The following is a 144179-nucleotide window of genomic DNA, read 5'->3' as shown; positions in this document are numbered from 1 at the left end:
AGGAAGGGTGGGAGAGTGTGTGTGTGTTTCTGAGAGTGAGGTAGACCGAGAGAGTGTAAGGAAGGGTGGGAGAGTGTGTGTGTGTTTCTGAGAGTGAGGGAGACCGAGAGAGTGTAAGGAAGGGTGGGAGAGTGTGTGTGTGTTTCTGAGAGTGAGGGAGACCGAGAGAGTGTAAGGAAGGGTGGGAGAGTGTGTGTGTGTTTCTGAGAGTGAGGGAGACCGAGAGAGTGTAAGGAAGGGTGGGAGAGTGTGTGTGTGTTTCTGAGAGTGAGGTAGACCGAGAGAGTGTAAGGAAGGGTGGGAGAGTGTGTGTGTGTTTCTGAGAGTGAGGTAGACCGAGAGAGTGTAAGGAAGGGTGGGAGAGTGTGTGTGTGTTTCTGAGAGTGAGGTAGACCGAGAGAGTGTAAGGAAGGGTGGGAGAGTGTGTGTGTGTTTCTGAGAGTGAGGTAGACCGAGAGAGTGTAAGGAAGGGTGGGAGAGTGTGTGTGTGTTTCTGAGAGTGAGGTAGACCGAGAGAGTGTAAGGAAGGGTGGGAGAGTGTGTGTGTGTTTCTGAGAGTGAGGTAGACCGAGAGAGTGTAAGGAAGGGTGGGAGAGTGTGTGTGTGTTTCTGAGAGTGAGGTAGACCGAGAGAGTGTAAGGAAGGGTGGGAGAGTGTGTGTGTGTTTCTGAGAGTGAGGGAGACCGAGAGAGTGTAAGGAAGGGTGGGAGAGTGTGTGTGTGTTTCTGAGAGTGAGGGAGACCGAGAGAGTGTAAGGAAGGGTGGGAGAGTGTGTGTGTGTTTCTGAGAGTGAGGGAGACCGAGAGAGTGTAAGGAAGGGTGGGAGAGTGTGTGTGTGTTTCTGAGAGTGAGGTAGACCGAGAGAGTGTAAGGAAGGGTGGGAGAGTGTGTGTGTGTTTCTGAGAGTGAGGTAGACCGAGAGAGTGTAAGGAAGGGTGGGAGAGTGTGTGTGTGTTTCTGAGAGTGAGGTAGACCGAGAGAGTGTAAGGAAGGGTGGGAGAGTGTGTGTGTGTTTCTGAGAGTGAGGTAGACCGAGAGAGTGTAAGGAAGGGTGGGAGAGTGTGTGTGTGTTTCTGAGAGTGAGGGAGACCGAGAGAGTGTAAGGAAGGGTGGGAGAGTGTGTGTGTGTTTCTGAGAGTGAGGTAGACCGAGAGAGTGTAAGGAAGGGTGGGAGAGTGTGTGTCTGTGTAAACTGAAGAGTAAAGAAGGTTTCATGCAGTGTTTTCTCCTTACCGATATAATGACAGATCGTTATGCATGTGTCACGGCCGTCGTAGGGAGGAGACCAAGGCGCAGCGTGATAAGCGTACATTCTTCTTTATTTAAAGATTGAATACTGAACAAAACAAACAAAATAACAAAACGAACCGTGAAGCTAATATGGCTAGTGCAGACAGGCAACTAAACATAGAACAAGAACCCACAAAACCAAAAGGGAAAATGGCAACCTAAATATGATCCCCAATCAGAGACAACGATAAACAACTGCCTCTGATTGGGAACCAATTCAGGCCACCATAGACATACATATACCTAGACTACCAAAACCCCTAGACATACAAAAAACCCTAGACAATACAAAACAAGCATACCCACCCTCATCACACCCTGACCTAACCAAAATAATAAAGAAAACAGAGATAACTAAGGTCAAGGCGTGACAGCATGTGCATGTTCCTGCCATTCCTCCAGCCAAATCACAGCTAGGCCTCGGCAAATGTGAGCAAATCAGTCATTCTATGCAGTATTCTATTATACACTGAACAGTGTGAAGTTACATTTAATGGGTTGTATTGAGTAGAGTGTGAATTTCAGTGACAGGTTTTTGATGAACGTTTAGAAAATGTGAACAAGTGTCCAGGGGACTGGGTGAACAGAATCCTAGGCCACTGATACTTGGCCTGGTATCGTATCATTTGACAAATGTTGGTATCGTGACAACACTACTTCAATATGTTTCAGGCAATCACATTGCAGATTCTCTGAAGCCGTTATATAATACTGTGTAATACATGCATAATTACAGATTTGTTTAATAATATCAATTACAGTCCTTCATTGCAGTTGTATTGTTTGTTCTAATCTACAGGCTTTTCAGACTGCCCAGAATGCTATGCATATCAGAGGGTTCGAATTGGGCGCTCGACCAGAGCAAGGTGAGTTACAACACTTCACCTTTAAATCAAATACATTATTACTATGTGATTGATCCATTTCAAGTTATAATTATGAACCCTCCCTATAGACATCAGGATTGTGCTGCTGGGGAAAACCGGAGGAGGTAAAAGCAGTGCTGGAAACACCATCTTCGGACAAGATGATGTGTTCCTCTCAGACAGTTCCTCCATCTCCGCAACACAAATATGTGAAGCTCATACCAAGAACATCAAAAGGAGAAACATCACCCTGATTGACACACCTGGATTCTTTGACACTGACATCCCGGAAGAGGAGCTGAAACCTAAAATAGTCAAATGTATAACAGAGTGTGCTCCAGGACCACATGCCTTTCTCATCGTACTGAAAGTTGAACGGTACACAGTCCACGAGAATGAAGCCGTAGCGAAAATCGAGACGTACTTTTCACCAGAGGCCTTGAAATATGCCACAGTCCTCTTCACTCATGGTGACCAGCTCAATGGTTTGACCATTGAGAAGTTTGTCCAACAGAATGATGAACTGAACAAGCTTGTTGAGAAATGTGGAGGCCGCTGTCACGTGATCGACAACAAATACTGGAACACCAATCAGCAGGGTCGGTACAGCAACCAGTACCAAGTAGCAGAGTTACTCAACACCATAGAGAAGATGGTGAGAGATAACGGAGGAGGGTGCTACACCAACGAGATGCTCCAAGAGGCAGAGAAATTAATACAAGCAGAGATAGAGAGTCTTAGGAAGGAGTCAAAGGGAAAGATGACACAGGAAGAGATGAGAAAACAGGCTAAAGAAATAGTGTGGAAGAAAAGCCTGATCAAACTCTCAGGGATATCAACAGGTGTTGTGGTAGGAGCTTTTCTTGGGGTGGCACTGGTGACAGGGATCCCACTCACACTCGCTACAAAACCACTGATTCATTTAGTCAAACGTCAGATGGCAGCTTCAATGAAAACAGTGCCAACAGTCATGGCGAATGCAGAAGGACCAGTCATTGCAGGAGAGACAGTGGCGCTCATTGGAGTGGGTTCAGGGATAGGCATAGGTGCAGGGGTAGTAGGCATAGCTGCAGGAGTTGTTGCTGGGTCCGCTGCTACAGCAGGAGCATTAAGAGGAGGGATAGTAGGAGCTACTGCAGCAGAGGAGGCAGAGACAGTACAGGAGGCAGCAGAGAAAGCAGCCAGTGCTGTCTACCATGAAGCTAAGGGTCTTTATGACCAAGCAGGACACCTTTTGAAAGGCTACAGTAACAGATCAGATACAACTGGATTCATGCATAAGAATCATACGTGGAATAATTGAAAGAGTGATGGCAAAGTATGTTTCAACATCTGACTAACTATGTAGACATCAGTCAGTTATATTCCACTTTTGAATAGCTTTTTGTCCCATTTCTTTTTCTTTCTGTTTTGTTAAAAGCAGATGACTGGGATATGGTTAAACTGCATTGGGGTTCAGGACCATGACCATCCATAGGCTTATGGTTCACACATGCGGTTGAGGGAGCAGGTTACCATTTATTGGGATGACTCACGTACTGGAGGCAGATTTGCAGGTTTGTCACTTGCTGGCACAGCCACAAAGTCATCATGTTGGATTCTAAGATTAACTATACCCATAACCACATACACATGGAGAGATTTCAGTGTCAACAGAAAATGTATTTGAATTTTATCATTTTTTATTTGTATAAGGCACGAAGTAATAAAATCGGATTTTAAACCTAACCCTAAGTTTAACTTTAACCCTAACCTTAAATGTATTACAATATAGCCAGTTTTAATTTTGCGGCTGGCCCATCTAGCGGAGACCCCTCAGCAATGCTTCGAGGCCAAGATTCATACCATAAATGTCAACCTGCATCGAGCAACATGGGTTTTTTACTTGTTACTTCATTGATGATTATTACAACAAAGAAATCATTGGACACAGAGAGTAATGTTCTTAACATTTATTCTAATTGGCAGCATTGTCTTTTCTCCAGAACATGCATGCCATTTTAAATGAGATGTGCTGATTGTTTGACCTGAAACTATGTAATGCACTGAATGTGCTCGAGCTTCTGCAAAGAATTCCAATGTATGTATCTTTAAACCTGCAAAAGGCAAATGTACTCTATATCTTTAATTTTGAGCTTTGAAAATGATAAAGGGGGGGAAATCTGGCTTATGGCAAACTGGGTAACAGTGAGTGGTATATCTAAGCAACATAGTCTCATTACAATACGTCAGAATAGTGACATTTAATCATTGTAGTTACCATGTAGTATCACCTATGCTTATAATATTACTGTACATATACACTGAGTATATCAAACATTAGGCGCACCTTCCTAATATTGAGTTGCATCCCTCAATTCGTCGAGGCATGGACTCTACAAGGTGTCGAAAGCATTCCACAGGAATGCTGGCCCATGTTGACTCCATAGCTTCCCATAGTTGTGTCAAGTTGACTGGATGTCCTTTGGGTGGTGGACCATTCTGCTGAGCGTGAAAAACCGAGCAGCGTTGCAGTTCTTGACACAAACCAGTGTGTCTGGCACCTACTACAATACCCAGTTCAAAGGCACTTCAATATTTTGTCTTGCCCATTCACTCGCAAAATGGCACACATACACAATCCATGTCTCAATTGCCCTAAGGCTTAAAAATAATTATTTAACCTGTCTCCTCCTTCATCTACACTGATGGAAATGGATTTAACAAGTGACATCAATAAGGGATCACAGCTTTCACCTGGATTCACCCAGTCAGTCTATGTCACAGAAAGAGCAGGTGTTCTTAATGTTTTGTAGACTCAGTGTATGTCATCTAAGAGTACGGAGGGAAAGAAGTTAGGGTTGTTTAGTTATTGGTGTTGTAATTTTTTTAAATATTAAAAGTAAATATTTGAAAAAGAAAAAAACAATGTTTTCTTAACATTCCTATTTATAAAAATGGAAAACATGTGTAATATGTCAAATGTGTCATTAGGATGTTGATCTATTTAATAAAATGAAGAAAGTAAGGTTAAGTGACATTTTATTGGTATGACATACACAATAATTATGTAATGCATGTGTTAGTTATTTGATTTACAAAATCAACAAACAAACAACCAACATAACGATCAATACACATTAATTATTACTTACAGAAAAAAACATTGTAAAAAAATACAGAATTTTAATACATACAAAGATCAACACTAACATCATAATTGTAGTTGTCGAATTACCAGACTTAAAGACTGACCCAATTAATGCATATAATTACTGTAATTTACCACATGATAAACCATATTTATCAACTATATACTGTAATTTACTTACGGGGGAAAAAACAGTACGGGAAATCATCCATTTACAACAGAGTTAAGTGTTTGGATTTTAAAAGTAGAGTGAGACTTGATGTGTTATACATATATTACTATGTAATTTGTATACTCAAAGACTGTTGCACCGTATGATGACAAGATGGTACGGTCCAGGGTTAGAAGGTGGTCAGAATGGTACAGTCCAGTGTTAGAAGGATATCAGGATGATGTGGTCCAGGGTTAGAAGGTGGTCAGAATGGTACAGTCCAGTGTTAGAAGGATATCAGGATGGTGTGGTCCAGGGTTAGAAAGTCATCTTTGGGATAGTGCAGTCCAGGTTTAGAAGATGCTCAGGATGGTATGGTCCAGGGTTAGAAGGTCGTCTTTGGCATGGGCGTACTCTAGTAGATTTGTGTATGTGAGATCATCTGTGGATCTGTTGGGGTGGTATGTGAATAGGAGTGGTTCAGGGTTTCTGGGATGATGGTGTTGATGTGATCCATCACCAGCCTTTCAAAGCATTTCATGGCTACAGATGTGAGTGCTATTGGATGGTAGGCATTTAGGCAGGTTACCTTGGCGTTCTTGAACACAGGGACTATGGTGGTCTGTTTGAAACATGTAGGTTTCAAACAGACTGGGTCAGGGAGACGTTGAAAATGTCAGTGAAGACACTTGTCAGCTGGTTAGCGCATGCTTTGAGTACACATCCTGGTAATCCGTCTGGCCCTGCAGTCTTGTGAATGTTAACCTGTCTTACTCACATCGGCTACGGAGAGCGTGATTACACAGTCGTACGGAACAGCTGGTGCTGTGTTACTTGCCTCGAAGTGAGCATAGAAGGCATTTAGCTCGTTTGGTAGGCTCGCGTCACTGGGCAGCTCACGACTGGGTTTCCCTTTGTAATCCATGATAGTTTGCAAGCCCTGCCACATCTGACAAGCGTCAGAGCCTGAGTAGTAGGATTCAATCTTAGTCCTGTATTGACGCTTTGCGGTTTGATGGTTCGTTGGAGGGTGTAGTAGGATTTCTTATTAGCTTCCGGGTTAGAGTCATACTCCTTAACAGCGGCAGCTCTAGCCTTTTAGCTCAGTACATATGTTGCCTTGCGGCTGGACTTCTGGTTGGGATATGCACATATGGTCACTGTGGGGACAATGTCGTCAATGCACTTGTTGATGAAGCCAGTGACTGATGTGTTAAACTACTCAATGACATCGGATGAATCCCAAAACATATGCATTTGTGTGTGTTCCAGTCTGTGCTAGCGAAACAGTCCAGTAGCTTAGCATTGGCTTCATCTGACCACTTCTGTATTGAGCGCGTCACTGGTGCTTCCTGTTTAAGTTTTTTCTGATAAGCAGGAATCAGGAGGATATAGTTATGGTCAGATTTGCCAAATTGAGCTTTGTATGAGTCTCTGTGTAAAGGTGATCTGGAGTTGTCTTCAAGTTTCACACGGGTAGAAATGAGGTAAAACAGATATCACTTTTCTTGATTTAAAATCCCAAGCCGCTAGGAGCATGTTCTTGTTTGCTTAGGGCCCTATACAGCTCGTTGAGCGCAGTCTTAGTGACAGCATCGGTTTGTGGTGGTAAATAGGCAGCTAATATAGATGAAAACTCTCTTTCGGTAAATAGTGTGGTCAACAGCTTACACTGAGGTACTCTATGTCAAGCGAGCAAAACCTTGAGACTTCCTTAATATCAGGCACCAGCTGCTGTATACAGAGACACACCCCACCCCCCGATCTTACCGGAGGTAGCTGCTCTGTCTTGCCGATGCACGGAAACCAAGCTAACTGTATATTATCCATGTTCTTGTTCAGCCATGACTCAGTGAAACATAAGATATTACAATTTTTTATGTCCCGTTGATTGGATAGTCTCGAATGGAGTTCATCCAGTTTATTCTCCAGTGATTGCACGTTTGCCAGTAGAACGGCGGGTAAAGGCGGATTATCCACTTGTCAGGTATCCCGCTCGCTGACCTCTTCTTATGAATGACGGGGATTTGGGCCTGGTCCCAGAAGAGCAGTATATCCTTTGCATCAGACTCATTGAAGAAAAATTCCTCTTCCAGATTGAGTCGATTACTCGCTGTTCTGATGTCCAGAAGTTATTTTCAGTCAAAGGAAACGATAGCGGAAACATTACATGTACAAAAATTGTTAAAATCAACGCAACAAAACCCACACAAAATAACACAATTAGTCAGGATCACGTAAAACGGCAGACATCCCATCCAGCTCTATCGTTTAATGTCAATGTTCTAAATAGAGTCTGTCTGTCTGTCTGTCTGTCTGTCTGTCTGTCTGTCTGTCTGTCTGTCTGTCTGTCTGTCTGTCTGTCTGTCTGTCTGTTTGTCTGTTTGTCTGTCGGTCTGTTTGTCTGTCGGTCTGTCGGTCTGTCGGTCTGTCTCTCTCTTCCTCTCTCAGAGCTCACAGGACACAGAGCGCTTAGTGACCTGGTCAACAGCCTGTTGAGAACCAGCTGAGCTTCAGTCTCAAGCCTGCAAAGTACACTGGCTATAATCTTTACACTGTGCAGGCCTTGGTCAGATGCATTAAGGGAATGTGCCACCACGTACAGGCAAGACTGCCATGACGCTCCAACTGAACAGAAACTGTGCCAACACTTTTAATGCATTTCAGCTATGTAGTGTGATTTGATTCATTTAGTAGGTACCCCCATCCCATCATCGACCCTCCTCTCCACCACTCCACCACCTAAACCTCTCTCTCTCCCCCATCCTACCCTCTACCTCTCCCTTACTCCATGTCCATCCCCTCTCTTTCTCCTCTCCCCCACCCTAATCTCTACCTCACTCCCCCGCTCCATCTCTCCTTTCTCCTACCCTATCCTCTACTTCTCCCCCACCTCTTCTCTCTAACCCTGCACAAAATAAGTAACTGCGAACTGCCGTTTTCCAGCTCTGCTCCGTGTGTAAAATTGTTATCCATAAATGTGTTCTGTGCCTTTATGTTTGTAACCAATGCTTTCCCCCCTTCATTCTAACAGTATTGTATGGCATCCCCATGCCCAGGATGATGGTGTGTCATATGGCTATTGTTAGGATTTATGTTTACGCATTATGGCCCGCTATCATATTGTTTGAAGATGAATATTGTTTTGTTACATCTGCATTGTTTGTGTGTGTGTGTGTATGTGTGTAAAGATTGAGCAACATAGAGTGCCTTGATGCAAAAGCTGTGGTCAATCTGGAGAGGGGAGGGGTGCATATCTCCAGGCCAACCAGGGAGGGTAGGACACTGGACAATACCATATAAGGAACTGTTTGAGTGTAGAATCTGGGGTGAGACACAAGACGGATCCAATCTACCCAACGACCAGATGCGGACAGCTGGGAGCACCAAGAGACTGGGACCAGTCTGAGTGCCGGCGATAAGCTGAGCAAAGTTTAAACCACGCTCAGCCTCTACTGTGATAGGTCAACGGACGGGTTGGAAATATTGCTGTCATAGTATAATAACTGTTGTTTGCGCACATTCCAGAGTTCCCTGATCTACCCTGCGCGATGATACAGTGAACCCGTATATACGAAAATTTGCATTTACCATTTATCGCTTGAGTTTAATTAAAATACTTAAAGTATATTCGGTGACTCTGAATCACATTTTGTCCTGATACCAGATTTGAATTGACGCAAATCTCTTTCACTATGCCCAGGTCCATGGGCAGTGTTCATTTCAAAAACGCTAAACACCTATTTTTTGTGCCAATTGACAAGACTATAACAGCATTAATATACCCATAATAACCTATAACTAAACTAAAATGAATTTACCATTCAGTTGGTAAATTCAGGTCAGGGTTCAGGTCAGGGTTCCATAGCCGCAGGCAGAACAGTTGAAACTGGAGCAGCAGCACGGCCAGGTGGACTGGGGACAGCAAGGAGTCATTATGCCAGGTAGTCCTGAGGCATGGTCCTAGGGCTCAGGTCCTCCGAGAGAAAGAAAGAAAGAGAGAAGTAGAGAGAGCATACTTAAATTCACACAGGACACCGGATAAGACAGGAGAAGTACTCCAGATATAACAAACTGACCCTAGCCCCCAGACACATAAACTACTGCAGCATAAATACTGGAGGCTGAGACAGGAGGGGTCAGGAGACACTGTGGCCCCATCCGATGACACCCCCGGACAGGGCCAAACAAGAAGGATATAACCCCACCCACTTTGCCAAAGCACAGCCCCCACACCACTAGAGGGATAACTTCAACCACCAACTTACCATCCTGAGACAAGGCAGAGTATAGCCCACAAAGATCTCCGCCACGGCACAAACCAAGGGGGGGGCGCCAACCCAGACAGGAAGATCACGTCAATGACTCAACCCACCCCTTCTAGGGACAGCATGAAAGAGCACCAGTAAGCCAGTGACTCAACCCCTGTAATAGGGTTAGAGGCAGAGAATCCCAGTGGAGAGAGGGGAACCGGCCAGGCAGAGACAGCAAGGGCGGTTCGTTGCTCCAGAGCCTTTCCGTTCACCTTCACACTCCTGAGCCAGACTACACTGCTTCCTATTCATTTTCAATGGAAGAGAAGCGGAGAGGGCGGGGGACCTTTGGGCGGTGCAAAGGTGGCATGGGAAGCGGGGAAAAAGTTAAACTTATCCCAACTTTATGCAAATCACCAGTTGCGACCGCTAGGCGATGACCAAGTGGTTTCCATGACGAATTTGACGCAATGCGACCCAAGGCTGGAGACTTTCTTCAGCAAAGATGGCTGACAAAAATACTAGGATGGAAGCAAATGTAAGTAATTATAACGGCATAGCAAATCATGCAAAAATGTACAGTTGATAGGAATATGTTAGTTAATGTAGAGACATCCAATTATGTATATTTTTGGGGCATTAAGTTAATTTACGAACATTGCGATTTAGCAAGCTATCTGACTAGCTAACATTAGCCAGCTAGCTGGCTAGCTTTATGGGTGTTGTGACATTAGTATGACATCGCATTTCTGGTTGTTTAATGTTTTAGGGACTCCTGAAACAACCAGCAAACCAGGCTGTTGTTTTGTGAAACAGTGGATGTAAAGAATCTAGCTAGCTGAAGCATTTACTGCAAATTGAATGTACAATTTTGTACGTTTGCCCTGCTGATATTTGACATGCATTGCAGCTGAAGTAAAGTAGCTAGCTAACTATTTTCTTGCTTATTGTGCAGTGGAGGATAAAAATATCTGTATGCCTATGGGTGTGTAGCTAGCTATGTAGCTGATATGTGTATGGACCCTAAAACGTTTGGTATACATGTTAGTTCAGAACCTAGCTGCAAACCTCATCTATCATAGCCAGTTGTATCAACTTCAAAACAGTCTGAATGACATTAATGAAGTATATGGATTGAGTAGAATATAGTATAACTTTGTGTCAAGGATACAAGTCGTACTGCATATACATGTAGTTATTACCATTCATGAGATCCCCACATTGTAGCCTGTACATTTAATGTATTCACTGATCATGTACTCTACCTTGGCAAATAAAGGTGCAGTTCAGGTATGAATGTCTGTGAGATTATCTTTCAGTCATATCCAATACCAGTATCAAATTCCAGTCTTTGAATGATGCTGTGTCTTCATGTATGTATTGCAATTATACACTTCAACAGGGTTTACCAATCCTGGTCCTGGGACATCAATGGTACACATTGTAACTATGCAATAGACTACAAACATGATTTTACTAGTTAAGTAGAGTAGATGGGTTTGTGTTTAGTGTAGGTGTCTAGCTGTGTCTATGGTTGCCTGAATGGTTCTCAATCAGAGACAGATGTCATTAATTGTCTCTGATTGGGAGCCATATTTAAGACAGCCATAGGCACTAGGTTAATGTGGGTAATTGTCTATGTTGTACGTTTGTAGCTTGTGTGTGCACTTACGTCTATAGCTTCACGATCGTTTGTTGTTTTGTTTCAGTTTGTTATAGTGTTCGTTGCGTGTTTTTTCCCTTCTCAAATAAAGAGAATGTATTTTGCACACGCTGCGCCTTGGTCCACTCTCTCTCAGCAAGACGATCGTGACAGAATTACCCACCAAAGGACCAAGCAGCGTGTGAAACAGCAACAGGACCCACCTACACAGGATTCATGGACATGGGAGGAGATATTAGATGGAAAGGGACCTTGGGCACAACCGGGAGAATATCGCCTCCCTCGTGAAGAGCTGGAGGCAGCTAAAGCCAAGAGGAGGCGATATGAGGAGGCAGCACGGAAGCAAGGCTGGAAGCCCGTGAGTACAACCCAAAAATGTATTGGGGGGGGCTGAAAGGGAGTGTGGCGAAGTCAGGTAGGAGACCTGCGCATACTCCCTGTACTTACCGTGGAGAGCGAGAGTACGGGCAGACACCGTGTTACACAGTAGAGCGCATGGTGTCTCCTGTACGTGTTCATAGCCCGGTGCGGGTTATTCCACCTCCCCGCACTGGCAGGGCTAGATTGAGGATTGAGCCGGATGTCATGAAGCCGGCCCAATGCATCTGGTCACCAGTGCGTCTCCTCGGGCCGGCTTATATGGCACCAGCCTTACGCATGGTGTCCCCGGTTCGCCTACATAGCCCGGTGCGGGTTATTCCACCTCCCCGCACTGGTCTGGCGACGGGGAGCATACAACCAGGTAAGGTTGGGCAGGCTCAGTGCTCAAGGGAGCCAGTACGCCTGCGCGGTCCGGTATTTCCGGCGCCACCTCCCTGCCCCAACCCAGTACCACCAGTGCCTACACCACGCACCAGGCTTCCTGTGCGTCTCCAGAGCCCTGTTCCTCCTCCACGCACTAGCCCTGTGGTGCGTGTCTCCAGCCCATTACCACCAGTGCCTACACCACGCACCAAGCCTCCTGTGTGTCCCCAGAGTCCTGTGCGTCCTGTTGCTGCTCCCCGCACTAGCCCTGAGATGCGTGTCTTCAGCCCGGTACCACCAGTGCCGGCACCACGCACTAGGTCTAATGTGCGTATCCAGGGTCCAGTATGCCCTGTTCCTTCTCCCCGCACTAGCCTGAAGGTGCGTGTCCTTAGCCCGGTACCTCCAGTTCCGGTACCACGCACCAGGCCTACAGTGCGCCTCAGCCGGCCAGAGTCTGCCGTCTGCCCAGCGCCATCTGAGCCATCCGTCTGCCCAGCGCCATCTGAGCCATCCGTCTGCCCAGCGCCATCTGAGCCATCCGTCTGCCCAGCGCCATCTGAGCCATCCGTCTGCCCAGCGCCATCTGAGCCATCCGTCTGCCCAGCGCCATCTGAGCCATCCGTCTGTCCCGAGCCATTAGAGCCGCCCGTTTGTCCCGAGCCGTCAGAGCCGTTCGTCAGTCAGGAGCCGCTAGAGCCGCCAGTCAGCCAGGATCTTCCAGAGCCGCCAGTCAGCCAGGATCTTCCAGAGCCGCCAGTCAGCCAGGATCTGCCAGAGCCGCCAACCAGCCAGGATCTGCCAGAGCCGCCAACCAGCCAGGATCTGCCAGAGCCGCCAGTCAGCCAGGATCTGCCAGAGCCGCCAGTCAGCCAGGATCTGCCAGAGCCGCCAGTCAGCCAGGATCTGCCAGAGCCGCCAGTCAGCCAGGATCTGCCAGAGCCGCCAGTCAGCCAGGATCTGCCAGAGCCGCCAGGCCGCCAGGATCTGCCAGAGCCGCCTGTCACGCTGGCGATGCCGGAATTGCCCCTCAGTCCGGAGGCGCCCCTCTGTCCGGAGGCGCCCCTCTGTCCGGAGGCGCCCCTCTGTCCGGAGGCGCCCCTCTGTCCGGAGGCGCCCCTCTGTCCGGAGGCGCCCATCAGTACAGTGGGGTTATTTTGGAGGGTCGCCATTCTGAGGAGGCCACGGAAGCGGGGATTAACTATGGTGGGGGCCACGTCCAGCGCCAGAGCCGCCACCGTGGACAGATGCCCACCCAGACCCTCCCCTATAGGTTCAGGTTTTGCGGCCGGAGTCCGTACCTTGGGGGGGGGGGGGGGGGGGGTACTGTCACGTTCCTGACCTTATTTTCCTTTGTTTAATCTTTGTTTAGTTGGTCAGGACGTGAACTGGGTGGGTGTAGTCTATGTTATGTGTTTCGTTGTTTAGGTTTGTCTAATTGGCCTGATATGGTTCTCAGAGGCAGGTGTTTTACGTTGTCTCTGATTGGGAACCATATTAAGGTAGCCTGTTTGCACTGTTGGTTTGTGGGTGATGTTTTCTGTCTTTGTGTTCTGCACCAGATAGGACTGTTTTCGGTTTTCACATTTATTGTTTTGTAGCTTGTAGTGTTCACGTTATTATTCTTTATTAAACATGTTGAGCACGAGCCGCGCTGCGTTTTGGTCCTCTCCTTCATCCCAGGAAGAAAGCCGTTACAACAACATGGAGTTAACCTTTTGTCAATAGGGGGTGCTGTTAGCAGTTCTTATTTTTTTGCCTCTCCAAATTAAACTGCCTCGTTATCAATTCTTGCTCGTACAATATGCATATTATTGTTATTATTGGATAGAAAACACTCTCTAGTTTCTATAACAGTTGGAATTATGTCTCTGAGTGGAACAGAACCCATTCTACAGCACTTTTCCTGACAGGGAGTGAGATTTCAGAAATCTTGGCCTCTGGTCCCAGGTCAGTTTTAATGTCCCTGTGTATGCTATGAGGATACAAACACTGCCTTCGCCTTCCTCTAGATGTCAGTAAGTGGTGACAATTTGAATGGAGTCGATTGCGCAATCAGGGCCTGTATAAAACAGAAAAGACCGGAAGGAGCTTTCTTTCGGACCCTGCGCTTGACGCACAATGGACATGGGGACTGGCCTCTTTCCAAGCCTTGGTTTAGCCAGTAATATATCCCCGGTCATGTTTTTACTCGTTATAGGTGTTAAAAACATCATAAGGTAGTTAATTTAAACCGTTTTATAGCAATTTATATCCGTTTAGTGCGATTTTGAGGCATTTATTTGTGACTTCCTTCCATGAGCTGGGCACGTTTCCTGTACATACCGAACGTTAGTGGCAATTTCGACGGGACAAGAGGACATCTTTCGACCAAAAGACGATTAGACCGGAGAAAGGATACATTGCCCAAGATGCTGATGGAAGAACAGCTCAAAGTAAGCACTATTTATGATGATAAATCGCTGTTCTGTTGAAAAATGTTAAACGCATATATCGCCATTTTGTTTTGTGTAGCTTCGTTTGGCGGACCCGGTATTGCACAGTAATACAGTAGAAATGTAATTCAGCGATTGCATTAAGAACTAATTTGTCTTTCGATTCCTGTCAACCCTGTATTTTTTAGTCAAGTTTATGATTAGTTATGGATTAGACTAGATCACTCTCAAAGATGACGCCCGACATTTTCAGGCTAGTTTTGCTACTATTCTCATTGTATAACCACGTTTTTTTGTGGCTAAATATGCACATTTTCGAACAAACTCTATATGTATGTTGTAATATGATGTTACAGGAGTGTCATCGGAAGAATTCTGAGAAGGTTAGTGAAAAAATTAATATATTTTGGCGATCATAACGTTATCGCTCACGTTGCCTTGAATTCATGCTGGGGTAACGTTTGCACATGTGGTATGCTAATATAACGATTTATTGTGTTTTCGCTGTAAAACGCTTAGAAAATCTGAAATATTGTCTGAATTCACAAGATCTGTGTCTTTCCATTGCTATGCTTTGTCTATTTTTATGAAATGTTTTATGATGAGTAAATTGGTAATACACGTTGCTCTCTGTAGTAATTCTAGTCGCTTTGGGGAGATTTGTGATGGTGGCTGCAATGGCAAACTATGATTTATACCTGAAATATGCACATTTTTCTAACAAAACCTATGCTATACAATAAATATGTTATTAGACTGTCATCTGATGAGGTTTTTTCTTGGTTAGTGGCTATTTATTTCTTTATTTGGTCGAATTGGTGATAGCTAGTGATGGAGTGGAAAAATAGTGTAGTAAAGAAAATGGTGTCTTTTGCTAACGTGGTTAGCTAATAGATTTACATATTGTGTCTTCCCTGTAAAACATTTTAAAAATCAGAAATGGTGGCTAGATTCACAAGAAGTGTATCTTTCATCTGGTGTCTTGGACTTGTGATTTAATGATATTTAGATGCTACAATTTACTTGTGACGCTATGCTAGCTATGCTAGTCAGTGGGGGGGGGGGGGGGGGTGATCCCGGATCCGGGTTTCTGAGGCAGTAAAAGTTAAAATAGATTTTCGGGGGGTTTGTGTCATTTGATTTACACAACATGCCTACCACTTTGAAGGTGCAAAATATGTTTTATTGTGAAACAAGAAATAAGACAAAAAACAGAACTTGAGCGTGCATAACTATTCACCCCCCCAAAGTCAATACTTTGTAGAGCCACCTTTTGCAGAAATTACAGCTGCAAGTCTCTTGAGGTAAGCTTGGCACATCTACCCACTGGGATTTGTGCTCATTCTTCAAGGCAAAACTGCTCCAGCTCCTTCAAGTTGGATGGGTTCCGCTGGTGTACAGCTATCTTTAAGTCATACCACAGATTCTCAATTGGATTGAGGTCTGGGTTTTGACTAAGCCATTCCAAGACATTGAAATGTTTCCCTTTAAAGCACCCGAGTATTGCTTTAGCAGTATGCTTATGGTCATTGTCCTGCTGGAAGGTGAACCTCCGTCCCGGTCTCAAATCTCTGAAAGACTGAAACAGGTTTCCCTTAAGAATTTCCCTGTATTTAGCAGCATCCATCATTCCTTCAATTCTGACTAGTTTCCCAGTCCCTGCCGATGAAAAACATCCCCACAGCATGATGCTGCCACCACCATGCTTCACTGTGGGGATGGTATTCTCGGGGTGATGAGAGGTTTTGGGTTTGCGCCAGACATAGCGTTTTCCGTGATGGCCAAAAAGCTAAATTTTTGTCTCATCTGACCAGAGTACCTTCTTCTATATGTTTGGGGAGTCTCCCACATGCCTTCTGGCGAACACCAAATGTGTTTGCTTATTTTTTTCTTTAACCTTTACAGCCCCAGCGTTCCGCTAGCAGAACTCCTCCCACATTCCACTGAAAAGGCAGAGCGCGAAATTCAAAAAATATTTTTTAGAAATATTTAACTTTCACACATTAACAAGTCCAATACAGCTAATGAAAGATACACATCTTGTGAATCCAGCCAACATGTCCGATTTAAAAAAAATGTTTTACAGGGAAAACACCACGTATATTTATGTTAGCTCACCTCCAAATAGAAAAAAAGCACAGACATTTTTCACAGCACAGGTAGCATGCACAAAACCAACCAAACTAACCTAGAACCAACTTCCTCAGATGAGTCTTATAACATGTTATTCAATAAATCTATGTTTTGTTCGAAAAATGAGCATATTTGAGGTATAAATCAGTTTTACATTGCAGCTACCATCACAGCTACCGTCAAAAATAGCACTGAAGCAGCCAGAGTAATTATAGAGACCAACGTGAATTACCTAAATACTCATCATAAAACTTTTCTGAAAAATCGATGGTGTACAGCAAATTAAAGACAAACATCTTGTGAATCCAGCCAATATTTCCGATTTTTTTTTAAGTGTTTTACAGCAAACACAATATAGCATTATATTAGCTTACTACAATAGCCTACCACACTACCGCATTCATTCATCAAGGCACGTTAGCGATAGCAATAGGCACGTTAGCGTTAGCGAATAAACCAGCAAAAGATATTAAATTTCACTAACCTTCATAAACCTTCCTCAGATGACAGTCCTATAACATCAGGTTATACATACACTTATGTTTTGTTCGAAAATGTGCATATTTAGAGCTGAAATCAGTGGTTACACAATATGCTAACGTAGCGTCTTTTTCCCAGAATGTGCAGATATTTCTATTAGACTCTCACCTATTCTGACCAAATAGCTATTCATAAACATTACAAAAAAATACATGTTGTATAGGAAACGATAGATCCATTAGTTCTTAATGCAATCTCAGTGTTAGAATTCTAAAAATATCTTCATTACGACATAAGACTTAGTTATGGTAAGGGAATAACCAAAACCTGAGCGCAAAGCTACTAGTACACAGTTCGACAGATATATGAAATAGCATCACAAAATGGTTCCTACTTTTGCTGATCTTCCATCAGAATGTTGTACAAGGGGTCCTTTGTCCAGAACCGTCTTTGTTTGGATTCAGAACGTCGTTTTTCCCTCTTGAATTAGCAAGCACACTGGCCATGCGGCGCTAAGCTCTCCAACGTCAACAAAGTCAAACAACGCAACACGCCTAACGTCCCGAATAAATTTCAATAATCTAATGAAACTATATTGAAAAAACATACTTTAGGATGATATTGTAACATGTATCAAATAAAATCAAAGCCGGAGATCGTATTCGCCCATAACGACAGCTTTCCAGTAGGCAATAACAGGTCCCAACACGCGCCTTGCAGAGAACAGAAAATGGGGGACACGTTGTTCCAAGAGGGATTATTCAACGTCAGACCGAGATAATCAACTCATTTTTCCTCTCACTTCCTCTTGACATCCAGGGGAAGGTGTATGACGTGCACGTATAGTCATACGTATCATGCCCATTTATAGGCAGGCACTTGAACAGAACATAGATTTCAGACTTTCCACTTCCTGGTCACAAAGTGTGCTGCCAAATGAGTTCTGTTTTACCCACAGACAAAATTCAAACGGTTTTAGAAACTATAGAGTGTTTTCTATCCAATAGTAATAATAATATGCATATTGTACGAGCAAGAATTGAGTACGAGGCCGTTTTAAATTGGGTACGATTTTCCCCCAAAGTGAAAACAGCACCCCCTGTCCTCATCAGGTTTTAAGCAACAGCTTTTTTTCTGGCCACTCTTCTGTGAAGCCCAGCACTGTGGAGTGTGTGGCTTAAAGTGGTCCAATGGACAGATACTCCAATTTCCACTGTGGATCTTTGCAGCTCCTTCAGGGTTATCTTTGGTCTCTGTGTTGCCTCTCTGATTAATGCCCTCCTTGACTGGTCTGTGAGTTTTGGTGGGCAGCCCTCTCTTGGCAGGTTTTTTGTGGTGCCGTATTCTTTCCATTTTCTAATAATGGATTTAATGGTGCTCCATGGGATGTTCAAAGTTCAGATATTTTTTTTATAACCTAACCCTGATCTGTACTTCTCCATAACTTTGTCCCTGACCTGTTTGGAGAGCTCCTTGGTCTTCATGGTGCCGCTTGCTTGGTGGTGCCCCTTGCTTGGTGGTGTTGCAGACTCTGGTGCCTGTCAGAACAGGTGTATATATACTGAGATCATGTGACACTTAGATTGCACACAGGTGGACTTTATTTAACTAATTATGTGACTTCTGAAGGTAATTGGTTGCACCAGATCTTATTTAGGGACTTTGCAAAGGGGGTGAATACACATGCACGCACCACTTTTCCATATTTATTTTTTTAAACAAGTCATTTTTTTTCATTTCACTTCACTAATTTGGACTATTTTGTGTATGTCCATTACATGAAATCCAAATAAAAATCAATTTAAATTACTGGTTGTAATGCAACATAATAGGAAAAAAGCCAAGGAGGATGAATACTTTTGCAAGGCACTGTATATGTATATGATTATTTTTTAGCTAAACAGGTACCTGCTCTGAATGACTCGCAGTGGTGACCCATCATTCAGGGCAGGTGGGGCAGAATCCCCTTTTTTGAGCCCCACATTTTTTGCAAAACATATTTTTTGGGGGGGAGGGGGCTTGCCTGTTTTGCATGTTATTTTGGCATTGATACGTGTCACATATCAGTTCGCAAACAATGTACAAATAATATATATCATTGAGTTAATAAATCGGTTTTCTTGAGTAAGGCAGCTCCAAAATGCAGGTGTTTCAGCCTAGCTCAGTGCTTTCTGTGGTGGTGGGGCATGCCAGCAGAAAATAGGGAGCATTGCGCCGTGATTGGCTCAGTGTTTTATCACTTATGGGGACTTTACGTCACTGCCAAGTGTAAGAAGAGACATTGGAAATTCTAGCTGCTGCCATAGATGTGCCCATCCAAGGCTCAAGGTAATTGAGCACAGATAAAATGACGTCAAATCACGTTATATGTACAGTAGCTTTGATTGGACTGATCATGTCAACATCATACTTTTACAATCTTAGCTAGCAGTCATCATCATGAATCAAGTCGACAATCTACTGGCAAATACGTTTTAATCCTTGTCCTTTGAAGAGAAATAATGAACAGAAATTATAGATAAAACATATCGGTGCTCATCGGCCATTGGACTTAAACATTACACAACAAGTTGGAAATCGCAAATTCAATGAGTGGTTTGGAAGGAATCAATGACAGTGGCTGTGTGGTCCCAAATCTGGGAGTAAGGGGCTCTTTTCCAAGTTTCATGCGCTCAAAACAACTGTTTACTCGGAGGTCTGCTATGCCACCTTTCTGTTCAAGTGAGCCGAGCAAAACAATGTGAGTCCAACATTTTTTTTGTATGCTGCTTCATAAATGATGTAATATGCCAGGGAGATATGTATACTGTAGCTAAGAAAGTAATACTAATTTTATGGTGTGTAGTACAATGTTAGTAGCCCATGTGCCTCATCCTAATAATTTAGTCTATTTACCCCTCTTCATTTTGCCTACTGTTCTACTGTAGCCTATAACCTGTTTTAGAGAAATGTAATCATCGAATATTGTGAGTTTTCATTGTCTGCTTATGCCCCCTTTAATTATCCTACGGTTCTAACTTGGTGTACAAGGAGAACACTGTAAGAATGGCACATGTTCTGAATTCTGTCGCTGTACATTTCAAAAGTGCTAAACAAATAGTTATATTGACTAACGCTCGCTCATTAATGTCTTAATCGAAAATATGGATTGCCTCTTATCCGCTTGCCGTCCCCTTATGCCATAGTTCATACATCTCAATTGTCAGTAGAAACCACATTTGTTTAGCAAGTCAGCCATATCAGCTATGTTTTTTTAAAGGCAGTAAATGAGGCTGAATGAACTGTTTCGCTGACATACAAGGCTCCGCTGATAGCCAGGTGTAGCAGTGGTAAGGTGTTGAGACTGCTGATGGGACTCTGCTGTTGGGACAGCTTTATGTAGGCCCTAACCGTTTGTGGGCATCGTTTGTCACCGTTATAGTACAATTAATGTATTGTTTAGTGTTGTGGCTTTGCTGGCATGCATTACACTTTTTTTGCACCACCAAAATTTACAAGCTAAAATCGACACTGTGGGTTGCCACTGCGTTTGTATCAACAATGGTCCACCACCCAAAGGACATTCAACCCTTTTGACACAACTGTGTTAAACAATGGAGTCAACATAGGCCAGCATCCCTGTGGAACGCTTGGGACACCTTGTAGAGTCCATACCCCGACCAATTAAGACTGTTCTGAGGGCAAAAGGGGATGCAACTCAATATTAGGAAGGTGTTCCTAATGTTTTGTACACTCAGAGTATATTTTCCCCATTCTACACTTGACAAGCTGTTTCCTATTCCACCACTTGGCACTGTGATTATGCGGACATTTACGCACACTCTCAAGCAAACGTTCATATCGATAAATCTCACACTTTAGGTGGAAATGATCCCATGCATGGTTTACATACAGATTTCGGCTTATAGGTTCTTCGAGGATCCATTAAAAGGAATTATTTGAAGAACCCCTAAAGGATACTCCAGGAACCTTTTCTTTTTAAAGTGTACACATGATTGATAAATGAGGCCCCTGGAATGTACCATCCTGATGAATTTCAAATATATGTCTGATTCTAGGCATTCAGTTTCATATACACTACCGTTCAAAAGTTTGGGGTCACTTAGAAATGTCCTGGTTTTTGAAAGAAAAGCTATTTTTTGTCCATTAAAATAACATCAAATTGATCAGAAATACAGTGTAGACATTGTTAATGTTGTACATGACTATTGTCGCTGGAAACGGCAGATTTTTTATGGAATTTGTACATAGGCCCACAGAGGCCCATTATCAGCAACCATCACTCCTGTGTTCCAATGGCACGTTGTGTTAGCTAATCCAAGTTTATCATTTTAAAAGACTAATTGATCATTAGAAAACCCTTTTGCAATTATGATAGCACAGCTGAAAACTGTTGTTCTGATTAAAGAAGCAATAAAACTGTCCTTTAGACTTCTTGAGTATCTGGAGCATCATCATTTGTGGGTTCGATTACAGGCTCAAAATGGCCAGAAACAAATAACTTTCTTGTGAAACTCGTCAGTCTATTCTTGTTCTGAAAAATGAAGGCTATTCTATGCGATAAATGTCCAAGAAACTGAAGATCTTGTACAACGCTGTGTACTACTCCCTTCACAGAACAGAGCAAACTGGCTCTAACCAGAATAGAAAGAGGAGTGGGAGGCCCCGGTGCACAACTGAGCAAGAGGACAAGTACATTAGAGTGTCTAGTTTGAGAAACAGATGCCTCACTAGTCCTCAAGCTTCATTAAATAGTACCCGCAAAACACCAGTCTCAACGTCAAGAGTGAAGAGGCGACTCCGGGATACTGGCCTTCTAGGCAGAGTTGAAAAGAAAAAGCCATATCTCAGACTGGCCAATAAAATCAAAGATTACGATGGGCAAACGAACACAGACACTGGACAGAGGAAGATTGGAAAAAAGTGTTATGGACAGACAAATCTAAGTTTGAGGAGTTCAGATCACAAAGAAGACCATTCGTGATACGCAGAAAAAATGACACCATCTGTCAAGCATGGTGGAGGCAATATGATGGCCTGGGGGTGCTTTGGTGGTGGTAAAGGGGAGATTTGTACAGTGTAAAAGGGATCTTGAAGAAGGAAGGCTATCACTCCATTTTGCAACGCCATGCCCTGTGGACGGCTACAACAGGACAATGACACAAAGCACAGCTCCAAACTATGCAAGAAATATTTAGGGAAGAAGCAGTCAGCTGGTATTCTGTCTATAATGGAGTAGCCAGCACAGTCACCGGATCTCAACCCTATGGAGCTGTTGTGGGAGCAGCTTGACTGTATGGTACATAAGAAGTGTCCATCAAGCCAATCCATTTTATGGGAGGTGCTTTAGGAAGCATGGGTTGAAATCTCTTCAGATTACCTCAACAAGTTGACAACTAGAATGCCAAAGGTCTGCAAGGCTGTAATTGCTGCAAATGGAGGATTCTTTGACGAAAGCAAAGTTTGAAGAACACAATTATTATTTCAATTAAAAATCATTATTTATAACCTTGTCAATGTCTTGACTATATTGCCTATTAATTTAGCAACTCATGTCATGTATGTTTGTATGGAAAACAGGGCCATTTCTAAGTGACCCCAAACTTTTGAACGGTAGTGTACATTTTAAAATATTCCTAAAGGGGCGTTAACATGGCTTCCATAGAATGTTGTAGTGTCATTTAAATGCTCATAATGCAGACCCTCAATGTCCCAACTTTCTAAATGCATGGCTCTGGACTGTACCATCTTGTCATCATACGGGTACAACAGTCTCTGAGTTTACGTAGTAGTATATGTATAGACCCCTTCAAGTAAGTATTACTGTACTTTTAAAATCCAAACATTTTAGTCTGATGTAATTGATGATTTCCAGAATGGATTTGAATATTTTCATTATGTCAATTACAGCAATGATATAGGCTACAGTTTATTTGATAAATATTTTTTATCATATACACATATTATAAATTACAGTATATTTGATAAATATGTTTAATCATTTTCAGGTGGTAAATTATAGTAATTATGTTTGATTAAATATTACTGATCATTTACATTAAATTACGGTCATATGTTTGAGAAATATTATTGAGAACTTAAGAGATATATTTTTGTAATTTATTGGGTCGATTTTTAAGTGTGGTGTTTCTATAATTACAATTATGTTTTTGTTGTATTATAATATTTGTATTTTAATAAGTAATAATTCATGGGTATTGATAATTATGGTTGTTGACTGTTTGTTACAGATTTGGTCAATCCAATAACTAACACAGGCATTACATAAATATTTTCTAGAAATGATAGGTGTAATTAAACAGTTGAAGTATATTTAAAACTCTAAAAGTGTATGTCATACCAATGAAATCTCACTCAACCTTATTTACATTTGGATTATTTCATTTAAACAAAATATGTGAAAATCCTAATGACATATTTATGGTTAATATGCATGTTTCCCGTTTTTAATAATTACTACAAATAGTCATGTTTAGAAAATATTGAGAGAAGGTCAAGAACATTTTAAGGAAATCAATGTTTGTGCAATATTTTTTATTTCTAAATACCTTGTAATATTTCCCTTTAAAAATAATAATCAATGACTAAACAACCCTAAGTTCTGTCCCTCCTGACATACATGTACATTAAGCATAGGTGATACTACAATGTAACTACAACTGTTAACTGTTACTATTGACATATTGTAATGAGACCATGTTGCTTATATATATATATATACACACACACACACACTCACTCACTGCTATCCAGTTGGTTATAAGCACATTTTCCCCCCCTTTAGTATTTTCAAAGCTCAAGATTCAAAATATAGATGACATGAACTGGCATTATTTGCAGAAGCTCTCACATTCAGAACATTACATCGTTTCAGTTCAAAGAATCAATATATCTAATTGAAATATGCATGTTCTACAGAAAATGCATTACTGCAAATTAAATTAAATGTTCAGAACATTTACTCTCTGTGTCCAATGAATGGGTCATATTTGCTTTGGTGTAATAATCATTACAATGAAGTCAAAGAGTATAAAACCCCTGTGTCTCTGCTCCAGCTGTTTAAACCATAAGCCTATGGATGGTCATGGCCCAGAAATAAATACTATGCAGTTTAATCACAATCATCTTCTAGGGCTGTTGAAGTGACCATGTTACCATATCATGAGTCATGACCGCAGTACAATTCCCAACTCGCTAACCATCAGCAGATGCTCTACTGTTCCTCTAATCACTCTGACATCAATGCAAATACAAACACATCATCAAAACAGTATGTGCTTTTAAAACTCATCTCACTGTGATTGATCACTTTGAAGAAAGGAGTTCAACGACAGGTTCAAACTGAATGGAAAACATGGATGTTGTTTCAAAGCCTAACACAATGAAACGGACAGCGCTATCTAAGGTAATGATTCATTAAAAATAACCTTATGCTATTAGAGCTTATGCATACATATAAGCCTATATCTGAGCCCAAGCCTGAGAAAAAAAATACGGAATTAAAATAATGATTGTGCCGTTATACATAGCCTACCACATTATGCATGGCAGAATAACATTTGAAAACAGTTATAAGATGTCTTTGGTACATAATTGGTCTATCCTATTCGAATTCAGATTTAGCCAACAATTAAAGGGAATGTGTACAGGATTTTGAATATCCTAGTAATCGTTTTTTTTCTTTCTTCATAACAAGAAGTTAATAGGCTTACGCATTACGATTAGCAACAGAATATCCCACCACCGTGCGTTTCCGTCTCTTCCCCTCATTCCGTTCTTGAGCGCGCAGAGAGGGGCTGTAAACAGTTTAATTAAATATATTTCGTTGTTAAAACATGTTACTATCAATGTTCTTAACAGATTTAACTTGGTTCCCCAAATTAAGCACTGTGTAGCTGTAGGAAAAGGGTTGGAGAGCCCATAGTAGTCAGAGTTTGGGCAGAATATCACCTGTCGCGCAGCAAAAGGCTGCATGCCCCTCTAACAGTGGTTGTTGTGTGGAGTGAAATAACCGGAATAGCGGGAAGTGGCCTCCATTCGCTATTTTAGTGCATACAGATTACATTTATTTTCCCCTGCCCCTGTTGCTGTTCCTGCCCAATTGATAAAGGGCTATTCTAAATCTAAAGTCATTTTACATTTGGGTAAAGACAAGATTAAACTAAGATTAGTCTGATGGGAGAAAATGTGATCAGGCAAGGAACAAAGCGCCAAGTCTTTTTGCGACTTTCTCAAATCATGAATTGCCTATAGTCGCATCATGCAGCCCATGTACGTTTTGATTTCTAAGACAACTCTAAGGTTCTAACCATATAACTCTATAGGTATTGTTTGAATTTTTCACTTTTACTCCCAACATATAGCCACTTCATATGCGAACACGATCCGACATGGAAAAAACATCCTATTAAAAGTTAAATTATATTCTTCGAACTATAAAGTCAGACTTTTGCATGTCAATAACCAGCTGACACATTTTCATAACTGCCACAGTAATATTTGCAATATATATCCCTTGATTTTTACAAAACTATAAAAATGAAAAATATATGCAAAATACTTTTTAAAAAACATTTGGACAAGCAGCTACATATTTTGGACAAGCAGCTATTCTACAGTGGTATAGAACTGACTGGTGTCCACATAGTTATTAGTCAGAAACACACGTTGCCATCACTCAATGGTTTCAGGTATATCTCATCTACTTAGAGTTACTATAACCTTTCCAAAGGTGTCCTGCTTGGTCATAAATACCCTTAGCTTCATGGTAGACAGCATTGGCTGCTTTCTCTGCTGCCTCCTGTACTGTCTCTGCCTCCTCTGCTGCAGTAGCTCCTACTATCCCTCCTCCTACTGCTCCTGCTGTTGCGGCCATCCCAACGACAACTCCTGCAGCTATGCCTACCCCTGCACCTACTCCCACCCCTGACTCTACTGTAAGAACTGGTCCTGCTACCTCTGCCACGGCTGCTGGCCCTATTGACATTGAAGCTGCTATATGACTTTGGACTAAATTGATCAATGGTTGTGTAGCGAGTGTGAGTGGAATCATTATTGCCAGTGTTACCCCAAGTAGAGCTCCTACCACTGCACCTGTTGCTATCCCTGACAATTTGATCAGGAGTTTCCTCCTCGCTCTTTCCTTGGCTTGTTTTCTCATCTCTTCCTCTGACATCTGGCCTTTGAACTCCTTCCTAAGACTCTCTATCTCTGCTTGTATTAATCTCTCTGCCTCTTGGAGCATCTCGTTGGTGTAGAACCCTCCTCCGTTATCTCTCACCATCTTCTCTATGGTGTTGAGTAACTCTGTTACTTGGTACTGGTTGCTGTACCGACCCTGCTGATTGGTGTTCCAGTATTTGTTGTCGATGACGTGACAGCGGCCTCCACATTTCTCCACAAGCTTGTTCAGTTCAGCATTCTGTTGGACAAACTTCTCAATGGTCAAACCATTGAGCTGGTCACCATGAGTGAAGAGGACTGTGGCATATTTGAAGGCCTCTGGTGAAAAATATGTCTCGATTTTCGCTACGGCTTCGTTCTCGTGGACTGTGTACCGTTCAACTTTCAGTACGATGAGAAAGGCATGTGGTCCTGGAGCACACTCTGTTATACATTTAACTATTTTAGGTTTCAGCTCCTCTTCAGGGATGTCAGTGTCAAATAATCCAGGTGTGTCAATCAGGGTGATGTTTCTCCCTTTGATGTTCTTGGTATGAGCTTCACATATCTGTGTTGCGGAGATGGAGGAACTGTCTGAGAGGAACACATCATCTTGTCTGAAGATGGTGTTTCCAGCACTGCTTTTCCCTCCTCCGGTTTTCCCCAGCAGCACAATCCTGATGTCTATAGGGAGGGTTCATAATTATAACTTGAAATGGATCAATCATATACTAATAATGTATTTGATTTAAAGGTGGGGGTGAAGTGTTGTAACTCACCTTGCTCTGGTCGACTGCCTAATACGAACCCTCTGAGATGCAAAGCATTCTGGGCAGTCTGAAAAGCCTGTAGATTAGAACAAACAATACAACTGCAATGAAGGACTGTAACTGTAATTATGGATGTATGACAGTATTATAAAATGGCTGGCTGAAACATTGAAGTTAAATTATTTTTTCACCAATGCATTGAGTGAGACCTTCTTCAAAAGTCTCTGCTCACCTTGGTAGAATCTCTGTCATTTGGATGGACAATGATGCGGACAAGGAAGGGGGTTCTGCTCGCTCGGTTCTGCTCATACCTACGGATCTCTTCTAGCAGAACCTGTGTTACCACGTTGTCAGGGAACTGGAGAACCACACCAGTTCCAACTACAGGGAAGGCAACGGAACGGAAGCCCCTGTTCTCACAAGAGGTCAGGATTTTCCTCACACCCTGCCTCAGAGCCTGAGAGAGGACCAGAGGTCAAGGGTTAATGGAGGTTCAAAGTTCACAACACATACACACACACACATGCATAAAGGGACACACCTGTACTGCTGGTCCTTGGGGGTTGTTGTCCCAGCGTGCACATCTGAGAAAGAAGACACGGCCAGAGCTGAGACCAGACAGTCCCTCCACCAGAACATTGTCACCAGGTGCAGTCTGTTCCCCTGATTCCCTCAGAAATGCTGTCATCAGCGCCGGTCCAGCTACCAACGACAAGACATTACCAACACGGGAGGAGAGAGGGTCACTACCAACCATGGGGGACACCAGCGCATCCACCTTTAGAGAGAGAGATGGAAAGAGAAAGAGAAAGGGAACATTGAGTCAGTATGAAATCAACATTATTCACAGAATGTTGAATCAAGGCTGTGCCCATGTCAGTGTCTCTCTCTCACCTGCTGCTTCTCTATGGTTCCCTGGATGACCTCCACCTGGACACAGACCTCTGGAGCCACTGGTCCCCTGGCGGAGGCAGCAGTGGTGTCTCTCTGAGAAGCATGTGTAGTGGTAGTGGTGGTGCTGGACTCTACCTCCCACCCAGGAAACTCCCTCTTCCCCTGTAACAGCCTATCACATGCCTCCTGCATGGCTCTCACTACCTCTCCACTCACATCAATCAGAGTGACCTTGGTAAGGATGTGCTGTTCCCTCCCAAAGTCCCTCACTGCAGAGACTATGGCCTCAGAACACACCTTCAGAGGAACGCCGAATATCCCCGAGCTGATGCCGGGCATGGCCAGGGTCTGGAGCTCCATAGTCTCTGCCAGATCCAGGGCTGCCTTTACTGTCTTTTCCAGCTCATTTCCACTGACGCTGCCACCTACTGGTCCCACTGCGTGCAGCAGCATCTTACAAGGCAGATTCCCTCCTGTAGTCTCTACCACTGTACCTGTGGGTACTCTCCCTATCTGCCTAACCAGATCCCTGCTGGCCTGCTGTACCTCAGGCCCCCCCGCCTGGCTCAGAGCTGCAGCCACGCCCCCAGCGTGATCCAGATCCTCACTCGCTGAGTTCACCAGTGCGTCTGCCCGTTCCTTGGTGATGTCACCCTGACAAACCACTACCTGCAGCCCCCCCTGGAGGCGATAGCTGGTGGCTGTGACCGTCTCCTCACGTCTTGGTCCGGCGCCTGATTCGACTGCGCCACCATGGTTCTGTTGAGGGCGTCCCACAACTCTTACACTGGACTGGTCTCTCAGAAAGGCCCCAATCTCCTCCCTCAGCTCCTGAACCTGCTTCAGGTGGCCCAGCAGCTGCACTCTACACCCAGGACCATACCTGGCTATCACCTGGCATCTGCTCTGGTTCATCTCCTTCACCTTCTTCTCAAGTTTGGACTTCAGTTCAGCCTGGAAGGCACCTTTGGGCACATCAATCTTCTCCTCCCCAAACTCCCCCAGCAGATCCCTCTCAGCTTGGTCTAGTTTCCCGGAGGAGAGGGAGAACAGACGGAGCTCTGTGTCCCCCAGCTCTACCTCCACATGGAGTCCCAACCCCAGCAGACTGCTCAGGTTCCCAGGCCTCCCATACTCATCCCTCAGGAAGGACAGGAGGTGGGGGGCCACCTCAGGCACCACCCGCTCCAGCACCAGAGAGATTTTATCTGTAACCAACTGTCTGGCTGTCCGGACTTCACTTGCTGAACCCTCCAGCACCAGCTGAGATGAGTCACCGTGCATCACCTTCACCCCTGGAACAGCCTCACCTAGATCCTTCTCTATCACTTTCCCTAGAAGACGGAGCTTGGACTGTCCAAGTTGACAGGTGGTGCTGATCTTCTCCTGCTTCATGGAGCTCAGACCCTGAGACTGGAAGGCCTCCAGCTCCTTCAGCTTGGCCTGGACCTTGGCCCCCTCCCCAACCACCACCGCAAACCCTTCCCCTGCCTCGCAGTAAACCTTCACATCCTCCCAACCCAGGGTACTTCTTTGCAGCAGAGACTGGCGCTTACGTGGATCTACCTCATAGTGGCATTTGTACCGCTCCTGGAGCTGTTTGAACAGTCTCTCTACCTGTGCCTTCCATGGTCCCACCCCATCTCCACATGACCCAGCTTGGCCTGAGCCTCTGACCACTGCCCTCCCGTCCTCTGGATAGAGGTGGACAGAGCAGCCCAGAGAGGACAGCTGCTGCTGCAGGTCTCTTCCAGCCCCAGGGCTCTCCTTCAGGTATCTCAGGAGGTAGGAGTCTAGATGGAGTTCATGCTCTAGGCCACCAGGTGGCGATGTCTGGACAGGGAGGGAGGGATGGAATGGGAGGGACTGGTAACTCTAGAGTCAGAGAAAAAAGGTGTAAGTCCTGGGGAATACCACTCTTAATGATTATTATGTCTGTCTTTATCTACATTTATTATTCATTTATTATTGTAGGTTGACCGTACAGCTGCGTCTGGATTATCTGATAAATCTAGCAACTGGTTTGTTATTTGTCCATTTAGTTTAGTACAGATTTTGTTTAGCTAAAATGTATTGTAATGAAACAGCAGGGAGCAGGTCTCGAACCCTCAACCTTCTAGCCCGAGGACCGGCGCACTATCGACTGTGCCGCAAAAGCATGCTCGTGCGGCATAGTCTATTTCCGCGCTTATGAACCCAGAGTCGTTACACTATGTTCTTGTCATTCCTCATATTGTAAATTATTGTTAATTATTATAATATCACATAAATCAAACATGCAATATAATCAGACTATTTTGACGTCATTTGAAGGGATAATAAAGTTCTTACCTGACAGACAGATCCATGATATATGACTAAGCTTTATGTTTACTGGGATGTAAATACAACAACAGTGCATTGACGTCATATTATGGAAAATAAATGTTGTATCTAACAGGTTATGTGACTTTGCATGTACTGTAAAGGTGTGTTTGTTTAGTCTGGCCTCACCACCTGACTGCTTACTGGAGAGCTTGTCTCCAGGCTGTCTCTCAGAGTGAGGGAGAGAGATCCTCCAGGCATCTCCAACACATGAGGAGCTTTCTGAAGTACCCTCTCCTGGACTGGAAGAGATACACAGTCATAATGAGTTGTTGTTGTCATGTAGTAGTAAGAACAATAACAGCAACAACAATAATAATAATATATGTTAACTGTATTCATTAAGCCTTTTGAATTCACTCCAGGACTTGAAGAGTTGAAGGATAAATAGGCTAGAGGAGTAAATTAATATACTGTATGTACAGTACATCTATAGTTATTAATTCATATTAAAAGTTATTAAAACAACGTCTGTTTTCCTGTTAAGATTGATAAATTACTCTACAGTTGATGAAATATAAAGTAATGCATGTGTCCATGGCTGTAGCCTGGCTATGTGAAAGTGAAAATTTGGCAAATATCAGATGTATTGCATATGTCAGTCATCACAGCCACAAAGTCATTTTGCTTACCTTTATTTAAGAAGGAAAGTTCTTCTTTTCAATAACGGTTTAGGAACAGTGGATTAATAACTACCTTGTTCAGGAGCAGAACGACAGATGTTTACCTTGTTAGTCCGGGTATTCGATCTTGCAACCTTTCGGTTAATAGTACAACGCTCTAACCACTAGGCTACTTGCTGCCCCTTGGTTAATTCTACAAATTATTTTCTTAATTAAAATCTGATTTTAAACCTAACCCTAACCTTATCATTAACCTTAACCATAATATTAACATTATGCCCAACCCTAACCTTAAATCAAGCAAATTTTTCATGAATTTTGATGATAGTCAACTTTGACATTTGTAGCTGTGGTAACTAGTGAAAACCGCATATCTAACAAACTTTCTGGTTCAACAAATCCTCCTAGAAAGTTTACATATTGTTTTACCAAAATGTAGGTCTATATAGATAATCAAATGGGCCATAGAATAAAACATATATTTGAAAAAACAAGCTTTGATTTATGGACCGACATTTCAGTTCGCTTTAACATTGTCATACCTTCGTGGTAAATAAACGCAACCTTGTAGACTTGGTCACCAACTGATTCTACTGGTCCACAATCTCCGCCACCGGATTTACGGCGAATTTCAAAGTACTTTTTAATCTTCTCTTTCTGTGGTGGGTCCAGAGTCTGGCACTCGAAGAAAACAGGGTATTTGTAAACGTCCATATTATAAAGTAGCTTAGCTATTAGTCAGTCGATCGAGGAGAATAACTACACTACTGCCACAACATACACCCACGCTTGGGCACGAATTCCTATTCTTTGATCAGATTTACAGAACATGATGAACTATAGAGATAGCCTAGTCGTCTATGATTGGTTAAAATTTAGTCCGTTCGGCCATTCCTGAAAATCAACTTCTGTGTACACGCGCTGCTCGTTGAGGGGATTCGGTTGATCTGGTGCGATCGCCCAGTTATGCGTCTTTTGTACCGGGTGAAAGTTGATTGCATTCGTTTTGGAACAGGGCTGCCTCCTGGCCCGGTTCAAAGCCTACAGTTATGTCGGCTCAAATCAAAAGTGATGTAATTAAGCATGCGGGAGTAATGAGTAGGATTTTTTGTTTTCACGTGCAAAAGTGATTGCTTTTGATACACAAACACTTTATCTGCCTTTCCGATGGAAACTAGTTTGAAAATTTAAATATATATTGTATGGAAAATAGATTTTCTATGTTTCCGGATGATGCATCATGTAGCAATGTTGACAACATGACCAAGTGACAGATTGCTATTCGATTTGAACCACTCTTGCCGGTTCAAATCGGCTCAGCATAATCGAATCCGCCCAATGGTAAAGGGAAGGGATACATACAGTGAGGTGCTCCACTCCCACTGTTGGGCTGACCTGAGAACCATAAATACATTTTTTTGTTTCCGTATACAGCAGGGTGTATGTTCAGGCTAAGTGATTAGCTCTTGAGTCCAATGTTTACCATAGCATATACTGTGGGTGTATGTAGGCTACAAACACATCATTATTGCTGAATTCAGGTGCTTTTCAGAAATCAGACATTTCTGACTTGCGAGTTGATTGAATGCAGCACATTGAATGAAATAATACACAACATATTGCTATATTTAAAACAAGCCAGAGAAAGTTGGTTGCAATTTCAGTTTATTCCACCAGAAAACACAGAACAAATAATACAACCAATATTATGTTTAATTCAAATATACTAAACGTGCTCAATGGGATTGAGATCCGGGCTCTTCGCTGGCCATGGCAGAACACTGACATTCCTGTCTTGCAGGAAATCACGCACAGAACGAGCAGTATGGCTGGTGGCATTGTCATGCTGGAGGTTCATGTCAGGATGAGCCTGCAGGAAGGGTACGACATGAGGGAGGAGGATGTCTTCCCTGTAACGCACAGTGTTGAGAATGCCTGCAATGACAATAAGCTCAGTTCGATGATGCTGTGACACACCACCCCAGACCATGACAGACCCTCCACCTCCAAATCGATCCAGCTCCAGAGTACAGGCCTCGGTGTAACGCTCTTTCCTTCAACAATAAACACGAATCCGACCATCACCCCTGGTGAGAAAAAAACGTGACTCGTCAGTGAAGGGCACTTTTTGCCAGTCCTGTCTGTCTTACAACAGGCCTACAAGCCCTCAGTCCAGCCTCTCAGCCTATTGCGGACAGTCTGAGCACTGATGGAGGGATTGTGCGTTCCTGGTGTAACTCGGGCAGTTGTTGTTGCCATCCTGTACCTGTCCTGCAGGTGTGATGTTCGGATGTACCGATCCTGTGCAGGTGTTGTTACATGTGGTCTGCCACTGCGAGGACGAACAGCTGTCCAACCTGTGTCCCTGTAGTGCTGTCTTAGGCGTCTCACAGTACGGACATTGCAATTTATTGCCCTGGCCACATCTGCAGTCCTCCTTGCAGCATGCCTAAGGCACGTTCACGCAGATGAGCAGGGACCCTGGGCATCTTTCTTTTGGTGTTTTTCAGAGTCAGTAGAAAGGCCTCTTTAGTGTCCTAAGTTCTCATAACTGGGACCTTAATTGCCTACCGTCTGTAAGCTGTTAGTGTCTTAACGACTGTTCCACAGGTGCATATTCAATAATTGTTCATGGGAAACAGTAATTAAACCCTTTACAATGAAGATCTGTGAAGTTATTTGGATTTTTACGAATTATCTTTGAAAGACTGGGTGCTGAAAAAGGGACGTTTCTTTTGTTGTTGAGTTTATATATGAAAACCGAAACGGGTATGCCATTCTGGCATTTAAAGCATGTTCAATTTTCAAAGTTGTACACACTATTGTTGTTAGGGGGTGGGGTTTGCTTTTTAAAATGTCAGTGTTTCCGTGTGCCAGCAGATATATTTAGACATGTACAGGTTGGCGTACCTGGGGAGGATGAGACTGGTGAATGTGTCTTCAGCCAAAATTCCAGTGTGGCAACCTGGTTGCCTAATCCTAAGTATGTGTTGTTCAGCTGATCGGCTCTCCTTCTACCTACGACACACCTCCCGCAACAATGCACTTTGTTAGTATGCTCTTATTATATCAAGCTAATAATGACTCTGCGAGTGACAGAGCTGAAGATTGTGTTATATTTATATGCAGACCATACAATTCTATTGAATCTACGAACTGAAACTATGCTGCTGCAGAAAAAAGGGTGTCTATTTACAACTTTATTTTCTATCACATATTTTCCATTATCCATCCCTTTTGGTAAAGAACCTGTGATATTATAAATTGTTGATATAGTGTTTGGTATTTATTAGAGGACCTCACCTGTATAAAAAAGTTAGCATAGATCGGCTACTTACTCAGTGCTACACTCGTATTTTGTGGCCAAAGCATAAATTAGAGAAAAACACATCGAACTCCACCACATACTTGTATCTTGAACAGACCGTTCTATAGTACACTGCTCAAAAAAATAAAGGGAACACTTAAACAACACAATGTAACTCCAAGTCAATCACACTTCTGTGAAATCAAACTGTCCACTTAGGAAGCAACACTGATTGACAATACATTTCACTTGCTGTTGTGCAAATGGAATAGACAAAAGGTGGAAATTATAGGCAATTAGCCAGACACCCCCAATAAAGGAGTGATTCTGCAGGTGGTGACCACAGACCACTTCTCAGTTCCTGTGCTTCCTGGCTGATGTTTTGGTCACTTTTGAATGCTGGCGGTGCTCTCACTCTAGTGGTAGCATGAGACGGAGTCTACAACCCACACAAGTGGCTCAGGTAGTGCAGCTCATCCAGGATGGCACATCAATGCGAGCTGTGGCAAGAAGGTTTGCTGTGTCTGTCAGCGTAGTGTCCAGAGAATGGAGGCGCTACCAGGAGACAGGCCAGTACATCAGGAGATGTGGAGGAGGCCGTAGGAGGGCAACAACCCAGCAGCAGGACCGCTACCTCCGCCTTTGAGCAGGAGGAGCACTGCCAGAGCCCTGCAAAATGACCTCCAGCAGGCCACAAATGTGCATGTGTCAGCATATGGTCTCACAAGGGCTCTGAGGATCTCATCTCGGTACCTAATGGCAGTCAGGCTACCTCTGGCATGGAGGGCTGTGCGGCCCCACAAAGAAATGCAACCCCACACCATGACTGACCCACCGCCAAACCGGTCATGCTGGAGGATGGTGCAGGCAGCAGAACGTTCTCCACGGCGTCTCCAGACTCTGTCACGTCTGTCACATGTGCTCATGTGCTCAGTGTGAACCTGCTCTCATCTGTGAAGAGCACAGGGTGCCAGTGGCGAATTTGCTAATCTTGGTGTTCTCTGGCAAATGCCAAACGTCCTGCACGGTGTTGGGCTGTAAGCACAACCCCCACCTGTGGACGTCGGGCCCTCATACCACCCTCATGGAGTCTGATTCTGACCGTTTGAGCAGACACATGCACATTTGTGGCCTGCTGGAGGTCATTTTGCAGGGCTCTGTCAGTGCTCCTCCTTGCACAAAGGCGGAGGTAGCGGTCCTGCTGCTGGGTTGTTGCCCTCCTACGGCCTCCTCCACGTCTCCTGATGTACTGGCCTGTTTCCTGGTAGGTTGTTGGCCTGTTCCTGGTAGGTTGTTGGCCTGGCCTGTTTCCTGGTAGGTTTCCTGGTAGGTTGTTGCCCTCCTAGGAGGGCAACAACCCAGCAGCAGGACCGCTACCTCCGCCTTTGAGCAGGAGGAGCACTACCAGAGCCCTGCAAAATGACCTCCAGCAGGCCACAAATGTGCATGTGTAGATTTAATATATTTTTTATTAATTAACCACTTTACAGTTGTACATAGTTTACTTTATATATTACTACCACTCCGCTAGCCTCTCTATGCCTGTAACCTTTCCAGTCCAGGAGAGGGTAGTTCAGAACCATAACCATGTATTTCTCTGAGAGGAAGCCTGGATTCTCCACCACAACAACCTCCACAGTCAGCAGTGAGCCCCCAGACTTAGCCTACGTTGAGCCTCTCCCTTGTTAATTTCAAAGTCCATATGTTCATGACCCGATTCATATAAATCATGTCAAATGATTAACCCCTCCTACAGAATATGCCTTGGTATGATTTTGAGTGATGAAATACATTTCTAAATATTCTATAAAAATGTATTTTGAGTGGCAAAGATTCCAGTGGTCATACATAGTTCATAGATTCACCAAACATCTATTATTTTCTGTGTTTCATGGGGATGTCCACTTTACCCAGAGATACACCTAGCGAACTGAAACTTAGTACAGGCATAATACAGCTAGTTCTAACTAGACTTGGGCTGGCAAACAAATCCATGACATTAGCTTCCTAAATGTGAAGTAAACTCAACTGAGGAGTAATAGAGAATGAAGACTTTTAACTTGAAAACGTGCAGCTTACCTCTTTCCGGATTCCCATACTTCCGTTTTTTTATACTGTGTTATACGTGTCCACGTAGCTCTCCTCACAGGCAGTTTGGTGTTTTTTTTTTTTGTTTCTTTTGTTGGTGAGATGAAACTGCCATAACTCTGAAAGGTATTATTGTAAGTCAGAATTGCAACACAAATTAGTTCAAGCCTAAAATGTTAGTCCGTAATCATAACATGGTGTTTGTATGTTCACAGATTAAATTTCATCCATGTTTCACGCATGGCTTTTCTTACGATCCTAACAAATGATGTATGGATTTCTTACGATCCTAACGATACGTACGTTCAACCTTTTGGAAGCTAACTGGCTCCATACTCCACTCACTCTGATGGGCTGATGTGAGAACCATTTATGACCATATACTTTTACCACTAAATGTATGACCATATACTGTTGTGTGTATGTTTAGGCTTTTTATTTATTTATTGAACCTTTATTTAATTAGGCAAGTCAGTTAAGAACAAATTCTTATTTACAATGACGGCCAAGGAACATGCTAACGGCTGAGATCCTACAACATACAGTAAAAGATGAGATTCTTTGAACGGGTAAAGCCCAAATCAAACAAAACATGTAATTTACACACGTGAACGAGCGTGTATACACTGGAATTAGAATACATGGCAGTGAATGACAGAAAACAGATGAGCCTTGAGCATAAACACTTCAAATCTACTGAAGCAATGCTGGTAAAGTGAGCGGATAAAGAAGTTTGTGCTTTGTTACATCTGGAATTTTGACATGTATAGTTAAGTGTCTATTTAGTGTTTGTAAGTTTAGCTGACAGTGCCAATAATACATATGTGACATATAGTTGAAGTCAGAAGTTTACATACACCCTAGCCAAATACATTTAAACTCAGTTTTTCACAATTCCTGACATTTAATCCAAGTAGAAATTCCCTGTTTTAGGTCAGTTAGGATCACCACTTTATTTTAAGAATGTGAAATGTCAGAATAATAGTAGAGAGAATTATTTATTCAGCTTTAATTTTTTTCCATCACATTCCCAGTGGGTCAGAAGTTTACAAACACTCAATTAGTATTTGGTAGCATTGCCTTTAAATTGTTTAGCTTGGGTCAAACGTTTCGGGTAGCCTTCCACAAGCTTCCCACAATAAGTTGGGTGAATTTTGGCCCATTCCCCCTGACAGAGCTGGTGTAACTGAGTCAGGTTTGTAGGCCTCCTTGCTCGCACACGCTTTTTCAGTTCTGCCCACATATTTTCTATAGGATTGAGGTCAGGGCTTTGTGATGGCCACTCCAATACCTTGACTTTGTTGTCCTTAAGCCATTTTGCCACAACTTTGGAAATATGCTTGGGGTCATTGTCCATTTGGAAGACCCATTTGCGACCAAGCTTTAACTTCCTGACTGATGTCTTGAGATGTTGCTTCAATATATCCACATAATTTTCCTACTTCATTATGCCATCTATTTTGTGAAGTGCACCAGTCCCTCCTGCAGCAAACCACCACCACAACATGATGCTGCCACCCCGTGGTCGTTGGGATGGTGTTCTTCGGCTTGCAAGCCTCCCCCTTTTTCCTCCAAACATAACGATGGTCATTATGGCCAAACAGTTATATCTTTGTTTCATCAGACCAGAGGACACTTCTCCAAAAAGTACGATCTTTGTCCCCATATGCAGTTGTAAACCGTAGTCTGGCTTTTTTTATGGCGATTTTGGAGCAGTGGCTTCTCCTTGCTGAGCGGCCTTTCAGCTTATGTCGATATAGGACTCGTTTTACTGTGGATATAGATACTTTTGTACCTGTTTCCTCCAGCATCTTCACAAGGTCATTTGCTGTTGTTCTGGGATTGATTTGCACTTTTCGCACCAAAGTATGTTCATCTCTAGGAGACAGAACGCGTCTCCTTTCTGAGCGGTATGACGGCTGCGTGGTCCCATGGTGTTTATACTTGCGTACTATTGTTTGTACAGATGAACGTGGTACCTTCAGCCGTTTGGAAATTGCTCCCAAGGATGGACCAGACTTGTGGAGGTCTACAATTGTTTTCTGAGGTCTTGGCTGATTTATTTTGATTTTCCCATGATGTCAATCAAAGAGGCACTGAGTTTTGAAGGTAGGCCTTGAAATACATCCACAGGTACACCTCCAATTGACTCAAATTATGTCAATTAGCCTATCAGAAGCTTCTAAAGCCAATTTTACAAGCGGTATAAAGGCACAGTCAACTTAGTGTATGTAAACTTCTAACCCATTAGTGAATTATTAGTGAAATAATCTGTCTGTAAACAATTGTTGGAAAAAATTACTTGTGTCATGCACAAAGTAGATGTCCTAACCGACTTGCAAAACTATAGTTTGTTTACTTGAAATTTGTGGAGCGGTTGAAAAACGAGTTTTAATGACTCCAACCTAAGTGTATGTAAACTTCCGACTTCAACTATACTTTATTTACATAAGTATTGAGACCCTTTGCTATGAGACTCGAAATTGAGCTCAGGTGCACCTTGTTTCCATTGATCATCCTTCAGATGTTTTTCCAACTTGATTGGAGTCCACCAGTGGTAAATTCAATTGATTGGACATGATTTGGAAAGGCACACACGTCTATATAAGGTCCCACAGTTGACAGTCCACGTCAAAAACCAAGCCATGAGGTCGAAGGAATTATCCGTGGAGCGCCGAGACAGGATTGTGTCAAGGATCAGATCTTGGGAAGGGTACCAAAAAATGTCTGCAGCATTGAAGGTCCCCAAGAACACAGTTGCCTCCATCATTCTTAAATGGAAGAAGCACGGAACCACCAAGACTCTTCCTAGAGATAGCCACCCAGCCAAACTGAGCAATCGGGGGAGTAAGGCCTTGGTATGGGAGGTGACCAAGAACCCGATGGTCACTCAGACAGAGCTCCAGAGTTCCTCTGTGGAGATAGGAGAACCTTCCAGAAGGACAACCATCTCTGCAGCACTCCACCAATCAGGCCTTTATGGTAGTGTGGCCAGATGGAAGCTACTCCTCAGTAAAAGGCACGACTGCCCACTTGGAGTTTGCCAAAAGGCACCTAAAGGACTCTCAGACCATGAGAAACAAGATTCTCTGGATTGATGAAACCAAGATTGAACTCTATGGCCTGAATGCCAAGCATCACGTCTGAAGGAAACGAGGCACCACTCATCACCTGGCCAATAGCGTCCCTACGGTGGCATGGTGGTGGCATCATGCTGTGGGGATGTTTTTCAGCAGCAGGTACTGGGAGACTAGTCAGGATCGAGGGAAAGATGAACAGAGGAAAGTACAGAGAGATCCTTGATGAAAACCTGCTCCAGAGCGCTCAGGACCTCAGTATGATGGCGAACCCAATGACCCTAAGCCAAGACAACGCAGGAGTGGCTTCGGGACAAGTCTCTGAATCTCCTTCAGTGGTCCAGCCAGAGCCCGGACTTGAACCCAATCGAACATGGAAAGACCTGAAAATAGCTGTGCAGCGGCGTTCCCTATCCAACCTGACAGAGCTTGAGAGGATCTGCAGAGAAGAATGGGATAACTCCCCAAATGCAGGCGTGCCAAGCTTGTAGCTTCATACCTAAGAACACTTGCGGCTGTAATCTTATGTAAATGTGATATTTCAGTTTTTTTTCTCTAAAACTCTGTTTTTGCTTTGTCATTATGGAGAATTGTGTGTAGATTGATGAGGGGGGGGAAAAAAATTAATCCATTTTTGAATAAGGCTGTAACGTAAAGAAAATGTTGAAAAAGTCAAGGGGTCTGAATACTTTCCAAATGCACTGTATATCAGCTGTGTCTATGAACCCCTCCCGCTTCTGAACTGCCTGACACAGAGTGCACAGCACGATCAGAAGTGAGGTCACTTGGTATGGTCAGCATGAAATATTATTAAAGAGATGCTTTGCATTGAAATAGAGATGTAGTCCCAGAGTTAATGATCCAAGGTCAGTTTTGTATTTCACCACTATGATGACTGCCATAGTGTCAGAATTAAAAAGACACCAGGCTTTATCATGCCATCTCTCTCTCCATCTGTCTGTAGGTATGTTTTGTTGTGAGAGAAGATGCCAACACCCTGTCCCGTCATCTCCACCTCACTGGGGGCCCAAGGCTGGTTAGGAGAAACCGCTAGAGACCCTATTATGTAATTGTGATAAACTGAGAGAATACAAAGTTTAGTAGCACAGTAAATCATGACTCATATGCTGTCTTCCATGCTCCTCTGTTCTTATATCTTTCCCTTCCTGTCTTTTGAGACTCTCTGGGACCTCCTATTTCTTCCTCACTGTTATTATAATGCACACCAGATGTGCATTGTTGTTCAGATTGAGCTTGTATTTATAATATTATAATACTTAATGCATGTATTATGTATTTATAACACTTGGATAATGTTATTCTCTACTGGAATTGGTTCACATTCTCTACTGGTTGAAATTAAGTCTTTAATTTGATGAAATACTACACCTATCCTGTGTCCTCAGATCAGTGCAGATGAAGGAAATGAGATGGTGAGATTAACCTGTTTTAGAGTATTTACATGATGCATAGGACGTGTAGTGTACTGTTTTACATTCTGGTCCTGTATGAATTACAAAATTAGCCTTTAACTATATTCTACTCAATCAATCGGATTCATTGATGATATTCAGAGTGTCTGAAGTCAGTACAACTAGCTATGATAGCTGAAGTTCATAGATAGCTAGCTAATATTGACATTATAATATTGATATGTACAGTCATGTGTGTAACAGTCATTTTCTGCTATTTCTAGGGATTCATGTTTAACTAGTGGAATTAATTAAAACCACTGTTCTGAACTAATATTTATGCCATGCTTTTTAAGGTCCATATACAGATTGGCATCAGTAGGCATACAGGTATTTGTATCCTCCACTGCACAATAAGCAAGAAGATAGTTAGCTAGCTACTTACCTTCAGCTGCATTGCATGTCAAATATCAGCAAGGCAAACATACAAAACTGCACATTCAATTTGCACTAAATGCTTTAGCTAGCTAGATCCTTTACATCCGATGTTTCACAAAACAACAGCCTGGTTTGCTGGTTTTCTCAGAAGTTCCTGAAACATTAAACAACACAAATTAAAATGTCATACTCATGTCACAACACCCATAAACTAGCTAGCTAGCTGGCTAATGTTAGCTAGTCAGCTAGCTTACTAAATGGTAATTTTCTTTAAAATATGCATCATCTTTTGTCTCTATATTAACTAACATATTCCTAAAATAATAAAACATAAACTATATACTTTCACTGGAACAGGCCCAGATCCACGCCTTTTGCGTGAAGAAAATACGCCGGAAAAGAGGCCACAGATCAGGCATCCTTCTGAGAATCCGGAGGCGAGCGAGTAAACTCCCATTGCCTTCCATTCTTCTAGCTAACGTGTAATCATTGGAAAATGAAATTGATGACCAACAATTAAGATTATCCTACCAACAGGACATTAAAAACTAACATCTTATGTTTCACCGAGACGTGGCTAAACGAAGATACAGACAATATATAGCTAGCGAGATTTTCCATGCACCGGTAGAACAGAGACACTACCTGGTAAGACGAGGTGTGGGGGTGTGTGTCTTTTTGTCAATAACAGCTGTTGCGCGATGTCTAATATTAAAGACGTCGCGAGGTATTGCTCGCCTGAGGTACAGTACCTTATTTTTAAATTTTTGTTTTATTTCACTTTTATTTAACCAGGTAGGCCAGTTGAGAACAAGTTCTCATTTACAACTTCGACCTGGCCAAGATAAAGCAAAGCAGTGCGAAACAAACAACACAGAGTTATACATGGGATAAACAAACGTACAGTCAATAACACAATTGAAAAATCTATATACAGTATGTGCAAATGTAGTAAGATTAGGGAGGTAAGGCAACAAATAGGCCATAGTGGCGAAATAATTACAATTTAGCAATTAAACACGGGAGTGATAGATGTGCAGAAGATGAATGTGCAAGTAGAGATAGTGGGATGCAAAGGAGCAAAAAAAAGTAAATAACAATATGGGGATGAGGTAGTTGGGTGGGCTATTTACAGATGGGCTGTGTACAGGTGCAATGATCGGTAAGCTGCTCTGACAGCTGATGCTTGAAGTTAGTGAGGAAGATATAAGACTCCCCTTTCCGTGATTTTTGCAATTCGTTCCAGTCATTGGCAGCAGAGAACTGGAAGGAAAGGCGGGAAAAGAGGAGTTGGCTTTGGGGATGACCAGTGAAATATACCTGCTGGGGCGCGTGCTACGGGTGGGTGCTGCTATGAGACATAGAGACTGCCAGAGGTCCGGACAACATGCCCTCCAATTTGACACACGGAACTCTATCTGAGAAGTATTTGGTGAACCAGGCGAGGCAGTCATTTGAGAAACCAAGGCTGTTGAGTCTGCCGATAGGAATGCAGTGATTGACAGAGTCGAAAGCCTTGGCCAGGTCGATGAAGACGGCTGCACAGTATTGTCTTTTATTGATGGCAGCTATGATATCGTTTAGGACCTTGAACGTGTCTGAGGTGCACCCATGACCCGCTCGGAAACCAGATTGCATAGTGGAGAAGGTACGGTGGGATTTGAAATGGTCGGTGATCTGTTTGTTAACTTGGCTTTCGAAGACTTTAGAAAGGCAGGGTAGGATAGATATAGGTCTGGAACAGTTTGGGTCTAGAGTGTCTCCCCCTTTGAAGAGGGGGATGACCGCGGCAGCTTTCCAATCTTTAGGGATCTCAGACGATACAAAAGAGAGGTTGAACAGGCTAGTAATATGGGTTGCAGCAATTGCGGCGGATAATTTTAGAAAGAGAGGGTCCAGATTGTCTAGCCCAGCTGATTTATAGGGGTCCAGATTTTGCAGCTCTTTCAGAACATCAGCTATCTGCATTTGGGTGAAGGAGAAATAGCGGAGGCTTGGGCAAGTTGCTGTGGGGGGTGCAGGGCTGTTGACCAGGGTAGGGGTAGCCAGGTGGAAAGCATGGCCAGCCGTAGAAAAATGCTTACTGAAATTCTCGATTATCATAGATTTATCGGTGGTGACAGTCCAGCCTCAGTGCAGTGGGCAGCTGGGAGAAGGTGCTCTTATTCTCCATGGACTTTACAGTGTCCCAGAACTTTTTGGAGTTTGTGCTACAGGATGCAAATGTCTGTTTGTAAAAGCTAGCCTTTGCCTTCCTAACTGCCTGTGTATATTGGTTCCTAACTTCCCTGAAAAGTTGCATATCGCGGGGGCTATTCGATGCTAATGCAGTACGCCACAGGATGTTTTTGTGCTGATCAAGGGCAGTCAAGTCAGGTGTGAACCAGGGAACATATCTGTTCTTAGTTCTACATTTTTTGAACAGGGAATGCTCATTTAGGATAGTGAGGAAAGCACTTTAAAGAATAACCAAGCATCCTCTACTGATGGAATGAGGTCAATATCCTTCCAGGATACCCATGCCAGGTCGATTAGTGTTTTAGGGAGCGTTTAAAAGAGATGAGGGGTGGTCATTTGACCGCGGACCCATTACGGATGCAGGCAATGAGGCAGTGATCGCTGAGATCCTGGTGGAAGACAGCAGAGGTGTATTTAGAGGACAGGTTGGTCAGGATGATATCTATGAGGGTGCCCATGTTTACGGATTTAGGGTTGTACCTGGTAGTTTACTTGATAATATGTGTCAGATTGAGGGCATCTAGCTTAGATTGGCCGGGGTGTTAAGCATATCCTAGTTTAGGTCACCTAACAGTACAAACTCTGAAGATAAATGGGGGGAAATTAATTCACATATGGTGTCCAGGGCACAGCTGAGGGCTGACGGTGGTCTATAACAAGCGGCAACAATGAGAGACTTATTTCTGGAAAGGTGGATTTTTAAAAGTGGAAGCTCGAACTGTTTGGGCTCAGACCTGGATAGTATGACAGAATTCTGCAGGCTATCTCTGCAGTAGATTTCAACTCCACCCCCTTTGGCAGTTCTATCTTGGCGGAAAATGTTGTAGTTGGGGATGGAAATTTCATAATTTTTGGTGGCCTTCCTAAGCCAGGATTCAGACACGGCTAGGACATCAGGGTTGGCGTAGTGTGCTAAAGCAGTGAATAAAACAAACTTAGGGAGGAGGCTTCTGATGTTAACCTTTTTGAAACCAAGGCATTTACAGTTTCAGAAGTCAACAAAAGATAGCGACTGGGGAATAGGAATGATACTACGAGCTACAGATTTCTGGGCATGGTAGAATAGTTTCAGAGCATAATGTACAGACAATGGTATGGTAGGATGTGAGTACAGTGGAGGAACACCCTTGCGTTGAGTGACGATGAGAGAGGTTTCGTCTCTGGAGGCACCAGTTAAGCCAGGTGAGGTCTCCGCATGTGTGTGGGGTGAGACAAAAGAGCTATCTAAGGAATTTTGAGTGGGACTGAGGGCTCTACAGTGAAATAAAACAGTAAGAACTAGCCAAGACAGCAGTACACAAGGCATATTGACATTAGAGAGAGGCATAAAGCAAACACAGGTGTTGATCAGGAGAGCTAAGACAACAACGGGTAAATGCTGGTGAATGGGCAGAGTGGGTTAGTTAGGTACATACAGGACCTGAGTTTGAGGCTGGGGCCTACAGGTAAACAAAATGTGGTACTGTGTTATTGAAACAGTCAAGGGGGCATCAGCTGTGTAGCCGAGTGATCATGGGGTCAAAAGAGCAGCAATAGGTGAGTCAGGGTGTCGTTCGAAAGTCACTACTACGCTAGGCGAGCATGGGACACAGCGTTCAGAAAAGCTAGCAGGCCGGGGCTAGTAGATGGTTCTTCGGCGACATCGTACCAGAATAGCCTGTGGAGACCCCCTCGGACGGTTACGTCAGTAGACCAGTCTTGATGGATCGGCGGGGCTCCGTGTCGGCAGTAAAAGGGTCCAGGCCAATTGGCAAAATAGGTATTGTATCCCAAGAATTGGCTGAAGGACCTCTTCGGTTAGCCGGGAGATGGGCCTAGCTCCAGGCTAGCTCCAGGCTAACTGGTGCTTGCTTCATGACAGAGACTTTAGCCAGGAGTAGCCACTCGGATAGCAGCTGCGATGATCCGGTGTAAAGGTTCAGAGCTTGCGGTAGGAATCTGGAGATTTGGTAGAGAAAGCAGTCCGATATGCTCTGGGTTTATATCGTGCTGTGCAGACCGGCAGGAATTGACCGGGCTAAGGCTGGCTGATGTCCAAGTTAACGGTGATGACCGCTAGCAGTGGCTAACTGACTACTAGCTAGTAGCTAGTTAACTGGCTAGCTTCTGATGGGGGTTCCGGTTTGAAAGTGTAAAAAATAGCAGATCCGTACCACATTGGGTGAGGCGGGTTGCAGGAGAGTATGTTCAGTCCGTAGTTTGAGATTAAAAAGAGAAATTGAGGAAAAAATATAAAAAATATATATGAAATAAATACAAAGAAAACGATATATACATGGGACGGGACAAGACAAATAGACGTCTGACTGCTACGCTGTCACGCCCTGACCTTAGTTATCTATGTTTTCATTATTATTTTGGTCAGGTCAGGGTGTGACGAGGGTGGGACAAGGGTGGGTATGCTTGTTTTTGTCTTGTCTAGGGTTTTTGTAGATCTAGGGTTTTTTGTAAGTCTAGGTCTATTATTAGGTCTATGGTAGGTCTATGGTGACCTGAATTGGTTCCCAATCAGAGGCAGCTGTTTATCGTTGTCTCTGATTGGGGATCCTATTTAGGTTGTCATTTTCCCTTTTGATTTGGTGGGTTCTTGTCTATGTGTAGTTGCCTGTCAGCACTCGTTTTATATAGCTTCACGTTCGTTTTGTTACTTTGCTAGTTTGTTTTGTGTTCTTTCTTCATTAAAAGAAGAATGTATGCATATCACGCTGCGCCTTGGTCTCCTCATTACAACGGATGTGACATACGCCATCTTGATAGACCACACTATCTACCAAGAGAGTTATCATCTGTATTATTCGTAGCTGTCTATTTACCCACAAAGCGAACCAAGTCTATAAGGCCATAAGCAAAGAAGAAAATGCTCACCCAGAAGCGGCACTGCTAGTGGCCGGGGACTTTAATACAGGCAAACTTAAATCAGTTTTACCAAATTTTTACCAGCATGTCATATGTGCAACCAGGGAAAAACAAATCCTAGACCACCTTAACTCCACACACAGAGATGCATACAAAGCTCTCACCCGCCCTCCATTTGGCAAATTTGACCATAATTCTATCCTCCGGATTCCTGCTTACAAGCAAAAACTAAAGCAGGAAGTACCAGTGACTCGCTCAATACGGATGTGGTCAGATGACGCAGATGCTACACTACAGGACTGTTTTGGTAGCACAGGCTGGAATATGTTCCGGGATTCATCCAATGTCATTGAGGAGTACACCACATCAGTCATTGGCTTCATCAATAAGTGCATCGATGACGTCATCCCCACAGTGACTGTACATACATAACCCAACCAGACACCATGGATTACAGGCAACATCCGCATCGAGCTAAAGGCTAGAGCTGCCGCTTTCAATGAGCAGGAGATTAATCCGGACGCTTATAACTAATCCCGCTATGCCCTAAGGCGAACCATCAAACAAGCAAAGAGTCAATACAGGATAAAGATTGAATCCTACTACACTGGCTCTGATGCTCGTTGGATGTGGCAGGGCTTGAAAACTATTACGGACTACAAAGGGAAACCCAAACGCGAGCTGCCCAGTGACGTGAGACTACCAGACGAGCTAAATGCATTTTATGCTCGCTTCGAGGCAAGCAACACTGAAGCATGCATGAGAGCACCAGCTGTTCTGGATGACTGTGTGATAACGCTCTCGGTAGCCAATGTGAACAAAACCTTTAAACAAGTCAACAATCACAAAGCCGCTGGGCCAGACGGATTACCAGGACGTGTACTCAACGCATGCGCGGACCAACTGGCAAGTGTCTTCACTGACATTTTCAACCTCTCCCTGACCGAGTCTGTAATACCTACGTTTCAAGCAGACGACCATAGTCGTGCCCCTTGTATATAGCCTCGTTATTGTTATTCTCATTGTGTTACTTTTTATTATTACTTTTTATTTTAGACTACTTGGTAAATATTTTCTTCTTCTTGAATTGCACTGTTGGTTAAGGGCTTGTAAGTAAGCATTTCACAGTGAAGTCTACACTTGTTGTATTCGGCCCATGTGACAAATAAAGTTTGATTTGATTTGAAATGGCTGCTGCTGAAAAGAGAAAACAAATATGTCTGCTGTAGGCTACCGACGTATTCGATTAACTTCCAAACATTGTTTTACAAAGAAGTAAACCATTTGTGAGGAGAGCTGCTCTATTCTGTAAGGTTCTGTATCTGTGCATTCTTGCCCTGGTGTATTCATTTGGTATGGGGGCTCCCGAGTGGCGCAGCGGTCTAAGGCACTGCATCTCAGTGCAAGAGGCGTCACTACAGTCCCTGGTTTTATTCCAGGCTGTATCACATCCGGCCGTGATTGGGAGTTCAAAGGGCGGCGCACAATTGGCCCAGCGTCGTCCGGGTTTGGCCGGGGTAGGCTGTCATTGTAAAAATAATTTGTTCTTAACTGACTTGCCTAGTTAAATAAAGGTTAAATAAAATAAAATAAAGTGTATATTCATTGCCTCTGTTACAGAACCACTACCATTCTACTTTCCATGTCTGCCTATGTATGTCAATAAAGTTTCCCTGTGTTTAACTCTGAGGTTGAATCATTCCCCATCTCCTCTGACCGGGGGCGGTGCTAGTGGGTCACAGACCAGCAAATTACTGAGAGCCTTGTCGTTCTTTCAAATGCTGTGTAATTACTGAGCACAATGGTGTGCAATTAGTGATGTACATAAATACATAATGTATAGGTTCCTTTGTCTGACCAGGGCCCTGACCACTGTTTTGTTTCAATGTACTTATGGAGACAACACTGAGTGACCTGTTCCTGCCAAAATAACTCCACAAACATAAATGCTGTATCCCACATGCTACAAGTTTACCTGGACCAGGGTATCTATCAGGGGATTTAGTTTGTTAGGTTGATGAGGAACATTAGCCCCCTAGAGTCTAAGGGCCCGGGGCTGGGTTTCTACTAATCTAACATATTGAATTATTTGGTAATACCGAGGATCATTTAGCCATTAGATTTACGACCCTGTAGGTATAAAAAAAGATTTTAATGTTTTTGGGATGAAGTATACTGCTATTTTCTCATAGAAACACATTGAATAACAGATTCATGCATGGAAAAAAGATAGTCAAAAAAGAAATCAAAAGGAAGTTTGTTTTGAAGTATCTGTCCTATCTATATTGTGTATATATATACTGTATATTGTGCTTGTGAGTGTCTCATCTCTCCATAGAGGGGTCATAATAGTTTGTAGCCCAAACCGTTCGGACGCGAGAGACATTTTCGTGAGAAGACCACATTTCATAATGTCTCCTGGTCTGACAAACACCGCTGTAGCTCTGCCACCTTTCACCGCAGATGCGGAAGGCCGACATCGGCGGATGCAAGGATTGAGACTTAGCCCATGCAAAAAAACTGATATCTCTATTATAAACCGACAGATTTTGATGGGGATTTTATGGTTATGCTAATATAATTTTTTCACACGGACATTGACTATCTTTTCAAATGAAGCGTCGTATTCCTGCCCTATAAAAAAGAGTAATTAAACATTTTAGTGTTTGATAACATTGCAACTGTTAACTCCTATGTTTGCCATGAGATCTTGTTATTCTCCCTTATTATGTATTTTTTTGTGATAATTGCCACTGCTGTATATTTGTAACCCCAGCCAACAGACGTAATGCAACGTATGACTGATTAACACTATTGAACTGGAAATATGTCTCATGTTCCTTTCAGTCTATAGTTCAAGTCAGTGGTTAACCAGCACAAACATCTAGTTCCACTAATAGCTAGTCTAGACATCTTTCACAAAAAAATATGTTACATATGGATAGGCACGAAATACAATTTCATTTGATCATCAAATCAAAATCCAACTATAATTGTCACATCCTTTGTAAACATCAGGTGTAAACATGATCAAGACAAAGGAGATGATTGTGGACTACAGAGAAAGGAGGACCGAGCACGCCCCCATTCTCATCGACGGGGGCTGTAGTGGATCAGGTTGAGAGCTTCAAGTTCCTTGGTGTCCACATCAACAACAAACTGTCATGGTCCAAACACACCAAGACAGTCATGAAGAAGGCACGTCAACGCCTATTCCCCTTCAGGAGACTGAAAAGATTTGTCATGGGTCCTCAGATCTTCAAAAAGTTATACAGCTGCACAATCGAGAGCATCATGACTGGTACTGCTTGTCATGTGGAAGTAGAGAGAACAGTCTATGACTAGGGTGGCCAGAGTCCTTGGCAATTTGTTGGGCCTTCTTCTGACACCACCTGGTATAGAGGTCCTGGATGGCAGAGAGTTCTGTAACGCCTTGCGGTCGAATGCTGAGCAGTTGCCATACCAAGCGGTGCTGCAGCCAGTCCAGATGCTTTTAATGGTGCTGCTATTGAACTTTTTGAGGATCTGTGGGCCCATGCGAGGTATTGTCGTGCCCTCTTCCCGACTGTGTTGGTGTGTTTGGACCATGACAGGTCCTTAGAGATGTGGACACTGAGGAACTTGAAGCTCTCGACCCGCTCCAGTACAGCCCCGTCTTGTCCGGCCCTTCTCCGTTCGGCCCTCCGTTTCCTCTAAATATGTCTAAATCCCACCGGCGAACTCATCGGAGTTTTCTGCTTTTCATGTCTTAGCCACTAGTGGGAGATGCATTGTTCTTATTCTGCATTAGGCTACCAGGAAAATTGGAGGGTGGGTCAGCCAGGACCCTTCACTGGGATTCTGGAAACGGTTTTAGACACAACATGGATCATAGCTGCAGCCACCTTTTCCAGTCAGCCACCTCTTCCAGTTCAACTTGAGTTAGTGGTTTATTGAAAATATAGAAAAATACATGTTTTAAATGTTTGAGAAACTGCCCTGTCGGTGGATTATAAGATGAAGTGTTGACATTCAACATTCATTCACTGGAAAAGGGGTGACATTTCCCCAGCCCCATCCCTCAGCTGTATATCTAAACTAATGTTGTTGACTGTGATGTAAATTGTCAAAAGTCTCACTGGTGTGCTCTTATTATTTCACAAAGCTTTGATAATTAACTGTGTGAGTGTACAGCCTAATGCAGATTTAATGCAGCCTACTGTTTAAGCAATTAATATCCAGTAGATACTGTTGATAAATGGTTTACAGAACTAAAACTAACGTAGGTTGACAATTTTAAGGAGACAAGGTCTTTCTACATAATTATAGGGTGAAGCCACGATGATAGGATTAATCATGAAATGTTTTAAATATTCTCTGCAGTCTGTTGTCCTCTTCTTGATGTTAATCCTTCCTCTTTCTCCAATTAAAGTATCAGTCTCTTCTTTGAGTGTCTTTCCCAGATGTTTTTAGAATAATTACCACTTGTTTTGATGTTTCTATGACAATCAATGAAAAAGTTATTGCGAACAGGAGATTTAATGGCAAATGTCTGTTGAATGTTTAATACAACCTACTTTACCTGTCATTAAAAGGAGCAAAGACCACTAAGTCTGGCCATGTGGAGAAGAACAGCTATAGTGAAGGGCAACTTACCGGTTTGGTCAGGGCCAGCATGAGGGATAAAGTTTCTCCTGTGTCGGTGAGTGTAGCTATTAAGTTAGGTTTGAGCATCTTAGCGATACGATGTGTTCTATACAGCTGTCAACATTCTACAATGAAAAAGACAATTACTAAATTATATAATCATTAACCAGATTACTCCGGATACCAGACTTCGATAACTCAGTTCTAGAATGTTGTAATTTAGTAGAATGAATCTAAATATCTATTGATATTCAGAATGTACTTTGTTTAGACATCCAGCCTGTGTTGTAGATTAATGACCAGGGACATCTTCAAAGGCACACTATTTATTTATTCACAGTCTTGATTTATGGGATCCTTCCCCCTATATGAATGATATGTCAAGTGATGAACTTTGAATTGATAACTTTGGATTTTATGGAAAACTGCACTTCATGTGAAAATGACAGTTTATTAAATATTCTACAGCTGTAATGTCATCAATCCAATCAAACTTTATTTATATAGCACATTTCTAACAACAAATGTATTTCAAGGTGTTCAAAGTCATGCATTGAAGGGCATGTGCCACTTAACATCGTTCCTCTTTGCAAGTCTCAATAGGTGATCAGAGGATTCTCTCTACCACATGTGAATGCCTCCGTGGAGCTCATTAGTGTAGCCATGCAGCCTATTTTGGAGGTTCACAATATTGGCTGTACAGATGTGGAATACGAGTGGAGGAAGCCAGCCATGCCAAACCAGGTGCAGTCAGTGGAGGACCTGTACCCGGCTGAAGACTACAACCGTCTGTCCCGAAAGACCACAGAGGAGGATCTTCAGATTCAGTGAAATGGCATGTCTACTTGAACCTGAGCCAGAACAACCGTAACTCTCCCCGTCATCCCTGTCTGTAGCGGACATTATTAAAAAACAAGGGCACCTGGGGCATGCAGGCATCCTGGCTGGCATGGCTCTGTCGGTGGAGCAGCAGGAGCCTGGATATGCAGGAGTCAGAGCTTTCGGTCACGGGGTCTGGGATCCTGGGTGCCTCATCGAATGGCCTGGTGGGCACCACAGCAGTGGTGGTCAAGTGACCCCATGGAGCAAGAGACCTTACCATTGAAGAGGCAGTGAAGTCGAAGAGTTTATATATCAAGGAGGGAGGGTCTTACAGCCTCCGTGAAGACCATCCTTACTGGCACCAGGTACAAGGTCAGCTCCACATCACTGGAAGGGACACCTGCTTCTTCGTTGTGTGGGCCACCAAAGCCTCCATCACCACCTCCATCACCATCCCCATCAACGTGACGACATCTGACAGACTCATATTGCTACTCCTGTCAGTACCTGTTTTCAGGGAAGACAAGGGTCCAAAAATATTCCTCATAGTCTTCCGGAACAGCTGGTGCTCTCATTCATGTTTCAGTGTTATTTGCCTTGAAGGGAGCATAGAAGTAGTTTAGCTCGGTCTGGTAGGCTTGTGTCACTGGGCAGCTCTCAGCTATGTTTCCCTTTGTAGTCTGTAATGGTTTGCAAGCCCTGTCACATCCGACGAGCATCAGAGCCGGTGTAGTATGATTCGATCTTAGTCCTGTATTGACGCTTTGCTGGTTTGATGGTTCGTCGGAGGGCATAGCGGGATTTCTTATAAGCTACAGGGTTAGAGTTCCACTCCTTGAAAGCGGCAGCTCTAGCCTTTAGTTCAGTGCGGATGTTGCCTGTAATCCATGGTTTCTGGGTGGGGTATGTATGTACAGTTATTGTGGGGACGACGTCATCGATGCACTTATTGATGAAGCCAATGACTGATGTGGTGTACTTATCAATGCCATCGGAGGAATCCCGGAACATATTCCAGTCTGTGCTAGCAAAATAGTCCTGTAGCTTAGAATCTGCTTCATCTGACCACTTTTTTATTGATTAAGTCACTGGTGCTTCCTGCTTTAATTTTTGCTTGTAAAAAGGATTCAGGAGGATAAAATTATGGTCAGATTTGCCAAATGGAGGGCGAGGGAGAGCTTTGTATGCATCTCTGTGTGTGGAGTAAAGGTGGTACAGAGTTTTTTCCCTCTGGTTTCACATTTAACATGCTGATAGAAATTTCGTAAGACCGATTTAAGTTTCCCTGCATTAAAGTACCCTGCCACTAGGAGCGCCTCCTCTGGGTGAGCGTTTTCCTGTTTGCTTATGGCGGAGTACAGCTCATTGAGTGCGGTCTTAGTGCCAGCCTCAGTCTGTAGTGGTATGTAGACAGCTACAAAAAATACAGATGAAAACTCTCTAGTTAGATAGTGTGGTCTACAGCTTATCATGAGAAACTCTACCTCAGGTGAGCAAAACCTCGAGACTTCCTTAGATATCGTGCACCAGCTGTTATTTACAAAAATACATAGTCAGCCCCCCTTGTCTTACCAGACGCCGCTGTTCTATCCTGCCGATACAGCGTATAACCAGCCAGCTGTTTGTTGATAATGTCGCCATTTAGCCACGACTCCGGGAAGCATAAGATATTACAGTTTTGAATGTCCCGTTGGTAGTTTAATCTTCCACGTAGGTCATCGATTTTATTTTTCACAGATTGTACGTTTGCTAGCAGAATTGAAGGCAGTGGGGGTTTATTCGATTGCCTACAAATTCTCAGAAGTCAGCCCGCCCTCCGGACCCTTTTTCTCTGCCTTCTCTTCATGCAAATGACGGGGATCTGGGCCTGTTCCCGGGAAAGCTCGTTAAAGGAAAAAACAGGATTCTGCCAGATCGTGGAGAGTAATCGCAATTCTGATGACCAGAAGTTATTTTCGGTCATAAGAGACGGTGCAGCAACATTATGTACAAAATAAGTAAAAAATAAGTTACAAACAACGCAAAGAAACGAACGAAAAAACACAATTTGATAGGCACACGTAAAACGTCAGCCTTCTTCTTCGGCACCATCTTAACATCTTTGACCTCACGGCTTGGTTTGTTCATGCACTGTCAACTGTGAGACCTTATATAGACAGGTGTGTGCTTTTCCAAATAATGTCTAATCAATTGAATTGACCACAGGTGTACTCCAAGCAAGTTGTAGAAACATGTCAAGGATGATCAATGGAAACAGGATGCACCTGAGCTCAATTGTGAGTCTCATAGCAAAGGGTCTGAATACTTATGTAATTAAGGTTTATTTTATATTTTATTTTATCTTATCTAAAACCCTGTTTTCGCTTTGACATTATGGGGTATTGTGTGTAGATTGATGAGAAATTAGTTTTAACCCGGTTAGCTACACCTGGGGTTGGAGTGAAAACCTACAGGAGGGTCGCTCTCCAGGAACTGGGTTGGAGACCCCTGCAATAGAGCCCCACAATGCAGGCGATGAGTGTAGTATTAAACACTTTTTTTTACTGCAATAATTTTGCAGTGTAACTGCAGTTAGAGTGGAGTATAACTGCAGTTCGAGTGGAGTACACTTCAGTTATTCCGCAATTACTGCGTCCAAAATACCTCAGTCGACTGTTAATGCACTTTTACTGCAGTTGCAATCTTTTTTTGTAAGGGACACTTTGAAAGGCGGTGAATTGACAAAGTGATCCGCTTGATCGCGTCCAAGGTCTATGGTCCCAAGTACAATACAAAAAAAATATATTCCATTTGCAAGAAGGGGTGGTCGCGCGCGTCATCTGTCAGGTGCGTAGGTCGACAAGTTCACAGCAGTTGTGCTGTTCGAATCAAACTGATTTGAGCGCTTGTACAGTAGCTATTATAAGAAAGTGATTAGGCTACTTTGGATTACAATATGGCAGTTTACAAATACCCCGTTTTCTTCGAGGTTCACAGTCTGGATCCAGCACAGAAAGAGAAGATAGAAAAGTACTTTCAGGTTCGCCGTAAATCTGGTGGTGGAGACTGCGGACGGATACACAATGTTGGTGACAACGTTTACAAGATCGCATTTATTGACCGGACAGGTATAGAAATATTGAGTTTACTATTTGAACTGTACTTGAAACTAAAGGTGAAACGTAAAAAAGTATATTTACATGTTTTCCTGTCGATAATTGTGTAACAGTTTCACTTTCATATTTAAAGCTGGACCACGCAGAAATCGCTCCACCGTTTTTTTGTTAAAGTTCTAATAGTTAGCCTAATTTCAGTTTGTGACAAAACAAACATGAATAGTGTAGAGAATCTTTGTACCATCTAAATCACCGTGAAATATGTTTTCCATAAGCAAAAATATTTTATTTTCATCTGTTTGAAGCTGGTGCACCAAACTGAAAGTAAAAGAAGCAAAAACTACACGAAAGAATGAGACGCATAGAAATAGCACAAATAGAACAGATCAACCTCTTCTTAAACTTGCTTTCAAACGCAATGATAGATCTATAACTCACATTTCTATGTGAATTTGGTTGTGTCCCCCAAAACGTTACATATTGCCGCTTTAAATTAGGCTGCATGCTGTGCATGCACATAACACACCTGGCTCACTTCACCCTTGTCTCTGTGAGAACATAACTTATAGAATTTAAATGGTAGTTCACCCAAATTAAAAATGTACTTATTGATTTCCTTACCCAGTAAACAGGGTATGGACAAGGTACACTACATGACCAAAAGTATGTGGACAACTGTGTGTCAAACATCTCATTCCAAAACCATGGGCATTAATATAGAGGTGCCTCCACTCTTCTGGGAAGGTTTTCCACTAGATGTTGGAACTTTGCTGTAGGGACTTTGTTCCATTCAGCCGCAAAAGCATTAGTGAAGTCGACACCATTCTGTATACCTCTGGCCCTTCGTTGTTAACTAACCTCCAGATGAGCTTCAATGCCATACAACTCTCCTTCCGTGGCCTCCAACTGCTCTTAAATGCAAGTAAAACTAAATGCATGCTCTTCAACCGATCGCTGCCCGCACCTGCCCACCCGTCCAGCATCACTACTCTGGATGGTTCTGACTTAGAATATGTGGACAACTACAAATACCTAGGAATCTGGTTAGACTGTAAACTCTCCTTCCAGACTCACATTAAGCAGCTCCAATCCAAAATTAAATCTAGAATCGGCTTCCTATTTCGCAACAAAGCATCCTTCACTCATGCTGCCAAACATACCTTCGTAAAACTGACCATCCTACCGATCCTCGACTTCGCCGATGTCATTTACAAAATAGCCTCCAACACTCTACTCAACAAATTGGATGCAGTCCATCACAGTGCCATCCGTTTTGTCACCAAAGCCCCATATACTACCCACCACTGCGACCTGTATGATCTCATTGGCTGGCCCTCGCTTCATACTCGTCGCCAAACCCACTGGCTACAGGTAATCTACAAGTCTCTGCTAGGTAAAGCCCCGCCTTATCTCAGCTCACTGGTAACCATAGCAGCACCCACTCGTAGCACGAGCTCCAGCAGGTATATCTCACTGGTCACCCCCAGTGAGATAATTCTTCCTTTGGCCGCCTCTCCTTCCAGTTCTCTGCTGCCAATGACTGGAACGAACTGCAAAAATCTCTGAAGCTGGAGTCTCTTACCTCCCTCACTAGCTTTAAGCACCAGCTGTCAGAGCAGCTCACAGATCACTGCACCTGTACATAGCTCATCTGTAAATAGCCCATCCAATCTACCTCATCCTCATACTGTATTTATTTATTTATCTTGCTCCTTTGCACCCCAGTATCTCCACTTGCACATTCATCTTCTGCACATCTACCATTCCAGTGTTTAATTGCTCTATTCTAATTACTTTTCCACCATGGCCTATTTATTGCCTTACCTCTCTTATCCTACCTCATTTGCACATGCTGTATACAGTATATAATTCATTTTCCATGGGTCTATTGGAAATAATAATAGGATGTGTTGTCAAAACAAATGAATGCATTCAAAAGTGAAAAAAAGATTATTCATTAAAGGGTAAATTCTTTTCACCCTTTGAACATTTTGAGATTTTGGGGCTTCGTCAAGCAACTAGTTACCAACAAAAAAAACAATTTACTATGATGTCTGTGTTATTGTGGAGCCATGAAAAAATGATCTATTTGGAATAATAGTAATGTGCAGCCAAACTGAAAATGTTGACTCTGTAGTGCACTTTGTGATAAATTTAGATTCCAGTCAGTGTCTCTGTACCAAGTTGAGTCTCATCTTTCAGATTCAATTGGAATTGAGTTGATAGCCTAGCATTACAATGTTAGAGCCAAAAGTCTGATGGCACCGTTTCCGTTATCGCCGGCCGTTCTTACTGTAGGTTGTACCCGTAAATCAAATTAGCTCAAACGCTAATTTCTCAGCCCGTTGAGTATCACAGACACACTTTTTGAATATGAATAATAGAACAATGTTCATGTTGCTATGGATGAAATGTATCAAAATATCTGTTCAAAACGTGAAAAACATACAAAAGCGTATATTTTTGAACATCAAATTTAACTATAAATGTGTGGGGGGAAAAATATTATACTTATTTTGGGGAAATAAAACAATTTCCTTGAATTACAAAAGTTTAATGAAATATGTTACTGCTTGACAGTGTCTCTTTACAGTGATTACACATTTGTGGTAAAAAAAAATGACCGCATTTGGCGCTTTTAAGATAAAAATATGTTGGCACTTTTAAGGTTGTTATTTCTATTATCACTGTCCCTACTATAATAACAATAACTTATTATGATGCTGTAACTCTATATTAATTTACTCCTCTAGCCTATTTATCATTTAACTCCTTAAGTCCCGGAGTGAATTCAAAAGGCTTAATGAATACAGTTACCAAATATTATTATTGTTGTTGCTGTTATTGTTCTTACTACTACATGACAACAATAACTCATTATGATGCTGTAACTCTTCCAGTCCAGGAGAGGGTACTTCAGAAACCTAATCATGTGTTGGAGATGCCTGGAGGACCTCTCTCCCTCACTCTGAGAGACAGCCTGGAGACTCCACCCACAACAACCTCCCCAGTCAGCAGTCAGGTGGTGAGGCCAGACTATACAGTACAGCTGCACCTATATAGTGCATGCTTAGTCACATAACTTGTTAGATAAAACATTTATCTTACATTATATGAGGTCAAAACACACATTGTAATTGCATCCCAGTAAACACATATTGTGGATCTGTCTGTCAGGTAATGACTTTATTATCCCTTCAAATGAGGTCAAAATAGTCTGCATTGATTTTATTGCATGTTTGATTGATGTGATGTTATGATGAGTAAAAAATAAATTTATAATATGAGAAATGACAAGAACATACATTTTAGCCAAACGAATCTGTACTAAACTAAATGGACAATACCAAACCAGTTGCTAGATTTATCAGATAATCCAGACACAGCTGTACAGTCAACCTACAATAATAAATGAATAATAAATGTAGATAAAGACAGACATAATAATCATTAAGAGTGGTATTCCCCAGGACTTACACCTTTTTTCTCTGACTCTAGAGTCACCAGTCCCTCCCATTCCATCCCTCCCTCCCTGTCCAGACATCGCCACCTGGTGGCCTAGAGCATGAACTCCATCTAGACTCCTACCTCCTGAGATACCTGAAGGAGAGCCCTGGGGCTGGAAGAGACCTGCAGCAGCAGCTGTCCTCTCTGGGCTGCTCTGTCCACCTCTACCCAGAGGACGGGAGGGCAGTGGTCAGAGGCTCAGGCCAAGCTGGGTCATGTGGAGATGGGGTGGAACCATGGAAGGCACAGGTAGAGAGACTGTTCAAACAGCTCCAGGAGCGGTACAAATGCCACTTTGAGGTAGACCCACGTAAGCTCCAGACTCTGCTGCAGAGCAGTACCCTGGGTTCGGAGGATGTGAGGGTTTACTGCGAAGCAGGGGAAGGGTTTGCGGTGGTGGTTGGGGAGGGGCCCGAGGTCCAGGCCAAGCTGAAGGAGCTTGAGGCCTTCCAGTCTCAGGGTCTGAGCTCCTGGAAGCAGGAGAAGACCAGCACCACCTGTCAACTTGGACAGTCCAAGCTCCGTCTTCTAGGGAAAGTGATAGAGAAAGATCTAGGTGAGGTTGTTCCAGGGGTGAAGATGACACGCGGTGACTCCGGCCAGCTGGAGCTGATGGGTTCAGCAAGTGAAGTCTGGACAGCCAGAAAGTTGGTTACAGATAAGATCTCTCTGGTGCTGGAGCGGGTGGTGCCTGAGGTGTCCCTCCACCTCCTGTCCTTCCTGAGAGAGCAGTATGGGAGGCCTGGGAACCTGAGCAGTTTGCTGGGGTTGGGACACCATGTGGAGGTAGAGCTGGGGGATACAGAGCTCCGTCTGTTCTCCCTCTCCTCCGGGAAACTGGACCAAGCTGAGAAGGATCTCCTAGTGGAGTTTGGGGAGGATAAGATTGACATGCCCAACGGTGCCCTCCTGGTTGAACTGAAGTCCAAACTTGAGACAAAGGTGAAGGAGATGAACCAGAGCAGATGCCAGGTGGTAGCCAGGTTTGGTCCTGGGTGTAGAGTGCAGCTGCTTGGCCACCTGAAGCAGGTTCAGGAGCTGAGGGAGGAAATTGGGGCCTTTCTGAAAGACCAGTCCAGTGTTAGAGTTGTGGGACGTCCTCAACAGAACCATGGTGGCGCAGTCGGTGAAGCAGGCGCCGGACCAAGACCTAACGAGACGGTCGCAGCCACCAGCTATCACCTCCAGGGGGGGCTGCATGTAGTTGTTTGTCAGGGTGACATCACCAAGGAACGGGCAGACGCACTGGTGAACGCAGCCGATGAGAATCTGGATCACGCTGTGGGCGTGGCTGCAGCTCTGAGCCGGGCAGGGGGGCCTGAGGTACAGCGGGCCAGCAGGGATCTGGTTAGGCAGATAGGGAGAGTACCCACAGGTACAGTGGTAGAGACTACAGGAGGGAATCTGCCTTGTAAGATGCTGCTGCATGCAGTGGGACCAGTAGGGGGCAGCGTAGGTGGGAATGAGCGCCCTCTGCTGGAGAAGACAGTAAAGGCAGCCCTGGATCTGGCAGAGACCCTGGAGCTCCAGACCCTGGCCATGCCCTGCATCAGCTCGGGGATATTCGGTGTTCCTCTGAAGGTGTGTTCTGAGGCCATAGTCTCTGCAGTGAGGGACTTTGGGAGGGAACAGCGCATCCTTACCAAGGTCACTCTGATTGATGTGAGTGGAGAGGCAGTGAGAGCCATGCAGGAGGCCTGTGATAGGCTGTTACAGGGGAAGAGGGAGTTTCCTGGGTGGGAGGTAGAGTCCAGCACCACCACTACCACTACACATGCTCCTCAGAGAGACACCACTGCTGCCTCCGCCAGGGGACCAGCCGCTCCAGAGGTCTGTGTCCAGGTGGAGATCATCCAGGGAACCATAGAGAAGCAGGAGGTAAGAGAGAGACACACTGACATGGCCACAGCCTTTATTCAACAACATTCTGTGAATTATGTTGACTTCATACTGACCCAATGTTCCCTTTCTCTTTTACACTTTCTTTTCCTTTTTCTCTTCCCCTTTTACTTTATTTATTTGTATTTCCCCCCCGTCTGTCTGTCTGTCTGTCTGTCTGTCTGTCTGTCTGTCTGTCTGTCTGTCTGTCTGTCTGTCTGTCTGTCTGTCTGTCTGTCCCTCTGTCTTTCTGTATTTTCTGTCTGTCTGTGTCTGTCTCTCTGAAGGTGGATGCCCTGGTGTCCCCCATGGTTGGTAGCGACCCTCTCTCCTCCCGTATTGGTAATGTCTTGTCTGAGGCAGCTGGACCGGCGCTGATGACAGCATTTCTGAGGGAATCAGGGGGACAGACTGCACCTGGTGACAACGTCCTGGTGGAGGGACTGTCTGGTCTCAGCTCTGGCCGTGTCTTCTTCCTCAGCTGTGCACACTGGGACAACAACCCCCAAGGACCAGCTGTACAGGTGTGTCCCCTTGTGTGTGTGTGTATATCTGTATGTGTGTGTGTGTTATGACCTTTGAACCTCCATTAACCCTTGACCTCTGGTCCTCTCTCAGGCTCTGAGGCAAGGTGTGAGGAAAATTCTGACTGCTTGTGAGATCCGGGGCTTCTGTTCCATTGCGTTACCTGTAGTTGGAACTGGTGAGGTTCTCCAGTTCCCTCACAATGTGGCAACGCAGGTTCTGCTAGAAGAGGTCCGTAGGTATGAACAGAACCGAGCGAGCAGAACCCCCTTCCTTGTCCGCATTGTCGTCCATCCCAATGACAGAGATTCTACCAAGGTGAGCAGAGATTTTTAAAGGTCTCAAAGAATTAACTTCTCTAGGGTACGTGAGACGGTAGCGTCCCACCTCTTCAAAAGCCAGTGAAACTGCAGGGCGCCAAATTCAAATACAGAATACTCATTATAAAAATTCAGAAAGAAAACAAATTTTACATAGGTTTAAAGATGAACTTCTTGTGAATCCAACCACGGTGTCAGATTTAAAAAATGCTTTACGGCGAAAGCATACCTTACGATTATTTGAGAACATAGCCCAGCAGACAAATCATTACAAACAGTAACCAGCCAAGTAGAAGAGTTACACAAGTCAGAAATAGAGATAAAATGAATCCCTTACCTTTGATGATCTTCAAATGGTTGCACTCAGCAGACATTCATTTACTCAATAAATGTTCCTTTTGTTCGATAAAGTCTCTTTATATCCAAAAACCTCAGTTTTGTTCGCACGTTTTCTTCAGTAATCCACAGGCTCAAACGCAGTCAAAACAGGAAGACAAAAAATCCAAATTGTATCCATAAAGTTCATAGAAACATGTCAAACGATGTTTATATTCAATCCTCAGATTGTTTTTAGCCTAAATAATCGATAATATTTCAACAGGACAATAACGTCGTAAATATAAAAGGTAAACAAGAAAGGTACTCTCTCGGTCGTGCGCATGAAAAAGCTCTGTGACACTTTAGGGTCCACTCATTCCGACTGCTCTTACTTCCTAATTTTTCAGAATACAAGCCTGAAACAATTTCTAAAGACTGTTGACATCTAGTGGAAGGCATAGGATCTGCAATTTGAGTCCTAAGTCAATGGATACTGTAATGGCATTGAATAGAAAACAAAAAAAAAGAAAAACTTCCTGAATGGATTTTTCTCAGGTTTTCACCTGCCAAATCAGTTCTGTTATACTCACAGACACTATTTTAACAGTTTTGGAAACTTTAGAGTGTTTTCCATCCAAATCTACCAGTTATAGATTTTTTTCTTCTGGGCCCAAGTAGCAGGCATGGGCCTGCTTGGGCATGCTTTTCATCCAAAATTCCGAATGCTGCCCCCTACCCTAGAGAAGTTAAACAAAATGTCCATTAACTTCAATATGTTTAAGCGAATCACATTGCAGATGATCTGAAGTCGTAATATAATACTGTGTAATACATCCATAATGACAGATTTTTTAATAATAACAATTACATTGCAGCTTTTCAAACTACCCAGAATGCTTTGCATCTCAGAGGGTTCATATATGGCGCTCGACCAGAGCAAGGTGAGTTACAACACTTCACCCCCACCTTTAAATCAAATACATTATTAGTATATGATTGATCCATTTCAAGTTCTAAACCCTCCCTATAGACATCAGGATTGTGCTGCTTGGTATAACCGGAGGAGGTTAAAGCAGTGCTGGAAACACCATCTTCGGACAAGATGATGTGTTCCTCTCAGACAGTTCCTCCATCTCCGCAACACAGATATGTAAAGCTCATAACAAGAACATCGAAGGCAGAAACATCACCCTGATTGACACACCTGGATTCTTTGACACTGACATCCCTGAAGAGGAGCTGAAACCTAAAATAGTTAAATGTATAACAGAGTGTGCTCCAGGACCACATGCCTTTCTCATTGTACTGAAAGTGGAACGGTACACAGTCCACAAGAATGACGCTATAGCGAAAATCGAGACATATTTTTCACCAGAGGCCTCCAAATATGCCACAGTCCTCTTCACTCATGGTGACCAACATAATTCTGAACTGAACAAGCTTGTGGAGAAATGTGGAGGCCGCTGTCACTCAACACCATAGAGAAGATGGTGAGAGATAACGGAGGAGGGTTCTACACCAACGAGATGCTCCAAGAGGCAGAGAGATTAATACAAGCAGAGATAAAGAGTCTTAGGAAGGAGTCAACGGGCCAGATGTCAGAGAAAGAGATGGGAAAACAGGCTAAAGAAATAGTGAGGAAGAAACTCCTGATCAAACTCTCAGGGACACTAACAGGTGTTGGTAGGCATAGCTGCAGGACTTGTCATTGGGACGTCCACAACAACAGGAGCAGTTAGAGGAGGGTCAGTCGGAGTTACTGCAGCAGAGGAGGCAGAGACAGTACTGGAGGCTTTAAACTAAGGTTCTGAATGTGCAAGAAGAAAACAGTAACAGATTAACCTGGAATCATTTAATAAAATGATGGAAATGTGTGATTCAACATCTGACAAACTATGTAGACACCAGTCAGTTAAATTCAACTGTGGAATAGCTTTTTGTTCCATTTCTTTTTCTTTCTGTTTTGTTAAAAGCAGATGACAGGGTTATGGTTAAACTGAATGAATATTAAAATATTCAATTTGAATATTTTTTTAATGTTTAATGTACAAATAGAATAATTGAAATCATAATTTGAACCTGTGTTTAATGATTTGAAACTGTATTGAATAAATATGTCATTCAGTTCAAAATGTCAATTAATTGAACATTCAAGTTCAATATTTATATTTTCAGTTTCAATCTGGTAATTATTGCATTCATTGTGTATCAAGTTTATAAACCATAATTTCAATTTAATCAAAGTTTAATATATTCAACTTCACAGATGCGTTTTGATTCCGTTTTCAAGTTCAGTTCTCTAAATCAGTGCCGTTTTTAGAATGGCAATCTTGGTAGGGCAAACAAACCAACAAATGTTTAGATGCATGTCAGCAAAGCCACTACACAACACCACACTAAACAATACATTCATAGCACTATAACGGTGCCCACAAACTGTTGAGGGGTACATAAAGCTGTCCCAACTACAGAGCTTTCTTTTCAGCACCACGGAGTGAATCGTTACTAACACTTCACCTGGCTATCAGCTGAACATAGCTGATATGGCTGACTTGCTTAAACAAATGTGGTTTTTACTGACAATTGGGATGTACAAACTATGGCATAAGGGAACGACGGGCGGATAAGAGGCAATCCGTAATTTCGATTAAAACATTAATGAGCGAACTAGGACGGACGTAGTCAATATAACAATTTTTTCAGCACTTTTGAAATGTACAGCGACAGAATTCAGAACATCAATCAAGCAATCAAATATATTTATAACGTCCTTTTTACGTCAGCCGATGTCACAAAGTGTTATCTAGAAACCTAGCCTAACGCTTCGAACACACCGCCTGTGTATTTCGTTTTTGAACACCAGAAGTACATTCAATTCCGATGGATTTCCGATGGAACGCTGCGTTTGCCTTGCAGCATTGCGTTGCAGAGGCAGTTGCAGTGCGTTCTGTGTGGTGCATACATTGAATGTTGAATTTTTGTTGCACACATCTCCAGTAAAAAAAATGTGGGATTACATAATAAAAACAGTTTGACTGTAGAATTTCTTTTTTTTTTATTATTCAATGACATCCACAAATTTAATTGTGAGAGCCCATAATATAATTTCCCCCCAAAATGCAGTTTTGGAGCGAAATGCAATAATATATAGTCAAGATAGCAGAGTCGGCTCTTTCAATAATTCGACCAACGTTGAGGAAGGTGGTCTTGATCGCGCTGTTGGGCCGGGACCAGCCCCGCCGAAAACGCAGGTCTCTGTGGGTCCAGAGGTGGTTAACCCCTTCCCTCTCCCATTAACGTCAGTATTATACACATCTGGCATGGTACATCAGGTGAGCAGGAGCACTAATTAAGGTCATACGACATACAGTTAGTATGATAACAAAGGGAAAGGGTAACCTAGTGTCCATACAAATAGTACAGTTTACCACCATGTTCACTGGCCTGACAAAATACAATTGGAAAAAAACAAATTAGGAAGAGAATGTGTTTTTACTTTCATCTTGTCTTAGATCAGCAAAGGTGTAGGGAAGAAATAAGCAGATTAAGTCTAAATTAGATATTAATAAACAACTGAAATAACTGACTATGAAAACATAATTGAATAAGTATTCAATTACAGGAAAGAACATGACAGGTATGTGTGTTTAATTTTTTTTTACAAAAATGAAACTATTGAAAGAGGTGTGTGTGTGTGCGTGTAAAAATAGAAATACAATTATATGTAGCCTGTAATCTGTAAGAGAACAAGAGCATGTATTTTTGGCACAACTGCAGACAGATACAGGCACTACTCATAAAGCCTAGACGTAGTAGGGGATCTTCAGACATGGCCATAAAGAGAGAGAGGGCAGGGCACTGGAGATCTGAGGTACAGAGAGGAGAGGTGTGTGTGTGTGTGTCTGTCTGAATTTTTTTAAATAATGTGTAGCCATAACACAGCTAAACAAACAAATGGCCCCTGGACGTCATGGACCAGTCGATGGAACATAACTTCACAAAAAGTTTCACACCCTGGTTTTCAAGTGGTTTTAAATGAAAGAAAAATATTCACATTTAGTCTCGTAAGATACCTACAAGAGCATCTGAATTCTCCGGTGTATGAGTTTCAATTCTGTCAATTAAGAAATCTATGTAACACTAATAATGAATGCTATCCTAAGACTTTATAAACAAATTACTTTATGAATTAACTGAATTTAAACGTAACTGATGTGTGTGAAAAGAAAGGTACAATGAGGGAGGTCAAAACAACACCTAGACAACTCCTCTTCCTGTCCTTCCTGTCCTCTTCCTGTCCTTCCTGTCCTCTTCCTGTCCTTCCTGTGAGCTGGTCGGCTAAATTGACTCCATCTCTGGAAGGGAAGAGAAAGACAACACATACAAGCTTAACATAATATGACACCATAAAAGGTGAGATTTATGTTAACTAAATACTGCTTGTATAGTGTAGTTAGTGGCATATATATAGGAACAGTGTGGTAAAGTTGGTAATACTTGCTGTTTACTCATGGAATTTGTATTTCAGATCAAAAGATGAATATGACAGGCAGATTCTTCTACAGCAAACTGTTGATTTAGGATATTTTCTAACCCAGAAACAAAAGCTATACATTTTCCTCATATTAATACTTTGATCTGAAATACCAATTAACCTACATGAGTATACTGTAAAAATGACCTACTTTACTTCACTGTCGCAACACTTATGACACTACCTGTGTGGAGAAAAAAAAATGTACCATTGAACTCGGCTTGGAAAAGCAGCTGATACATTTTAACCTTGACTGCTGCTTTTCTTTGCTGAGGCAGACTCTTCAGTGTTGGCACCAGGCTCATGGCAAAGAGGGTCTCTTCATGCTCCTTCCTGTGAGCATCAGGTTGGGCTGCATCCCTCTCGACGGCTTGGAGGAGCCTCTGCTGAAATGAGTTGAGTGGATCTGGGGGCTGGTACCTCCGATGGCGCCTGGTGTGACGTTGTTCCTCTTCGTTTCTCTCTCTGTTTCTCTCCACGGCCACATCCTGTTCAACGAGGTCCTCAGTGGTCACTTCCGTGAGGTTCATAATAATCTCAGGTGGTCCCATATCCAGAGGTGCTTCCTCCATTTCATCATCTTCCATGGCTGATGATGTAGATGTTGTAGAGGGTCTCGCTGCACCGGTGGAGGCGATGTTCGCACTTGTAGGTGAGGTTGAGGATCTTGATGCACCGGTGGCGACAACACTTGTGAATGACGTAATAGAGGGTCTGGCTGTAAAATTGCCACTCGTTGCCCTAGGCACAATAAATGGATCCAGAAAAGAAAGAATGTGGCAGAAACGCCAAGGCTGCTGGCCTGAAGCTGCTGACCCAGACCTCTTCTTCTCTTTCTCTGCCCTTCTCTCTCTCTGATACCTGTCCCTGAGTCCTCTCCACTTCCTCCTACAGTCTTCTTCTACATAGACATGAACATGATAAGCCAAACCATTACCTAGCATAACTATAGTTATTAGCTAGCTATCATGGACATGTCAGCTACTGTACACACAGACACACACACACGGTTATCTGACCAAATTTTCAGGGGTACAGTAGTATCTACCATTTCTATTACTATTTATCTAGCATACACACTCACACTCTTTCAAACATGATTATTTGGGAAAGTTATCAGAGGTAGTAACTAGCATAATTTATATGACTTTCTTTCACACACACACACCTCAATGGCTAGGTTAGCTAGCTAGCTAACTTTAACTAGCCACATCTAGCACAAACTCACTATTAAACTGACCTGGCAATCCTACTATCGTGGACACTTGTCTCCAAGCAGCATTTTGTGTGTTTATGTCCCTGTAGCTGTCAGCAGTTGTGTCAAAAAGACACGGTTTTGAGGATACTGCGAAAATGATTCTCTCCTCCATGTGTCTAACTGCGACCATCTGCAAAAGATACCTGCATCAGTATAGTTGCCTAGTTGCGCAAAATGTTAAACAGCAGTGATGCAATGAAGCAGTCAGTGTGTTCGAAGCCTAAAACCCCAAACAGCAAGCAATGCAGATGTAGAAGCACGGTGGCTAGGACAAACTCCCTAGAAAGGCAGGAACCTAGGAAGAAACCTTGAGAGGAACCAGGCTCTGAGGGGTGGCCAGTCTTCTTCTGGCTGTTCCGGGTGGAGATTATAACGGTACGTGGCAAGATGTTAAAACGTTCATAGATTACGAGCAGGGTCAAATAATAATAATCACAGTAGTTGTCGAGGGTGTAGCAAGTCAGCACCTCAGGAGTAAATGTCAGTTGGCTTTTCATAGCCGAGCATTCAGAGTTAGAGACAGCAGGTGTGGTAGAGAGAGATAGTTGAAAACAGCAGGTCCGGGACAAGGTAGCACGTCTGGTGAACAGGTCAGGGTTCCATAGCCGCAGGCAGAACAGTTGAAACCGGAGCAGAAGAACAACCCAGGTGGACTGGGGACAGCAAGGAGTCACCAGACCAGGTAGAAATACCCCAGATATAAAAAAACGGACCCTAGCCTCCTGACACATAAACTATTGCAGCATAAATACTGCAGGCTGAGACTGGAGGGGTCGGGAGACACTGTGGCCCCGTCCGACAATAACCCCGGACAGGGCCAACCAGGCAGGATATAACCCCACCCACTTTGCCAAAGCACAGCCCCCACACCACTAGAGGGATATCAACAGACCACCAATGTACTACCCTGAGACAAGGCTGAGTATAGCCCACAAAGATCTCCCCCACGGCACGAACCCGAGGGGGGCGCCAACCCGGACGCAACCCACTCAAGTGACACACCCCTCCTTAGGAAGGCATGGAAGAGCACCAGTAAGCCAGTGACTCAGCCCCCGTAATAGGGTTAGAGGCAGAAAATCCCAGTGGAGAGAGGGGAACCGGCCAGGCAGAGACAGCAAGGGCGGTTTGTCATTCCAGTGCCTTTCCGTTCACCTTCCCACCCCTGGGCCAGACTACACTCAATCATAGCTACAGAGCTACTGAAGAGATGAGTCTTCAATAAAGAGTTAAAGGTCGAGACCGAGTCTGCATCTCTCACATGGGTAGGCAGACCATTCCATAAAAATGGAGCTCTATAGGAGAAAGCCTTGCCTCCAGCTGTTTGCTTAGAAATTCTAGGCACAATAAGGAGGCCTGCGTCTTGTGACCATAGCGTACGTGTAGGTATGTATGGCAGGACCAAATCGGAAAGATAGGTAAGAGCAAGCCCATGTAATGCTTTGTAGGTTAGCAGCAAAATCTTGAAATCAGCCCTAGCCTTAACAGGAAGCCAGTGTAGAGAGGCTAGCACTGGAGTAATATGATCAGATTTTGGGGTTTTCGGCAAGATTCTAGTAGCCGTGTTTAGCACCAGCTGAAGTTTATTTGGTGCTTTATCCGGGTAGCCGGAAAGTAGAGCATTGCAGTAGTCTAATCTAGAAGTGACAAAAGCATGGATGAACTTTTCTGCATCATTTTTGGACAAAGTTTTAGATTTTTGCAATGTTACGAAGATGGAAAAAAGCTGTCCTTGAAATATTCTTGAGATGTTCGTCAAAAGAGAGATCAGGGTCCAAAGTAAAGCAGAGGTCCTTCACAGTTGTATTTGAGACGACTGTACAACCATCAAGATTAATTGTCAGATCCAACAGAAGATCTCTTTGTTTCTTGAGACCTAGAACTAGTATCTCTGTTTTGTCCGAGTTTAAAGGTAAAACATTTGTGATGTCCTGACGACTGGTAGAACAAATTTCACATGTGAAGTGTTCCAAAAACACGTTTTCACATGAGAAATTCCACGTGAAGTGTTCCAAAAACACGTTTTTACATGCTAAAATGTTGTCACGTGTACTTTCATGTTATCATGTTGCTTTACATGTTGACACATATTTTCACAAACTTCACATCAGATCACATGTAATCATGTGAAATTCATGTGTTTTTTCTGCAAGGGTGAGGATGATGTTAGAATGTCACTAAGATGTTCTCATGGCTGCTGTCTTATCGGCTCCTAACCAACTGTGCTATTTTGTTCGTTTTTTCGCGTTGTTTGGAACTTTTGAAGATAATGTTGCTGCTACCGTCTCTTATGACCGAAAAGAGCTTCTGGACATCATAACTGTGATTACTGACCTCAGATTAGACGAAGAGTTTTTCTTTAATGAGTCGGACGGAAGGGATATACCACAGACATCCGACAAGGCCCAGATCCCCGTCCTTCGCTGGAGAAGGAAACATAGGTTTTGCGGAAAGAGATCGGGTGCCTTGTGAGGATCAGGCGACGAGTGGCTAATATGCCTTTGCTTTCCGTCCTGCTAGTTCAATCGCTGGAAAATAAATGGGACGAACTGAAAGCACGCATATCCTACCAACGGGACATTAAAAACTGTAATATCTTATGCTTCACCGAGTCGTGGCTGAACGACGACATTAAGAACATACAGCTGGCGGGTTAAACACTGTATCAGCAGGATAGAACAGCAGCCTCTGGTAAGGCATGGGGAGCGGGCCTATGCATATAGGTAAACAACAGATGGTTGAATATATAAATATTGAATGTTTTTCATTAAATATAAATTTTATTTTAAAACGGAATGCAATATTCATTCAATTCAGTTTCAAATCAATAGTTCAGTGCTACAACAAAATATCTGGGAGTGGTTAGAGAAGCACTGCACTGAGGTGTCGTGTATCAGATCACACACATTAAGATACACATGTACAGTGCCTCCGGAAAGTATTCAGACCCCTTGCCTTTTTCCACATTTTGTTACATTACAGCCTTATTCTAAAATGGATTAAATAGTTTTTCCCCCTCATCAATCTACACACAATACCCCATAATGACAAAGCAAAAACTGTTTTTTATAAATGTTTGCACATTTATTCAAAATACAAAACTGAAATATCACCTTTACATAAGTATTCAGACCCTTTACTCAGTACTTTTTTGAAGCACCTTTGGCAACAATTACAGCCTCGAGCCTTCTTGGGTATGAGGCTACAAGCTTGGCACACCTGTATTTGGGGAGTTTCTCCCATTGTTCTCTGCAGATCCTCTCAAGCTCTGTCAGGTTGGATGGGCAGCGTAGCACAGCTACTTGCAGGTCTCTCCAGAGATGTTTGACATATTCAAGTCCAGGCTCTGGCTGGTCCACTCAAGGATATTCAGAGACTTGTCCTGAAGCCACTCCTGCATTGTCTTGTTGGAAGGTGAACCCTCACCCCATTCTGAGGTCCTGAGCACTCTGGAGCAGGTTTTCATCAAGGATCTCTCTGTACTTTGCTCCGTTCATCTTTCCCTCGATCCTGACTAGTCTCCCAGTCCATGCCGCTGAAAAACATCCCCAAAGCATGCTGCCACCACCATGCTTCACCGTTGGGATGGTGCCAGGTTTCCTTCAGACGTGATGCTTGGCATTCAGTCCAAAGAGTTCAATCTTGGTTTCATCAGACCAGATAATCTTGTTTTTCATGGTCTTTAGGTGCCTTTTGGCAAACTCCAAGCAGGAATTCATGTGCCTTTTACTGAGGAGTAGCTTCCGTCTGGCCACTCTACCATAAAGGCCTGATTGGTGGAGTGTTGCAGAGATGGTTGTCCTTCTGGAAGGTTCTCCCATCTCCACAGAGGATCTGGAGCTCTGTGAGAGTGACCATTGGGTTCTTGGTCACCTCCCTGACCAATGCCTTTCTACCCCAATTGCTCAGTTTGGCTGGGCGGCCAGCTCTAGGAAGAGTCTTGGTGGTTCCAAACTTCCATTTAAGAATGATGGAGGCCACTGTGTTCTTAGGGACCTTCAATGCTGCAGAAATTTTCTGGTACCCCTCCAGATCTGTGCCTCGACACAATCCTGTCTCGAAGCTCTACGGATAATTCCTTCGACCTCATGGCTTGGTTTTTGCTCTGACATGTACTGTCAACTGTGGGACCTTATATAGACAGGTGTGTGCCTTTCCAAATCATGTCCAATCAATTTAACTTACCACAGGTGGACTCCAATCAAGTTGTAGAAACATCTCAAAGATGATCAATAGAAACAGGATGCATCTCTGCTCAATTTTGAGTGTCATAGCAAAGGGTCTGAATACTTATGTAAATAAGGTATTTCTGTTTTATTTTTTTTAATAATTAGCAAACATTTCTAAAAACCTGTTTCTGCTTTTTCATTATGGGTATTGTGTGTAGATTGATGAGGACATTTTTGCTTTAATACATTTTAGAATAAGTCTGTAATGTAACAAAGTGTGGAATGGGTCTGAATACTTTCCGAATGCACTGTATATGACATCTTATTACATAGGTCGAGACTTCATCAACGGCACATTTGTTGAGAAGCGTACATTTAGATACACATTTTGAATACTTTCAGAAAGTAATCACACCGGTTGACTTATTCCAGATTTTGTTGTTACAGCCTGAATTGAAAATGTATTAAATTTAGATTTATTTTCACTGGACTACACACAATACCCCACAATCTCAAAGTCCAGGTATATTTTAGTATTTTTTTATCATTAATAAAAATGTCAGCACAGGGATTTGATCTAACAACCTTTCAGTTGCTGGCCACAAGGCTACCAACAGCCCCGAAAGAAAAACCTAAATAAGTTCAGTAGTAAAAATGTTGCTTAACAAGTCACATAATACGTTGCATGGTCTCACTCTGTGTGCAATAATATTGTTAAACATTATTTTTGAATGACTACCTCACCTCTGTACCCCACATATACGTTTATCTGTAAGGTCCCTCAGTCGAGAAGTGAATTTCAAACAAATCAACCACAAAGATCAGGGAGGTTTTCTCATACTACCACTGTTTCACTATAGTACCTCAGGAATTCATTAATTGTAATAGGAGTTATAAGCCTGCTCCTAACCCAGATAGACAGTACCCTAACAGGTAAGACCACCTTTGTGTTTCCTGTAATGTTTTGTATTATTATGTTAAATTAAGATTTGGTGTACTCTATCCTAATAGATAACTTTATTATTCTGTTTTTAAAAAGTCATTGGACAAGACAGAGTTCAAGTTGCAACTTGACCTAAGCATGTTGAATTAAAGTACTGTAAAATGATTAGCAAACACTCAGGATTCAATATATTGTGTCTCAGCGTGAAGCTCACAGAAGGTAACTGATGGGGACAGAGGATCCTCTAACAACACTTACTGGCCCACAACCCCACAAGTGTCTTGGAACTTGAATGAAGTCGGCACAGCCGATCTGCAAACTTTTGTCTGTAGCTTCCGAACAGTTTGAGCTGCACACTAATATGACCCCTCTGTGGAAAGGTGGTATGATCAGTTGTTCTCTGAATGTTGTGGTGGAGTGTGGGGGATATGAGAAAGGAAAGGAAAGCAACATTGGTTGTCATTGTAAACAATTCCATTTAAATTCCAGTCACTACAGTCACTACAGAAAGTCATAGACTGTTCTCTCTGCTACCGCACCGCAAGGGGTACAGATGCACCAAGTCTGGAACCAACAGGACCCTGAACAGCTTCTACCCCCCAAGCCATAAGACTGATCAATAGTTAGTTAAATAATTAACCAAATAGCTACTATCTGCAGTGACCCTTTTTTGCTACTTTGACTATGCTGCTACTGTTTAGTCTCGTTATTCTTGGTTATATGTACATACTGTATCTACCTCGATTACCTCATACCCCTGCAACTCGGTACTGGTACCCGTGTATATAGCCAAGTTATCTTTACTCATTGCGTGTTAATTCTTACTATTATAATGTGTTATTACTTTTCAATTATTTCTCTATTTTTCTCTCTCTACATTGTAGGGAAGGGCACGTAAGTAAGCATTTCACTGTTAGTCTACACCTGTTTACGAAGCATGTGACAAATTCAATTTGAATTGATTTGACACACACGCATACAAACCTACACCCACATGTGTACACATAAAAACCCAAACCAACATGCACGTGCATGCACACACACACACCCTTCCATCCAGCATCCTAATACATGGAGTATGAAGCAAGATGCATTTACACAGTCTTGTCTTGTTTCAGTGAAGTGAAGTGTCTTCCTCTCTCCAAAGTCGGCCTGTGTGTGTCTCTTCAGTCTCTTCTTCTTCTGTTTACTTTATGGATGAACCCTACTCGTCACTTCAGTTTATGTTGCCTTAGCAACATGTAAATCATAGGGAACATGGTGCAATTTTGGAGGCACTTCCTAGTCTGCCATCACATTGCATTACGGTACGTCAGCCTCTTTTACCCATTAAACACAACAGAGACATTTCACTATTCTAAGTACACTATAATGACAGTTATCCACTAACTTATCTGGTGCCATACTAATGGTCTACGCCCCAAATTGTACCCTATTCCCTATTTAGTGACTACTTTTGACCAGGGCCCATAGAGTTATGTTAAAAAGTAATGTACTATATAGGGAATACGGTGCAATGTGACGCAGACGTGGTGATCTCATTGTTAAAGGGAAAGAGCCGTAGTCATTTTGAAATAAGTTCCTTTTATTTATTCTGATTGAACATATTATATGAAGATGTTCTATCTTATGTTTGATTAGTGTAAATACATAATCATGATTGTGAACAGACATGTACAAAATACGCAAAGTATGTGAAAATAAAATTTAAGCGATAAATACATTGGCATAACTCATTTTCTATGTGAAAAATATAAATCATTCAATAAGGAATGTTTGAAAGGTTTGATTGTTGATTGTCCAGTGAATAGAATACATTCACCCTATTTAAATATGCATGTATTATCATATCAAGCGCTTTTTCCAAATGAAAAGGTTCAATGGTTTAGAGGTAACACAATAAATGATTCTGATACGGTCCTGATTGAAGGCAGTGATATCTTGGATCAACATAACAGCCATGACTATTCAAATAGCCATGTCCATTATGATACTAACTCTGTGAAGCACCACATTGTCTGCAAAACTCTGAATAAAGTGTATATGGCTGGAATTCAATCAAAGGTGTATGAGCTACAACCACACTGCACTGTCGTCAATGCAGCTTTTAACACAATTTCCCTGACATTCATGGAGATCACATCCATGCTAAACCCTGTGATGTCGGCCCAAGTGTCAATTCATTGTACCTAAACTGTATGTGTAAACATGTATACGCAGGGCCAAGCTGTAAAAGAGACCTTGGTCTCAGTCTGCGTTCTTTGTTGAAATAAAGGTATACATTTAAAAAAAATTAACTTTAAAGTCAAGTTCAGTGCTAGAAGATGTCATATACAGTGCCTTCAGAAAGTATTCATACCCCTTGACTTATTCCACATTTTGTTGTTACTGCCTGAATTCAAAATTTATTAAATATATGTTTTTATTCACCCATCTACACACAATACCACATAATTACATGTTTTTAGAAATGTTTGCAAATTTATTGAAAATTCAATACAGAAATATCTAATTTACATAAGTATTCACATCCCTGAGTCAATACTTTGTAGAAGCACCTTTTGCTGCGATTACAGCTGTGAGTCTTTCTGGGTAAGTCTCTAAGAGCTTTTCACATGCAGATTGTGCATCATTTGCCCATTATTATTTCTAAAATTCTTAAAACTCTGTCAAATTGGTTGTTGATCATTGCTAGACAACAATTTTCTGGTCTTGAAATAGATTTTCAATTAGATTTAAGTAAAAACTGTAACTCAGCCACTCAGGAACATTCACTTTCTTCTTGGTAAGCAACTCCAGTGAAAATGTGGTCTTGTGTTTTAAGTTATTGTCCTGCTGAAAGGTTAATTAATCTCCCAGTGTCTGGTGGAAAGCAGACTGAACCAGGTTTTCCTTTAGGATTTTGCATGTGCTTGGCTCCATTCCTATTTATTTTTTATCCTGAAAAACTCCCCAGTCCATTTCAATTGCATCCATGCCCATAACATGATGCAGCCACCACTATACATGAAAATATGGAGAGTGGTACTCAGTAATAATTTATGTTGTATTGGATTTGCCCCAAACATAACAATTTCTATTCAGGACAAAAAGTTAATTGCTTTGACAATTTTTTTGCAGTATTACTTCAATGCCTTATAGCAAACAGGATGCATATTTGTATTATGTACAGGCATCCTTCTTTTCACTTTGTCAATTAGGTTATATTGTGGAGTAACTACAATGTTGTTGATCCATCATCAGTTTTCTCCTATCACAGCCATTAAATTCTGTAACTGTTTTAAAGACCCCATTAGCCTCATGATGAAATCCCTGAGCTGTTTCCTTCCTCTCCGGAAACTGAATTAGGAAGGACGTCTGTATCTTTGAAGTGACTGGGTGTATTGATACATCATCCAAAGTGTAATGAATAACTTCACCATACCCAAAGGGATAAAACATTTATTTCGATTTTTTTACCAATCTACCTATAGGTACCCATCTTTGCGAAGCATTGGAAAACCTCCCTGATGCTGTCTGTATCTCCGACATTTGTAACATTGTTTCAATATTCAAATTCGATCTCCAGCTGTCCTATAGTAGTGAACATGTCGGGAGTCAGGATGAGACAGGCAGGCAGTGTTTCTCAGCCAGTTGAAATCATGCATTGGCTGGTATCATTTTTATGGATATATACAAAGAAATGTAAATTGAAAAAAGGTCAAACGAAACTAAGTGCAGCTAGTTAGCAGTCTTTCCAGCTTCAGTTTGAAGTGATTGTTTTAGCTGTGTTGTTGGCTAGCTCCTCTGAACAACAGTGTCCTGATGAAAGAGCACATTTTCTATGCCAGGCGAAATCGCGCCTCATTAGCTCCATATGGATGTGTCCAAATAAATGTCACTAGAAAACACCTTATCTACGTTTATTATTGCAGGTCGACCATATAGCTGCGTCTGGATTATCTGAAAAAATATAGTATTTTTATTGACCTTTATTTAACTAGGCAAGTCAGTTAAGAACAAAGTCTTATTTACAATGACAGCCTACCGGGGAACAGTGGGTTAACTGCCTTGTTCAGGGGCAGAACAACAGATGTTCACCTTGTCAGCTCGGGGATTCGATCCAGCAACCTTTCAGTTATTGGCCCAATGCTCTAACCACTAGGCTACCTGCCGTTTAGCATTTGTCTATTTTCTTCAGTACAGCTGTTTTTAATTTGAATTTATGTTCTTGTCATTCCTCATATTGTACATTTTTATGTTAGGATACTTATTATTATTATTATAATCAGAATATTTTGACTCATTTGAAGGGATAATAAAGTTATTACCTGACAGACAGATCCATGATATATGACTAAGCTTTATGTTTACTGGGATGTAACTACAACAACAGTGCATTGACGTCTGTGTATTAGACCTCATGTTATGGAAAATAAAAGTCTTATCTAACAGGTTATGTGACTCAGCATGTACTGCCTGAACTGTGACTCAGCAACTACACTAAACAAAAATATAAACGCAACATGTAAAGTGTTGATCCCATGTTTCATGAGCTGAAATATAGATCCCAGAGAAGTTTCGATACGCACAAAAAGCTTGTTATCTCACGTTTCGTGCACACATTTGTCTACATCCCTGTTGACTGATATTCTTATATGAACTGCAACTCAGCAAAATCGTTGAAATTGTCACATATTGTGTTTATATTTTTGTTCAGTATAGTTTACAGGCAGTGTCGTGGAAATATTTGGTCAATCATATTTCACAAATACAGGAACATGTGAGTTCAAATAGATTTTGTAATACTTCATAATAAAAGCCGAGCTGGATCATGAATACAACTTCCTTCCAGTCTTGGCACAGACTACTTATATATTTGTCCTCCTTACGTCATAGTAACTCCTCTTAATGACTCATCACCTCTCGCTTTTAGCCACCGTTATCATATTGCCTTCATATTAGGACATGCAACCTGTAGAGTCACAGAAGTAGTTTCATGCATGTAGGACCATAGCAACAGACCTTGGCACTCTACACTGAAAGGGGAACCCCTGTTCTGGAAAAACCCCAAGAGGTCTAACCATAGTTGGCCATAACAGTTACAAGAATAACCACGTGCATGTCTAATGGTGTCTAATGACCAAGAGCACATACACATACACTAGTTTTTCTGGCTCCTTCTGAAATAAATAATTGGCACATATGTACTGAAAAATTCACAATAGCGGCAGGTATCCTAGTGGTTAAGCGCATTGGGCCAGTAACGTGTTTGAATCCCTGAGCCGACTAGGTGATCAGTCTGTCAATGTGCTTTTGAGCAAGGCAGTTAAACCCTAGTTGCTCTGGACAAGAGCTAAATGTAAAGTTGTGTCTGTGTATTCTGGGCCCACTGCTGACTGTGGAGGTTGTTGTGGTGGAGAATCCAGGCTTCCTCTCAGAGAAATACATGATTGTGGTTCTGAACTACCCTCTCCTGGACTGGAAAGGTTACAGGCATAGAGAGGCCAGTGGAGTGGTAGTAATATATAAAGTAAACTATGTACAACTGTAAAGTGGTTAATTAATTTTAAAATATATTAAATCTACATGTTTCCTTATTTCAGATTGTTAACATACTATAGAACGGTCTGTTCACGATACAAGTATGTGGTGGAGTTCGATGTGTTTTTCTCCAATTTATGCTTTGGCCACAAAATACGAGTGTAGCACTGAGTAAGTAGCCGATCTATACTAACTGTTTTATACAGGTGAGGTCCTCTAATAAATACCAAACACTATATCAACAATTTATAATATCACAGGTTCTTTACCAAAAGGGGTGGAAAGTGGAAAATAGGAAATAGAGAATAAAGTTGTAAATAAACACCCTTTTTAACTGCAGAAGCATAGTTTTAGTTCGTAGATTCAATAGAATTGTATGGTCTGCATATAAATATAACACAATCTTCAGCTCTGTCACTCGCAGAGTCATTATTAGCTTGATATAATAAGAGCATACTAACAAAGTGCATTGTTGCGGGAGGTGTGCTACAGGGAGAAGGAGAGCCGATCAGCTGAACAACACATACTTAGGATTAGGCAACCTGGTTGCCACACTGGAATTTGGACTGAAGAAACATTCACCAGTCTCATCCTCCCCAGGTACGCCAACCTGTACACGTCTAAATATATCTGCTGGCACACGGAAACACTGACATTTTAAAAGGCAAACCCCACCCCCCAACAATGAGACGCACCTGGAGGCAATCACATCCTGGTGACGCATGCCACATGAATATAGGATGAGTCAACAACATTATTTGGCTATGAGTTAGTTATATTAACTTTTAAAAGTGAGTTTTCAATGGAAAGTTACTTCAACATCACACAAATAATACTCTGCTGACACTGACAAATACCAATAGAAATGACCTCATCTGAATGCAACAATCTAGTCTAGGCCTATGAAAAGGGGAGACACCTACTGTACAATATGTCAATCTGGCCTGGAGGAGGAAAAATCTACTTTCCAGTGGCGCTGACTCACCCAATGATAAAGACTGTGAATGAGCACTCGCCGAGAATATGTACGATGCTCTCTGCTTGTGTAAATATAGGCCTAGGCTAGGCCTACTGTTCTCCCCATTTTGGGAGGTAAGAATTTCGATATCTAAATTTTATATGCTTTTCACTGACTGCCGCAACTCAACAATCAGCTAGGCCAATGGCCCTGTGTGTATGTGTGTGCATGCATGTAAATTATGTGAAAGTGAAACGTGCAGCTTCAGATGACAGGAAAACATTTTAACATATAGGCTACTTGTCTTAGTTTTACCCAAGTGCTGTATTATATAATAATTTCAACATGTCCATACCTGCCTGGTCAATAAATGCGATCTTGTAAATGTTATCACTGAATTTTCTACAGGCATTCTCCTCCTGATTTACTGCTAGTAAATAGTTCACATTTGCACATTCGGTTAGTTGAGGGGTTCTTTGAAGAACCTTTAACGACTAAAAAAGTTACAGCTGTGCCATATAGATTGCAAAATAGTTGGGAATAGATTTTCGATGTACCGATTCCGTGGCACATGATTTATGAACTGATACACAAAACAACTCCATAGTCAATCAATCAATAATATAAAATTACTTTTAGCAAAAAAATGTATCTTTGATTTACAATCTGTAGAAACTATAAGAATAAAAAGGTTCAGAACTTTTGTGAAATGTCACAGCACAGTAAAAAATAAACTTGTGTAAATATTTGTATGAACATAACAAGATTCAACAACTGAGACATAAAATGAACAAATTCCACAGACATGTGACTAGCAGAAATAGAATAATGTGTCCCTGAACAAAGGGGGAGTCAAAATCAAAATTAACAGTCAGTATCTGGTGTGGCCACCAGCTGCATTAAGTATTGCAGTGCATCTTCTCCTCATGGACTGCACCAGATTTGCCAGGTCTTGCTGTGAGATGTTACCCCACTCTTCCACCAAGGCACCTGCAAGTTCCTAGACATTTCTGGGGGGAATGGCCCTAGCCCTCACCCTCCGATCCAACAGGTCCCAGACGTGCTCAATGGGATTGAGATCCGGGCTCTTCGCTGACCATGGCAGAACACTGACATTCCTGTCTTGCATGAAATCATGCACAGAATGAGCAGTATGGCTAGTGGCATTGTCATGCTGGTGGGTCATTTCAGGATGAGCCTGCAGAAAGGGTACAACATGAGGGAGGACGATGTCTTCCCTGTAAAACACAGCGTTGAGATTGCCTGCAATGACAACAAGCTCAGTCCGATGATGCTGTGACACACCGCCCCAGACCATGATGGACCTTCCACCTCCAAATCGATCCAGCTCAAGAGTACAAGAGTACGTGTAACGCTCATTCCTTCGTCGATAAACGCGAATCCGACCATCACCCCTGGTGAGACAAAACCGCGACTCAGAGCACATTTGGCCAGTCCTGTCTGGTCCAGCGACGTTTGGTTTGTGACCATAGGTGACGTTTTTGCCGGTGACGTCTGGTGAGGACCTGCCTTACGTAACAGAATAACTTTAGTCCGTCCCCTCGCCCCGACACGGGTGCGAACCAGGGACCCTCTGCACACATCAACAACAGTCACCCACGAAGCATCGTTACCCATCGCTCCACAAAAGCCACGGCCCTTGCAGAGCAAGGGGAACCACTACTTCAAGGTCTCAAAGCGAGTGACGTCACCGATTGAAACGCTATTAGCGCACACCACCGCTAACTAGCCAGCCATTTCACATCGGTTACACTCACCCCCCTTTCGACCTCCTTCTTTTCCGCAGCAACCAGTGATCCGGGTCAACAGCATCAATATAACAGTATAAATTTAGTCCGTCGCCCCGACCTGGGCGAGAACCAGGGACCCTCTGCACACATCAACAACAGTCACCCACGAAGCATCGTTACCCATCGCTCCACAAAAGCCGCGGCCCTTGCACAGCAAGGGGAACCACTACTTCAAGGTCTCAAAGCGAGTGACGTCACCGATTGAAACGCTATTAGCGCGCACCACCGCTAACTAGCTAGCCATTTCACATCGGTTACACTTACAACAGGCTTACAAGACCTCAGTCCAGCCTCTCTCAGCCTATTGCGGACAGTCTGAGCACTGATGGAGGGATTGTGCATTCCTGGTCTAACTCGGGCAGTTGTTGTTGCCATCCTGTACTTGTCCCGCAGGTGTGATGTTCGGATGTACCGATCCTGTGCGGGTGTTGTTACACGTGGTCTGCCACTGCGAGGACGATCAGCTGTCCGTCCTGTCTCCTTGTAGCGCTGTCTTAGGCATCTCACAGTACGGACGTTGCAATTTATTGCCCTGGCCACATCTGCAGTCCTCATGCCTCCTTGCAGCATGCCTAAGGCACGTTCACACAGATGAGCGAGAACCCTGGGCATCTTCCTTTTGGTATTTTTCAGAGTCAGTAGAAAGGCCTCTTTAGTGTCCTTAGTTTTCATAACTGACCTTAATTGCTGTTAGTGTCTTAACAACCGTTCCACAGGTGCATGTTCATTAATTATTTATGGTTCATTGAACAAGCATGGGAAACAGTGTTTAAACCTTTTACAATGAAGATCTGTGAAGTTATTTGGATTTTTATGAATTATCTTTGAAAGACAGGGTCCTGAAAAGGGGACTTTTGTTTTTTTGCTGAGTTTATATGGCAAATAGAAACTTGATGGTCTTCAGAGGTGGATGGGAGGGGTTGAGGGTAGCTGAAGGATGGGATAAAACAAACAAAATTGTCACATTCCTTACCTTATTTTCCTTTGTTTAACGTTGTTTAGTTGGTCAGGACGTGAGCTGGGTGGGTAGTCTATGTTATGTGTTTCTATGTTGGGTTCAATGTGTTGCCTGATATGGTTCTCAATTAGGGGCAGGTGTTTGACGTTTCCTCTGATTGAGAACCATATTAAGGTAGGCTGTTCACACCGTTTGTTTGTGGGTGATTGTCTTCCGTGTCTGTGTATGTACCACAAGGGACTGTTTCGTTTGTCTAGTCTTTACCTGTTCGTGCATTCTTCGTTTTATGTAAGTTCTCATGTTCAGGTCGGTCTACGTCGTTTTGTTATTTTGTAATTTCTCAAGTGTGTTACGCGTTCGTCTTGTTTCAATAAATCATTGTCTTCATACAACGCTGCGTTTTGGTCCGATCCCTGCTCCTCCTCAGACGAGGAGAACATTTGTTAAACAAAATATAACAATTGTAAAATACACTGCTCAAAAAAATAAAGGGAACACTTAAACAACACAATGTAACTCCAAGTCAATCACACTTCTGTGAAATCAAACTGTCCACTTAGGAAGCAACACTGATTGACAATAAATTTCACATGCTGTTGTGCAAATGGAATAGACAAAAGGTGGAAATTATAGGCAATTAGCAAGACACCCCCAAAAAAGGAGTGATTCTGCAGGTGGTGACCACAGACCACTTCTCAGTTCCTATGCTTCCTGGCTGATGTTTTGGTCACTTTTGAATGCTGGCGGTGCTCTCACTCTAGTGGTAGCATGAGACGGAGTCTACAACCCACACAAGTGGCTCAGGTAGTGCAGTTCATCCAGGATGGCACATCAATGCGAGCTGTGGCAAAAAGGTTTGCTGTGTCTGTCAGCGTAGTGTCCAGAGCATGGAGGCGCTACCAGGAGACAGGCCAGTACATCAGGAGACGTGGAGGAGGCCGTAGGAGGGCAACAACCCAGCAGCAGGACCGCTACCTCCGCCTTTGTGCAAGGAGGTGCACTGCCAGAGCCCTGCAAAATGACCTCCAGCAGGAGCAGTGTACATTGTGTCCGTAAAATGTATATAGAATGTATAAACTGTAGAAGCCTAAATATTGTTGTCCTCCAATTAGGGGAGTGGTGGTAGGGTTAGGGGAAAATAATAAAGGAAAATATATTTACCCCAAAAATTAATGGGGGACTGGAAATTATGCAGACAATTACATTAATGGAAGCCACAATTTATCTGTAATATTATAGCTAATCAACCCCCCCCAAAAAAAATATACAACTTTGTACAATGCACACTTTTATTTCCTTAAAAATTAATAGTTACTCAATACAGTATTGTAACACAATATCAATAATTTTTACATTGTTCATTACATACATTAATAAAGTGGTATCTACTCCAACTTCTGGATTTGCATAGCTTTTGAGGAACTCATGCTCAACATACCTTGAAAAAATACAACAGAACACATGAACAGGAATGACATATTCTCTAAAGGGTGGCCCCCCAAAAAAGATACATCTTAAAGCCACACCCCTACTAAGCCACGCCTCCAGTCCAGGCTTCCCCCAGGAACCAGTTGCTACATTGAACCATTGAAAGCAGGGGTGTCGAACTCATTCAATGGAGGCCCTAGTGTCTGTAGGCTTTAGTTTTTTCCTTTCAATTAAGCCCTAGGCAACCAGGTGTTGGGAATTCCAATCAAATTGTATTTGTCACATGTGCCAAATACAACAGCTGTAGACCTTACCGTGAAATGCTTACTTACAAGCCCTTAACCAACAATGCAGATTTAAGAAAATAAAAGTTAAGAAAATATTTACTAAATAAACTAAAGTAAAAAAAAGTAACACAATAAAATAACAATAATGAGGCTATATACAGGGGGTACCGGTACCGAGTCAATGTGCAGGGGTAGAGGTTAGTCAAGGTAATTTAGGCAATACTGTATGTACATGTAGGTAGGGATAAAGTGACTATTCATAGATAATAAACAGCCAGTAGCAGCAGCGTAGAAAAAAGAAGGTGGGGGTCAATGCAAATAGTCCGGGTAGCCATATGATGAATTGTTCAGCAGTCTTTAGGCTGGGTTTCTGCACAGCACTTTGAGATATCAGCTGATGTAAGAAGGGCTTTATAAATACATTTGATTTGACCTTCTTCTCAAGCTTCGACTTCCTACTGTAGGCCCATGGCAATATGTCAAAATATAATCGCAGTTAAAACAAAAGAGAAAAGGAGACAAAGAAAAAAACTCTTATACAGATGAAGTCGGAAGTTTACATATACTTAGGTTGGAGTCATTAAAACTCGTTTTTCAACCACTCCACAAATTTCTTGTTAACAAACTATAGTTTTGGCAAGTCGGTTAGGACATCTACTTTGTGCATGACACAAGTAATCCTTCCAACAATTGTTTACGGACAGATTATTTCACTTATAATTCACTGTATCACAATTCCAGTGGGTCATAAGTTGACATACACTAAGTTGACTGTGCCGTTAAACAGCTTGGAATTTTCCAGAAAATGAAGTCATGGCTTTAGAAGCTTCTGATAGGCTAATTGACATAATTTGAGTCAATTGGAGGTGTACCTGTGGATGTATTTCAAGACCTACCTTCAAACTCAGTGGCTCTTTGCTTGACATCATGGGAAAATCAGACGAAATCAGCCAAGACCTCAGAAAAAAAATTGTGGACCTCAAAAAGTCTGGTTCATCCTTGGGAGCAATTTCCAAACGCCTGAAGGTACCACGTTCATCTGTACAAACAATAGTACTCAAGTATAAACACCATGGGACCACGCAGCCGTCATACCGCTCAGGAAGGAGACGCGTTCTGTCTCCTAGAGATGAACCTACTTTGGTGCGAAAAGCGCAAATCAGTCCCAGAACAACAGCAAAGGACTGTGTGAAGATGCTGGAGGAAACAGGTACAAAAGTATCTATATCCACAGTAAAACGAGTCCTATATCGACATAACCTGAAAGGCCGCTCGGCAAGGAAGAAGCCACTGCTCCAAAACCGCCATAAAAAAGCCAGACTACGGTTTGCAACTGCACATGGAGACAGAGATCGTACTTTTTGGAGAAATGTCCTCTGGTCTGATGAAACAAAAATAGAACTGTTTGGACATAATGACCATCATTATTTTTGGAGGAAAAAGGGGGAGGCTTGCAAGCCGAAGAATACCATCCCAACCATGAAGCACGGGGGTGGCAGCATCATGTTGTGGGGGTTCTTTTCTGCAGGAGGCACTGATGCACTTCACAAAATAGATGGCATCATGAGCAAGGAAAATGATGTGGGTATATTGAAGCAACGTCTCAAGACATCCATCAGGAACTTAAAGCTTGGTCGCAATTGGGTCTTCCAAATGGACAATGACCCCAAGCATACTTCCAAAGTTGTGGCAAAATGGCTTAAGGACAACAAAGTCAAGGTATTGGAGTGGCCATCACAAAGCCCTGAAAATTAGTGGGCAGAAATGAAAAAGTGTGTGCGAGCAAGGAAGCCTACAAACCAGACTCAGTTACACCAACTCTGTCAGGAGGAATGGGCCAAAATTCACCCAACTTATTGTGGGAAGCTTGTGGAAGGCTACCCGAAACGTTTGACCCAAGTTAAACTATTTAAATGCAATCCTACCAAATACTAATTGAGTGTATGTAAACTTCTGACCCACTGGGAATGTGATGAAAGAAATAAAAACTGAAATAAATCATTCTCTCTACTATTATTCCTACATTTCACATTCTTAAAATAAAGTGGTGATCCTAACTGACCTAAGACAGGGCATTTTTACTTGGATTAAATGTCAGGAATTGTGAAAAACTGAGTTTAAATGTATTTGGCTAAGGTATATGTAAACTTCCGACTTCAACTGTATATATCATGGTCTCATTACAATATGTCAAAATAGTGACATTTAACCGTTGTAGTTACTTTGTGGTATCACCTATGCTTAATGTACATGGAAGTCACAAGGGACAGAACTTAGGGTTGTTTAGTCATTGATTTTATATTTTAAAAATTGAAATATTACAAAAAAGTATTTAGAAATAAAAAATATTGCACAAACTTTGATTTTCTTAAACTTTTCTTGACATGTTCTAAACATGACTATTTGTAGTAATCACCAAAAACGGAAAACATGTTGAATGAGATTTCATTGGTATGACATACACTTTTACAATTTTAAATATACTTCAACTGTTTAATTACTCCTATCATTTCTAGAAAATAATTATGTAATGCATGTGTTAGTTTTTGGATTGACCAAATATGCAACAAACAGTCAACAACCATAGTGATCAACACACATGAATTATTACTTACGAAAAAAAAACAATACAAACATTATAATACAACAAAAACAATTGTAATTATAGAAATACCACACTTAAAAATTGACAGAGTAAATAACTAAAAATATAACTCTAATTTAATGTAAGTTCTCAATAATACTTCTCAAACATGTCATGACCATAATTTAATGTTAGTGAACAATAATATTTAATCAAACATAATTACTGTAATTTACAACATGAAAATGATTAAACATATTATCAAATATACTGTATTTACAACATGCTTTACCCTAAACATAAGCACTCACTCGATAGCGTGAGAACGTCAGGACTGGAAGTACACATACGGGCATAACCACGTGACACATAAAATAGGTCATCAATCACTTTAGACGGTTGTGTTCAACTGTATTCTCTCTGATATATCAAATTTAAATATATATGCTTTACAGAAAATACATTACTGCAAATTAAAATAAATGTTAAGAACATTTACTCTCTGTGTCCAATGATTGGGTCATATTTTATTGCTTTGATGTAATAATAATGTCAATGAAGTCAAAAAGTAAAGAACACATGTGTCCATAATCCTAATCCCTAATCATCTATAAGTCTTTGCTAGGTAAAGCCCCGCCTTATCTCAGCTCACTGGTCACCATAGCAGCACCCACCCATAGCACGTGCCCCAGCAGGTATATTTCACTGGTCACCCCCAAAGCCTATTCCTACTTTGGCCACCTTTCCTTTCAGTTCTCTGCTGCCAATGACTGGAATGAATTACAAAAATCACTGAAGCTGGAGACTCATATCTCCCTCACTAGCTTTAAGCATCAGCTGTCAGAGCAGCTCAGAGATCACTGCACCTGTAAATAGCCCATCAACTACCTCAACCCCATATTGTTATTTATTTATTTTTGCTCCTTTGTACCCCAGTATCTCTATTTGCACATTCATCTTCTGCACATCTATCACTCCAGTGTTTCATTGCTAAATTGTAATTACTTCGCCACTGCCCTAATCTTACCTCGTTTGCACACACTGTATATAGATTTTTTCCCTATTGCGTTATTGACTGTACGTTTGTTTATTCCATGTGTAACTCTGTGTTGTTGTTTGTGTCGCACTGCTTTGCTTTATCTTGGCCAGGTCGCAGTTGTAAATGAGAACTTGTTCTCAACTGGCCTACCTGGTTAAATAAAGGTGAAATAAAATTTAAAAAATAATCCAGGTGTGTGATCCATAAACCTATGGATGGTCATGGCCCAGAAAAAAGATATAATCATTTTCTAGTGCTGTTGCGGTGACTATATTACCGCCACACTGGCTGTCATGAGTCATGAACGCAGTAAAATTCCATGTGACCTTTGAGTCATGGTAATCTCCCTTTTTTGTGCAGTCTGGTAGTACACAACTCGCTAACGGCCATCAGATGCTCTATTGTCCCTCTAACCACTCTGACATCAATGCAAATGCAATCGAAAATCACATTTTAAAAATCATCAAAACAGTATGTGCTTTTAAAACTCATCTCACTGTGATTGTTAGGTTAGATTACTTGTTAGATATTACTGCATGGTCGGAACTAGAAGCACAAGCATTTCGCTACACTCGCATTAACATCTGCTAACCATGTGTATGTAACAAATAAAATGTGATTTGATTTATCAGTTTGAAGAAAGAGGTTCAACGACAGGTTGAAACTGAGTGGAAAACATGAACATGGATGTCGTTTCAAAGCCTAACACAATGAAATGGACAGCCCTAAGGTGATGATTCATTCAAAAACACACATATTAGTGCTTATGCATACACAACATTCATATATATGAGGCCAAGCCCGAAAAAAACCCTGCATTTAAATAATGATTGTGCCATTATAGCCTACCACATAGTATACATGTCAGAAAAACAATAAAAACAATAAAAAACTGATTTAAGATGTCTTTGGTACATAATTGGTCTATCCTATACAAATTCAGTGAGCCAACAATTATAGATCATTTGTACTTGATTTTGAATAGCCTAGTAATAGGGCTTTTGTTTTATAACTAATAGGCTGGCACATTACCTTTAGCTACAGACTATCTCACCACCGTGCATTTCCATCTCTCCTTCATTCCTTATTGGAGCGCGCTGAGAGAGGCTGTCAACAGTTTAATGAATTATCTTTCATTGTTAAAACATGGTACTATCAATTTTCCGAACAGAATGAACTTGGTTGGCCAAATTAAGCACTTGTTAGCTACAGGAACAGGGTTGGAGAGCCCATAGCATACAGAGTTTGGGCGGAATATCACCTGTCGCGCAGCTCGACTGTTTAGTGGTTGATGTGTGGGGTGAAATAACCGAGTAGCCTATTTCATGAGTTAAAAAAATAAAATAAAAACCTTCGGGAAAGCGGCTTCTATTCGCTATTCGAGTGCATACTGATGACGTACTATTTCCCCCCCGCCTCTGTTCCTGCCCATTTGATAATGGCCCATTCTAAATCAAAGTTATTTGACATATTATTAAGGGCAAGATTAAACTGAGGGTGAAAAAAAGAATACAAAATAAAAATATGATCACTTGATGAGAGAACAGCTTGTGCAGCCACAGGCAAGTACCGGAGCCGCAAGTTTTTTTGCGACTTTCTCAAATCATCAATAGCCAATAGTCGCATCATGCAACCCATATGCTTTGATTTTTAAGGTTTGTACAATATAACTCTTTAGGACCTGTTTCAAATGATCACTTTTATGCTCAACATAGCCACTTCATATGCGCACTCGCTCCAGAATATGACAAATATCATATCTATTTTATTCGGCTAAGTTCAATTATATTAATCTTAATATAAAATCATATGTTCTAAAATATTGGAACGGGATTCAAGCATATCTTGTCGGCTAAATGAACAAGCCTACAGCCTATGGTATGGCGCATAGCCAGATGGAGCATATAGCCAGATAACATTCTGTTTTTCTGCAATACATTTTCTTCATATCATAATGTTTATATAGACCTTCCTAAAATAGATAATAGGACTTAAACTTTTTAAATGTAGATGTTCCAAAAGTGCACATCAGTGGCTTGTATGCAGCTGGTATGAGTGGAGGCATCCAAATGCTAAACATGTTTATGTTAATTAATGGTACATTTCAGTGAGACCAGCAGTCTTTTGCATGACAATAACCGACTGACAACATTTCATGACTGCCACAGCCCTATGTGCTACCGTATCCCTAGATTTTTACAAAACTATGAAATATATATATATATATTTGGACAAGCAGCTACATATGTTGGACAAGCAGCTATTGTACACTAGGAGTGCCGCCTCTGGGTGAGCATTTTCCTCCGCTTATGGCTGAGTACAGCTCACTGAGTGGGGCGGCAGGTAGCCTAGTGGTTAGAGTGTTGGGCACGAAAGGTTGCAAGATCGAATCCCCGAACTGACAAGGTAAAAATCTGTCGTTAACCCACTGTTCCTAGGCCGTCATTGAAAATAAGAATTTGTTCTTAACTGACTTGCCTAGTTAAATAAAGGTAAAAAATATATATAATAATAATATCTCATCTACTTAGAGTTACTGTACCTTAGCAGAAGGTGTCCTGCTTGGTCATGAAGACGTGTTGCTTCATGGTAGACAGCATTGGCTGCTTTCTCTGCTGCCTCCTGTACTGTCTCTGCCTCCTCTGCTGCAGTAGCTCCTACTATCCCTCCTCCTACTGCTCCTGCTATTGCAGCCATCCCAACGACAACTCCTGCAGCTATGCCTACCCCTGCACCTATTTTTGAATTCACTCCCATGGTCGCCCCATTCTTTGCTGCAAGTACTGCCTTTGTCACGACTGCTGGCCCTATTGTCATTGAAGCTTCCATCTGACGTTTGACTAAATTAACCAGTGGTTTTGTAGCGAATGGAAGTGGGATCCCTATCCCCATTGCAACCCCAAGTAGAGCTCCTACCACTGCACCTGTTGCTATCCCCGACAATTTGATCAGGAGTTTCCTCCTCGCTCTTTCCTTGGCTTGTTTTCTCATCTCTTCCTCTGACATCTGGCCTTTTAACTCCTTCCTAAGACTCTCTATCTCTGCTTGTATTAATCTCTCTGCCTCTTGGAGCATCTCGTTGGTGTAGAACCCTCCTCCGTTATCTCTCACCATCTTCTCTATGGTGTTGAGTAACTCTGCTACTTGGTACTGGTTGCTGTACCGACCCTGCTGATTGGTGTTCCAGTATTTGTTGTCGATCACGTGACAGCGGCCTCCACATTTCTCCACAAGCTTGTTCAGTTCAGCATTCTGTTGGACAAACTTCTCAATGGTCAAACCATTGAGCTGGTCACCATGAGTGAAGAGGACTGTGGCATATTTGAAGGCCTCTGGTGAAAAATAAGTCTCGATTTTCGCCACGGCTTCGTTCTCGTGGACTGTGTACCGTTCCACTTTCAGTACGATGAGAAAGGCATGTGGTCCTGGAGCACACTCTGTTATACATTTACCTATTTTAGGTTTCAGCTCCTCTTCAGTGTCAAAGAATCCAGGTGTGTCAATCACGGTGATGTTTCTGCCTTTGATGTTCTTGGTATGAGCTTTACATTTCTGTGTTGAGGAGATGGAGGAACTGTCTGAGAGGAACACATCATCTTGTCCAAAGATGGTGTTTCCAGCACTGCTTTTACCTCCTCCGGTTTTCCCCAGCAGCACAATCCTGATGTCTATAGGGAGGGTTCATAATTATAACTTAAAATTCAAAAGGCACTCGCACATCTGAGCAATCTTTGTTGCAGGTGCAAAGCAACAGTTGAACAAGATGAAGGAAAAAGGAAACCGTACACTGCTCTTGATAGTATCACTGATATTTAATAAGCTTATGTATCGGCCTCACGCTTTTTGCACTGACGAAGACCGTGAGGCCGATACGTAAGCTTATTAAATATCAGTGATACTATCAAGAGCAGTGTGCGGTTTCCTTTTTCCATCATAATTATAACTTGAAATGGATCAATCATATACTAATAATGTATTTGATTTAAAGGTGGGGGTGAAGTGTTGTAACTCACCTTGCTCTGGTCGACTGCCTAATACGAACCCTCTGAGATGCAAAGCATTCTGGGCAGTCTGAAAAGCCTGTAGATTAGAACAAACAATACAACTGCAATGAAGGACTATAACTGTTAATATTGAAAAAATCTGTAATTATGGATGTATGGAAGTATTATAAAATAGCTGGCTGAAACATATTGAAGTTAAAGGATTTTTTCCCAACGCACTGAGTGAGACCTTCTTCAAAAGTCTCTGCTCACCTTGGTAGAATCTCTGTCATTGGGATGGACGACAATGCGGACAAGGAAAGGGGTTCTGCTCGCTCGGTTCTGCTCATACCTACGGATCTCTTCTAGCAGAACCTGCGTTACCACGTTGTCAGGGAACTGGAGAACCACACCAGTTCCAACTACAGGGAAGGCAACAGAACAGAATCCCCGGATCTCACAAGAGGTCAGGATTTTCCTCACACCCTGCCTCAGAGCCTGAGAGAGGACCAGAGGTCAAGGGTTAATGGAGGTTCAAAGGTCACAACACACACACACACACGCACACTCACACACCTGTACTGCTGGTCCTTGGGGGTTGTTGTCCCAGTGTGCACATCTGAGGAAGAAGACACGGCCAGAGCTGAGACCAGACAGTCCCTCCACCAGGACGTTGTCACCAGGTGCAGTCCGTCCCCCTGATTTCCTCAGAAATGCTGTCATCAGCGCCGGTCCAGCTGCCTCCAACAAGACATTACCAACACGGGAGGAGAGAGGGTCACTACCAACCATGGGGGACACCAGGGCATCCACCTTCAGAGAGAAAGAGACAGAAAGACGGACGGACAGAGAGCGAGACAAAGAAAAAAGAAAAGAAAGAGAACATTGGGTCAGTATGAAGTCAACATAATTCACAGAATGTTGAATCAAGGCTGTGGCCAAGTCAGTGTGTCTCTCTCTCACCTGCTGCTTCTCTATGGTTCCCTGGATGATCTCCACCTGGACACAGACCTCTGGAGCGGCTGGTCCCCTGGCGGAGGCAGCAGTGGTGTCTCTCTGAGGAGCATGTGTAGTGGTAGTGGTGGTGCTGGACTCTACCTCCCACCCAGGAAACTCCCTCTTCCCCTGTAACAGCCTATCACAGGCCTCCTGCATGGCTCTCACTGCCTCTCCACTCATATCAATCAGAGTGACCTTGGTAAGGATGTGCTGTTCCCTCCCAAAGTCCCTCACTGCAGAGACTATGGCCTCAGAGCACACCTTCAGAGGAACACCGAATATCCCCGAGCTGATGCAGGGCATGGCCAAGGTCTGGAGTTCCATGGTCTCTGCCAGATCCAGAGCTGCCTTTACTGTCTTCTCCAGCAGAGGACGCTCATTCCCACCTACGCTGCCCCCTACTGGTCCCACTGCGTGCAGCAGCATCTTACAAGGCAGATTCCCTCCTGTAGTCTCTACCACTGTACCTGTGGGTACTCTCCCTATCTGCCTAACCAGATCCCTGCTGGCCCGCTGTACCTCAGGCCCCCCCGCTCGGCTCAGAGCTGCAGCCACGCCCACAGCATGATCCAGGTCCTCATTGGCTGCATTTACCAGGGCGTCCGCCCGTTCCTTGGTGATGTCACCTTGACGCACCACTACCTGCACTCCCAGCCGGAGGCGATAGCTGGTGGCTGCGACCGTCTCCTCCCGTATTGATCCGGTGCCTGCTTCGCTGACTACGCCATCCTGAATCTGTTGATGGTGTCTCACGACTCTCACACTGGACCTGTCCATCAGAAAGGCCCCAATTTCCTCCCTCAGCTCCTGAACCTCCTTCACGTGGCCCAGCAGCTGCACTCTACACCCAGGACCGTACCTGGCTACCACCCTGCATCTGCTCTGGTTCAGCTCCTTCACCTTCGTCTCAAGCTTAGACTTCAGTTCAGCCGAGAGGGCACCTTTGGGCACGTCAATCTTCTCCTCCCCAAACTCCCCCAGTAGATCTTTCTCAGCCTGGTCTAGTTCCCCAGAGGAGAGGGAGAACAGACGGAGCTCTGTGTCCCCCAGCTCTACCTCCACATGGAGTCCCAACCCCAGCAGACTGCTCAGGTTCCCAGGCCTCCCATACTTCTCCCTCAGGAAGGACAGGAGGTGGAGGGACACCTCAGGCACCACACGCTCCAGCACCAGAGAGATTTTATCTGTAACCAACTGTCTGGCTGTCTGGACTTCATTTGCATAGCCGTGCAGCACCAGCTGAGCTGAGTCAAGGCATGTCACCCTCACCCCTGGAACAACCTCACCTAGATCCTTCTCTATCACTTCGCCTAGAAGACGGCGCTGGACCTGTCCCAGATGACAGGTGGTGCTGATCTTCTCCTGCTTCCCTGTGCTCAGACGATGGAGTACATGTTCTCGACCACCAGGTGGAGATGTTTCGACCGGGAGGGAGTGGTGACTCTAGATTTGGAAAACAAGTGAGTCATTGCAGGGTAATTTCACTGTGGTAAAGACAACAATATTTTATTATCTTTCTATTTATTATTGCAGTTAAACCGTACAACTACTTCTGGGATATCTGATGATTCTCCATTCTAGCGGAGTGGTATTTTTCAGTTTACTTTAACGTGGTTCTATTTAGTTAAAATGACTATTCCCTCAATATAACAAAACCATACATTTATACCTCACAAACTGGCAAACATCCAAGTGTGGGCTAACAGTGCAAATACAACAACAGTGCATTGTGGTCATGGTGATATGTGACTCTGTATTGTTGTGTCTGTATAGTCTGGCCTCACCTCCTGACTGCTGACTGGGGAGGTTGTTGTGGGTGGAGTCTCCAGGCTGTCTCTCAGAGTGAGGGAGAGAGATCCTCCAGGCATCTCCAACACATGATTAGGTTTCTGAAGTACCCTCTCCTGGACTGGAAGAGATACAGACTCATAATGAGTTGTTGTTGTCATGTAGTACTAGTAATAACAATACAAACAATAATAATAAGTTGTACTATTTATTAAGCCTTTTGCATTCACTCCAGGACTTGAAGAGTTAAAGGCTACATAGGCTGGAGGAGTTGTGCTATAATCTATTAAGTAATATACTGTATGTATATGTATATCTATCTATAAAGTTATTAAATAATCTTAAAAGTTATTAAAACAACAAGTTTCTTACTTTTTAGATTGATAAAGTACTGTAGAATGAATCAATATAATGAAAAGCCAAAGTAATGCATTTGCGCCTGTCTGCATAAGCGTAGCCTGGCTATGGGAAAGTGAAACTTAAGACTATACCATATTTATTTGTTGTATATGTCTGAAAAACATTCAGATTCAACAAATCCTACTACAAAGTTTAAATATTGTTGTTTTACCCAAGTGTAGCCCTATTCAAATAATACATATTAAACAAGTAGAATAACATATTGAAAAACAAACTTATGAACCAACTTTGGCAAGACTAGGTTACATGGTGGAAATACACTCCATATTCAATCACTTAGCCTAAACATTTTCATACCTGTCTGGTCAATAAATGCGATCTTGTAGACTTTGTCACCAACTAATTCTACTGGTCCACAAATTCCGCCACCAGATTTGCGACGAACTTCAAAGTACTTTTTTATCTTATTTTTCTGTGATGTGTCCAGAGTCTGGCACTCGAAGAAAACGGGGTATTTGAAAACTTCCATATTATAAAGTAGCCTGGCTAATATTTTGTCGTTGACCCTAATAGAAAGAGCAAATCAGTCGATCGAGGAGAATGAGTAGACTACACTGCATGCACGCATTGACGCCTATATTTTGATCATATTTGCTTGAACTTTAGATATGGTCCGCCCTGGCCTTGAGGTGGCCCAAAAATAGACGTATATTATTGGTCCAGATTTTGTACGTCCAGATCATCCCCAAATCAACTTCCATGGATTTGCTGCACTCTTGAGGGGATTCGATTAATATGTCCCGGGCGCCCAGGTAGGAGTGTTTTGCAGCGGGTGCAAGTAGATTGTCCATACGGAAATTGTTAGGATTGTAAGAAAAGTGATGCGTGAAACATGAAACGAAACCGTTAAATTACATCTGTAAACGTACAAACCCTATGTTACGACTATGAATGAACATTTACACGTTAAATTCTTACTTTATGTCTACCTTTACTCGTTTACAGATCTTTTTTTATATGTACAAACTTTTGTCAGGAATGTGGCATCTGCAAAGGACATGAACCGAAAGTAGCTGGTCGAAGTTAGATAGTAACTCGAGCCCAGACGTGAGTGTTGCTTTGCAACTTCCGGTTTCATTTCTCCCCAAAAAAGTCAAGGGCTGGGCAAAAAAGTCCAAGTACCCATGTGTTACGCACGCCTCTGAGAAGAGGGAACGCAACTCCCTGCTACAACTCAACTCTCTGAAGTGCAAGAGGTATGGACTGTAGGTGCAAGTAAGGATGACACAAAACCAGAATCTACCGTTTACTAGGATTTATTTTCATACACGGTAATATGGGGAAAAGGGGCTGGACGGAACCAAAGCAAAGAAAGTAAATATCAAAGTTCCCCCTCTCCTATCTAACCTGCCTACCCACTTAACTTACCTAACTTAGCACCACCTGGTGCCCTAACCAAAATACAGGGGGTGGTCCACCCAGGTCTTACCTAGTGTGCCTAGACAGTAAATATACTACGGGTATATGTATGCCCGCGGGCCTCTTGCCTAAGCACTCCCAAAGTGCCTTCTCCTTCCCCCCTGGGAACAAATGAAACAGAGTAATTATTAACGATTTCACAAACACTCACAAACACAGGACATAGCAAAACTGCTACCAACAACAGTACATACCACACTTTCTGATACACAACCAACACTATATCACAATCTAATTTCTCAATCTCCAAATCTCTACTCCTTATCTCATCTCCTCTCCTCTCTCTCCTGAACAGAACTGGCTTTTATATAGCTTCAGGAGTCTAATTGGATACAGCTGCATCTTGACGAGGGGGCGGGGTCAGCTCTCTAATCATCCATTTGCCATTGAGTCGACCAATCAGCTGGTTGGGGAGTTCAGGAATTTCTCCTGAAACACACACTCAAATACAAATCACAACACAGAAACTGGGGAACGTAACACCATGACTGCAGTGTGCAGTTCGGCTGGCTCAATGTGGGCGTAGTCAAACATCGGGCCGGGCTCAATGTGGGCGGAATCAGACGTTTGACTTTTTTGTCCATCTGAGGTTTGACAATCACACACTGAATACAAACACACACGTTTGTGCAAGGCACACGTTGAATACAAACATATTTCATTTTTGAAGATCTTAAGAAATATGATGTAAAGTGGTACCAGCACATGTGTTGTCACATTTTTTGCTTCATGCTATATTTGAGACAAGCTACTGATATTGTTGCAGTGAACAACAGACTTGTTATGTATGTCATGTACTGTTAAAATTGTGTTGATAAATGTTACAACTTTGTAATTATATTATTTCATTGAGCATATATATACACAGTTACTACCTATCCTGATTTATAATGCTATTTACTTTCCTCATGAGAATGTAGACAGACTATACCATATAGACATAGTGACAAGCTGAATGTGCTTTGTACATTAAGTTATACCAGCTCCAGTGAAGAGATCAGAGACTCGGGTGACTTCTACGTCAACTTTACAAAACAACACAATTAACAATTGAAACAATTAACACAGCAGACAAAAACAAGGTTTGATCACTCCTCAAAAATGGCTTCACTCCTGCTCCTCATAAGAGGCAAAGACAGTCATTTTCTTGTTGTCAACTGCCTCCACATAGAACATCTCATAATCTCTCTGTAACTGGAACGAGAACATGAATGGTTCCTTGAGGAGAATATGTTCCTCTTGATCCAGGCCATCGTAGTACAACCATACAACCGTAGTTCTTTAAGGGTTGTAATGTGGTCTTCCCCGTCCATCCCAATTACACTAGGGAGGAAAAGGTTACCTTTAAATGTTTGGCGTTCGCACCACCTTGCTGCCTCTAGGGTGTCCCTTAGAAGAACATCTGCTTGGAGTTCACACCACCTTGCTGCCTCTAGGGTGTCCCTTAGAAGAACATCTGCTTGGAGTTCACACCAACTTGCTGCCTCTAGGGTGTCCCTTAGAAGAACATCTGCTTGGAGTTCACACCACCTTGCTGCCTCTAGGGTGTCCCTTAGAAGAACATCTGCTTGGAGTTCACACCAACTTGCTGCCTCTAGGGTGTCCCTTAGAAGAACATCTGCTTGGCGTTCACACCACCTTGCTGCCTCTAGGGTGTCCCTTAGAAGAACATCTGCTTGGAGTTCACACCAACTTGCTGCCTCTAGGGTGTCCCTTAGAAGAACATCTGCTTGGAGTTCACACCACCTTGCTGCCTCTAGGGTGTCCCTTAGAAGAACATCTGCTTGGAGTTCACACCAACTTGCTGCCTCTAGGGTGTCCCTTAGAAGAACATCTGCTTGGAGTTCACACCACCTTGCTGCCTCTAGGGTGTCCCTTAGAAGAACATCTGCTTGGAGTTCACACCAACTTGCTGCCTCTAGGGTGTCCCTTAGAAGAACATCTGCTTGGCGTTCGCACCACCTTGCTGCCTCTAGGGTGTCCCTTAGAAGAACATCTGCTTGGAGTTCACACCAACTTGCTGCCTCTAGGGTGTCCCTTAGAAGAACATCTGCTTGGAGTTCACACCAACTTGCTGCCTCTAGGGTGTCCCTTAGAAGAACATCTGCTTGGAGTTCACACCAACTTGCTGCCTCTAGGGTGTCCCTTAGAAGAACATCTGCTTGGAGTTCACACCACCTTGCTGTCTCTAGGGTGTCCCTTAGAAGAACATCTGCTTCCTTGAAGAAAAAGGAAGAATAAATATTGAGAGTAGTGCCTCATTGGGTGATCTTGTCAAATTACACCCCACTTTCACAATACCACCATGCAAACAAAAGCCCCTATTACTAAAGGGGTTTTCAGTGATATCTATAACTACTCAACAAGTTATCACAACTATTATATCTTCATTCTCAGTAGGTCATTCTCATTCTCAGTAGGTTGAGCCTACCATGCTGAGACGTTTAGCCTACAGCATTAGTTTTGACTAAACTGTACATTCTAAACAGTATGCTTGATTAGTACACAGTATGCAGTTTAAGTAAGTAGTAGGCAGTCAGATTTCGGACACGGCCTGTGCATTAACTTGAGAATTTCACACATTTCTGGAAGAGGCTTCGAGATAATTCGGAACTGCAGCCACTCCATTTTATATTTTTCTCCTGGTTATCAAATTGCGGGCTTCCCGACTGTAGTCTATGTGGTTGTTTTGACAACACATTCCAGGATTTATTTCCAGTTGTAATTTAAAAAAATAAAAAATTGATTAACCCTTGTGAAAAAGTACAATCAATTGGCCATTTATATCCATTCTCTGAGAGAGAGAAGGCAAAGGGGATACCTAGTCTGTTGCACAATTGAATGCATTCAACCAACATTTTTCCCCCCGCATTTAACCCAACCCATCTGAATCAGAGAGGTACTGCCTTAATCGATGTCATAGGGGAAGTTGTCGATTTTTTTCCACCTTGCTAGGTCGGGGATTCAAACCAGCTACCTTTAAGTTACTGACCCAACACTGCTAGGCTACCTGAGGGTTTTGTGTGTGTGTGTGTGTGTGTGTGTGTGTGTGTGTGTGTGTGTGTGTGTGTGTGTGTGTGTGTGTGTGTGTGTGTGTGTGTGTGTGTGTGTGTGTGTGATATATATATATATATTTTGTTTGTTTTAATCCCATCCTTCAGCTACACTCAACCCCTCTCATCCATCTCTGAAGACCATCTCGTTTCTATTTGCCATGTATTTTTTACAGTGCTGTGATGCTTCACAAAAGTTCTGAACCTTTCATTTCTCATAGTTTCTACAGATTGTAAATCAAAGATAAACATTTTTGCTAAAAGTATTATTATATTATTGATTGATTGACTATGGAGTTGTTTTGTGTATCAGTTCATAAATCATGTGCCACGGAATCAGTACGTAGAAAATCTATTCCCAACTATTTTGCAATCTATATGGCACAGTTGTAACTTTTTTGATCCTTAAATTAAACTAGTATACTTTTTATTTATCACTATTTTCTTTAACCAATTTTGTTCTTTATTGCAGGGCCACAGAGAAGTTCCTTACTTTTCCCCCCTTCCACTTTGGGTAGAGCAGACATTTCCATATATTTTTGTAAACTGCATGTGTGACAACTCCAACAGTCCTATTTCTGATATAATTTACAAAGATTATACATTCTCATTTTTTACTCGCAAAATATTGTTTAGTATATTTGAATTAAACATAATATTGGTTGTATTATTTGTTCTGTGTTTTCTGGTGGAATAAACTGAAATTGCAACCAACTTTCTCTGGCTTGTTTTAAATATAGCAATATTTTGTGTATTATTTCATTCAAATAGCTGCATTCAATCAACTCGCAAGTCAGAAATGTCTGATTTCTGAAAAGCCCCTGAATTCAGCAATAATGATGTGTTTGTAGCTTACATACACACCCACAGTATATGCTATGGTAAACATTGGACTCAAGAGCTAATCACTTAGCCTGAACATACACCCTGCTGTATACGGAAACAAAAAAAATGTATTTATGGTTCTCACGTCATCCCAACAGAGGGAGTGGAGCACCTCACTGTATGTATCCCTTCCCTTTACCATTGGGCGGATTCGATTATGCTGAGCCAATATGAACCGGAGTTGTTCAAATCGAATAGCAATCTGTCACTTGGTCATGTTGTCAACATTGCTACAAAAAGCATCATCCGGAAACATAGAAAATCTATTTTCCATACAATATATATTTGAATTTTCAAACTAGTTTCCATCGGAAAGGCAGATAAAGTGTTTATGTGTATCAAAAGCAATCACTTTTTCATGTGAAAACAAAAAATCCTACTCATTACCCCGCATGCTTAATTACATCACTTTTGATTTGAGCCGACATAACTGTAGGCTTTGAACCGGGCCAGGAGGCAGCCCTGATCCAAAACGAATGCAATCAGCTTTCACCCGGTGCAAAAGAGGCATAACTGGGCGATCGCACCAGATCAACCGAATCCCCTCAACGAGCAGCGCGTGTACACAGAAGTTGATTTTCAGGAATGGCCGAACGGACTAAATCTGAACCAATCACAGACAACTAGGCTATCTCTATAGTTCATCATGTTCTGTAAATCTGATCAAAGAATAGGAATTCGTGCCCAAGCGTGGGTGTATGTTGTGGCAGTAGTGTAGTTATTCTCCTCGATCGACTGACTAATAGCTAAGCTACTTTATAATATGGACGTTTACAAATACCCTGTTTTCTTCGAGTGCCAGACTCTGGACCCATCACAGAAAAATAAGATAAAAAAGTACTTTGAAATTCGACGTAAATCCGGTGGCGGAGATTGTGGACCAGTAGAATCAGTTGGTGACAAAGTTTACAGGGTTGCCTTTATTTACCGGACAGGTATGAAAATGTTAAGACGAACTGACAGGATATTGAGAGCCTTTATATATATATACAATATAGCCTACTGTGCCAATGTCGGTTCATAAATCAAAGTTTGTTTTTTCAATATATGTTTCATTCTATGGCCCATTTGATTATTATTTATATAGACCTACATTTTGGTTAAACAATATGTAAACTTTCTAGGAGGATTTGTTGAACCAGAAAGTTTGTTAGATATGCGGTTTTCACTAGTTACCACAGCCACAAATGTCAAAGTTGGCTATCATCAAAATTCATGAAAACATTGCTTGATTTAAGGTTAGGGTTGGGCATAATGTTAATATTATGGTTAAGGTTAGGGTTAGGTTTAAAAATCAGATTTTAATGAAGAAAATAAATTGTAGAATTAACCAAGGGGCGGCAGGTCTATTAACCGAAAGGTTGCAAGACCGAATACCCGAGCTGACAAGGTAAAAATATGTCGTTCTGCCCCTGAACAAGGTAGTTAATCCACTGGTCCTAAACTGTCATTGAAAAGAAGAACTTGTTCTTACATGACTTGCCTTCTTAAATAAAGGTAAACACAAAAACACTTTGTGGCTGTGGTAACTAGTGATGACTGACATATGCAATAAATCTGTTATGGGTTTAAGTTTCACTTTCACATAGCCAGGCTACAGCCATGGACACATGCATTACTTTATATTTCCTCAACTGTAGAGTCATTTATCAATCTTAACAGGAAAACTGACGTTGTTTTAATAACTTTTCATATGAATTAATAACTATAGATGTACTGTACATACAGTATATTAATTTACTCTTCTAGCCTATTTATCCTTGAGTCCTGGAGTCGGCAAGAGTGGTTCAAAGTCCTGGAGTGAATTCAAAAGGCTTAATGAATACAGTTAACATATATTATTATTATTGTTGTTGCTGTTATTGTTCTTACTACTACATGACAACAACAACTCATTATGATGCTGTAACTCTTCCAGTCCAGGAGAGGGTACTTCAGAAACCTAATCATGTGTTGGAGATGCCTGGAGGATCTCTCTCCCTCACTCTGAGAGACAGCCTGGAGACTCCACCCACAACAACCTCCCCAGTCAGCAGTCAGGTGAGGCCAGACTATACAGACACAACTACAGTATAGATTACAGGCTGAGTCACATAACCTGTTAGATACGACATTTATTTTCCATAATATGACGTCAATGCACTGTTGTTGTATTTACATCCCAGTAAACATAAAGCTTAGTCATATATCATGAATCTGTCTGTCAGGTAATAACTTTATTATCCCTTCAAATGACGTCAAAATAATCTGATTTTATTGCATGTTTGATTTATGTGATATTATAATAAGTAACAATAATTTACAATATGAGGAATGACAAGAACATACATTTTAGCATAACAAATCTGTACTAAACTAAATGGACAAATGCCAAACCAGTTGCTAGATTTATCAGATAATCCAGACGCAGCTGTACGGTCAACCTACAATAATAAATGAATAATAAACGTAGATAAAGACAGACATAATAATCATTAAGAGTGGTATTCCCCAGGACTTACACCTTTTTTCTCTGACTCTAGAGTCACCAGTCCCTCCCATTCCATCCCTCCCTCCCTGTCCAGACATCGCCACCTGGTGGCCTAGAGCATGAACTCCATCTAGACTCCTACCTCCTGAGATACCTGAAGGAGAGCCCTGGGGCTGGAAGAGACCTGCAGCAGCAGCTGTCCTCTCTGGGCTGCTCTGTCCACCTCTACCCAGAGGACGGGAGGGCAGTGGTCAAAGATTCAGACCATCCTGGGTTATGTGGAGTCGGGGTTGGGGTGGATCCATGGAAGGTACAGGTAGAGAGACTGTTCAAACAACTCCAGGAGCGGTACAAATGCCACTATGAGGTAGACCCACGTAAGCTCCAGACTCTGCTGCAGAGCAGTACCCAAGGTTTGGAGGATGTGAGGGTTTACTGCGAGGCAGGGGAAGGGTTTGCAGTGGTGGTTGGGGAGGGGGCCAAGGTCCAGGCCAAGCTGAAGGAGCTGGAGGTCTTCCAGTCTCAGGGTCTGAGCTCCATGAAGCAGGAGAAGATCAGCACCACCTGTCAACTTGGACAGTCCAAGCTCAGTCTTCTAGGGAAAGTGATAGAAAAGGATCTAGGTGAGGCTGTTCCAGGGGTGAAGGTGACGCACAGTGATTCATCTCAGCTGGTGCTGGAGGGTTCAGCAAGGGAAGTCTGGACAGCCAGACAGTTGGTTACAGATAAAATCTCTCTGGTGCTGGAGCGGATGGTGCCTGAGGTGTCCCTTCACCTCCTGTCCTTCCTGAGAGAGGAGTATGGGAGGCCGGGGAACCTGAGCAGTCTGCTGGGGTTGGGACTCCATGTGGAGGTAGAGCTGGGGGATACAGAGCTCCGTCTGTTCTCCCTTTCCTCTGGGGAACTGGACCAGGCTGAGAGGGATCTACTGGGGGAGTTTGGGGAGGAGAAGATTGACGTGCCCAAAGGTGCCTTCCAGGCTGAACTGAAGTCCAAACTTGAGAATAAGGTGAAGGAGATGAACCAGAGCAGACGCAGGGTGGTAGCCAGGTTTGGTCCTGGGTGTAGAGTGCAGCTGCTGGGCCACCTGAAGCAGGTTCAGGAGCTGAGGGAGGAGATTGGGGCCTTTCTGAGAAACCAGTCCAGTGTAAGAGTCTTGGGACGCCCTCAACAGAACCATGATGGCGCAGTCGAATCAGGCGCCGGACCAAGATGTGAGGAGACGGTCACAGCCACCAGCTATCGCCTCCAGGGGGGGCTGCAGGTAGTGGTTAGTCAGGGTGACATCACCAAGGAACGGGCAGACGCACTGGTGAACGCAGCCAATGAGGACCTTGATCATGCTGGGGGCGTGGCTGCAGCTCTGAGCCAGGCGGGGGGGCCTGAGGTACAGCAGGCCAGCAGGGATCTGGTTAGGCAGATAGGGAGAGTACCCACAGGTACAGTGGTAGAGACTACAGGAGGTAAGTTGCCTTGTAAGATGCTGCTGCATGCAGTGGGACCAGTAGGTGGCAGCGTCAGTGGAAATGAGCGCCCTTTGCTGGAGAAGACAGTAAAGGCAGCCCTGGATCTGGCAGAGACCCTGGAGCTCCAGACCCTGGCCATGCCCTGCATCAGCTCAGGGATATTCGGCGTTCCTCTTAAGGTGTGTTCTGAGGCCATAGTCTCTGCAGTGAGGGACTTTGGGAGGAAACAGCACATCCTTACCAAGGTCACTCTGATTGATGTGAGTGGAGAGGCAGTGAGAGCCATGCAGGAGGCCTGTGATAGGCTGTTACAGGGGAAGAGGGAGTTTCCTGGGTGGGAGGTAGAGTCCAGCACCACCACTACCACTACACATGCTCCTCAGAGAGACACCACTGCTGCCTCCACCAGGGGAACAGCCGCTCCAGAGGTCTGTGTCCAGGTGGAGATCATCCAGGGAACCATAGAGAAGCAGGAGGTGAGAGAGAGACACACTGACATGGCCACAGCCTTGATTCAACAACATTCTGTGAATTAGGTTGACTTACTGACTCAATGTTCCATTTCTCTTTTACACTTTCTCTTCCTTTTTCTCTTACCCTTTTACTTAATTTCTATATCTCTTTTTCCCGCTCTCTCTGTCCGTCCGTTTTTCTGTTTCTATCTCTCTGAAGGTTGATGCCCTGGTGTCCCCCATGGTTGGTAGTGACCCTCTCTCCTCCCGTGTTGGTAATGCCTTGTTGGAGGCAGCTGGACCAGGGCTGATGACAGCGTTTCTGAGGGAATCAGGGGGACGGACTGCACCTGGTGACAACATTCTGGTGGAGGAACTGTCTGGTCTCATTTCTGGCCGTGTCTTCTTCCTCAGATGTGCACACTGGGACAACAACCCCCAAGGACCAGCAGTACAGGTGTGTCTGCTTGTGTGTGTGTGTGTTGTGACCTTTGCACCTCCATTAACCCTTGACCTCTGGTCCTCTCTCAGGCTCTGAGGCAGGGTGTGAGGAAAATCCTGACCTCTTGTGAGATCCGGGGCTTCTGTTCCATTGCGTTCCCTGTAGTTGGAACTGGTGTGGTTCTGCAGTTCCCTCACAACGTGGCAACGCAGGTTCTGCTAGAAGAGATCCATAGGTATGAACAGAACCGAGTTAGCAGAACCCCCTTCCTTGTCCGCATTGTCGTCCATCCCAATGACAGAGATTCTACCAAGGTGAGGAGAGACTTTTAAAGGTTTCAAAGAATTAAACAAAATGTCCAATATCTTAAATATATTTCAGCCAAGCCATTTTATAATACTGTCATACATCCATAATTACAGATTTTTTAAAAATAGTAACAGTTACAGTCCTTCATTGCAGTTGTATTGTTTGTTCTAATCTACAGGCTTTTCAGACTGCCCAGAATGCTTTGCATCTCACAGGGTTCGTATTCGGCGCTCAACCAGCGCAAGGTGAGTTATAACACTAAACCTCCATCTTTAAATCAAATACATTATTACTATATGATTGATACATTTCAAGTTAGAATTATGAGAAAAAAGTAGAAACCCGCACACTGCTCAATAGTATCACTGCTCTTGACATTTCCTTTCTACCTTTAGATTTTGTGACGTAGACAAAGTTAAGATATCAGACAGGGGAGGTGATATACAGTGGCTCCAAAAATACTGGCAACCCTGACTGGCAATACAAACATTACTTTAAAAAATATAAACAATATAATTATAGAGATAACTCAAAATACCAACATGTGAAAAATACTGTACTTTATTCATGTTTCAATGGAACCCAACAAAATAATTTCTTGATTTAATTAAAAATCAATGTCCTACAAATCAAGGCTTCACAATTAAAGGCACCCTTAAATATTATTGTGAATAAAATCTACCAAAATGAATCCAGTAATTAAATTCCACTTATTTAAGTTTATCTAAGTGTTAAACTATACTGAGCCATTACAGCACTTCCTTTTTCACTAGGGTATAAAATGAGGTAACAGGCATGCAATATCTGTAATTGAGAACCATATCAGGCCAAACACAGAAATAGCAAAACATAGAAATACAAACATAGACTGCCCACCCCAAGTCACGCCCTGACCATACTAAATAAAGACAAAACAAAGGAAATAAAGGTCAGAATGTGACAGTACCCCCCCCCCCCCCCCCCCAAGGTGCGCAAAACCTGAACCTATAGAGGAGGGTCTGGGTGGGCATCTGTCCGCGGTGGCGGTGGCGGCTCTGGCGCTGGACGTGGACCCCACTCCACCATTGTCTTTGTTCGCTTTCTTAGCGTCCTTTGAGCGGCGACCCTCACCGCCGACCCTGGCCAATAAAGGGCCCCACTGACCTGAGGAGCGCCTCTGGACTGAGGAGCGCCTTTGGACTGAGGAGCGCCTCTGGACTGAGGAGCGCCTCTGGACTGAGGAAACTCCTCCGGACTGAGGGGCAGCTAGCTCCGGACTGAGGGGCAGCTAGCTCCGGACTGAGGGGCAGCTCCGGACTGAGGGGCAGCTCATGACTGAGGGGCAGCTCATGACTGAGGGGCAGCTCATGACTGAGGGATAGCTCATGACTGGTGGGGTAGCTCATGACTGAGGGGTAGCTCATGACTGAGGGGTAGCTCATGACTGAGAGGTAGCTCATGACTGAGAGGTAGCTCAGGACTGAAGGGCAGCTCCGGACTGAAGGGCAGATCATGAATGAAGGGCAGCTCAGGACTGAGGGGTAGCTCATGACTGAAGGGCAGCTCCCGGACTGAAGGGCAGCTCCTGACTGGCGGGCGGCTCCGGCAGCTCCTGACTGTCGGGCGGCTCCGGCAGCTCCTGACTGGTCGGGCGGCTCCGGCAGCTCCTGACTGGCGGGCGGCTCCGGCAGCTCCTGACTGGCGGGCGGCTCCGGCAGCTCCTGACTGGCGGGCGGCTCAGGACAGACGGGGGGCTCTAGCGGCTCAGGACAGACGGGCAGCTCAGATGGCGCTGGACAGACGGGCGGCTCAGATGGCGCTGGACAGACGAGCAGCTCAGACGGCGCTGGGCAGACGGGCAGCTCAGATGGCGCTGGGCAGACGGGAGACTCTGGCCTGCTGAGGCGCACAGTAGGCCTGGTGCGTGGTGCCGGAACTGGTGGTACCGGGCTGGGAACACGCACCACTGGGCGAGTGCGTGGAGCAGGAACAGGGCGTACAGGGCTCTGGAGATGCACAGGAGGCTTGGTGCGTGGTGCCGGAACTGGTGGTACCGGACTGGAGACACGCACCACTGGGCGAGTGCGGGGAGGAGGAACAGGACCCACAGGGCTCTGGAGACGCACAGGAAGCGTGGTGCGTGGTGTTGGCACTGGTGGTACTGGGCTGGTGCGAGGGGCTGCCACAGGCGGACTGGTGCGTGGAGAAGGCACCGGATAGACCGGACCGTGGAGGTGCACTACAGGTCTCGAGCAGCGAGCCTGCCTAACCCTACCTGGCTGAATACTCCCCGTGGCCATGCCAGTGCGGCGAGGTGGAATAAGCCCCACTGGGCTATGTACACGTATGGGAGACACCATACGTAGGGCTGGTGCCATGTACCCCGGCCCAAGGAGACGCACTGGTGACCAGATGCGTAGAGCCGGTTTCATGGCACCTGGCTCGATGTCCACCCTAGCCCGGCCGATACGAGGTGCTGGAATGTACCGCACCGGGCTATGCACACGCACCGGGGACACCGTGCGCATCTCTGCATAACACGGTGCCTGCCCGGTCGCTCTCTCTCCACGGTAAGCACGGGGAGTTGGCTCAGGTCTCCTACCAGGCTTAACACCACTCCCTGTGTGCCCCCTCCCAATACATTTTTGGGGCTGCCTCTCTGGCTTCCAGCCGCGCTTACGTGCAGCCTCCTCATACCACCGCCTCTCCGCTTTCGCTGCTTCCAGCTCAGCTTTGGGGCGGCGATACTCACCAGCCTGTGCCCAGGGTCCCTTGCCATCCAGTATTTCGTCCCAAGTCCAGGAGTCTTGTGTTTTCGGCCGCTGCTGTTGCTGCCCGTAACCGCTTGGTCCGGTTTTGGTGGGTGGTTCTGTATCGGCTTTCGTCTTCCTCCTCGCCTGAGGAGGAGAAGTTAGAAGGATCGGAGGACCAATGTGCAGCGTGGTAATTGTTCATCTTGATTTAATAAAAGTGAACACTCAAAATACAAAAAAACAACAAATGTGAAAAACCGAAACAGTTCTGTCTGGTGCAGACACACGAAGACTGAAGACAACCACCCACAAAACAGGCTACCTAAATATGGTTCCCAATCAAGGACAATGATTGACAGCTGCCTCTGATTGAGAACCATATCAGGCCAAACACAGAAATAGCAAAACATAGAAATACAAACATAGACTGCCCACCCCAACTCATGCCCTGACCATACTAAAATAAAGACAAAACAAAGGAAATAAAGGTCAGAACGTGACAATATCCCTTTGTCATCCAACACCATGAAGAAAAGAAAAGAACTGGCAGTTCAAAAGGGACAGATGGTCGTAGACCTTCATAAATCTGGTAATGGCTACAAGAAGATCCAGAAACGTTTGAATATACCACTGAGCACTGTCAGGGCAATTATTAAAAAATTCAAAAGATATGGAACAGTTGAAAACCTCACGGGTAGAGGACGCAAATGCATTTTGCCCAGGATAGGGAGGAGGATCGTGTCACCTCCACAACCACAGGCTCTTTGGAAGGGTTTCCAGAAGAAAGCCCTTTCTGACACAGACGCAAGCGCTTGGAGTTTGCCAAACGTCATTTAAATTATGATTGGAAGAATTTGCTCTGGTCAGATGAGACCAACATTGAACGTTTTGGTCAGATACAGCATCGGCATGTTTGGCGTCAAAACAGAGATGCATACAAGGAGAGGCACCTCATACTCATGGTGAAATATGGTGGTGGGTCAGTGATGTTTTGGAGCTGTTTTAATTCCAGAAGTCCAGAGGCACTGGTTAAGATTGATGGCATAATGAATTCCACTAAGTACCAGGCAATTTTGGCTGACAATCTGGTTGCCTCTGCCAGAAGGCTGGGACTTGGCCGTATGTGGACTTTTCAACAAGACAATGACCCAAAACACACTAAAACACACGAAAACCCGTGGGCTGAGTTGAAGAGGGCAGTTGATAAGCGCAAACCCAAGAATGTGAAGGATCTTGAAAGGATCTGCATAGAGGAATGGTCAGAAATCCCACCAAATGTGTTCCTTAACCTTGTCAAACATTACAGGAAAAGACCATGCTGTTATCCTTGCCAGAGGTGGTGGCACTAAGTACTAAATGAGGAGTGCCAATAATTATGAAACCTTGATTTTGGTGAAATCTATTTTGTATTAAACAATTGTATGATTTTGGTGGGTTCCATTGAAACAGTAATAAAGTACAGTATTTTCACATGTTGGTATTTTGAAGTTTATCTCTATAATTATATTGTTTATATTTTTTAAAGTATTGTTTGTGCATTGCCAGTCAGGGGTGCCAGTAATTTTGGAGCCCACTGTAAATAATACTCTGATCAAAAGAGAATGTTTTGGGATTTTCACCATCTAGACATTATTTCCTAAAGGTCTTAATGATGAAATGCCTATGTATGTTATGTTGTGAATGTGAACATGAATTATGCCCCTATTTCAGATTACTCTGACGAATTTATTGCGCTGTACCCTATGATTTATGAAAACTTGCTTGGTAGGTCGATGTCCTCATTGTGGTTTTACAGACGTGTTTAATATGCTTTATGTACACACTTTATTTGAATATTTATGAAATGCATATTGTTATATTTGGTAGCACTCATTTGTTTTCCCTCGACTCCAACCCCATTCGATGCTTGGAACGGATGTGGATGGGTGTCACGCACTGGCCATAGAGAGGCTTTTATTCTCTATTTTGGTTAGGCCAGGGTGTGACTAGGGTGGGCATTCTAGTTTCTTTATTTCTATGTTTTCTGTTTCTATGTTTTGGCTGGGTATGGTTCTCAATCAGGGACAGCTGTCTATCGTTGTCTCTGATTGGGAATCATACTTAGGCAGCCTGTTTTGCCACCTTAGGTGTAGGTAGTTGACTTTGTTAGTGGCCTGTATAGCCCTTGTAAGCGTCACATTCGTTTTTGTTGTTTCTTGTTTTTGTTGGTGACATTCATAATAAAAAGAAATGTACGCTCACCACGCTGCACCTTGGTCCGGTCATTTCCCTGACGACGTTCGTGACAATGGGGCTATGTCTACATAAGGGTAAAAATTTAAAAAACACACACAAGCTCTGACGAAGACCGTGAGGCCGATACGTAAAGCTTATTCAAGAGCAGTGATACTATCAGGAGCAGGGTGCGGATTTCTTATTTTATTCAACTGTTACCATGCACCTGCAAAAAAGATAGCTCAGATGTGCGAGTGCCTTTTGAATTTTAAGTTCTAATTCTGAACCCTCCCTATAGACATCAGGATTGTGCTGCTGGGGAAAACCGGAGGAGGTAAAAGCAGTGCTGGAAACACCATCTTCGGACAAGATGATGTGTTCCTCTCAGACAGTTCCTCCATCTCCGCAACACAGATATGTGAGGCTCATACCAAGAACATCAAAGGGAGAAACATCACCCTGATTGACACACCTGGATTCTTTGACACTGACATCCCTGAAGAGGAGCTGAAACCTAAAATAGTTAAATGTATAACAGAGTGTGCTCCAGGACCACATGCCTTTCTCATCGTACTGAAAGTGGAACGGTACACAGTCCACGAGAACGAAGCCGTGGTGAAAATCGAGACATATTTTTCACCAGAGGCCTTCAAATATGCCACAGTCCTCTTCACTCATGGTGACCAGCTCAATGGTTTGACCATTGAGAAGTTTGTCCAACAGAATGCTGAACTGAACAAGCTTGTGGAGAAATGTGGAGGCCGATGTCACGTCATCGACAACAAATACTGGAACACCAATCAGCAGGGTCGGTACAGCAACCAGTACCAAGTAGCAGAGTTACTCAACACAATAGAGAAGATGGTGAGAGATAACGGAGGAGGATGCTACACCAGTGAGATGCTCCAAGAGGCAGAGAGATTAATACAAGCTGAGATAGAGAGTCTTAGGAAGGAGTCAAAGGGAAAGATGTCACAGGAAGAGATGGGAAACAGGCTAAAGAAAGTGTGTGGAAGAAACTCCTGATCAAATTCTCAGGTATACTGTACCAACAGATGTAGTGCAGTGGCGGTCAGTGCCGTTTAAGATGAGGGAGGACGATTATTTTTCATGAGCATTTCCTTATTTCTATTAGAGCATATTGGATGACTGTCATTCATATTCCATTCACCCTGTTCAATGTAACAGCGATAGGTTTAGGCTACTACATGATACTCACATTTTCCCTATACCCATCATGAGGTTGCTACAACCTAGCCTAAGAATGAATGTTTACAACGTAGGTGCACATAGGTCGAGAGACAAATTTGAGGTGACAGACAGTGACATTGAATACCACCTTGCACACTCTTGCCTGCATCTAGCTGATCTAGGTTGTAATCGTTAGTCCATCAGTTGCAAACGAGAGTTTCTGTTGGACAAATTAACGTATGTTTATCCCCATTTTGTTCCATTTGCTTTCGTTTAAGAAACAATTTAACAGAACTGGCGGAATGAATACACCCCTGATCACTCGTAAACACACAGCAACGTTGTATTCCTCCTAACATCCATGTGCTCTCCTCCTCTCACCTTTTCCCTTCGCTTGTGGACTTCAGTGCACAACACATGAACTGTATGTGGCCAACCGAAAAAAACTTTTCCAGCCAAACCGCTTCACACAGCCTACATCGTTGTCACCATATTAGCTAAAGTAACGTCAGTCAGCATAGCTAATATAACTAACGCGTTAGTAGACCTGCTACAATCATGCAGTAACTTTACAGTGTATAGTCAGTAAGAATTTACACCAGCTTGGTGGCAATACATTTATAAAACCAAAAGCTTACCTTGACTTGGAAGAGTTCTAGCCACTTTAATAATAAACAATTGGATGTAATAAATGTCACTTTAAACAATGCCACTTTATATAATGTTTACATACCCCACATTACTCATCAAATATGTATATACTGTACTCTATACCATGTACTGCATCTTGCCTATGCCGTTTGGCCATCGCTCATCCATATATTTATATGTACATGTTCTTATTCATTCCTTTACACTTGTGTGTCTACGGTAGTTGTTGTGAAATTGTTAGATTACTTGTTAGATATTACTGCATGGTCGGAACTAGAAGCACAAGCATTTCGCTACACTCGCATTAACATCTGCTAACCATGTGTATGTGACCAATAAAATTGGATTTGATTTGATTTGACCTTGAAGCTAAGGGTCTTTATTACAAAGCAGAAAACCTTTTGCTAAGGTACAGTCAGTTATATGGTCAGTAACTCTAAGTAGATGAGATATACCTGAAACTATTAAGTGATGGCAACGTGTGTGTCAACATCTGACTCATAACTGTGTAGACACAGTCAGTTATATTCCACGTTGGAAAAGCTTCTTGTCCCCAAATGTTTTTTTATTCTGTTTTGTAAAAATCAGATGACAGAGTTATAGTTAAACTTGATTGGGATGACTGATATACTGCATAAACTCATCAAATCTTAACCACATACACATGGAGCGATTTAAGTGCTAACAGAAATTGTGTTTGAATTATTTATTTTTTGAAATCTCTATAGGATATTCAATTTGAACGTAATATTTTTGAATGTTTAATGCACAAATTTAATAACTGAATTAATCAATTGAACTTGTGCTTCATGATTTGAAGTTGAAATTGAATTGAAGGCTATATGATGAGCAACCTTGGCTGAGACATGAAGACATCCTAGTTGAACTGTTGGGGTTCTAACCCAGGTCTCCTGTGCACCAGACAATGCAACTTTTCAGGTCTCAGACAATTTACTCATCACACGAGTGTGGTCATGGAACCACATGTGTTACACTTCACCCCCCCCCCCCCCCCCCACACACACTTTGACTTCCTCCTTGAAGAGACCCATCCAAGTCACAAGACCAACTCCTAGCTTTAGCTCAACAGGCTGACAGTCTTAACCCAGTCAGTCACATGAAACCAGGGGCGGACTGGGACCAAAAATAACCCTGGCTGTTCTAACACACCAGACCATTATTTTTCTCCAGTCCCCCACACTGGCCCATTATTTTCCTTGAGGCAACCATTATTAGCCAGATAATTATAATTTTGTGAGAAAATAAATAAGTAGTTAGACAGCCCCACTGGGCTTAAAATGGACAAGCCCATTTGGCATTTGCAAACTAACATGTCTTAAGGTCTCAGGCAAGGCTGTCATCACATAAGCATGGATCAACAAACCACGCAAGTCACCTTGCTGGATCTTGAAGACTTAGTGTAGCAGATGGTTATCTGTGAATCCCACTCCTCAGCCTTAATAAGTGCGCAATTGAAGAAGGCCTTTTTTAATAGCATGATGGGTTGGAATGCTTCAGGAGGGCAGTCGTGTGTTTTCGAGGCCTGAGTTCAAGTCTCAGTATCAGGGGTAAGCGGTACTCATTTAGCAAGCAGTGTGTTTTCCTTTACCTGAACATATCCCTATAGGCTTTAGCTAAGTGGGCTAACACTGTCTTGTGACATTCCAACCCAGTCGGTCAAAAGAGCAAGATTAAATAGGGAGTGGAAAGGCTATCCTTAGAAGGCTGTCCTGGGGTGGCAAGTAGCCTAGTGGTTAGAGCTTTGGGCCAGTAACCGAAAGGTTGCTATATCGAATCCCCGAGCTGACATGGTGAACATCTGTTGTTCTGCCCCTGAACAAGGCAGTTAACCCACTGTTCCTAGGCCGTCATTGTAAATAAGAATTTGTTCTTAACTGACTTGCCTAGTTAAATAAAGGGTTATGACATTTCAACTATTGTAACATCCATGCTCCAGAGAGCCTTAGATTTTCAGGAGAATTAGCTTTTCAGGAAAATTATCACATTTAGTTCATAAGTATTCAGACACTGCTATGCGACTCGAAATTGAGCTCAGGTTCATCTTGTTTCCATTGACCATCCTTGAGATGTTTCTACAACTTGATTGGAGTCCACCTGTGGTAGATTCAATTGATTGGACAGGATTTTGAAAGGCACATAAGGTCCCACAGTTGACAGTTGACAAGCAATGAGGTTGAATGAATTGACCGTAGAGCTCCGAGACAGGATCGTGTCGAGGCACAGATCTGGGGAAGGGTACCAAAAAATGTCTGCAGCATTGAATGTCCCCAAGAACAAAGTGCCCTCAATCATTCTTAAATGGAAGAAGTTTTGAAACACCAAGACTCTTCCTAGAGCTGTTCGCCTGGCCAAACTGAGCAATCGGGGAAGAAGGGCCTTGGTCAGGGAGGTGACCATTGTCATTCTGTTAGTACTCTAGAGTTCCATTGTGGAGAGGAGAGAACCTTCCAGAAGGACAGCCATCTCTGCAGCACTCCACCAATCAGGCCTTTATGGTAGAGTGGCCAGACGGAAGCCATTCCTCAGTAAAAGGAACATGAGTGCCCACTTGGAGTTTTCAAAAAACCAGCTAAAGGACTATCAAACCATAAGAAAGAAGATTCTCTGTTCTGATGAAACCAAGATTCAACTTTTGGCCAGAATTCCAAGCATTACGTCTGGAGGAAACCTGGCACCTGGATCGAGGCAAAGATGAATGGAGCAAAGTACAGAGAGATCCTTGATGAAAATCTGCACCAGAGCGCTTAGGACCTCAGACTGGGGCGAAGGTTCACCTTCCAACAAGTCAACAACCCTAAACACACATGGGGTATTGAGTGTGGATTGATGAGGGGGAAAAACGATTTAATCAATTTTAGAATAAGGCTGCAACCTAACAAAATGTGGAAATAGTCAAGGGGTCTGAATACTTTCCGAATGCACTGTATATGACATCTTATAACATAGGTCGGGATTTAATCAATGGCACATTGTTGACAAGCACACATTTAGATACACATGTACAGTGCTTTCAGAAAGTATTCACACCCCTTGACTTATTACAGATCTTGTTGTGTTACAGCATGAATAGAAAATTGATAATATTTGTATTTATTCTCACTGGCCTACACACAATACTCATAATGTCAAAGTGGAGGTATGTTGTTCATTTTTTATATTTTTTTATTCATTAAAAATGCAAAGATGAAATGTCTTGAGTCAAAAAGTATTCAACCCATTTCTTATGGCAAGCCTAAATAAGTTCAGTAGTACATATTTGCTTAACAAGTCACATAAGTTGCATGGACTCACTCTGTGTGTATTAATCGTGTTTAACATGATTTTTCAATGGCTACCTCATCTCTGTACCCCACACACACAATTATCTGTAAGGTACCTCAGTCTAGCAGTGCATTTCAAACACAGATTCAACCACAAAGACCAGGGAAGTTTTCCAATGCCTCGCAAAGAAGGGCACCTATTGGTAGATGGGTAAAAATGTAAAAAGCAGACATTGAATATCCCTTTGATCATGGTGAAGTTATTAACTACACTTTGGATGGTGTATCAACTCACCCAGTCACTACAAAGATACAGGCATCTTTCCTAAATTAGTTTCCTGAGAGGAAGGAAACCACTCAGGGATTTCACCATGAGGCCAATGGTGACTTTAAAAGAGTTACAGAATTTAATGGCTGTGATAGTAGAATGGATCAACAACATTGTAGTTACTCCACAATACTAACCTAATTGACGGAGGGAAAAGAAGGAAGCCTGTACAGAATAGAAATATGCATCCTGTTTGCTATAAGGCACTAAAGTAATACCGCAAAAAATGTGGCAAAGCAATTAACTGTTTGTCCTGAATACAACGTGTTATGTTTGGGGCAAATCCAATACAACATATTAATGAGTAGCACTCCATATTTTCAAGTATAATGGTGTCTGTATCATGTTGTGGGTATGCTTGTAATTGATAGGGACTGGGGAGTTTTTCAGGATAACAAAGAAATAAAAGAATGGAGCTAAGCACAGGCAAAATCCTAGAGGAAAACCTGGTTCAGTCTGCTTTCCACCAGACGCTGGGCGATGAATGAACCTTTCAGCAGGACAATAACCTAAAACACAAGGCCAAATCTACACTGGAGTTGCTTACCAAGACGACAGTGAATGTCTCATTGTTGAGAAGCGCACTGAACTTGACCTTCAAGGTAATTGATGCTTAGGCTGACATCACAGGGTTTAGCATGGATGTGATCTCCATGAATGTCAGGGAAATTGTGTTTAAAGCTGCATTGACGACAGTGCAGTGTGGTTGTAGCTCATACACCTTTGATTGAATCCCAGCCATATACACTTTATTCAGAGTTTTGCAGACAATGTGGTGCTTCACAGAGTTAGTATCATAATGGACATGGCTATTTGAATAGTCATGGCTGTTATGTTGATCCAAGATATCACTGCCTTCAATCAGGACCGTATCAGAATCATTTATTGTGTTACCTCTAAACCATTGAACCTTTTCATTTGGAAAAAGCACTTGATATGATAATACATGCATTTTTAAATAGGGTGAATGTATTTTATTTACTGGACAATCAACAATCAAACCTTTCAAACAATCCTTATTGAACGATTTATATTTTCACATAGAAAATTAGTTTGTGAGTGTGTAAAATAAAATGTCTATGCCAATGTATTTATTTCTTACATTTTATGTTAAAATACATTGTACATTTTGCACGTCTTTTCACAATCATGATTATGTATTTACACTAATAAAATGTAAGATTGAACACATTATATGAAGATTTTCTATCAGAATGAATAAAAGTGCCTTATTTCAGAAGGACTCTTTCCCTTTAACAATGAGATCACTATGGCTCCTTCTGAAATTGCACCGTATTCCCTATATAGTGCACTACTTTTGACCATAGCCCTATGGGCCCTGGTCAAAAGTAGTCACTAAATAGGGAATAGGGAGCCATTTGGGGCGTAGACCATGAGTATGGCACCAGATAAGTTAGTGGATAACTAAGTCATTATATTGTACTTTGAATAGTGAAATGTCTCTGTTGTGTTTAATTGACAATAGAGGCTGACGTGGCATAATGCAATATAATGGCAGACTAGGAAGTGCCTCCAAAATGGCACCCTATTCCCTATGTAGTGTGCTACTTTTGACCAGAGCTCTCCTATGATTTACATGTTGCTAAGGCAACATAAGCTTAAGTGACAAGTTGGCTTCATCCTTAAAGTACAGTGATGAAGAGACTGAAGAATCACATACTGACAGACCTTTGTAGAGAGGAAGACACTTTACTGAAACAAGACTGACAGAGATAGCCTACTACTGAGAAGTGAGTGATGTGTTTTACCGTAATAACTTAAAATACTTGTAAAGGTTTTCTACCAGGCTTTTAAAGTGGCAGTATCACTTTTTAAAGTATACTTTGTAAATTATAAGACATTTTTATTTTTATTTTAATATATTTTAAGAATGTCTTTATTGTTGTCTTGTTCTGTCTATTTGTATTGACAAATGAATAATGTAAACTAATGTTTGGACTGCTTTGGGCAGTGATCTCACTCATTGACACAATGTAAGGTTTTTCATGTATGGAGATGCTAGACTGCACATGTACAATTCTTATCCAATTTCTCTTATCAATTTATTTCCATGGACCTGCATGTTATGCAAGTTATTCTGCACGTTATTCCCCGGTATATCTTAAAGTTATAATAAATGTAACTACATGATAACAGTAAAGTATCATTTGTGTGTGTGTGTAAATGCATCTTGCTTTGTACTCGATGAATTAGGATGCTGGGTGGAAAGGTCTGTCTATGGACAGATGGGACCAAGGCCGCTGAGGCATGTGGAGTGGAAGGAGTTTCCCTGCTAGAGCGTGCCGGGAGATTTGGTCTGGGTACATACGGAGCAGGAGTTGACATAGCATCCTGCTCCAATATGGGCCACCAGTACTTAACGGAGATGGATTGAGTGGCGTGGCTGATACCTGGGTGTCCAGCTGCAAGGGATGTGTGCGCCCAGGTCAATAGTCGATCCCTTACCTCCGTGGGAACGTAAGAGGCGCTCCGGAGGACAGGGCGCAGGCGCGGGTTCCCTCTCCAGAGCCTGGCGGTTGTCCACGTCTATGTCCCAAGTACGGGAGCAACGATTTGGGAGGGTGGTATGCCTGGATGATGAGAAAGGGAAGGTTTTCTTGACTTCGTCTCGGGCCTAACAACACCCGTGCCAATATATCCTCCAAACACCACATTCTCGGCCCATATAACTTAAGTTTGGGCTAATAGCAGTAAGGCAAAATTAAATTGTTCAGCAAATAATTGTATTATCTTTTTTTTTGTACTTCAAAAGGGTCTAAAAACTCAAAATAGCTAAATAATCCTTCTTAAAACAATGCCATATAGCTTAATAGAACCCCCTCCCCCGACTTAGACAGGGTTTAGACTGTTATGGGCATTAATTATAATATACATAATTCACATTTCCTTTCGTGCTGTAGCAAACTGGCTCAAATTAAGATCATACATTCGTAGCCAAAGGCTTGATGATTAGTTGACAAGTGGAATCAGGTGCTCTAACTCTACATGGAATATATGGTGGTCTCCAAGGAGACGTTTGAGAAAGGCTGCCTCAGTGGATGGTTAGTTACTGGCAGTAGAAGGTGAGAACATTCTGCTGGTTGCCTCATATGAGGACATTGAAGACCACAGGTCAGGCTATTCGTAGAGTGCACTAGGGCAGTCTGACTGGGGCACCAGCAGTACAAATACATACACACTGAGTGTATAAAACATTTCTAAAATTTAATTCATGAAGCCGTTTTTACATAAGCAGTACGAGAGCTTGGGACTTTAAGTTTCTATCTGCAAAAGTATGATTCTGAGATAATTGCAGTGGTGTGAAGTACTTAAGTAAAACTACTACTTAAGTAGTGTTGGGGGTATCTGTACTTTACTATTTATATTTTTGACTACTTTTACTTCACGATCTTCTTAAAGAAAATAATATACTTTTTACTCCATACATTTTCTTTGACACCTAAAAGTACTCGTTACATTTTGAATGCTTAGCAGGACTGGAAAATGGTCATATTCACACACTTATCAAGAGAACATCCCTGGTCATTCCTACTGCCTCTGATCTGGGGGACTCACTAAACTGAAAATGCTTTGTTTGTAAATGTAAATTATGTATGAGTGTTGGAGTCATGACTTTAGTCATGTGGTCAGGCCCACTCCTGGCTCTAACCATAACGTGTGAAGTCACAGCATTAGAGGCTGTGATAAAATGGAGTACCATAGATGTCTCTCACCTCAGTCGTCAAATATCCAGTTGACGTCTATGGTTTTCTTTCCCAGTTTGTTCTGGAACACTGCCCTGTTCTGGTCAGTCTGAACAGCATCAGAAGGTATGTCTACTGCCAGACAGGAAGGGGGAGAGAAAGGGAAAAGGCTTAATGGTGTGTGTGTGTGTGTGTGTGTGTGTGTGTGTGTGTGTGTGTGTGTGTGTGTGTGTGTGTGTGTGTGTGTGTGTGTGTGTGTGTGTGTGTGTGTGTGTGTGTGTGTGTTTGCAATGACACACTCACCATGGTCTCTGTCAGATACAGGGCTACCTTTACTGTTTTCTCCAGTAGAAGGCGCTCATTGTCACCTATGCTGCCCTCTACTGGTCCCACCTAATGCACCAGCATCTTACAAGGCAGATTCCCTCCTGTGGTCTCTACCACTGTACCTGTGGGTACTCTCCCTATCTGCCTAACCAGATCCCTGCTGGCCTGCTGTACCTCAGGCCCCCCGCCAGGCTCAGAGCTGCAACGTGATCCAGGTCCTCATTGGCTGCGTTAAGTTCCAGAACCTGCTTCACGTGGCTCAGCAGCAGAACATGGCCACTACCTGGCAACTGCTCTAGTTCATCTCCAATTTCTAAACAAACAGCTGGAGGCAGGGCTTTCTCCTATAGAGCTCCATTTTTATGGAATGGTCTGCCTACCCATGTGAGAGACGCAGACTCGGTCTCAACCTTTAAGTCTTTATTGAAGACTAATCTCTTCAGTAGGTCCTATGATTGAGTGTAGTCTGGCCCAGGAGTGCGAAGGTGAACGGAAAGGCACTGGAGCAACGAACCGCCCTTGCTGTCTCTGCCTGGCCGGTTCCCCTCTCTCCACTGGGATTCTCTGCCTCTAACCCTGTTGCAGGGGCTGAGACACTGGCTTACTGGTGCTCTTCCATGCCGTCCATGGGAGGGGTGCGCCACTTGAGTGCGTCACTTGAGTGGGTTGAGTCAATGACGTGATCTTCCTGTCTGGGTTGGTGCCCCCCCCCTTGGGTTGTGCCGTGGCAGAGATCTTTGTGGGCTATACTCTGCCTCTAAGGATGGTAAGTTGGTGGTTGAAGGTATCCCTCTAGTGGTGTGGGAGCTGTGCTTTGGGAAGGTAGGTGGGGTTATATCCTGCCTGTTTGGCCCTGTCCGGGGGTATGATTGGATGGGGCCACAGTGTCTCCCGACCACTCCCGTCTCAGCCTCCAGTATTTATGCTGCAGTAGTTTGTGTTGGGGGACTAGGGCCAATCTGTTATATCTGGAGTATTTCTCTTGTCTTATCCGGTGTCCTGTGGGAATTGAAGTATGCTCTTTCTAACTCTCTCTCTTTCTCTCTCTCTTTCTTTCTTTCTTTCTTTCTCTCTCTCGGAGGACCTGAGCCCTAAGACCATGCCTCAGGACTATCTGACCTGATGACTCCTTGCTGTCTCCAGTCCACCTGGCCGTGCTGCTGCTCCAGTTTCAACTGTTCTGCCTGCGGCTATGGAATTCTGACCTGTTCACCGGACGTGCTATCTGTCCCAAACCTGCTGTTTTCAACTCTCTAGAGACAGCAGGAGCGGTAGAGATACTCTGAATGATCGGCTATGAAAAGCCAACTGACATTTACTCCTGAGGTGCTGACCTGTTGCACCCTCGACATCCACTGTGATTATTATTACTTGACCCTGCTGGTCACCTATGAACATTTGAACATCTTGGCCATGTTCTGTTATAATCTCCACCTGGCACAGCCAGAAGAGGACTGGCCACCCCTCATAGCCTGGTTCCTCTCTAGGTTTCTTCCTAGGTTCTGGCCTTTCTAGGAAGTTTTTCCTAGCCACTGTGCTTCTACACCTGCATTGCTTTCTGTTTGGGGTTTTAGGCTGGGTTTCTATACAGCACTTTGAGAGATCAGCTGATGTAAGAAGGGCTTTATAAATACATTTGATTTGATTTGACCTTCTTCTCAAGCTTCGTCTTCAGTTCAGATGGCAGGGTGGCACAGTTGGGCAAGTTGATCTTCTCTTCCACAAACTCCCTCTAGCAAATACTTCTCAGCCTGGTCCAGTTTCCAGGAGGAGAGGGAGAACAGATGGAGCTCTGTGTCCCCTAGCTCCACCTTTACCTGGCCCAGAAGGCTGCCCAGGCCCCCAGGCCTCCCATATTAGATGGACACCACCCACTTCAGCACCAGAGAGATTTTATCTGTAACCAACTGTCTGGCTTTCCAGAATTTACTTGTTGAACCCTCCAGTGCTAGCTAATCTGAATCACCACACGTCACCCTCACTCCTGGAACAACAACTTCACCTAGATCCTTTACTATCACTTCCCCTAGAAGAAGGAGCTTGGACTGGCCCAGACGACAGTTGGTGCTGATCTTCCCCTGCTTCCCTGATAGACCCTGACCCAGCTCCTTCAGCTTGGCCTGGACCTCGGCCCCATCTCTAACCACCACCGCAAACCCTTCCCCTGCCTCGCAGTACACCCTCACATCCTCCAAACCCAGGGTACTGCTCTGCAGCAGAGTCTGGAGCTTACATGGGTCTATCTCATAGTGGCATTTGTACTGCTCCTAGAGCTGTTTGAACAGTCTCTCTACCTGTACCTTCCATGGTCCCACCCCAACCTGATTGCATCTCCATCTCCACATGACACAGCCTGAATCTCTGACCACATATTACAATATCACATAAACCAAACATGTAATAAAATCAGATTATTTTGACCTCATTTTAAGGGATAATAAAGTTATTACCTGACAGACAGATCCATGATATATGACTAAACTTTATGTTTACTGGGATGTAAATACAACAACAGTGCATTGACGTCTGTGTGTTTTGACCTCATATTATGGAAAATAAATGTTGTATCTAACAGGTTATGTGACTTTGCATGTACTGTAAAGGTGTGTTTGTTTAGTCTGGCCTCACCTCCTGACTGCTGACTGGGGAGGTTGTTGTGGGTGGAGTCTCCAGGATGTCTCTCAGAGTGAGGGAGAGAGGTCCTCCAGGCATCTCCAACACATGAGGAGCTTTCTGAAGTACCCTGTCCTGGACTGGAAGAGTTACAGCATCATAATGAGTTGTTGTTGTTGTCATGGCAGCATGTACTGTATGTACTGTACTTTATAGGCAGCAGGTAGCCTAGCAGTTAAGAGAGTTGGGCCAGTAACTGAAATGTTGCTGGTTCAAATCCCTGAGATGAATAGGTGATCAATCTGTCAATGTGCCCTTGAGCAAGGCACTTAACCCTAATTGCTCCTGGAAGTTGTCACCAACTGATTCTACTGGTCCGCAATCTCCGCCGGATTTATGGCGAATTTCAAGGTACTATTTCATATTCTGTTTCTGTGATGGTCCAGATTCTAGACCTCGAACAAAACAGGGTATTTGTAAACACGCAAGCTTTCATCTCTAGGTCTTTGATACGATTTGAATTGATGGTGATGGATTAGAATAGATGTTGTGTGTGTGTGTGTGTGTACTGTATTGGGCCACATGTGTGACTGAAGAGGCATTATAGTTCAACACCTTCTAGATATACAGGTATAACAAGAACTACAGGTAACTGCCAAAATAAAGGAAACACCAACATAAAGTGTCTTAATAGGGCATTGGGCCGCAAGCCAGAACAGATTCAATGCACATTCGCATAGATTCTACAAGTGTCTGGATGCAACGCCAACACCATTCTATAAGGAAAATTCCATACTTTGGTGTTTTGTTGATGGTGGAAAACGCTGTCTCCGTTGCCGCTCCAGACTCTCCCATAAGTGTTCAATTTGGTTGAGATCTGATGACTGAGACGGCCATGGCATATGGTTTACTTCGTTTTCATTCTCATCAAACCATTCAGTGCCCACTCGTGCCCTATGGTTGGGGACATTGTCATCCTATGGGGGCATAGTTATGTAGCCAACATAATGGCCTGACAATTATTTTTAAACATGACCCTAAGCATGATGGGATGTTAATTGCATAATTAACTCAGGAACCACACCTATGTTTCCATTATGTTGGCAGTTACCTGTACACAACGTGTTCAGTCTGTTCTGTGCTAGCATTCCATTCCTTTTCACTCCTTGTCATGCCAACAATTTTCTTTCATGTTTGAGATGCCAAGGAGTGGCAAAGAGTGTAAAGTTGTCACAAACAGACTGCATTTCAGGATGTGTACCTACACTGTGTAATTACACTGTACCTGCTTATGTAGCTACCATGTAAATACATCGATTTCTGAATACTTATTATGCTGTAAAGTAGGACCAATATATTTAGCTACATACAGTACATACATAAAATGTATGTTATTTACTCAAGCACCAGTAATATAAAATGTACACAAGCTTTAGTTGATTATAACCATGAACAGATGGGAATGTTTTGTACAGTATTAGTACAATACAGTAATGATTATCATAGAACTGTATATATACGTATTGTTCAAGGTGGCAATAATTTAACTATATTTTCAGTGTATACAGTTCATTTGACAGTTCATTTGACATGTAATATTAATCGGAGAATGTATCTTTGAAGGTAGGCATGTACATAAATGCAATACTACTCCGTACCCCCGTTTTACTTTGTAGGTTGTAGCAGGTCTGGATTTCAAATAGGTTTTATGTTTGTCCTGGTTTTGTTCTGTTACAGAGACAACATGCACATTATTGGCTGTAGGAACTATACTTCTTATGTAGCTGAAGAGACACACTTCTTTGAAACACCACCAACATCAGAATAGCCTCTTAGGGGGGTTCTGATCCAACGTTTAGTTCTGAAAGCAAGGAGTGGGTTCACTGTTTAGATCTGTAGTTCCCCACTGCTTCGTCTTTCTCCTCTGGTTCATAGATCACTTTCCTGGGTGAGAGCTCGCTGCATCATTGTCTCTTTACTGTGGAACAAATACAATTGGGCAATTACGCACATACAGTATATCTCCACTTGTGTTTTGTGTCTTCAATACATTTCAAATTACATAGCAATTGTAGCCTAAATAATAGGATGAAATTGTATGGTAGCCTGTTGAGTGGGATTATTGTAGTCCTTTGTAGAATCACTTCATAACCTGTAACTACTAGAGAGATAAGTTAACATCCACCACCAACACTCCACTATAAGATACCATTTTTTATTAATATAATTTTCCTGTTATTAGGTAGAGATACACGCAGCTATGTCATACTTCCATTGTTCTATTGCTCACCATCTCAGAACATAAATGTATTTAGCAAAACGGATCATTCATAACTTATTTACAGCCATTAAGATATTCTTAATAACATAACTTGCTTGAATGATTTCAGACTTCAAAGTTTTGAACTGTTATAAATGTAGCCTACACACAGAACTTCCTTTTTGAGCATAGCTTGAAGGTAAGGAGGTGCAGTTCCCCTTGCTGCTCCGTAGGCAAGCACCAGTGTCTTGAAGATGATGCGAGCTTCAACTGGAAGACAGTGGATGTGCAGAGGAGTGGGGTGACATGGCCACAAAATGCAAGTGTAGCACTGAGTAAGTAGTCGATCTAAGACAACTTTTTTTTCTAGAGGTTAGGTCCTCTGATAATTACCAAACACTACATGAACAATTTGTCATAACAAAGGTTCTTTACCAACAGGGGTGGATCATGGAAATACGAAATAGAGAAGAAAGTTGTAAATAGACACCCTTTTTAACTGCAGAAGCATAGTTTCAGTTCGTAGATTCAATAGAATTGTATGGTCTGCATATAAATATAACACAATCTTTGGTGCTGTCACTCACAGTCATTCTAGCACAATAATTAGCTTTAAATAACAAGAGCATACGAACAAAGTGCATTGTTGCGGGAGGTGTGCTGCAGGTAGAAGGAGAGCCAAACAGCTGAACAACACATACTTAAGATTAGGCAACCAGGTTGCTACACTGGAATTTGGACTGAGGACACATTTACCGCTCTCATCCTCCCCAGGTACGCCAACCTGTACACGTCTAAATATATCTGCTGGCACACGGAAACATTGTCATTTTACAATGAGACGCACCTGGGGGCAATCGCATCTAGGTGACGCATGCCACATGAATATAGGATGAGTCAACAACATTATTTGGCTATGAGTTATCAGAATATGAACTTTCAGAAGTGAGATTTTATGACTTCCATCTGGCCTGGAAGAGGATTTATTTTTAAATCCAGTGGCACTGACTCACCTAATGATAAAGACAAGCCTACTGTTCTCTCAATATTGGGAGGTGAGAATTTTCATAACTAAAGACATACAGTTGAAGTCGTAAGTTTACATACATCTTAGCCAAATACATTTAAACTCAGTTTTTCACAGTTCCTGACTGTAACGCCTGTCGTCTGAATGAGACCTAAGCACAGCGTGGAAAGTGTTCATGATTTAATGTTTAAAAAAAACACTCAAACAAAATGACAAAAGGTGAAAACGAAAGCGCACAGTTCTGTCAGGAAAAAACACTAAACAGAAAACAACATCCCACAAAACCCAAACGGAAAATGACAACTTATATATGATCCCCAATCAGAGACAACGATAGACAGCTGCCTCTGATTGGGAACCACACTAACATAGAAATAAGGAAACTAGAATGCCCACCCTAGTCACACCCTGACCTACCCAACATAGAGAATAAAAACCTCTCTATGGCCAGGGCGTGACAGTACCCCCCCCCCCCCCCCCCCCCCCCCCCAAAGGTGCGGACTCCGGCCGCAAAACCTGCCTCTAAAGGGCAGGGTCCAGGTGGGCATCCATTCACGGCTCCGGTACGGGACGTAGACCCCCCCTCCGCCCGCAGATCCCTCCGCTTTGGTGGTGGCCCTGGTGCATGGACCTTCACTGGAGGAACGGGGCCGCAGATCATCGCTGGAGGAACCAGACCACCGATCATCGCCGGAGGCTCCGGACTGGGAACCGTCGCTGCAGGCACCGGACTGGGGACAGTCGCTGCAGGCTCCGGACTGGGGACCGTCGCTGCAGGCTCCGGACTGGGGACCGTCGCTGCAGGCTACGGACTGGGGACCGCCGCCGGAGGCTCCGGACTGGGGACCGCCGCCGGAGGCTCCGGACTGGGGACCGTCGCCGGAGGCTCCGGACTGGGGACCGTCGCCGGAGGCTCCGAACTGGGGACCGTCGCCGGAGGCTCCGGACAGGGGACCGTCGCCGGAGGCTCCGGACAGGGGACCGTCGCCAGAGGCTCCGGACCGCGGATCGTCGCTGCAGGCTCCGTGCCATGGATCGTCAATGGAGGCTCCGTGCCCTGGATCGTCGCTGGAGGCTCCGTGCCATGGATTGTCGCTGGAGGCTTCGTGCCATGGATCGTCGCTGGAGGCTTCGTGCCATAGATCGTCGCTGGAGGCTTCTGGCCATGGATCGTCACTGGAGGCTTCGTGCCATGGATCATCACTGGAGGCTTCGTACGTGGAGCCGGAACAGGTCTCACTGGACTGAGGAGATGTACTGGAAGACTGGTACGTGGAGCTGCCACAACGCGTCCTGGCTGGATACCCACTTTAGCTCGGTGAGTGTGGAGAGCTGGAACAGGATGCACTGGGCTATGAAGGCGCACTGGAGGCATAGTGCGTAGAGCCGGTGCAGGATATACTGGGCTGTGGATGCGCACTGGAGGTCTGGAGCGTAGAGCTGGCACAACGCGTCCTGGCTGAATGCCCACTCTAGCACGGCAACTGCGGGAAGCTGGAACATAGCGCACCGGGCTGTGAATGCGCACTGGAGACACCGTGCGCATCACCGCATAACACGGTGCCTGACAGGTCACACGCTCCCCACAGTAAGCACGGGGAGTTGGCATTTAATCCTAGTAAAAATTCCCTGTCTTAGGTCAGTCATTACTTTATTTTAAGAATGTGAAATGTCAGAATAATAGTAGAGAGAATTATTTATTTCAGCTTTTATTTCTTTCATCACATTCCCAGTGGGTCAGAAGTTTACCTACACTCAATTCGTATTTGGTAGCATTGCCTTTAAATTATTTAACTTGGGTCAAACATTTCGGGTAGCCTTCCACAAGCTTCCCACAATAAGTTGGGTGCATTTTGGCCCATTCCTCCTGACAGAGCTGGTGTAACTGAGTCAGGTTTGTAGGCCTCCTTGCTCGCACACGCTTTTTCAGTTCTGCCCAAATTTTCTATAGGATTGAGGTCAGGGCTTTATGATGGCCACTCCAATACCTTGACTTTGTTGTCCTTATTAAGCCATTTTGCCACAACTTTGGAAGTATGCTTGGCGTCATTGTCCATTTGGAAGACCCATTTGAGACCAAGCTTTAACTTCCTGACTGATGTCTTGAGATGTTGCTTCAATATATCCACATAATTTTCCTACCTCATGATGCCATCTTTTTTGTGAAGTGCACCAGTCCCTCCTGCAGCAAAGCACCCCCACAACATGATGCTGCAACCCCGTGCTTCATGGTTGGGATGGTGTTCTTCGGCTTGCAAGCCTCCCCCTTTTTCCTCCAAACATAACGATGGTCAATATGGTCAAACAGTTCTATTTTTGTTTCATCAGACCAGAGAATATTTCTCCAAAAAGTATGATCTTTGTCCCCATGTGTAGTTGCAAACCGTAGTCTGTCTTTTTTATGGTGGTTTTGGAGCAGTGGCTTCTTCCTTGCTGAGCGGCCTTTCAGGTTATGTCGATATAGGACTCGTTTTACTGTGGATATAGATAATTTTGTACCTGTTTCCTCCAGCATCTTTACAAGGTCCTTTGCTGTTGTTCTGGGATTGATTTGCACTTTTCGCACCAAAGTACATTCATCTCTAGGAGATAGAACACGTCTCCTTCCTGAGCGGTATGATGGCTGCGTGGTCCCATGGTGTTTATACTTGCATACTATTGTTTGTACAGATGAACGTGGTACCTTCAGGTGTTTGGGAAATTGCTCCCAAGGATGAACCAGACTTGTGAGGTCTACAATTTATTTTCTGAGGTCTTGGCTGATTTCTTTTGATTTTCTCATGATGTCAAGGAAAGAGGCACTGAGTTTGAAGTTAGGCCATGAAATACATCCACAGGTACACCTCCAATTGACTCAAATGATGTCAATTAGACAATCAGAAGCTTCTAAAGCCATGACTTCATTTTGGGGAATTTTCCAAGCAGTTTAAAGGCACAGTCATCTTAGTGTATGTAAACTTCTGACCCACTGGAATTGTGATACAGTGAATTATAAGTGAAATAATCTGTCTGTAAACAATTGTTGGAAAGATTACTTGTGTCATAGACAAAGTAGATGTCCATCCTGACTTGCCAAAACGATAGTTTGTTTTAACAAGAAATGTGTGGAGTGGTTGAAAAACAAGTTTTAATTACTCCAACCTAAGTATATGTAAACTTCCAACTTCATCTGTATAAGAGTTTTTTTCTTTGTCTCCTTTTCTCTCCTGTTTTAACTGCGATTATATTTTGAAATATTGCCATGGGCCTACAGTAGGACTATTTTGGTTGCTTCCATTGACAGTTGCAACTCAATAATCAGTTAGGCCAATGGCTCTATTTGAGATTGGCTAGGTGTTATTCTTAAAGATTGGAATGAACTTTATTAAACAAGCACCATTCTCTATTCTTCACTGAAATTCGCCAGAGTAGCCTGTTCAGTGGGCAGAAGAAACAATAGAGCAGACATTGTGGTCAGAGATTGTGGTCGTGTCCAAATTGATTTCTAAATAGTAGGCATTTTTAGTATGATATTTTTTTACATTTTATATGTGAAATTTCGAACCTTTACTATGCTTTCAATGTCAGGATGTCATACTCATTTCAGCTTTCATCTTTAATTCGCTGAGACGTGAGGGGATGCACTGTACCAAAATGAACAAATGGCAGGAATCAAGGTAATTACGCAATTAGATGGTGCATTCTCAGTAGGATGAGCCTACTACTGTATGCTGATATGTTTAGCCTACTGCATTAGTTTTTACTAAACTGTATGTTCTAAATATTGTGCTTGATTAGTATGATTTGTACACGTTATGCAGTTTACGTAAAATGTAAGCTAGCCAGATTTTGGCCTGTGCATAAAGTTGAGAATCTCACACATGAGCAAAAGCTTCAGATATTTTTTTATCTGGAAGAGGCTTCCAGATCATTCGGAACTGCAGCCACTCCATTTGATATATTGTCTCCTGGTTCCCAAATTGCGGGCTTCCCGACTGCAGGCTATGTGGTTGTTTTGACAACACATCCCAGGATTTATTTCCAGTTGTAAAAAAAAAAGAAGAATAAAAAATAAAAGTGATAACTCTTGTGAATACGTACAATCAATTGGCCATTTATATCCATGCTCTGAGAGAGAGAAGGCAAAGGGCATACCTAGTCTATTGCACAACTGAATGCATTCAACCAAAATATATATTCCGCATTTAACCCAACCCAAGAGGTCCTGCCTTAATCGATGTTATCGGCGCAGTTGTTGTTTGGGGTTAACTGCCTTGCTCAAGGGTAGAACGGCATATCTTTCCACTTTGCCAGGCCAGGGGTTCAAACCAGCAACCTTTAGGTTACTGGCCCAACACTCTGAACTGCTAGGCTACCTGAGGCGTGTGTGTGTGTGTGTGTGTGTGTGTGTGTGTGTGTGTGTGTGTGTGTGTGTGTGTGTGTGTGTGTGTGTGTGTGTGTGTGTGTGTGTGTGTGTGTGTGTGTGTGTGTGTGTGTGTGTGTGTGTGTGCGTAGGTGCGTGCGTGTGTGTGCGTGTGCGTGTGTTGAATGCATGCATGTAAATTATGTGAAAGTGAAACTTGCAGCTTCAGATGACAGGAAAACATTTGAACATATAGGATACTTGTTTTTGTTTTACCCAAGTACTGTATTAAATAATAATTTCAACATGTCCATACCTGCCTGGTCAATAAATGCGATCTTGTAAATGTTGTCACTGACTTTTCTACAGGCATTCTTCTCCTGATTTAAGGCTGACTTTACAGTACTTTTCAATCTTCTCCTTCTGGAGTTCCTTAAGGAACCACTGCTATTAAATGGTTCATATTTCGGTTAGTTGAGGCGTTCTTGGAAGCACAGGTGTAAAACTCATTCTACGGAGGGCGGAGTGTTGCGGGTTTTCAATGCTCCCTTATACTTGATTGATGAATTAAGGTCACTAATTAGTAAGAATCCCAAATAATTGTGGAAGACAAGGAACCGGAGCGCCAAGTATAGGTCCAAAAGGCTCTTTAATAACAGCCTCTACCCCCAAGCCATAAGAATGCTGAACAATTAATCAAATGGCTACCCGGACTATTTACATTGACCCCCACCTTTTTTTACACTTCTGCTACTCGCTGTTTTAGATCTATGAGTACTTTCCTCGACTAACCTCTACCCCTGCACATTGATCCTGTACCGGTAACCCCTGTATATAGCCTCATTATTGTTATTTTATTGTGTCATTTTTTTACTTTAGTTTATTTGTCAATATTTTCTTAACTCTTATTGTAACGGTTTTCGTCTTCCTCCTCGTCCGAGGAGGAGAAGTTAGAAGGATCGGAGGACCAATATGCAGCGTGGTAATTGTTCATCTTGTTTAATAAAAGTGAACACTCAAAATACAAAAACAACAAATGTGAAAAACCAAAACAGTTCTGTCTGGTGCAGACACACGAAGACTGAAGACAACCCAACACAAAACAGGCTACCTAAATATGGTTCCCAATCAGGGACAACGATTGACAGCTGCCTCTGATTGAGAACCATATCAGGCCAAACACAGAAATAGCAAAACATAGAAATACAAACATAGACTGCCCACCCCAACTCACACCCCGACCATACTAAATAAAGACAAAACAAAGGAAATTATGGTCAGAACGTGACACTTATTTTCTTAAAACTGCGTTGTTGGTTAAGTAAGCATTTCACTGTAAGGTTTACACCTGTTGTATTCGGCGCATGTGAGAAATATCATTTGATTTGATTTGAATTCCCCACACCTGGTTGTCTAGGGCTTAATTGTAAAACTAAAACCTACAGACACTAGGGCCTCCATAGAATGAGTTCGACACCCCTGCTTTAATGGTTCAATGTAGCAACTGGTTCCTGGAGGAGGCGTAGCTTAGTAGGGGCATGGCTTTAAGATATGTTTCTTGGGGGGGCCATCTGATAGAGAACATCTCATTTGTATTTGTATTTATTATGGATCCCCATTAGCTGTTAGCTTGGTCCAGGAAAATTAAGGGCAGTTTATACAATTTTAAAAACATTACAATACATTCACAGATTTCACAATACACTGTGTGCCCTCAGGCCCCTACTCCACCACGACCACATACCTACAGTACTAAATCCATGTGTACGTGTGTATAGTGCATATGTTATCATGTGTGTGTATGCATGTGTCTGGGCCTATGTGTGTGTTGCTTCACAGTCCCTGATGTTCCATAAGGTGTGTTTTTCTCAGTTTTTTAAATCAAATTTTACTGCTGGCATCAGTTACTTGATGTGGAATAGAGTTCCATGTAGTCATGGCTCTATGTAGTACTGTGTGCCTCCCATAGTCTGTTTTGGACTTGGGGACTGTGAAGAGACCTCTTGTGGCATGTCTTGTGGGGTATGCATGGGTGTCCGAGCTGTGCACCAGTAGTTCAAATAGATAGCTCGGTGCTGTCAACATGTCAACACCTCTCAGAAATACATTTCCTGTTAATCTGTTCTGTTGTATTTTCAAAGCATGTTAAGTTTGAACACAAACAGTTTTGTAGCTGCATTGAGTATGAGCTCCTCAAAAGCCTAAGTAAATCATGAAGTTGGAGTAGCTATCACTTTATTAATGTATGTAATCCACAATGTGAATATTATTGATATTATTTTAGAATACTGTATGTGTCACACCCTGACCATAGTTTGCTTTGTATGTTTCTATGTTTTGTTTGGTCAGGGTGTGATCTGAGTGGGCATTCTATTTTGTATGTCTAGTTTGTCTGTTTCTATGTGTTTGGCCTGATATGGTTCTCAATCAGAGGCAGGTGTTAGTCGTTGTCTCTGATTGGGTACCATATTTAGGTAGCCTGTTTTGTATTGTGGGTTGTGGGTGATTGTTCCTCTTACTGTGTTCCTGTTCACATTACGGGACTGTTTCGTCTTCGTTCATTTTGTCGGTTTATTGTTTTTGTTCGTTGTTAAATTATTCTATTAAAATGGATAATCATCACGCTGCATTTTGGTCCTCCTCTCTTTCGCCCGACGAAGAACGTTACAGTATGTAATATACTGTCACGTTCCTGACCTTATTTTCCTTTGTTTAACTTTGTTTAGTTGGTCAGGACGTGAGCTGGGTGGGTAGTCTATGTTATGTGTTTCTATGTTGGGTTAAATGTGTTGCCTGATATGGTTCTCAATTAGGGGCAGGTGTTTGACGTTTCCTCTGACTGAGAACCATATTAAGGTAGGCTGTTCTCACTGTTTGTTTGTGGGTGATTGTTCTTGTTGCTGTGTCTGTGTTTGTTACACCACACGGTACTGTCTCGTCTCGTTCATTTCGTTCTTTCCTGTTCGTGCGTTCTTCGTTTTATGTAGTTCTCATGTTCAGGTCTGTTTAACATCGTTTGTTGTTTTGTAATTATCAAGTGTATTTTCGTGTCAGTGTTCGTCTTATCAATTAAATTCATCATGTATTCATCACCCGCTGCGCCTTGGTCCACTCTCTCACCAAAAGACGACCGTTACATATACATTAAAATTCAAGAAAATAAAAATGTGCATTTTAACCAACTTTATTTTGGGAGGGGGTGTAGATCAGCTTTAATATTGCAGATAGATTATGGCTTCAATCAATGTAATTGTCTGCATCATTTCCAATCCCCCATTAATGTTTTTGGAAAATATATTTTCCTTCATTATTTTCCCCTAACCCTACCACCCCTCCCCTAATCGGAGGACAACAACACTTAGACTTCTACAGTTTATACATACTATATACATTTTACTGACAATGTATTTTACAATAGTTATCTTTTGTTTGTTTTTAATCCCATCCTTCAACTACCCTTAACCCCTCCCCTCCATCTCTGAAGACCATTAAGTTTGGATTTCTATTTGCCATGTATTTTTTACAGTGCTGTGATGCTTCACAAAAGTTCTGAACCTTTCTCTTCTCATAGTTTCTACAGATTGTAAATCAAAGAAAAACATTTTTGCTAAAAGTATTATTATATTATTGATCGATTGACTATGGAGTTGTTTTGTGTATCAGTTCATAAATGACGTGCCACGGAATCAGTACGTAGAAAATCTATTCCCAACTATTTTGCAATCTATCTTGCAAACCTGGCAATGTTTCGGTTCTTTTAAATTAAACTGGTATAGTTTTTTATTTAGCACAATTTTCTTTAACCAATTTTGGTCTTTAATGCAGGGCAGACAGACAAGTTCCTTACCCCCCCCTTCCACTTTATTTTTATTTTATTTTATTTCACCTTTATTTAACCAGGTAGGCTAGTTGAGAACAAGTTCTCATTTGCAACTGCGACCTGGCCAAGATAAAGCATAGCAGTGTGAACAGACAACAACACAGAGTTACACATGGAGTAAACAATAAACAAGTCAATAACATAGTAGAAAAAAAAGAAAAAAAAGAGAATCTATATACAATGTGTGCAAAAGGCATGAGGAGGTAGGCAATAAATAGGCCATAGGAGCGAATAATTACAATTTAGCAGATTAACACTGGGGTGATAAATCATCAGATGATCATGTGCAAATAGAGATACTGGTGTGCAAAAGAGCAGAAAAGTAAATAAATAAAAACAGTATGGGGATGAGGTAGGTAAAATTGGTGGGCTATATACCGATGGACTATGTACAGCTGCAGCGATCGGTTAGCTGCTCAGATAGCAGATGTTTAAAGTTGTTGAGGGAGATAAAAGTCTCCAACTTCAGAGATTTTTGCAATTCGTTCCAGTCGCAGGCAGCAGAGAACTGGAAGGAAAGGCGGCCAAATGAGGTTTTGGCTTTAGGGATGATCAGTGAGATACACCTGCTGGAGCGCGTGCTACGGGTGGGTGTTGCCATCGTGACCAGTGAACTGAGATAAGGCGGCGCTTTACCTAGCATAGCCTTGTAGATGACCTGGAGCCAGTGGGTCTGACGACGAACATGCAGCGAGGGCCAGCCGACTAGAGCATACAGGTCGCAGTGGTGGGTGGTATAAGGTGCTTTAGTAACAAAACGGATGGCACTGTGATAAACTGCATCCAGTTTGCTGAGTAGAGTATTGGAAGCTATTTTGTAGATGACATCGCCGAAGTCGAGGATCGGTAGGATAGTCAGTTTTACTAGGGTAAGTTTGGCGGCGTGAGTGAAGGAGGCTTTGTTGCGAAATAGAAAGCCGACTCTTGATTTGATTTTGGATTGGAGATGTTTGATATGAGTCTGGAAGGAGAGTTTACAGTCTAGCCAGACACCTAGGTACTTATAGATGTCCACATATTCTAGGTCGGAACCATCCGACTTGCCTCTTCCACTGTTGTGGAAATGCTGTAATTAGTTGGTTGTAGTTTTGGGTAGAGCAGACATTTTCATATATTTTTGTTGGCTGCATGTGTGACAACACCAGTCCCATTTATGATATAATTTACAAAGTTTATACCTTTTTACATTTTTATATTCCCAAAATCATGTTTTTTTGTCAATTAGTATATTTGAGTTTGACCATAATATTTGTTGTATTATTTGTTTTGTCTTTTCTGGTGGATTAAACTTGAAATTGCAACAAATTTTCTACGGCTTGTTTTAAAAATAGCCATATTTTGGATATTATTTCATTTTCAAATACCCGAAAGTGAGAGGTTGTAATCTGAATAAAGGGGAAAAGGCCATTCCTAAACATTTAGTGCAGTGTACAAACTTAACTTGAAGATGAATGACATTTACGCTGACAGGTAACCAAAAATAACTGTCTGAAAGACATGCCTCCGATCTGATAGGCTGCCACCTCGAAAATGTATTATTAAAAAAGGTTCAACAATGAACCCCTCCCATCACAAAAAGGTTCCAGTTTGAACCTGTACACAGGGGTTCCTCAATAAACCTTTTTGAACTGGAAAGGTTCCGCAGGCGTGGAAACCCAAAGGGTTCTTCCATGCACCTTTATTTCTAAGATTGTATTTATAGACGCGATGCTTTCAATCAGCTAGCAAGAAAGACATGGCTGATTCCCGAATAGCACCTGAATTCAGCAATAATTATGTGTATGTAGCCTACATACACGAAAACACTATATGCTATGGTAAAAATGTCACCCAATAGCTAATCACTTAGCCTAAACATACACCCTACAGTATATGGCAAAAAAAGCGTTTATGGTTCGCACGTCAGCCCAACAGTGGGAGTGGAGCAACTCACGGCATGTATCCCTTCCCTTTACCATTGGGCAGATTCGATTATGTTGAGCCGGTTTGAACCGGCAAGAGTTGTTCAAATCGAATAGTAATCTCCGTTACTTAGGCTTTGAACCGGGCCAGGAGGCAGCCCTGTTCCAAAACGAATGCAATTAACTTTCACCCGGTGCAAAAGACGTATAACTGGGCGACCTGGCCAGATTAATTGAATCCCCTCAACGAGCACGGTGCGTACACAGAAGTTGATTTACCGGTAGGTTAGGACGGACAAAATCTGAACCAATAATAGACGACTGGGCGATCTCTATTATTCATCAAGTTATGTAAATATAATATGTATGTTTGCCTTCGTGCATGGGTGTGGTGCCTGCAGTGTAGTTATTCTCCTCGATCGACTGACTAATAGCTAAGCTACTTTATAATATGGACGTTTACAAATACCCTGTTTTCTTCGAATGCCAGACTCTGGACACATCACAGAAAAATAAGATAAAAAAGTACTTTGAAATTCAACGTAAATCCGGTGGCGGAGATTGTGGACCAGTAGAATCAGTTGGTGACAAAGTTTACAGGGTTGCCTTTATTTACCGGACAGGTATGACAATGTTAAAGCGAATTGATAGGATATTGAGTACCTTTTTTTTTTACCATATAGCCAATGTCGGTTCATAAGTTAAAGTTAGTTTTTTCAATATATGTTTTATTCTATGGCCTATTTGATTACTATGTGTTATATACAATATTTAAACTTTCTAGGAGGATTTGTTGAATCAGAATGTTTGTCAGACATACGTTTTGCTTTAATTACCACAGCCACAAAGTCAAAATTGGCTATCATAAAAATTCATGAAAACAAACATTTTATTTTTGGTACATTTACATTTACATTTAAGTCATTTAGCAGACGCTCTTATCCAGAGCGACTTACAAATTGGTGCATTCACCTTATGACATCCAGTGGAACAGCCACTTTACAATAGTGCATCTAAATCTTTTAAGGGGGGGGGGGGGGTGAGAAGGATTACTTTATCCTATCCTAGGTATTCCTTAAAGAGGTGGGGTTTCAGGTGTCTCCGGAAGGTGGTGATTGACTCCGCTGTCCTGGCGTCGTGAGGGAGTTTGTTCCACCATTGGGGGGCCAGCGCAGCGAACAGTGTTGACTGGGCTGAGCGGGAACTGTACTTCCTCAGTGGTAGGGAGGCGAGCAGGCCAGAGGTGGATGAACGCAGTGCCCTTGTTTGGGTGTAGGGCCTGATCAGAGCCTGGAGGTACTGAGGTGCCGTTCCCCTCACAGCTCCGTAGGCAAGCACCATGGTCTTGTAGCGGGTGCGAGCTTCAACTGGAAGCCAGTGGAGAGAGCGGAGGAGCGGGGTGACGTGAGAGAACTTGGGAAGGTTGAACACCAGCCGGGCTGCGGCGTTCTGGATGAGTTGTAGGGGTTTAATGGCACAGGCAGGGAGCCCAGCCAACAGCGAGTTGCAGTAATCCAGACGGGAGATGACAAGTGCCTGGATTAGGACCTGCGCCGCTTCCTGTGTGAGGCAGGGTCGTACTCTGCGGATGTTGTAGAGCATGAACCTACAGGAACGGGCCACCGCCTTGATGTTAGTTGAGAACGACAGGGTGTTGTCCAGGATCACGCCAAGGTTCTTAGCGCTCTGGGAGGAGGACACAATGGAGTTGTCAACCGTGATGGCGAGATCATGGAACGGGCAGTCCTTCCCCGGGAGGAAGAGCAGCTCCGTCTTGCCGAGGTTCAGCTTGAGGTGGTGATCCGTCATCCACACTGATATGTCTGCCAGACATGCAGAGATGCGATTCGCCACCTGGTCATCAGAAGGGGGAAAGGAGAAGATTAATTGTGTGTCGTCTGCATAGCAATGATAGGAGAGACCATGTGAGGTTATGACAGAGCCAAGTGACTTGGTGTATAGCGAGAATAGGAGAGGGCCTAGAACAGAGCCCTGGGGGACACCAGTGGTGAGAGCACGTGGTGAGGAGACAGATTCTCGCCACGCCACCTGGTAGGAGCGACCTGTCAGGTAGGACGCAATCCAAGCGTGGGCCGTGCCGGAGATGCCCAACTCGGAGAGGGTGGAGAGGAGGATCTGATGGTTCACAGTATCGAAGGCAGCCGATAGGTCTAGAAGGATGAGAGCAGAGGAGAGAGAGTTAGCTTTAGCAGTGCGGAGCGCCTCCGTGATACAGAGAAGAGCAGTCTCAGTTGAATGACTAGTCTTGAAACCTGACTGATTTGGATCAAGAAGGTCATTCTGAGAGAGATAGCGGGAGAGCTGGCCAAGGACGGCACGTTCAAGAGTTTTGGAGAGAAAAGAAAGAAGGGATACTGGTCTGTAGTTGTTGACATCGGAGGGATCGAGTGTAGGTTTTTTCAGAAGGGGTGCAACTCTCGCTCTCTTGAAGACGGAAGGGACGTAGCCAGCGGTCAGGGATGAGTTGATGAGCGAGGTGAGGTAAGGGAGAAGGTCTCCGGAAATGGTCTGGAGAAGAGAGGAGGGGATAGGGTCAAGCGGGCAGGTTGTTGGGCGGCCGGCCGTCACAAGACGCGAGATTTCATCTGGAGAGAGAGGGGAGAAAGAGGTCAGAGCACAGGGTAGGGCAGTGTGAGCAGAACCAGCGGTGTCGTTTGACTTAGCAAACGAGGATCGGATGTCGTCGACCTTCTTTTCAAAATGGTTGACGAAGTCATCTGCAGAGAGGGAGGAGGGGGGGGTGGGGGGGGGGGAGGAGGATTCAGGAGGGAGGAGAAGGTGGCAAAGAGCTTCCTAGGGTTAGAGGCAGATGCTTGGAATTTAGAGTGGTAGAAAGTGGCTTTAGCAGCAGAGACAGAAGAGGAAAATGTAGAGAGGAGGGAGTGAAAGGATGCCAGGTCCGCAGGGAGGCGAGTTTTCCTCCATTTCCGCTCGGCTGCCCGGAGCCCTGTTCTCGGCTGCCCGAAGCCCTGCTTTGGTATTGATTTAAGGTTAGGGTTGGGCACACTTTTAGCAGTGTGGTTAACGTTAGGGTTAGATTTAGGGTTAATTAAGAAAATACATTGTAGAAATAGGCAAGGTTTCTGACTTTGTGAATGTTGTAAGTAGTGATGGCTGACATATGCCACAAATTAATCTGGCATAGGCTTGAATTTCACTTTCACATATCCAGGTTTAGTGTATGCAGACAGGCATGCACAAATGCATTCCTTTGGCTTTTCATTATATTGATTAACTCTACACTTTGATTAGCTCTAACTCTACTTCATCAATCTTAAAGGAAGAAACATGTTGCTTTAATAACTTTTAAGATGAATTATTAACTTTAAAAATGTACATACAGTATATTACTTTAGAGATTATAGCACAACTCCTCCAGCCTATGTAGCCTTAAACTCTTCAAGTCCTGGATGAAATACAAAAGGCTTAATAAATACAGTTAACATATATTATTATTATTATAATTGCTGTTATTTTTCTTACTACTACTATTACATGACAACAACAACAAAAAACAACAACTCATTATGACGCTGTAACTCTTCCAGTCCAGAAGAGGGTACTTCAGAAACCTAATCATGTGTTGGAGATGCCTGGAGGACCTCTCTCCCTCACTCTGAGAGACAGCCTGGAGACAAGCTCTCCAGTAAGCAGTCAGGTGGTGAGCCCAGACTACACAGACACAACTACAGTATAGATTACAGGCTGAGTCACATAACCTGTTAGATAAGACATTTATGTTCCATAATATGAGGTCAAAACACACAGACATCAATGCACTGTTGTTGTATTTACATCCCAGTAAACATAAAGTTTAGTCATATATCATGGATCTGGTCTGTCAGGTAATAACTTTATTATCCCTTCAAATGACGTCAAAATAGTCTGATTACATTGCATGTTTGGTTTATGTGATAATATAATAAGTAACATAATAATTTACAAAATGAGGAATGATAAGAACATACAGTACCAGTCAAAAGTTAGGACACACCTACTCATTCAAGGGTTTTTCTTTATTTTGACTATTTTATACATTGTAGAATAAGAGTGAAGACATCCAAAGTATGAAATTACACATATGGAATCATGGACTAGCCAAAAAAGTGTTAAACAAATGAAAATATATTTTATATTTGAGATTCTTCAAAGTAGCCACCCTTTCCCTTGATGACAGTGTTGCACACACTTGGCATTCTCTCAACCAGCTTCATGAGGAATGCTTTTCCAACAGTCTTGAAGGAGTTCCCACATATGCTGAGAATTTATTGACTGCTTTTCCTTCATTCTGTGGTCAAACTAATCCCAAACCATTTCAATTGGGTTGAGGTCGGGTGATTGTGGAGGCCAGGTCATCTGATGCAGCGCTCCATCACTCTCCTTCTTGGTCAAATATCCCTTACGCAGCCTGGAGGTGTGTTGGGTCATTGTCCTGTTGAAAAACAAATAATTGTCCCACTAAGCGCAAACCAGATGTGATGGCGTATTGCTGCAGAATGCTGTGGTAGCCATGCTGGTGTGTCTTGAATTCTAAATAAATCACAGACAGTGTCACCAGCAAAGCACTTCCACACCATCACACCTCCTCCTCCATGCTTCACGTTGGGAACCACACATGTGGAGATGATCTGTTCACCTACTCTGCGTCTCACAAAGACATGGAGGTTGGAGACAAAAATCTAAAATTTGGACTCATCAGACCAAAGGACAGAGTTCCACCAGTCTATTGTCCATTGCTCGTGTTCCTTGGCCTAAGCAAGTCTTATTTTTATTGGTGTCCTTTAGTAATTGTCTCTTTGCAGCAATTTGACCATGAAGACCTGAGTCATCCAGTCTCTTCTGAACAGTTGATGTTGAGATGTGTTTGTTACATGAACTCTATTAAGTATTTATTTGGGCTGCAATCTGAGGCTGGTAACTCTAATGTGTTTATCCTCTGCAGCAGAGGTAACTCTGAGTCTTCCTTTCCTGTGGCGGTCCTCATGAGATCCAGTTTCATCATAGCGCTTAATGGTTTTTGCGACTGCACTTGAAGCAATGTACGTATTGACTTACCTTCATGTCTTAAAGTAATGATGAACTTTTGTTTCTCTTTGCTTATTTGAGCTGTTCTTGCCATAATATGGACTTGGTCTGTATAGCACCCCTACCTTGTCGCAACACAACTGATTGGCACAAATGCATTAAGAAGGGAAATAAATTCCACAAATTAACTTTTAACAAGGCACACCTGTTAATTGAAATGCATTCCAGGTGACTACCTCATGAAGCTGGTAGAGAGAATGCCAAGCGTGTGCAAAGCTTTCATCAAGGCAAAGGGTGGCTACTTTGAAGAATATCTTCACTATTATTATACAATGTAGAAAATAGTCAAAATAAAGAAAATCCCTGGAATGAGTAGGTGTGTCCAAACTTTTGACTAGTACTGTACATTTTAGCTAAACAAAAATCTGTACTAAACTAAATGGACAAATAACAAACCAGTTGCTAGATTTATCAGATAATCCAGACGCAGCTGTACGGTCAAACTACAATAATAAATTAATAATAAATGTAGATAAAGACAGACATAATAATCATTAAGAGTGGAATTCCCCAGGACTTACACCTTTTTTCTCTGACTCTAGAGTCACCAGTCCCTCCCATTCCATCCCTCCCTCCCTGTCCAGACATCGCCACCTGGTTTCCTAGAGCATGAACTCCATATAGACTCCTACCTCCTGAGATACCTGAAGGAGAGCCCTGGGGCTGGAAGAGACCTGCAGCAGCAGCTGTCCTCCCTAGGCTGCTCTGTCCACCTACATCCAGAGGATGGGAGGGCAGTGGTCAAAGATTCAGGCCAAGCTGGGTTATGTGGAGATGGGATCGGGTTTGGGGTGGGACCCTGGAAGGTACAGGTAGAGAGACTGTTCAAACAGCTCCATGAGCGGTACAAATGCCATTATGAGGTAGACCCAGGTAAGCTCCAGACTCTGCTGCAGAGCAGTACCCTGGGTTCGGAGGATGTGAGGGTCTATTGCGAGTTAGGGGAAGGGTTTGCGGTGGTGGTTGGGCAGGGGGCTGAGGTCAAGGCCAAGCTGAAGGAGTTGGAGACCTTCCAAGATCAGGGTCTGAGCTCCGGGAAGCAGGAGAAGATCAGCATCACCTGTCGTCCAGGGCAGGCCAAGCTCCGTCTTTTAGGGGAAGTGATAGAAAAGCATCTAGGTAAGGTTGTTCCAGGGGTGAGGGTGACTCACATTAATTCAGCTCAGCTGAAGCTGGAGGGGATCGCAAATGAAGTCCGGAAAGCCAGACAGTTGGTTACAGATAAGATCTCTCTGGTACTGGAGCGGGTTGTGCCTGAGGTGTCGTCCCACCTCCTGTCCTTCCTGAGGGAGGAGTATGGGAGTCCTGGGAACCTGAGCAGTCTGCTGGGGTTGGGACACCATGTGGAGGTAGAGCTGGGGGATACAGAGCTCCGTCTGTTCTCCCTCTCCACCTGGAAACTGGACCAGGCTGAGAAGGATCTGTTGGCAGAGTTTGGGGAGGAGAAGATCGACTTGCCTAACTGCGCTGCCCTCCCAGGTGATCTGAGGTCCAAGCTTGAGAAGAAATTGAAGGAGATGAACCAGAGCAGACGCAGGGTGGCAGCCAGGTGCGGTCCTGGCTGTAGTGTGCTATTGCTGGGCCACGTGAAGCAGGTTAAGGAGCTGAGGGAGGAGATTGGGGCCTTTCTGATAGACCAGTCCAGTGTGAGAGTTGTGAGACACCCTCAACGACATCAGGATGCCGTAGTCAACGAAGCGTGCACCGGATCAAGATTGGACGAGACGGTCTCAGCCACCAGCTATCGCCTCCAGCTGGGGCTGCAGGTAGTGGTGCGTCAAGGTGACATCACCCAGGAACAGGCGGACGTGCTCGTGAACGCAGCCAATGAGAATCTGGATCACGCTGGAGGCGTGGCTGCAGCTCTGAGCCGAGCGGGGGGGCCTGAGGTACAGCGGGCCAGCAGGGATCTGGTTAGGCAGATAGGGAGAGTACCCACAGGTACAGTGGTAGAGACCACAGGAGGGAAGCTGCCTTGTAAGATGCTGCTGCATGCAGTGGGACCAGTAGGTGGCAACGTAGGTGGGAATGAGCGCCCTCTGTTGGAGAAGACAGTAAAGGCAGCCCTGGATCTGGCAGAGACGCTGGAGCTCCAGACCCTGGCCATGCCCTGCATCAGCTCGGGGTTATTCGGCGTTCCTTTGAAGGTGTGCTCTGAGGCCATAGTCTCTGCTGTGAGGGACTTTGGGAGGAAACAGCACATCCTTACCAAGGTCACTCTGATTGATGTGAGTGGAGAGGCAGTGAGAGCCATGCAGGAGGCCTGTGATAGGCTGTTACAGGGGAAGAGGGAGTTTCCTGGGTGGGAGGTAGAGTCCAGCACCACCACTACCACTACACATGCTCCTCAGAGAGACACCACTGCTGCCTCCGCCAGGGGAACAGCCGCTCCAGAGGTCTGTGTCCAGGTGGAGATCATCCAGGGAACCATAGAGAAGCAGCAGGTGAGAGAGACACACTGACATGGTCACAGCCTTGATTCAACAACAATCTGTGAATTAGGTTGACTTTATACTGACTCAATGTTCACTTTCTCTTTTACACTTTCTCTTTCTTTTTCTCTTACCCTTTTACTTTATTTCTTTATATATTTTCCTGTCTGTCTGTCTTTCTGTCTGTCTCTCTCTATCTCTCTGAAGGTGGATGCCCTTGTGTCCCCCATGGTTGGTAGTGACCCTCTCTCCTCCCGTGTTGGTCATGTCTTATCGGCATTAGCTGGACCGGCGCTGATGACAGCATTTGTGAGGGAATCAGGGGGACAGACTGCACCCGGTCACAATGTCCTGGTGGAGGGACTCTCTGGTCTCAGGTCTGGCTTTGTCTTCTTCCTCAGTTGTGCACATTGGGACAACAACCCCCAAGGACCAGCAGTACAGGTGTGTCCCCTTGTTCTGTGTGTGTGTGTGTGTGTGTGTGTGTGTGTGTGTGTGTGTGTGTGTGTGTGTGTGTGTGTGTGTGTGTGTGTGTGTGTGTGTGTGTGTGTGTGTGTGTGTGTGTGTGTGTGTGTGTGTGTTATGACCTTTGAACCTCCATTAACCCTTGACCTCTGGTCCTCTCTCAGGCTCTGAGGCAAGGTGTGAGGAAAATCCTGACCTCTTGTGAGATCCGGGGCTTCTGTTCCATTGCGTTCCCTGTAGTTGGAACTGGTGTGGTTCTGCAGTTCCCTCACAACGTGGCAACGCAGGTTCTGCTAGAAGAGGTCTGTAGGTATGAACAGAACCGAGCGAGCAGAACCCCTTTCCTTGTCCGCATTGTTGTCCATCCCAATGACAGAGATTCTACGAAGGTGAGCAGAGACTTTTAAAGGTCTTAAAGCATTTCACAAAATGTCCATTAACTTAAATATATTTCAGCCAATCACGTCTCTGAAGCCGTTTTATAAAATTGTGTCATAAATTCAAAATTCCAAATTTGGTGTAATAATTACAATTACAGTCGTTCATTACAGTTGTATTGTTTATTCTAATCTACAGGCTTTTCAGACTGCCCAGAATGCTTTGCCCAGAATGGGCAATCGTCCAGCACATGGTGAGTTACAACACTTCACTCCCACCTTTAAATCCAATACAGTATTACTTTATGATTGATCCATTTCAAGTTATAATTCTGAACCCTCCCTATAGACATCAGGATTGTGTTGCTGGGGAAAACCGGAGGTGGTAAAAGCAGTGCTGGAAACACCATCTTCGGACAAGATGATGTGTTCCTCTCAGACAGTTCCTCCACCTCCGCAACACAAATATGTGAAGCTCATACCAAGAACATCAAAGGGAGAAACATCACCGTGATTGACACACCTGGATTCTTTGACACTGACATCCCTGAAGAGGAGCTGAAACCTAAAATAGTTAAATGTATAACAGAGTGTGCTCCAGGGCCGCATGCCTTTCTCATCGTACTGAAAGTGGAACGGTACACAGTCCACGAGAACGAAGCCGTAGCAAAAATCGAGACTTATTTT

The 144179-nt window shown here is 43.2% G+C and overlaps 4 protein-coding genes across 6 annotated transcripts in view; 3 read left to right on the top strand and 1 right to left on the bottom strand.

The window, feature by feature from the left end:
• The window catches only part of LOC120030482, an 8201-nt gene extending 4742 nt beyond the window's left edge, over nt 1–3459 (top strand). Inside the window, exons 3-4 of the mRNA XM_038975893.1 lie at nt 2090–2156; nt 2246–3459. Coding sequence (XP_038831821.1) covers nt 2090–2156; nt 2246–3459 — 1281 coding nt within the window. The remainder of the gene's footprint in view (nt 1–2089; nt 2157–2245) is intronic.
• Nucleotides 3460–23695: 20236 nt separating this feature from the next.
• LOC120030154 lies at nt 23696–94683 on the bottom strand. 2 transcript variants are annotated; one of them, XM_038975482.1, is made up of 7 exons: nt 94463–94683; nt 93742–93866; nt 27993–29867; nt 27640–27876; nt 27331–27555; nt 27108–27174; nt 23696–27012 (listed from the first exon to the last, which is right to left on the bottom strand). In XM_038975482.1, exons 1-7 carry the CDS (start codon nt 94632–94634, stop codon nt 25868–25870), a joined length of 3846 nt encoding a protein of 1281 aa, XP_038831410.1. In that variant the 5' UTR covers nt 94635–94683; the 3' UTR covers nt 23696–25867. The 2 variants fall into 2 exon arrangements, with proteins under 2 accessions (XP_038831410.1, XP_038831411.1); XM_038975483.1 differs by lacking the exons at nt 23696–27012; nt 27108–27174; nt 27331–27555; nt 27640–27876; nt 27993–29867 and adding exons at nt 89435–90643; nt 90989–91055; nt 91232–91456; nt 91535–91771; nt 91922–93400.
• Nucleotides 54671–63558, top strand: LOC120030156 (protein mono-ADP-ribosyltransferase PARP14-like). Of its 2 annotated transcripts, none has more exons than XM_038975486.1 (7): nt 54671–54950; nt 57839–57960; nt 58437–60323; nt 60611–60847; nt 60942–61166; nt 62362–62427; nt 62517–63558. In XM_038975486.1, the coding sequence occupies exons 1-7, from the start codon at nt 54779–54781 to the stop codon at nt 62541–62543; spliced, it is 2736 nt and encodes a 911-aa protein (XP_038831414.1). In that variant the 5' UTR covers nt 54671–54778; the 3' UTR covers nt 62544–63558. The 2 variants fall into 2 exon arrangements, with proteins under 2 accessions (XP_038831414.1, XP_038831413.1); XM_038975485.1 differs by having other exon boundaries at nt 57839–57963.
• A 5500-nt stretch (nt 94684–100183) lies between the features above and the next one.
• LOC120030155 lies at nt 100184–110839 on the top strand. The gene is made up of 7 exons (XM_038975484.1): nt 100184–100457; nt 101441–101562; nt 102045–103934; nt 104131–104367; nt 104442–104666; nt 104840–104906; nt 109906–110839. Exons 1-7 carry the CDS (start codon nt 100286–100288, stop codon nt 110631–110633), a joined length of 3441 nt encoding a protein of 1146 aa, XP_038831412.1. The 5' UTR covers nt 100184–100285; the 3' UTR covers nt 110634–110839.
• Nucleotides 110840–144179: the final 33340 nt, after the last annotated feature.

Source organism: Salvelinus namaycush, chromosome 36 (genome assembly GCF_016432855.1).
Source record: "Salvelinus namaycush isolate Seneca chromosome 36, SaNama_1.0, whole genome shotgun sequence".
Classification (NCBI taxonomy): Eukaryota; Metazoa; Chordata; class Actinopteri; order Salmoniformes; family Salmonidae; genus Salvelinus; species Salvelinus namaycush.
Note: the sequence above shows the minus strand (reverse complement) of the source record. Positions and strands in the feature narration are given on the sequence as shown.

What these genes read in the sequence shown, in the direction of transcription:
- LOC120030156 (XM_038975485.1), top strand. Translation starts at nt 54,779, where the DNA reads ATGGCAGTTTACAAATACCCCGTTTTCTTCGAGGTTCACAGTCTGGAT. An exon ending in GAACCATAGAGAAGCAGGAG is followed by an intron (nt 60,324 to 60,610) that starts GTAAGAGAGAGA and finishes GTCTCTCTGAAG; the next exon opens with GTGGATGCCCTGGTGTCCCC. An exon ending in ATGACAGAGATTCTACCAAG is followed by an intron (nt 61,167 to 62,361) that starts GTGAGCAGAGAT and finishes ATTACATTGCAG; the next exon opens with CTTTTCAAACTACCCAGAAT.
- LOC120030155 (XM_038975484.1), top strand. Translation starts at nt 100,286, where the DNA reads ATGGACGTTTACAAATACCCTGTTTTCTTCGAGTGCCAGACTCTGGAC. An exon ending in TGCCTTTATTTACCGGACAG is followed by an intron (nt 100,458 to 101,440) that starts GTATGAAAATGT and finishes TAACTCTTCCAG; the next exon opens with TCCAGGAGAGGGTACTTCAG. An exon ending in GAACCATAGAGAAGCAGGAG is followed by an intron (nt 103,935 to 104,130) that starts GTGAGAGAGAGA and finishes ATCTCTCTGAAG; the next exon opens with GTTGATGCCCTGGTGTCCCC.
- LOC120030154 (XM_038975482.1), bottom strand. Translation starts at nt 94,634, where the DNA reads ATGGAAGTTTTCAAATACCCCGTTTTCTTCGAGTGCCAGACTCTGGAC. An exon ending in CCCCAGTCAGCAGTCAGGAG is followed by an intron (nt 29,868 to 93,741) that starts GTGAGGCCAGAC and finishes CTCTGACTCTAG; the next exon opens with AGTTACCAGTCCCTCCCATT. An exon ending in ATGACAGAGATTCTACCAAG is followed by an intron (nt 27,175 to 27,330) that starts GTGAGCAGAGAC and finishes TCTAATCTACAG; the next exon opens with GCTTTTCAGACTGCCCAGAA.